The sequence below is a fragment of the Silurus meridionalis genome, chromosome 4, assembly GCF_014805685.1.
Source record: "Silurus meridionalis isolate SWU-2019-XX chromosome 4, ASM1480568v1, whole genome shotgun sequence".
Lineage (NCBI taxonomy): Eukaryota > Metazoa > Chordata > Actinopteri > Siluriformes > Siluridae > Silurus > Silurus meridionalis.
Genome location: NC_060887.1, coordinates 29212816 through 29334711, shown reverse-complemented (window position 1 = coordinate 29334711; position 121896 = coordinate 29212816). Strand labels below are relative to the sequence as shown.

Below are 121896 nucleotides of genomic sequence, written 5' to 3'. Positions count from 1 at the left end.
TCTTTTATAGTTATTTATTTATATTTTTAATTAAAACGGTTAAACAGAAATGCGTGCTGGGTTAATCGCACGTTAATAAAATTAGTGCTGTTGAAATTGAATTTGTGTTAATGCGGTATTAAAGACTTCATTTTGACAGCCCTAATTTAAACACATCAACTTTGAGAAATGCCCACTCACTTGCTGTCTATTATTTTTGGAATAATCAATGTTATTCCTTTAAAGGCAACGGCTGATTTGTGTATAGCTCCTACAATATATATACAACATATCTTAAAATTAAAGCTGACCTTTTTTCTACTGCAGTCTTATCATTGTTTCATTGTCTTACCACTATATTTATTGCTCTCACCTGTGGCTCCAGGTTCAATCCTGTGATTAAAAACCTGTAGGATTATAGGGATGTGGAATGGCCTTTAAAACTGAGAATGAGTAATGTGCTATTGGGTTTATACATTCTCTCATTTATTAAACTGAGAGAAGATGGCAGATTGAAAACTTATTTTTTAAAGAAGGCTGATCTAATATCAGATTTAGACCTGGAGTGAGTGCAAATGAAAAAACAAACTGAAACGAAAGAGACAATATTGTTTTATCAGCATTTTATTGTTTACTTTCATATACAAAAAGATAAAATTGAAATAATCCTTTCTAGTACTTTTTTTTCTCTGTCAGGGTGTAGTTGCTTCACACTGGGCAAATACTACATTCATACTGGTTTATTCTGGCACCAATGGAAATGCAGAAACAACCACATCCCAACATCTAGGCAAAACTAGTCCAAACTCTGGATACGTAGTTCTAAAATTACCACAGTAAAAAGGAACAATGATCCACTGCAAAATTAAAGAACTATGTTACAATGAGCGTTCAGGAAAAAAAAAAAAAAAAAAAAAGTCCTCAGTTTATTACAGCAATACAATGGATGTCTGACTGTCCCAGGGCATTTCATATAAGCTATATAAAATCTTTTTCAACATACTTTTCAATCCAAATGAGGGCCTACAGCAACAAGATCAACTCTCTGTATACATTTTTGTCCTATACAGATTTTTTTTTTTTTTTTTTTTTAGTATAGTTGTTAAAATCAGTAGTACAAGCCATCTCTGTTCTACAAGTTTAGCTACAATAGTGAAACATAACCTACAACATGTACATTTCACATATTCCAATATAGAAACAGCACTTAAAATATGACCCCTTGACAAGACAAGTAAGAACGCCTTCTTTCATCTCTCATGCGCCACTTCTGTTATACACGGATATAAAGAATGTAGCAGGACCATTACAGGTTTATTCAATGGATTTTGAGCCTGGATCCTTCCAACTGATTTATTTTGGGGAGAAAAAGAAAAAAACAAGTCACGTGAATTCATTTCCGTCTGATAAAAATGTGATTTATATTCTTGTTGTGGGAAAGCAGCCTTATGCTAGACAATTAAACCAAAGGTAAGACTTACCATTTAAAAACAAAGGTTTATATTCCTCATTTTATATATATATATATATATATATATATATATATATATATATATATATATATATATATATATAAATAGAATTCCCCTGAACGATAGGCGCTTTAATACTCGAATGCTGGCTCACAACCCTGCTACACTTTAACCTGAACACTGCCATCTTGGGTAATATGAGGTAACGAAATGCACCAAAACCTGCTCCGAGATTACGATTAAGCTTCACACTAATGGTAACGATACAGAAAAGCAAGAGAAAAAAAAGGCGAACAATGCCTGCGTTTAATGAGGTCATTCAAACCATCTTCAGCTTATTTCATGAGGGAAAAGGGGAATTCAGGAAGCGCTCAAGTGTTTCCCTGTATAGTACCGTTAATTGCTTTTTTTTTCTGAGATTGGCAAGAGGCTTGAGACGAAAGAGGTTTTTGAGTTGTCAAGGGGTGCTTTATACATGTTACACCAGTACAAAAGAGGTTCTCCCGTGTGTGTGTGTGTGTGTGTGTGTGTGTTACACAATAGTGTAAATTTTCTCTGTCAACAACTATCCAGCTAGCAACACTGATTCACATGAGCTCTGAGGTAATCGGTTCCTGAAAACCTGGATCTAAGACTGCATCCAGAGTTACAGCTGGTCACGTTTTTAGAGATTTTGATATCATATACAGTATATATAGATACTATTTTACTGAAAAGTATTACAACCAAAGTGGAGAGGGAGGAACAGGGAGGCAGAGAGAGCGACAGAGATAAAGACGAGAGAGAAAACAGCGGCTGCTTCAGCAAAATAACACAGGCACATCAGAACACCCCTGAAAATGAGAGGTTTGTAACGTTCCTGAATTTAGAAATGATCTAGCTTTCCATGAGGCCATCTTTGTAATATGAACCAGTGAACCATTTTTCTAGAGAACCGTGCCTACTGTAAAAGAGACAAGCTAAAATCAAGCACTTTTCAAACCCAAAATGTATAAACGGAAATACATACCTGGCATAAAGTGACATGAATTACAGGGAACGCAACGGTCACGCAATTGGCACAAAAAACATCATGATAACATCTTAGGAAATACTCAAGAACGCCCCCTTAAGTGCCTGGAAATTAATAGATGAGGTGTTGTATTGCATCAGTGATCCATGATGTTGATCATAGTGTTTATCCTGATTTAGAGCTTTTTTTAAAATGTAAAAAATAACAATAATAAGGAGTTTGAACGTAATATCACCTTAACACCAGATTCCTCAAATGGACAACACAATATATATATATATATAAAAAATGTATATCTAGATCAGTAGACATGAGGCATTACCTGTTCCACAGACACTAATTAAAACAAAACTTTGGTTACCATCTTGCAATTTTTAAAAAGAAAATACGTGACTACATATTAGTATTATTAAAAAAAAAAAAAAAAAAAAAAAATATTTGAAAGATGGGAACGTGTACATTATCACACAACAGCAGCCTAAGGTCAACTATAAGGACAATGATTTGGTATAGTACCTGGGGATCGATCATGTCGCCCAGAGGTTTAATCCCTTCAAAGAGAATGCTACGCTATTGCTGTGGATATTGCTTGCTACATTGTCCGAGCTCGCATACACACGCACACACAACAATTGAACTGTGGTAAAAAAAAAAAAAAAAAAAGGCATGAAAGTCAGTGGAAGCTTTGGGGAAATCAATCAATCGATCGATCGATCAATCTTCTTTAAAAAGGTATTTAACAGACTAAATGTAAAGTAAAGATTATTAGAGATTCGAGTTTTGGGATTCACACATTTCTAACTGGTTTGGCAACAAGTATTTGATATTATTTGAAAACTGGTCCTGGTTCATTTATCTTTAGCACTGGGGGGGATGGAGGGAAAAAAATAGGAAAAAAAAAAAACCCTACACTGAGTTCATGAGTGCAAAGATGGCCTCAAAATATTCCCTGTGATCACAGGCCACCCTGGAAGCTTCAGTCCAGCTTCAGCACGCACTCACATTCGCACACACACACACACACGCACACAGGCCTGATTCTACCCACATCCAGCACTGCAGATGGAAGGTGAATATCCCGGAGAAGTTATATGGCACCATGAATAATAATAAAAATTTGTAAAAAATAACTTAAAGCTCTGGTCAGGACATAGAAAGAAACACGAAGCAACCGCTGCACAGCCTCATGAGGAAGAGTGAGGAAAACAGAGGGACACCAAACCTTTTTTACTCTTTTTTTTGTTTGTTTGTTTGTTTAATTACATGCCCTGAAAGAAAGCTTATAACATGACTAGCTGTATAACAACATCAGTACGGCGTGCCCGATAAAAGCCAGCAAAATTTTGGTTTCAATTTGGAAAGAGATAATTTGGTGAGGTGAAGCGAGCGACAATGTGTCACTTCAGATGCGCGCTAGTTTATATGTAGTTTATTCTAAAAGGAAAAAACTTCAAAGTTAATTTCCAAATGTCAAATCCAGTACGTATCGGACACGAGAAGAGAAGAGCATCCTATAAAGGTTCATATAATCCGATATTAAAGGTTCAATGTCCCTTTGAGTGACAGAGAAAGAAAAGGAGAGTTAAAAAGAACAGAACAGCCGGCACAAATTAAGGGATTAATGCCCTGGTCTCAAAGATAGGCAGAATTCTACATCTGTTTACAGCTATTTACATGGGTTTTTCTATTTATACACCATAATGTGGTAGCACTTCTTAAAAGATTTTGGACAATTTTTTTTTATGTATTTTTCCAAAACTCCCTAATCTTAAAAGCCAACTTAAATCAAAATATACTCACTACAAGTCAATACAGCTAACTGAATACATAACACAAGTCATACACATAGAAAAATTTGAGGTATTTCTGGTTTGAGGTGGTCTGTGGTTCATGAACAATATCTCTCTCTCCCTCTCTCTTTTTTGTCTTTTTTTTTTTTTTTTTTTTTACTTTTTTGTGTTTTGTCATCTTACAAATTTTTATTGTTTAGATTTGCGCTCGTTCTTCTCGGAAGCCTTGTCGTTTTTTTAATGTTGCGTTGCATTTGGAAAATGAGTTCTACTGAGAAGTCGCATGTGTAATGCAAAGAAGAAATGGATTGAAAATAAAAAATATACAGAAATATTTCAGCTTTGAGTGGAAACAGCAGCATTGTGGACATTCATGGGTTATACTGTGGCAAACAGAAATGTGAACTGTGGCCACTTTTAAGACAAAAACAAGGGTTCCTGCTTTTATTTCTTTCTCTCTCTCTTGAGCAAATGCGTTTCAGTCACTCTTAATAAAAGACTGGGCTGAATGTCATGCCTATTGCGCTGTAAGTGTAGTATCTACAATGTAGGACCCACAAGATCCAATTCTTAAAAATTGGTCCCTCTGAGATACTGATAATAAGCAAAAGGGACACACTTGAGAGTCGATAAATCGAAATCCTTCTAATCTCTCAGATTTGCAAAAACAAGCTTTCTAAACGATCATGAGTCTGCTGTTTCAGTCAAGGTCCTTAAATCCTGGTATCCAATATGTGCGTGGACTTTGCAAAGAAAAAAAATATATATATTTTGAAGGCCACTTGGGCCAAACCTTTCATAAGGTCTCTCTAGACTATACATACACACACACACACACACACACACACACACACACACACACACACACACACACACACACACACACACAACTCATAGATTCATTCATATTCTCACACTCACACACATACACTCAAATCATGGTCTTGCATGAACATTTTAGTGTTAAATTTCTTTAGGGTTAAAACCGACCCCTCAGCATTTCTCCTTCTGTTTACTAGGGATAAATGGCAGTCAACCACCCAACAAATCCCCGCCCCGCCCCTGACACCCTGACCCAAACTGGTTACCTGAGAAATAATTCCGTACCAAACAAAACACGTTATCCAGATCCTCTCCTCGTCCGCTATCTCTAAAATGCAAAGCCAATTTCTCTAACCTAAATTCTTGTTTCCGCATGATAAAATTCTGAACCGACCCCCTCTTCACAGTTGCCAGCTTCAACAGCACAGAACCAAATGAAGAAAATAAAACCAACAAACAAACAAAAAAAATAAACAATCCAGTTGTCTTCCACATTTTGTTGTGTTCTAGAGACACCCGTTAGTTCCGTAAAAGACACGTTTTCCGTAGAATTTGAATAGCACACAGTCAGAGAGAGGAAAAGTTCTTAAAAAAATCGGAAATAAAAATCCCTTGAGGAAGGTTAATGTAACAGTCATAAATGTTCCTCTCAGGTTTTGCAGCATTGTTGTATTTTCCAACATAGTGAATGGTTGCTTGATGTGTTGGTTGGTTTTGCCTGTCCAGAAGACAGAAAAATAAGAATATAAAGAGAAAAAAAAAAAAGAAAAAAAAAAAAAAAAAAACACTGAACTGAAACAGTTGAGGTACCTGCATCTTGTCAGCATTCATAAGTCGGCACCTGAATGCGCTCTGAGATGTCCTTATGCTGTTTTGTATTTTTTTTTTTCTGATTTTTTTTTTTTGTTTGTTTAATTTTTAAACTTTTGTGTTTCCTCTCTTGATAAAAATACAGTAGCGAAGTGTGCTGGTAGTATTGATCCGATCAGAATAATAATCATACTAATAATAACAATAATGATAATTAATTTAAAAAATGTCAGGATAAAATAGCAGCTGCATTCATTGTTGTCTGAGATCCGCTGAGTCTGGAAAGACGAAGGTTGTTTCTTTCGCTTCGGGTTTCATTTTACGAGTTTTTTCTATTAAATCCCCAATGCCGCTCGTTCTCAGATGCTGGACTCTTTGGGTGCTAAGTCCACGTTGGTAACGGAGGTGAGCACAGAGATGAGGCAGTCGGAGGCAGGGCCGCTGCCGAGGCGCCGGATCTGAGAGAGACGTTCTTCTACGCAGCCCGCTGAGAGACGAGCCTCTGCATCGTGGTCCCAGCATTCCTCTATCGTCTCGCACAGCTGCTCCAGTCCCTGCGCACACACACACACACACACACACACACACTGATCAGGGCAGATGGTGGCAGGTTCAAAAGTGCAAAAAGGAGAATGAGCACAATAATTCTCACTTTGTGACTATATTTTTTTAAGTGGAACATATTTGAACCGTACATTCAGTAGTATCCATCAAAATATGATTTTCTCTTAAAAATATTGGACTTCCGAAAAGTGATTTTGAATACTTGCTATTTTTTGGCCATGACGCTATAATTGCAATGCCCCCCCGAAAAAAGAGCCAAAACTGGGAATCTTTTGAATAGTGAACGTTGCTTCACTATATTGTGCAGACGTGTGACCATGGAAGAAAAGAAATACATGAAAAAGTAGATTTTTATTGCCTCAAATTACATTTTGAGAAGTTAATCATTAAATCGCTCAATAACTCGAATGCCACAGAGTGTATACACTGTCAAAAAAAAAAATCACTGCCTGTTTCCTAACCTCATTATCCAGAATTCTATACCCATGACTCGAAACTCAGGATCAAACCAGGGACCCTGAATCTTTGCTGCTCAGCCCCAGTCTGTCTAACTGGCACTGACTGATAAATGGAGAAGCCTTTATCTTTAATAAACTACTGTACATTTCCAAATGACCTGGATGAAAGAAAACCTTCATAGACATGCTTACAGGATGTTTAAGCCAGCACTCCTTCAGCACGGGCCGCATCTTTTTGTGTACTACGACGTCCTGCAGGTCCTCCAGGGACGGGTGCTGTCCGATCTCCTCCTCGAAGGGCAGCATGTACTCGTCCACTGGACCTGTATGGACAAACATCGACAGCTTAGACGACCAGAGTCACAGCACCAGGACTTCCAACAGAATTCCTCACCTTGGATTTGGAGTGAGTGATGACATTTCAAGTTCTTTCAATATTAAAAATCTTATTCATAGCAGGTCGAAAGAAATAACCCAAATAGTCAATTTCCGAACAACATAAATGGTCCCCCAAACAGACAGGACACATTGTCTAGGGAGCTTAATTTAAAATATGAATAAGAAAATAGACATTTGCATTGCGACAGACTCTTAACATATTTCGGTTCATTAATAGCAGTAACAAGCACTCACCGTCAGCGGCTGTGCAGCGGGACACCAGCTCCCAGAGCACGAGTCCCATGGAGTACATGTCTATCCTCAGAAATGCATCCCTCTGGAAGTTAATGGCTCCCTCCAGCACCTCAGGTGCCATGTACCTCCGTGTACCAACCTAGCAGCACAATCATGCCCATCACATCACTTGCTTTAATACATAAAACTCATGTGCAGGACTGTGCAGCTTCAATCGTGTGCTGGCAGAAAATACTACATTTGAGTTTAAACATGACTGAACATTAATAAACTTCTGAACCGTCTTATGCAATTCCTTTTTATAATTTGAACGTTTCTGAGGCTGTTCTGCATCGTACAAATCCAGTGAGCTCTCTTTTTTCCCCCATCAGAAAACCTTTTCTTACCTGGCCGTGAGTGTCTCCTGGAGCTTTTCCCGGCTCAAACCTCACCGCCAGCCCAAAGTCACCAATAACAGCAGTCAGATCGTTCTTCAGCATAACATTTTTACTCTTGAAGTCCCTGCAAATTAGCGTGAACAAAGTTTGTTTTAAGGAGAAACCAAAAGCAAAATGTTTCACCTAAGAAAAGCCCAACAGATTATCATTTCATCCGATTTCTGTAAAGATTGGGTTTCAACATGGACTATCTGGACACAAGTTTTGGGACAACTGACTTTTCCAGCAACACGTGGTTCTTCACCAAACTGTTACCACAAAGTTGGAGGCAAACTATTAAATAGGATGTCGTTGGATGCGGTCGCATTACACTTTCTTCTCACTTGAACCAGAACATGAATTACATGAGATGCAGTGGAAGATCTTGAGTGGCCTGATATAGCGCTCCGACCTCAACCCTATTGAACACCTTTGGGATGAAATGGAACCTCAGTAACTGACTTTACTAGCAGCCTTGTGGCTGAATGAGCACAAGTGGAACATCTTCCAGAAGAGTGAATGCCATTATAACAGCAAACGGGGACTAAATGTCAAATGGCATGTATAAAAAGCACATACCAATCTTATGGTCAAGTGTCCACAAACGTTTGTTCATATAATGTTCTTTTTTGACAGTTCAAGATCATATTGGGTATGAGGGTCAGTTTAACTAGCGCAGTGGTACAAACACTCAGCTTTCCAAAATGTATATCAGGCCTTGCCAGTCAAATGTGATTTCCTGACAGACTTTGATCTTGCCAAACTGTCAAAGTCTAATCTATTCAGTCTCCAGTAATCAGATACAAACTGTAACAATATCTCCTGCATTACAGTTGGACTGTAATCTTTAAATGCAACTGCGTTTTTTTTTTTTTTACTTGTTAAGATTTCGAGAATTTTTACATTATAATTGAACATCTGGTTAAGATGTGTGAAAAAACGAGAACCATTGAAAGCATGTTTTTGAAAACATAAATGTCAAAGCACAAAATATCCCAATTTTACTAAGTAAAGAATTTTACCAGGCCGCCGCACAAGTGACAGATTACATTCAGGCTATATCTATATTAAATCTGGATAGATCTCAAAACTGCATTTTAATTTTACTCGGCCTCCATTGGCGCTTTTAAATGGTTTCCATGACTTGTCCGTCCACTCGGAAAAAACTTACCTTCCGTCAAGCACTTCAATCTATTTTACATTCTCAATTGATGCTATTACGGATGAACATTGCAGGCACAACAACCGCAGTACTTTGTTATCCACCATCTTGTTGTCCCAGAGTGGACAATTAAAGATGATTACTATACAAATAATTTTCTGATTTATCTGGATCAGTGGGGACACTAAGGTTACACAGATCTTTTCACACACATTTTCTGTCACGATCGACTTTTTTCCCCTCTCGCACTCATGTGTCTTACCTGTGAGCAATAGCAGGTTTAGGGCCTTCTCCTTTGTATCGTGGTACGTCTTCGTGAAGGTAGGCCAGGCCACAAGCCATAGTTTCCGCTATGTGGCATAGCTCATTCCAGCTAACAACGCTGCCCTTCAGATAATCAGTCAGAGAACCCTGCAGAACAGAGCACGTCAGTACAAACTCAATTTCACAATGCTTTAATATAAACAGAACTTATGTTTAGCGCACGACTGAAAAGACCACTGCAGAAGCTTCTAGTTCATACTGGATTTATTCTCTGTGCAAAATACAGTAAGCATTTCCATTCCTCCACTTTTCGATTCGATTCAATTTAAGTTTATTTCTAAAGAGCTTTTCACAAAGGACATGGCCTCTAAGAAGCTTTACAGAATTATAAAATTAAAAATTTAAATATAAGTGAATGATGTGTGTTTATCCCCGATGAGCAGCCTGGGGCAGCAGTCACAAAAAAAACATTCTCATTTGGGTGACACCAAGAGCTTGATTCTAAATCGTATAAACAAACACTTATACATCCAATTGGTTTCTCAGTCTTATTTTCACACAAAAAATAAATAAATAAGTGTCAGTCACTATTTTATTCATTCTGGTAACAGCAAGTTGAATGTCATGTCAATTATCTGGAAACGAATCCAGAACCCGGAATTGAAACCTCTCAGCTCTATCATTTACTGTTAAAGTCTTATATCAAGTCAAAAGCTTTTTTTTTTTATTTTAAAAAAAGGGTTTTAAATGCAGCTCATGAAACATTCTTAAATACAACTGTATAAATACACAAATAAAAATAAATTACATTAAATTGATTTCAAGCTCAGGCACTAATTCACACAGCAACAATAAACATCCTGGAAATTCACAGAAAAATGTTTGATCAAAGTGGATAAAAGTGTAGCAGAGAGTCTGCAAAAACAATAAACCTGTGAACGTTAATAACGCTGCTATGCGCATAAAGCGTGTTGGAATTGACCTCTAACCTTTTCATGGAACTCAGTAATGAGCCAGAGCTCCATTTCCAGACTGGTCCCACGTTTCTCAGAAGCGATGTATCGCAGCAAGTTCTCGTGCTTCATTCCCGGCGTGGTGAAAATGTCTCGCTCGTTCTGCCATGACTGCTTGTCCTGGAGAGCAGACAGAGAAAAACAGTGACAGATGAATTAACAAACAACATCTATGATCGCTGGATGTGAAGACCAAAATGACGAGGAGTGCTGAAACAGCTAAATAATCAATGGAGTAGCGGAATGCACCCTGAGACAACGCTGAGCTACTGCTGAACCAGCTGAAGTTCATTCACTTTCAATTGCATGTCCTGCAGTGTTTTCCTACCATGACATTATACCACAGCATTTTGTTGACAAAAATGTTTTTTTTTTGCAATGAAAACTCTAAAGGCTTCTTCCAAAAAATGTTAAAGAAATGTTACCATGATGAGGTATAACGATGCTGCTGACTTTGTGTTCAGCTCAGCAACCTGTCACCTGCACAAGTTCTCTGATGACCTGATCATGATGACGATGGCAGGGAGTACAGAGGACTGGATCCAGAACTTCATGGACTGGTGCCAACGGAGCTGCTTCCAGATAAACACGGGAAAGACCAAAAAACTGGTGGTGGATTCGGGAAAGGACATTGAGAGTGTGGACTCTTTGCATCTTGTTGTGTGTCCTGTTCGATTTGTTGTTCAGATGAACAGCCGAGTATTTCTAAGAAAGCGCATACACTTTCTGCTGAGGAGACTAAGGTCTTTTGGAGTGCAGGGAGAGCTACAGAACCCCTTTTTTGATTCTGTGGTGGCCTCAGCCATCTTCTATGGAGCAGCATCTCTACTGCAGACAGGAAGAGACTGGACAAGCTGATTCCCCTGTACAGGAGCTGGGAGAAAGGAGGATGGTAGCTACACTATCATCATTACTGGAGAACGACTCTCACCCCTGTATAAAAGGAGTGATACTGAAGGTCTTTTGTTCCTGCTGCTATTAGACTGTACAATCTGAGCTGGTCCCGGTGAACCAGTCACCATCATACACACTGTTTATGCTTTTTTTTTTTTTTTTAAACGGCGGAAATAACACTAACTTACATTCCTGTGCAATAACAGAATTTTGAATATTATCTATTGCTATTTCTTTGAAAGTGTAACTACTATATTTTTTTTGTTTCGTCGCTTGTATTTATACACCGCAATGTATATATTTGTATATACTACGTCTCTGCATTTTATTTGCACATTTTTCTTTTGCTGCTGTACAAAACATTTTCAGTGTTAATTGACAAATCGTTTTAAATCAGTATTGGATTTAGATTATCTTGAGAGTCCACCATACAACTGATTGAGCTGTTGCTATAGAAACAACAGAATGAGTGCATTGAGGAGAAACCTGTGATTGACCTGGTAGCACATGTGATTGTCAGGACTGCTGTTATAGAAAAATAGTCCACACCTTCTGAGCTGTTCGGATGGAGAATTCAGCAGCAACGTGGTCATTAGTACTCAGCGTTGTCTGAAGGCCACACGTTTTGAAGTCTAATGATCGTTCCCTGCAGAACAACAGAAACAAAGCACGATAACAAACCTGAATGGGGAAGATCTTCACAGCTACATATTCATTCATCATCTGGGCTTTCCACACACAGCCAAAGCGCCCTCTAGCCTTAATCTCCAGCAACTGCAGGGGTTTCAGCCCAATCAGAGGAGACTGAGGCGCTGGACCTGGATCCTGAGCAAAGACAAGAACGCAAAACAGTCAACAATTGTCAGTTTTATTTGTTGCCGCATGTGCTCCAATACGACAATATTCTCTAAAGAAGAACGCCCTGATTTTCTTTAGCATTATCAATGCAGTTCTGTGAGTATGTTTTATAATGTATTCACGATCGCTAAATAAAACAGCACAGAAATCCCACTGGCTAATTTACACACAGGCTTACATGTAGTATACACCATGAATTGGAGGTACATTCAGACAAAAGCAGCCACTAGATGGCGACAGTCATTATGAAAACTACAAAACTGAGCATCTGAATAGGTAGACCCTAAATTAGGACCAAAAAACAGGCCAAAGAAATGTAAAACAAGCAATAATGAATAACAGGTTAGAAGGGGAATACTATAAGAATACAGTACTGTGGTGAAAACAATAAACGGCAGCATTAATATCTAGCATAAAGCAGTAAAAAGTGGGGTGTGACCTCATTGATGTCGACATGGCCGTAGGGTGGCTTGCGGTGACGGTACATCCAGAAGGCCAACAGCAGAGCCATGGACAGCATGGTGATTGGGAGCAGGGAGTACACTAACACGTTCAGCAGAGAGGGTGCAGCAGGAGGGGGCTCGATTACTGAGACAGACAGCAAACATATAACACCATGTTACAGGGGAGGGGGAGGGAGGGAGAGAGAGAGAGAGAGAGAGAGAGAGAGAGAGAGAGAGAGAGAGAGAGAGAGAGAGATAATTCTACAGATAATCCCACAGAGACAGCGGCATGTTGGGTGGGCACTGATAAATCACAATTCAGCTTGTAAAACTGAATAGACATTGTTATGTCTAAACCCTCTTGAGAGCCTAAAGCATGGCAACCCAAAAAAATCAAACCATAATAGAAATTTATCTCCCATTTCCTAAAACAGTGAGAAAAAAAAAAAGCCAAGTCCTGTGTGAACAAAGTCTCGCCTTTCCCTGAGACACTGCAATGTGGCCATGCTTAAATGCTTGTGAAAGATGCGAGTTAGAAGATGATTTGCCTGATATACAAGCAAACAGGTCGCAGGTGAAAAAAATCGATAGAGGAGTTCGAAGCCAAGCTGAAAGCCAAGCTGACCTTTCAGTACGTTATTATATATGTGGCTGGACGATATATGCGCGATACATCAATGATCGTCACCTGCTTCTTTTTTCCCCATAATCTCCCATGACTTTTACGTGTCAAATGTTAATATCTAACCAACTGATAAGATCATGTCACCACTTCTACTCCCCTCACTCCACTTCAGTAATCCTCAAGAGAAAAACTGGAAAGTGGCGTCGTTTGGAAATGCTTCATGTTGCAGAAAAACCCTTATTATCTTTAATACTTGCATGGACTGTATACTCCCTACCTAGATTCATTCACTCAAAAAAAAGAAAAGAAAAGCATGCCACCTTCTGAGAAATGATGTGATTACTGAGTCTGCTGCTACTGTATATTCAGTTCCTGCTTCCACAGATTTAACTAGCTCATTTTCAAACTAGCATGTTGTAATAAGTACATATTAAACACTAGGGATTTAAAGATGTGTTTCGCCGGCTGATAAAAAATAAAAGGCGAATAAATAAACAGGGCTGTGATTTCCCAGCGGTGCAGGAAAGTTTGGAGGTTTGCTCACCTGGTCCGCTCACGTCAGGGAGGTGGGTGAACCTCTCGTTGCAGAAGCTGCCTTCACAGCAACAGAAGAACACCTGAGGGTTCTCCTCCGTGGCCACACACTCTTGCCTGGGGTTAAGAAAGAAAGCAGGGTCCAGTTACAATACCTTTCTCCTTGTTCCAAGAGAATGCTTCGGTGCAGAGTTCATCATAGGGGGGGGGAGTTAAGTTCTGAGTGTGGAGAGTGTGTGGTAGTGTGCAATGATAAGCAAGAAAACACTCATCGGAACTAATCATTAGTGGTTCTGCAACTAGAATAATTAAATTTGTGTTTGAGATTAAAATACTTGATTATGAAAAAAGGCTAGTCTTTGTAATTCTAATAGGGGCATAACTTAAAGGGGATAAACTCAATTACAGGACAAATAAAAATTCATATATTAAGAAGCAGAAGAAGAAGCAGCAGCAACAAGTAAAAAAAGAAATGACTATGTTTCCTTATCTCTATCTAGAATGACATTCAGGAATTTCACAAAATTGGCCAAATAACCAGTTTTTTTTTTATTATTAATTTTGTAACCTGTAGCAATTTTCAATATAATGGGCTATTTCTTGATCTGTTTCAGTTCCAGGTTGCAAAATACAAAATGTGGAAATTGGTGAGTGTTGTTGCACTAAATAGGTCATTCCAGGTTGGTGGCAACATTCAGTGAATATGCACACTTATACTGAGCAAGTTACATTTTAGAGACAATATGTGCATTATTTGGATGGTTAGCTACCTTGAAGTGATCTGTATATGCCTGTTCATTTATGCCTGTAAAATTGCCCCCCATGTTTACTTTTTAAGCTTCAGTTGGCGTATCTTTTATATTTTAAGCTAAACCCGGAAGTAAAATTTTACATGATGAACAAAGACTAGTGAAGTGATGTATAGTAAAATTTCCTAATGCAGTTTTTTATATATAAAATGTACACCTCAACAATGATGTAATTGTAAGTAATGGATATTTGATGAGACCCAGATGAGGATGGGATTCCCTTATGAGCCTGGTTCCTTTTGAGGTTTCTTCCTCATGCCATCTCATGGAGTTTTTTTGTTGCTACATTCGCCACTGGCTCATTCATTAGGGATAAACTTACAATTATAAGGAAAAAAAACTTAGACGCTCTTTTATACAACTTTGAAAAGCTGCTTTAGATAAAAACAACAAAAATTAATTGAATTAAAAAAGAAATCATGGAACATCGTTCGACCAACACTTCAGTGTGAGGGAACTAAAATCTGTATAACACATTTTTGTCCACTAAAATGGTTTTTCAGGTCCAGCCTGCTTAGACTAGGTGGAACATTGCCTAATGCATAAAATGAGCTTGATCAGGACACACGACAACACTGTGAACCCTCCACTCCCCTTGTTGCACAGAGGAATGAAAAACAATGCTGTCTAACCAGGAATGACATAAGTGCCAGGAGATGGAGAGATCCAGCACTAGTGTGATGATTCTGCTGATGAGGCACAACCTGACTAACGCTCAGTCAGCACTCAGGCCGTTATTCAGCAGCACCCTTTCAGTAAAACCAGGGCAAAACGCTAGCTCAACATGAAGAGTGATCACCCCTCAGAGGGCTGAGCCAGTGCTACTGGGAAATGCTGAGCAACATCAAATTTTGCAAACCCACTGACCTGACAAGCTTAAAGTGCTTTAAAAAAATGCTCCAAGAGATGGACAACATTATAAACAGACATGATATGAAGTGATAAAGATATTGAAATAAATATTGCAATTTCTGAGCTCTTCGCTGACTTTTACTCTTCGAAGTTAAACTTGACCCTTTTGTAGTCATCCTTTCCCACAGTGTGAATTTAGACTTAAGTCACTGATGAGGCAGCCTAACACACAGAGGACTAACTATTAAGATCGCCAAACTTTTTTTTAGACTGGATTTTTTTTTTATACCACAGCAATTTAACAACGCTTACACATTTTGATTTATTCACTAATAATATTCTGTCCATTTACAGCTACATTTAATGCTGTAGTACTTCGGGGAAATTCCTGTTTTCACTTAAAACACCTATAAATAGTTAATCCATTAGCTACGCACTGTGATATAAAGTGTTAATCAATTCAAACCTCTTCTCACATTTTTAAGCTACTGTACCAGCTAGCAATGCAGATATCCTGAGGGAAAAGGGGCGATATATTGTACAAGCTCACGCACACACACACACACACACACACACACACACACACACACACACACACCAGTCTTGTATTCCCTTTTTCATTCAGCAGCTGAGGTATTTATAATTCTACTTTTTCTTTTACATCAGATATATTCGTTGGAGTATTTTCTGATCTAAGGGTTAAAAAGCAAACCACAATGCCATTTTTCAATGATGCACATCTTTAGCATCTTTAAAAAATACAAAAATAAAAATAAAATAAAAACTTTGTGTATACAGTTATATGATATATGATTAAATGTTTCCTGGCTATATCATAAGCATAAGTATAAACAAGTCCAATATGCATTCAGCAGCACTTTAATACAATCATTTTGCAGATGCAGGCTCACAATAGGCTTCCATTTAATAACTCGCCAGCATCCGTACACTGGGAATGTGCACTAAGAGAGAAGCTGCAACCTTCTGGCTCTCAAGACATTTACAAAATGTTTTTTTCCTCAGCCTTTAGGACTTTGTGCTTTTTTTTATTATTGGTATGGCACTACAGCCATTGACACTACTGGACTCCGCTCAAGCCTTTACAGAAAATCATTACAAATTCACATACCACAGCACATTTTCTCCTCAACTACAATAATTATAATAATGAGCAAATTCTAGTATACTACATACAGTTTCTGTTTTAACAACTAACACAAGGTTGGAAGGAGTCTCCAGTGTCAATGCTTTTTGACAGAAAACTTTGCATTTATTGCAAAAGTGACAATTTATTTCATTCAGTTTTACTGTATAAAGCATTTAACAATGGACATTTCTTCAATGTAGCTTTCAAGAGATAAAGAGGTTATATAAAGTTGTATACGTTTAGTGCCTGTAAGTTTTTTCATTAGCATTTCAAGTTTATTCCTAACGAGTGAGCCAGTGGTGAATATGGCAAGAAAAAAATTCCTGAGATGGCATGAGGAAGAAACCTTGAGAGGAAGGGAAAACCCATTCTCATCTGGGAGGCACCGAATGTTTGTTCATTACAATTCCATCATTGTTAAGGTATACTATTCAATGCTAGGTGATTTAATGCAGAACTGTTCATGCAAACTACAGTCCTAAACCTTTGTTGATATTAAATTCATTTCAGTTTAAAACTAGCTGATGAGGGGTTTAATGGTTAAAGCTGCTATACCATCAGTGGTGTCAAACTCAATTGCACAGGGGGCCAAAACTCAAAGCACACTTTAGGTCACAGGCCGAACAGGATAAACATTTATTGTACACACTAAAACAATGTTTTTTAACATAAATATTAATAAACCAGACAGGAATATTATCCCAGAATAAATCAACTTAACTTTTAAATAACTTAAAATATTTTGCTCTCCATATAAATATCTCCTGTCAAAGATATACAAGTTAGAAATATGAACATGCGAAAAAACCCTGAACAAATCAATCAAAACTGTGCTTTTAAGTAAACGTTAAAATAACAAATCAAAACAATCAGATTTCTTTGCTCTTATGCCATTTTATAAAAAATTATATTAAACTTTAAATAACTTAAAATATTTTGCTCTCCATAAAAATAACTCCTGTCAAACACCAGACGTCTCACAGCTTCATCATGCAGCTCTTCAGAAACTCTCCCTCAGTAAATAACCGGCTGATGTGACTCTGATTTCTCCTCTGCTTTCACACCAGCTTCACTTTGTGATTTTGCTGTGGTAATAAACGTCTGCTGAAATGTCAGATTCTTCTTTAACTCTTCTACTTTCTGTATCTTCTGCTCTGCATTCAGGTTTTTCAGCTTCTCCTGATGTTTTGTCTCGTAGTTCCGTCTAAGATTCAATTCCTTAATTACATCCACATTCGCACCACTAATAAGACACACGAGTTTACCGGCAGTGTCAGTAAACATATACTCAGAATCCCATCGGTTTTGAAAGGCTCTGTTTTCAGAATCAACTTTTCTCTTCGCCATTGTGAGGGCCTTCACAATAACTGTACAACAGGGTTAAATACATCAACAGAAGCTCCACTTGATTGACGCTGAAATGTTCCCAGGTAGTCTAGCGTTAGGTAAGGCATTATGGGATCTGTAGTTTGTGTTATCAGCGCTTCATATCGCCGGGCCATTAATAACAATAATAATAATAGATCTAAATAAAATCATCTTGCGGGCCGGATATAATTGTACGTCGGGCCGGATTTTGCCCCGAGTTTGACACCCCTGCCATAAGTGATCACAAGAACTCGTTTGTTTTTATGACATTAAAAATTACAACACGTTTCTTTAATTGATATAACAATGTAATCACTGTAAAGCTGCTGTGGCATCAAAGAAATAAACACATTTCCATTTTGGTTTTTTTTTTAATAACAGGGTGCCACAAAGTGTTATTCTTTATATACTAGTTAGTGATGCAAGTAAATAATACATACAGGCAAAAGAGAAATTCAGGAGTTAAAACATTTGAAACACTTAACAAGCGCGTGATGGATGGATGGATGGATGGATGGGTGGATGGGTGGATGGATGGATGGATGGATGGATGGATGGATGGATGGATGGATGGATAAAACTAAGATCCATATTTTTTCATCTATACAAAACAAAATAATTAAATGATAGCCTAACAGCGCAAAACGAAACATGAAAACCTTCCCCATTGGCAGCTCCTTTCCTGAAAATGCTTACACACATACTACAGATGAGTGCCATACATTCCAACAACAACCTTACTATCTAGCAACCCGTATGACAATAAACAAGACGCAGCACTGTCTGAACGGGCAAGAAGGCGGCGCCACATTTTTTAGCCAATTTCTTTGTTTGGAAAAAGTTTATTCCTTCTACCAACAAACTTCACCGATCACTTTCGATCATTTTCAGCTCAAGACGGTTCTTGTTATGTAAAGTCTGGCAACTGTTTTTCACTATGAAAACAATATTCTCACATAAACACAACACTGCTGTTCACTTATGTGTCGGTAAAAAACACACACAGATGTCAAGAGTAAAATAACTAGTACCCGCAGTGGAATATTTGTAAGAGGGCTGGACAATACGACAATACTAAGATTGCGATAATTGATGTCAACGCTTTTTTTAAAGCGCTCTCTAAGGTCTATGATATTAATGCATGACTTGAGGTGGAAAAACCGGCAAACACAAAGCAATGTGTGGTGGCTTTAAGCAGTTTATTGCATTCCTAGACATGGATTATCCTGCTTTTACAATGGTCACTACGAGTTAGTAATGTCATTCCAGTTTGCAGTGCAAAAACAAACTGACAAAAAAGATTAAAAATAACAATGATTATTATTGGTTATGTTTTAAATCTCCAGTAGAATTCTGCAAACTCTAAATCATACACTGAGATAAAGTAGTTACAAGATATATTTATTTCAATGAATCTTAATATCATTAGAGAGACACACCGAGAGAGAGAGAGAGAGAGAGAGAGAGAGAGAGAGAGAGAGAAAATGTATGTGGGTGGCTGTGTGTACAACTTGCATCTGTGCTGCCTCTCCACTGATAATGTAGCTGTTAGTGTTAATTGCTTGTGACTTTATTCATTGAATTTACTCGTTTTAAAATTGTCCTTGTAAAAACTGTCAAAAGTCAAATGATGCACAAAAATAATTAATTTACCTAAGTAAGGTCATGAGAAGTCTTACTCTGTACACTACATGTTCCTTCAGTTTATGAAGCAGCACATTTGTTAAAGCGACAATTAAATTGACAAAAATGACTTGTGCATTCAACGGTTACAAAAGCAACAAAGCCCAGCCAATCAGAATCAAGAATTTAGACTAAGAATGGTATATATGACACGATATCCATTTTGCCACACCTACTTTATAAATCTAGTAAAACCTTTCTATCAATTTAAAAACGGGAAACGTGAAGTATACGGCAACTCGGTATGACGCTACGGCTTCATTTGAACGTACTTCTACATATTTCTGGAAGTCTCATCTGTGCCAGTGCACAGGTAGTCAGGAAAGTAGGTCAGCAGTGAACACAGGGCGTGAAAATTAATTCAGGACAAAAGAAAGTGTGTGATGTTAAATAACGATGGGCCATTAAAAGACTATTCAGACACTTCAAAGAGATTTAGTCACTAAATAATAACCACATTTCCAGACGTGCACTACGCCAATCTAGTGTACGCTCCTAATGCGTCTAAATATACCATCTAACAATGCAAGCAGCTCTGATGTGACTCAGAGCTCGCTGATGCTTTAAAAGTTTTAGGAGTGTAAAGTTGTGTCTGAACAAGTGTAATTTTTATTTTTTTAGCAGTTTTCAATATAAAATGTGATATGATGAACAGCTCCTAATGTTATGATCTACTAGTAAAGTTGATGTTATTTAAATATACAGAGCACCATTTAAAATACGTTCCCAGATTTAAAATAAAAACAGGGCTTCTTACATCATTTTATAGAACAAACATGTCAGACAAAAAACAAATCCAAAAACTATTTCTGCAAACATTTCTAGCGTGCTGCCAAACTCATATATATAGGGAGAAGAACTGATGTACTTCCAAGAACTTTTCTTCAAACATTCTAGTCTAGTGCGTTTAGAAGTAAAAGAAAAACAGTTACATGTTACATATTCACAACAATAATACTTTCTTTTAAGAATTAAAGAATGACCTGCTGCACTTTCTATTTGCTTATAATTATATTTTACAATGGGCAATGGCCACCATTTTCAGCTATAAACCTTCATTCTCAACTTGTTAGTGAGGAAATCCTGGAACCCCTGCCCTTAAATTTGGGTTTATTGCCATTGCAGCTTCAATGCCAATTTTCAAATACAGATATTTATCAAACAAGTCTACAAAAGAATCCAAAAATCGACTTGTGACAAATTTTTTTTTAGTGAAAGATTTTTTGGGGGGCTGTTTTACAAAACTTGTCTTTCAGAGTTAGACCATATAAATAAAAATGTCTCATACCATTAAACATGGGGTAGTCCAAAAAATATGTTTTACACTGGGTATCAATATTGAGAATTTTTTTTATTCTTTCTCCTTAAATTAATATCCTTTCTAGATTTAGATTTAAAAAGATTATTGCACAAATTTCTGACCACATTGTTTATTTCAAATAGTAAGATGTTTTGGCACTTGACTGATAGATTGGCTGATTAAGTTTGAACGATTAGGTTTTGCAGTCTTCTTGCATGCTTTTCTTTGCATCTATGTCTGCCGATTTATAAGACCTCCATGCTTAGATTTTTCCCGAAGTACCTCCATGACCAATACAAAGCACTGACAGTGACAGTTACAACAAATGTCTCCATACAGAAAACTGCAACATATCAAAGACCACCAATTTGTAATCCATTTATTATTCAATTTGGGTTATGCAGCACATCCACCCAACAAGTCCCTGTGTATTAGCTGTTACCATGGAAACAATAAGGAATTAAACCCGGGTTGTTAATTTGTTTTGCAGCTGGAACTACTGACAGAGCTGCAAACCATCAACCAATCAGATTCAACAATTTAACAATGCAGTGTTATAAACTCATTGTAACAGCTGGTGTGTGAGGTGACGCACTTCCTGTTTCCAAGATTGTGGGCTGATTATCAACACAATCATGACAGCTTGGAAAAATATGTAAAATCTCAGCAAAATTTTCTGCCAGGTTTTACAAAAAACATTTGCAAAAAGTTAAAAAGTCAAGATAGATGATACATATAAATACCAAGTGATTCGAGAAGATTCATGACGTACAATGATGACATTGTACAGCTCTGTAGCGCCATAAGGTTTTACACATTGAAAATGAAATGGGCTACAGTCAGTAGATTTGCATGGTATCAAACTAAGCCTCTGATCCCTGGAGAGAACTCTGTCTAACACTCAGCTCTGGAGGAGACGGAACAAGACAGATGAAGCAGAGAAGCCTCGTTCCTACACCAACAGCTTCAAACTTCAGGCCCACAACATGATTACCAGTGGATGCACCAGAAATTGTAGATATCCATGAGAAATAAAGTCTGAATTGCAAGAAACTAGGAAACTAGGCAAACTTTTTTGGTTTTGATGTGGCGAAAGTGTGCTTCCATACAACACAGAAAACGCTGCAGAATGAAAAATGGGGGAAGGAGAGAAAACAGTAAGGGGCGAGGAGATTCAGATTCAGGTCAAAGAAAATGACAAAGTTTTCAAAGTTTGCGATCATTTCAAACTTAAACAAAGAAAACACCCTTATATTTTTATGATGATTTTTTGAAATTGATATATTTGTATTTTGATGTAAAATGGCAATTAAATGCACTTATTGTCTTATTTTCTTGCTCTTATTTAGTATTGCTCTTTAAAAAAAAATGCTAATCTGATTATTCGATGGAATAATCGGTAGAATAATCAATTATTCAAATAATCGCTAGCTGCAACCCCTACTGTGTATGTGTAATTATTGACTGACCTGTCATAGCAGTTGAAGTCATCCAACCAGCACCCTTTCTTCACAAGCTCGATGGTTCCCGAGTTGTTTCGCCACGAAGCGTAGCAGTGCGAGCGTTTGTCCTTCTCGCCTTCGCACCGCTCCACGCCGCTCTGGTTGGTTTTCTCAATCTCCCAGTTGATGTTGTAGTACAAACACTCTCTCGTCTCCACCTCTCCATGGCTGGGTACTACACAACCAGGAAAACAGAAAAAAATTCAGTGAATCTTGCTTGCCAGATTGTTCCGTTTCCACGGCACCCACTCACGCCTGATGTCGCTTGTCGAAAAGACACCAAGAGTACCACCACTTCCTATTTTCAAATGCACACACATTCCTCATTAACCTTTAAGAGTTTGCACAATTTTCTAGTTATAAAATGCAAACTAAAACCTTGACTTCCCTATGTGCCCAGATACAAATAAAATAAATTATTTAAATATTTCTCATACTACTGGGTGGAGCTGATGTGCAATAATCTATACAAACACTTGCCTTATTCTTAAACTTATCAGATCTAGATATCTAGATAGCTAGACAGACAGACAGACAGACAGACAGACAATTACCCACTGGTACCACATACAGCTACATTAGAAGTACTAAAAGAAAAAGTTCAACATTAAACTAGTCACTATTTCACTCATGTTCTGACACAAAGAGACTGCAGCGAGCGGAAGAATTTCTTTTCTGTGGTTAAGGTTGAAGACTGCAGACTGCGGATTTTGACTGACACTTTTGCACCGACCTAACCTCTACCAATTCTAATCCTGCCCAACCAGGCAATTCACCAGGCAAAAGATAATATCTTTTTATTTATTTATTTTCCTGGCCGAAATGACCATCTTAATTAATAGTAAGAAACTAATTAAGGAAATTGGTTGAAAGAGGCTTTTACAAAGGCTAAGTGCCTAATCGTGCATGCAGACCTATTGTAACCCTTTATACAACATAAGAAAGAATAAACTGAGAGCTGTGGAGATGCTCAATAAAGAAAGAAGAAAAATAAAAGACTACCGCTGGTGTCCTTGGAGTACATATGAGAATTAGGCTGTAGATCTAGATCTATTTAGGGTAGCTTTGTTCTGCATGCTGAGGCAGGTGAAAGGCCTGCAAGACCCTAATCCCACATTTTATAACGTCTAGAACTCTCAATTAAAATTAACGTGCATGTCTTATCAAGCTAAATCTGTCGAATGCCCAAAAATATATATTTTTATATATCAATTGCTCTAATGAAAAAGCTTTTTCTTTGCAGGTGTTCTAGTCTATCATGGTGATTTATGACGTCTGTATACACATGCGCCGCCGGTCATATTTGTGTGTGCAGTGTGTGCTCTTTTGAGATCATTAACCTCTTATGTACACATTACAGAGGTTTATTAAACACAAGTACAATATACAAAAGCAACCACTTTATTGAGACCAGAGAAATCCATTCCCTCTGGGGTGAATAAAGTGATCTATCTATGGTCAGAAGACCAAGGAAGATGCACTGTCCCTGCTCTATGGGCAGACCAAGACAGTTTCTTTCCCCTGTCAATCACTAACCAATTGTGGGTGTGTGTGATCTCGTGTATGAGGAGATAGTTAGCACTTTCCCCAGAGTATGTTCAGAGCAAAAAAAAAAAGAACAAAATCAGTCTGGCTTCACACATTTTAGAGGAAGCATGTGGTACCATCACTTTTCCCATTTGGTAGACGTCATGTAACTAGGATTTCAGAAATGGACAAATTGGGAGAAAAATGGGAAGGAAAAAATAAAATAAAAAATAAATCCCACTCGCATTCCCGATCATTAAAGGTGAAATGGTCAGATCTTTTTAAAGGTGTGATACTAGGACTGAGCTGACCTCAAACCATCACTCAAGACCAGATTCTCTGAGGAGGCCAGCCTATATGAGGACCGCATGCTCTAGCTGTAATGAAGGGAATGAGCCGGGCTTGTGAACACAGCCTAGCAAGATTAGAGTTGAATTACTTTCATCAACAAGGCTGGCTTTATCAAAAAGTAAAGGTGTTTCCAGAGATATAAAAGTGTATTCGGAAAGACTTGTCTCCATCTTGGAACATCTCAAAAACAAATTTGAAAAGATGGGGTGTTCTAAATATCCGTGAGCCCATCTACTAGCAACAAGCAGGCTGAAAGTGGCTTTCGAGTCTGTCCAGCATATTTATTTTTATATCCTTTTGAAACTAGGCTTCGCGCTGTTTAGTAGTTCATTAACAGTGTGAAAAAGTCATTACTAACTGACACACGTAAAAAAAGACTTGTTTCTCTCACAGCCGTGAAAAACCACTGATATATCAGTATAATGGGTTCAGATCAAAATTTCACCTCTGAAAGTATAAAATAATGATTGTGAGCACATGATTATAGAGCGCAAAACTGTTATCCAGCAGCGTGCTCAAGGCGAGACTGGTGTATGATCTGCTGATCTGAGCTGCAAGAACACCGCGAGCGAGATCCTTGTGTGAGGTCAGGGGGGGTCAGGGTGAGGAGATAACACCTCGAGTGCATGTAGAAGGCCACTGAGGATTTGCTGTTTTATACTCATGTCTGACCTCGAGGAGATTGTAGAGCTCAATATTACTGAAATGTGTGAACAAGTGGCTAATTATTATTCTCGTGTTAATACTACAGGCAAAATACATCACTTATCAGTTTGTACGTATAGAAGTAAAAGATGCCTACTGAAGACATATTCTTTGTTTTCTCCTGAGCAAGTTAGAAAGCCTTTTCTGCAATCTGATCGCCGCATTAATATTCAGCCGCTGGGTTCGGAGTCAGATATATTACTATCCAGTTCACTGTGAAAAATGATGAAAAACACATTTTGTATTTGGCAAACAGCCCACCAACAAACAGAATCTATTCCCAAACGCTCCTGACTGAGGCTTTTATCGTTTAAAGCGATCGCTCAAGGCTGATCCTGGCCAAGCATGAAAACGGTGCACTCGGCTCTCGGATCAGCGTGAAGTAGTGCGATCTTTGAGGGGGGAAAAAACGAGTGAGAGCTCACACAGAGTGCTAGAGCTGTTCATGCTCTGCCGGGCCGAGCCCGTGTGTGTGTGTGTGTGTGTACTGTACATCACGGCTTTGGCAGCGCCAGCGACGGCAGATGTTCTCGCCAATCTGTGCGTTGCGGTTGCTCGGCGACAGCGAATGTGGGAGTAGTGCCGTTGCCTCATCCCCCCCAGACAATGCCCTTTTTAGTGAATCACACACACTACATATCAGTGTACACACACACACATCAAACAGCGCTGTAAATGAGTCTGGGCAATGCCAGTGCACCGAGTTGCTGCACATACTAAAAAAACCCTGCTGCCCCTGCGACCAAACCTCTTCAGCATTCAAGGCCTGGATTTACAAGCCTCCATGGGGACGTCCAGGCTAATGACGATAGCAGATGTCAATGGACACAAAAGGAAGCATGTCCTAAAAGCATTACATTAGAATCCGGAGCCTTTGAGGTAAACATTACGACCGCTGCTCGGCCTGCGCATAACGTGGGCAATATAATTTTACTGGAACCATGCGTTCTCTTTTAGCCGTTTCAATCAGACGGCAGATTGCCTCCTACATCCTGTTCCACCTCTGTAACACAACTTCGGTTTCCAGCTTCCATCTCGGAAATAAAGTGGTTAATGTGTTAACGATCACGACTTCGCGATCATCTTTTTAAAATATGCTTCGAATGCACGAGCAGAACCCTAAAGGAGCCAAACCATATTATAACCTGCGCACTCGCCCGGCCTCTTCGCACTTTCATTTCTTCTAATGGATCATAAACAATGTAACGCACCACAGCCATCAAATTCATGTCTGCTTATAGTGGAGTAAAAAGGTCAGGCTATAAGGACATTGCTGTATGATAATCACAAGGAGAGGGGGGGAAAAAAACGCCAATGTACAGCATGTAGAGCTCGGTGTGCACAGGATCAGCAGAGGACAGGAACGACAGTTCTCATTTGGATAAGGGCCAAGATCTCAGCGTGTCCGTCAGCGTTCAGTCTTCTACCACACTCATTTCGAGAACAACTGGTTCAGTATATGCAACCTGTGTTACATTAAGAGCTGGATAGAAGGATGCCAAGGAAGTAGTAAAATGGAAAGAGAACAAAATGGAGAAAAAAGGACAATAAACTTGATTGGAAACCTCAGATTCTATTAAAGAACATTATGGTGCTAAATCTAGATCAGTAAACCTTGCTTTAACACGTACAAAGAAGCACAAGACAGCAGCTCACCACAGTTTTACAAAAAGTACAGAATCTGGATAAGTCTTCAAACGTTTCCCAAAAATTGCTTGTCAATATTTAAAATGCTGATATTGAAAACACTTGCATCCAAACCCTGCGTGAAAAAAAAAAAACATTAAACAAAAGTTTGCCTGCATCATTGCCGTCTCTCCGTCTCTCTCTAAATTGACGCGTTTGGGGATTAACATGCAGTCATCTTTGAAAAAAAATGCAATCTTGAGTTTGTACAATCCTTAACAACACAATGAAACCAACCATCGTGTTTGTTTGGAGCTCACTGGGTCACATGACTAACACCACATTATCACTGAGGTATCTCTGTTTTCTCAATACATACTTTAGTGCAAAAACTGTGCCTTCAAAAGGTATCCACATTTCTTTCTCGCTGAACAAAATGTAATGTGTGTGTGTGCACGGAAGACAAAAACAAAGGGAAAAAAGTCTGGATTAATGTGGAAATTTACTAAAGCTTTACGCATTGGTATTCTGAATTCAGCATAACACTTTAAATGTCTTTGTATACACATTCTATCAAAGAAATCCATTGGGACATCTTTCATTTCCACTCATATGTGGTTCATCGCCAAACTGTTTTACAAAATTCAATACATACGAGTTCAAGTGGTACATTTTTCCTTCAGACCCAAACCTGTTCCGCCATCACAATACCCTGGGCACAAACCACGCTTTATGAAGATATAAGTGAGATAAGTTAGAAGGAAATCTGGAGTGGCCTGCCATTATTATCTGACCTGAATCCGATTAAACTGCGCCTCAACCAACATCAGTACCTGGTTTTACTCACATCCTTGTTGCTGAATCAGCACAATTTCAACACAAACACACTCCAAAATCTAGTGAAAAAAATAAATAATTATAAAAGCAAACAGGAAATAAATGTGGAACTATAAATTGTAGGGTCAGGTTTCCACAAACTTTTGTCCATATAGTCTAGTTTTAAACTGATGACATTTTAATAACATGGACATCATAAAACATAAAAGCCTGTTCGTTTCGCAATATAAAATACCAACATTCAACAGGTTTATCATGATTAGATGAGATTTAAAAGGAATTGTGTTACTTTGCGAGGGCGAAGAAAGTCAAACCAATACCTAATTTAACGCCAGAATATTAAACTAAATATGAAAATAAAAATGGCCTGCTGAAGCATGGCATCGGGTTCTACTTGTGTTTTAGTCACTCTTGCATTAATCTGAGGAAACACATTGTAAAAGAAATTTAGTATAGATGCAGAACTATTGGTAGAAATGTTGCCTTGTGTTTTTGTTGTGCGGCGACACTGTACAAAAGGTCACTGTATGCACATGTTTGCCCAGCAGAATTCTGAACAAAGCCGTTCAATACGACAAACATCATTTGATCCACCAACCAGAAATTGCTCATCAAGACCAGGACTGGAAAATCTGGTCGTGTTCGATCCGACTTTCAGTCGAGCGATATGCTGGGTAGAGTCATGGTGATGGTGGGGGAAAAAAAAGCAACACAGAAAGTAGTTTGACTCAAACTCTGCTGATATCATGCTGGATGGAAAACACAAAGAATGATGGATCTCGACCTCAAAGTAAAACACACAACTGCATCCACCAGTGTTCGGTTTCAGTCGCAAGTTGACTCCCCGCTCAGCAAAGTTCAATTAAATGCTCACTATTATGTTGCATACCAGACTAGCAGTGAGGTATGGAAGGTAATTCGCTCTATACAGCAATAGAAAGCATACACAGAGCTATACGCTAGGAAAATAAAGGCGTTCCATAAGCTGCTGAGATGCAAGTCGCACATTTTGCAAATACTTCGCTGATGACTTTGAGGCGAGATGAAAAGAAACATAACAGACAAATGTCATAAATATAAACCTTTTCTCACAACAGCTAAATGCACATAATGCTACATCTGAGGAGAATTTTTCATTTCAACCTATAAAACAATCGTTGGAAATGCCCAATTCATTTTCAAAATTTAACTCTGGATACACTTCTCAGCTACAGGTTCCTTCCCAGTTCACTAAGTGACACACACACACACACACACACACACACACACACACACACACACACACACACACACACACACACACACACACACACACACACACACACTGCTGCTTCTCTACTTTTAAATGAGTTCATACAGAATTTGCTTTGGAACAGTGGATGCAGTACTTGGTTACATCTATAAGACTGACCAAATGAAACTGCTGTTTTGGGAAAGTAATCAATTTATGAACATTATTCAGCTAGCTTGTTAGTATGATTACTAAACGTCATTACAACTTGGAAATTGCCACTTTAGTTAATTAGATAATGAATTAAATAATGTATTATTGCACATTAAAAATTCTGCCAGTACTTTGACATCTGAACTTTTGACAAATCAAATATTAAAGAGCATTTCATTTTAGTTTACACACACTTTTATCAAAAAACTAATCGCAGCTATCGATTATTTTATTAAACGAGTATTGTAAAGTTTATTCCAAAGATAATCGAGTAATCGGATAAGACGTACTAAATATACAAGACGGGCCTCTTGAAAAAAACAAGTAAATTTGCTCCTTTTTAGAAAAATTTACATTTATATTGCTGTAATGGAATACAAGAATATTGGTGAAAAAAAGGCAAATAATAAAAATAAATGTCAGATTACGCTTTTTTAAATATTTGTGTTTTACTTTGAATGATAGCCAACCAATGGAAACTTGCTTGTAATTCTGACTTTTTCCTCGCAATTCTGACTTTACCCCCCCTCACAATTCTGACATCATTCCTTGCAATTCTGACGTTTTTTCCTCGCAATTCTGACTTCTTTCCTCGTAACTCTGATTTTTTGTTCACAATTCTGAATTTATTTCTCATAAACATCCAACATTTCTGGTGCATCCACCAGTTACAACGTTTTCTCCTCCATAGCTGAGTGCGAGACAAAGTTCTCTCCAGGGATCGGAGGCTTAATTTAATACCATGTGATTCTATTGATTGTATCCCATTTCATTTTCAATGTGTAAAACTTTCTGCCACTACAGAGAGGCTGACTCTGCCCAATTGGCAATAAATAAATAAAAATAGGTATTGTGAAAGAAAGAAAAACTTGGAATTGCGAGAAGTAAAGCCGGAATTTGAAAAATAAAAACTCAAAAATTGCGCCCCCTGCTGTTTTCTCCCCGTTCCTCCATATTTTTCATTCTGCAGCGGCCCAGAGAGCTCCAAGAGTTTAGCGGGTGGTGCATCAGTAATAATGGTCCACATGGAAACACAATGCTCAGTGTGTAGACTAAATGAGGCATCGAGGCAAATAATTTTACTCGATTTTTTGTATTCGAATTACTCAAAGAATCGTTTCAGTTCTAAACCAAAGACACTCCGATCAATGTCCAAAAGATGCTCTGACATAAAACGAAAGCACTTAATGCTCACAACACCCAATAACAGCATGTCAAGACGGTGGCCATGAATGGCTGGTAGTAGTAGTAGTGCTTGAGTCACTCAGTGGTCTTTGACGTAGGTAAGAATAAGCGCTGTCAAAAGCTATTGAGAGTTTACTTAAATGTTTGTGTGGGCAAGTATGCCATAGAGAGATCAAAAAGTTTTAAACTCATCTCAGTTATATAGCAAACATGTCCTTAGCAAAAACTTCCCTCTATAGTGTCAATTGAACACATTTGTTATCTGGTATGTCAAATATTTCAGCTCAAATAATGACCAATACCAATTCACAATTGTACAGCTCTCCTGGTTAACATCATAGCCTCCCATGATCTGACAAATCCACATAATTCTTTCTGCTACTTCATGTTCTGCTTGTTTCTGACATGCCAATGAAAGACGTTCTCATCTGTTTCTAGTTTTCTGGAACGGGAAGATTTCCAAACTTCCAGCAAACTGCTTTAACCACAGAAAGCCCACGGCTGAGTGGAAAGAGAGAAAAACATTTACACACACACCAAAAACTCTGATGGAAAAGGGCTTTCAGTTGAGAGCAAATAAAGCACAACATGACACGCGTGCTTAATTATATGCAAATATTATCCAAACAGTCAACCAGTCACATCTAAGCACACAGGAATGTGTTTTGCATGTATTTTTACTAGTATTGCTGCGTACATGTGGCGTACACTGCGGTCGTACTACAAATCATTTGGTTTTTTTGTGTGCTGATTACAGTAATATCTACACCACAGCAGGGTTAAATCAATTCCATCAGAAGGTGATGATTAAAATAACATTACAGCCCGGACAATTGTTACAGATATAACATAAATAATAGGTTAATATGAACACATTTGTTCTATTGCCTTCCCTTAAGCATAAAAGCTCATTTACATCATTTATGCCTAACAATTTCTGCATTGATCATACTTTTCATACAAGGAAGCAATCACAAGTAAAGTTTCCTGACCCTGAGATAAATTACGTTGGGTAGCAGTAATCGTCCACTCCAAAAGTATTGCAACAGCAAGGCCAGTTCTTTTTTGATCAGAGATTTGGATTTGACATCAAAAGATGAATATTAGAAGATCAGAATTTCACTTCCTAAATATTATAGCGTTTAAAAAAAAAAAAAAAAAAACAGATCGTGGCACCTTTAAATGAGCAAAAGTATAGGAACAACTACAACTTCAATGTCTGTAACTGCATCAAGCTGTTGAACAACTGGCTTCACCAAACTGTTGCATTTTTCTTTAGTGGTCATTTTCCTCTCGCTCTTTTCAGCTGCTTGTTTTAGGGGCTTAGTTTCTTCTTCAGGAAGTGAAATGCATGCTCAATTCAGTTCACTTTTTTCAGTGATGAAGTCCTTTGTTGTTCGGCAGGGGGTTTTGAGTCACTGTTTTTTACTGTTTAAGTAACAGAAAATTTAAAAATACACTTAGGAAATCATTCTGCTGTTACTACATGCGTTTCATCACCAATAAAGAGTAATATTCCATTAGTTGTTCCAGAGGCAGCCATGCAAAATGGATAGAATTTGTTTTGCTGTTCCAATAGTTTTGGAGGTAACCATATAAAAAGTGGTAACTTCACCAACATCCAATTTATTTCCTCTTCCTGGATAATTATTAAGACAAAAACACAGCGTGCCATGAAAGTTAGAAACCAAGAAAACACATCTGTTCTGAAGGTTCACTGATATTCCATAAAAGAATGAATGAATGAAAAAAATCGTGTTGGCAAAATGCTGTGGCATAAGAGGAATAATTTTTCTAATCTACAAACTAAAATGCTACATATTTTGTTACTTTATTTCTTCATTATTATTATTATTATCTTCATCATCTCAGCAGTTGATGCAACATCCAGGTTACGATAAAATCAATGAAAAAATCCAGTCAAAAAATCTGTTAAACATCATACTGACTAATGCACCAGGTGTTTATTCCTGGTGTTAAAGGTTGCCTCTGAGTAACATGCATGTTTATCGTTTGGCTAAAAAAAAAAAATCAAGTCTCTGTTTACACTCCATTTCAGCAGATACAAAAAAGCACACAAATTTAAAAAAAAAAAGTCCTGCAGCAAAAAAAAAAAAAAAAAAAAAACACTTCATCCATCATCCAAAAGAGGTTTCAAACCTCAGATATCATTCCTGAGATCAAAGAAATATTGCACTACCACAGCTTTCTCTCTTTCGCAGTGTGTGAGTGTGTAAAAGTGATCTGGATCTCATTTTGTACGGCCCCTAAAGACCAACCCCTCCACTACTGTGTGAGCAGGCAGACCGCGAAAAAAACACCGACACAAAACCTCAAATAGCACTCTGACATTCCTGCGCGCTGTAATTGGAAACAGAGGCTGAAAACCGCAAAACAAAAGAACTGGCACTCTATCAAAACCAGACAAATTGAAGCTTTCAGCCGAGTTTCCTCACAGCGTGTTTGTTCATATACAAAAGAGGAATTTGATCTCTGTGCATGTGTGTGTGTGTGTGTGTGTGTGTGTGTGTGTGTGTGTGTGTGTGTGTGTGTCTGCCTGTCTGTCTGTGTGCATATTAAAGCCATTTGTGAGGACCAAAAATGACCAAACATCCTAACAATGACAAGCCGGTGTCACATGTCTTCAAGTGAGGGTGTAGGATTTACCTATCTGGTAGAAACCTAATGACCTCATAAGGATAATATTAGGCAATATTAGTTTTTAAGTAATAGATGAGGAAATGTAAGAGTTTTGACCTTGTGAGGACATTTGGCTGGTCCACACTAGGAAACTTGTTTTTCCCTCCACCTTTTTAAAACAAAAACTGCAGCTTTTTATTATTATTATATCTTAAAAGAAAATAATTTCCATCTGAGGTTTCTAGTGCAAGTGTAGCATTAATTGCTAGTATGAATAATTACACCACAAAGATAATAATGTGTGTGGAGGTGTTTTTTGTCTGTTTGTTTGATTGTGTGGATTCTGACAGTGTTGACCTTGTGAGGACATCTGGCTTTTTTTTAAATATAAAAACCACAGCTGTGCACTGTGTGTGTGTGTGTGTGTGTGTGTGTGTGTGTGTGTGTGTGTGCGTGCATGCGTATTTACATCTAAGAATTCAACCAAGGTTAGAAAGACATTGCTGAAAAAGATTTTAAAAACATGTTCTGATTCTTAAAGACTTCAGAGAAAGAAACTGGCTCAAAATGTTCAATTTACTTCATGACTTCAGACATCGTCAGTATGATTTTATATCTATGCATCATTAGATAATGTGCTGTACAACAAGCTTGAATCTGCTAGAGGTGCTGCATAAATAAATTCAATTTTTTACTTTGGCATGAGTGACCAGTAGAGGTTTCTCTGTCTTTGTCTCTGAGGAACTCCGTCAGCATCTTTCTGTAAAGATCAGTGTTGGTTACTGAGGCTCAGACCGCAGAAAAGGCCTGTGGTTTACCGACACTTTGTGACTCAACACTGGTGAACACACTTGCTGGAGATTTTGACCACTGCTGTTATCATTTACACACAAGAGAAAATAACATTCTACTACTGTTATTTTAGCACGTACTATATGGTTATGACTATAAAGCCAGGATTAATGCTCTCCAGGAGGTGCTGAGAACAGGGAATTCAACATCATTTTATTTATGTTGAATTCATCAACACATACGTAGATAAAAATTAACAACAAATGAACCAAAGCACCAGTCATAATCATGCACCTCATCATCATGATAAAAAAAATAAAACGTACTTGTCATGGCAAATCAATTCAAGTGTATTTGTAGTGCACTTTGAATATAGGAACAAAGCAGCTTTACACGAACAATCACATTATGAATATGGAATCTTCGTTTATAAATTAAACATATGTTTCCTACAGAAAAATTGAGATAAGATGATAAAAAGAACATTTGAGTGAAACCAGATTCAAAATTCACGAAAGCCAAACTCATCTGAGTGACATCATATATCCATTCCTGATAGTTTCATGATTGTTGAGGTAATCAACAATTCACTGATAGAGATTTGAATGCAAAGCTATTTGTGAACTTTGTAGTCCTAAAGCATTGTAACAAACTGTTCACATTAAAAACAGTCCAAAGCCATGTTCATGACCTAACCATAATTGCAAGTAGCTTTAGGCTGTCCATGTGAAACCATTTTCAGAAAACAGGGCCATGCAGAGTAATTCTGTCTCTTTCACAGGAAAATAGGTTCATGGTCATTTTTTTTTAACTCTGTATTAATACACTTATTAATTTAATCTAGACTGCAGTCAAGTTACTTCAGACAGTAGCTTGTGGTTCACATATTTATAATATTGTTGATTACAAAATACAAATACCACTTACAAATCACTTACACTTGTCTCCACTTCACTTCACTCTCCAGTGTTCTGTATTGTTGAAAGATTTATGATCAAACCCTTGATGTCACCCAAATGAGGATGGGTTCCCTTTTGAGTCTGGTTCCTCTCAAGGTTTCTTCCTCATAACATCTAAGGGAGTTTTTCCTTGCCACAGTCACCACGGCTTGCTCATCAGGGATAAATGCACATCATTCACCTTGACTGTTGATTTCTGTAAAGCTGCTTTGAGACAATGTCTGTTGTGAAAAGCGCTATACAAATAAACTTGACTTGACTCCACTTCCTCTTGCTAAAAATATTTCCAGATATGATGTTGGTAACACTACTAATGCAATGGTTCTTGAACTAGGAAGTGGGATGTTAAATTAATAAAAGTGACAAGTGATACACATCCCAGGGTGGCTATAATAAATATAGGCACTCTTGAAACACTCTTGGTCAATCAAATTAGTGGCATAGAACTAACTGTCCTATCAGCAATAGCAAGGTTTAGGGGTTTGGTGGACTATAAATATGAACCCAAAAGAGACTGTGAGATATGAGTGAGAAAACTACTGAAGTAAATGGCACAAATATGCATAACTATTTGTAAAGTGACTGCATGTGGCTGAGGATTCTGTTCCCCCAAAAAAAAGCTTTTATTTATTTTTTTGTAAGCTTGCTGTTCATAATGTTCATTAATTCGTGTAAGTCATGGTGGTCCATCCACTCTGCCTGCGATTCATTCAATTATTTCACACAGACCAAGATATCAGTCGGTCCCTGGAGCATTTAGTGCTCTAGCCAGGAATAAATAGAGTCAGATTATTATAAACATGCACTGCTACTGTACATCATCCACCTCTGCCCTGACCCGGATAAAGCACTTGTTTGGGGAAAAAAATAAATAAATAAACAAATACGATTAGTGTGCATTAAGCCACTTTCCATGCATTCTTGTTCTGAATGAGCTTTTGTTCAAGCCACCAGATATTAAACATCTTTTCAAGTACTTTATTGACTCCCCGTTTTAACCACATGCAGAACAAGGGGAAAGAAACCTGAGAGAAATAAAATCTGCTGCAATTAATGTTTTCTACTAGTGACCTCCTGCACCAGTGATTACATCAGGGCAGGCAGCAGCCGGAGATGCAGATGGTATTTGCTGCGGATGGGGCCTCAACAGGGGTCTGCTGGAGTAGTTTTTGCAAGATTAAGGTGAGCTTTAGATGAACCGCTCCACCTTTGAATGGGTGAAAAAGCTGGACTTTGACTTGGATAATTAGCCGGCACTTTCGTTCTCTTCGTTTTTACTCAGCGGGTTTGAATTTCAGGAACAAAGAAAACTAAGTATCGCAATGTGAACGACGTTTTCTAGACATCTTGCAACATGACAGCATTCAATCCCATAACAACTTCCACATGTTATCAAACATAGGTTTAAATGAGCTCGGCCTTCACCCCCAAATCCCTGGCCTTTGAGCTGGCTATGTAGCACCATGGGAAACATTCAGTGTGTGTGGGTTTACAGCTATAACACCAGACTCTGCAAACAAATTAGGACAAATTTTTACAGCCTCTAAAATAAGATTAATCATCTGTTTAATCACAAACACAGGAAACAAACCCAAGTGCAGATATAATGCGATTAAAATAGCCATCCAAATGCATGCTGTAGTTTTAATGGTTTAACTATAATTTTAACCAATATATTTGAACTGATTAAATGTTTTTTAATTGCTGTATCTATATATTTATGTACAGGAAAGAAAGAAGTAAATGTTCAAGGGAAAATGCTTCAGATTACTATAACTAAAGAATAGCTGAAGATTAAAGCAGCAAAGAATTGAATTCATAAAACCCCTTTTTATAGGCATCTTTCAGTCTCTTTGTTTCTAACTAAGAAGGTGAGACCCCAAAAGAGCATTACCAGGAAAAAATGTCTCTAAAAGACAAAAGGTCTGCACTACAGACACACAGCCCACAAACCTATTGCTATGGTTTTAACATGAAAGACTAATAGTTCGCCTCTCACTCAATCCTCACTCGTCTTTTAGTCATTCAAGTCTGTGTGACATGAAATTCTGCCTGCAATGAAATAGAATAGAAGACAAATGCTGACTATCACCACGAGGCAGAAAGACCATCTGGAATACCATTATTCATTCAATGTATAAAATCTAGTGAAAATTGCATTTCTCTAGAGGCAGACTTTTTAAAGCGAAGCATCTATGGTGCTTTAAAATGCCAGAGTCCTCGCCCTTGAGTTCGCAAAATTCAATAAGTGTAATACAGCCTAATATATTAGCCAAAATCTCAAGCGCAAAATCATGTGCTTAACATAAATCTACTCTTTACCAAGCGACCACGGACATCCATTACTGAGCCTGGCTTTAATCAAGCAAAAGAATTGTTGATGTATCACTGGTTGGCCATGAGCTGGTCACTAAATAGGTCTTTTCTGGGTCTATATAAAGGTCGGCAGCCTTTTAATGTCCACATTACTCAAATTTCCAAAGTCAGGCCACTAAAAATGTCACTCTGGCTGAAACCTAATAGACCAAAATGGTCAGCAGAGACATCTTTTAGCTAAAGGTTCAGCTAATTAGCAAATATAATTAGCCAGTCACTCAAATGAACCACAGTCAATGTGACAGAGTTTTCACTTAGATGTGATACATGGATGTACATAAGAATTTTATGTGTTTATATATAGTTCATATTACATGAGATAGTCAAGAGAGACAATGGTAGAAGCTTAGGGGGGTGCTTGCACTGGTTCAGTAATTATATCATGAAAATGTCCATTCGGCTCATCAAATTAATTATAAGCAAACATTAGCACTTTAGTTAGAGATTTACTTCAAGATTCACTTCTATTCCACCAGAAAGACTCTTCTGAGTAAAATGAAACAAAACTGACTCACAAACAATAACTGTAATTCAAATACATATATAATTTGGCCAATGTGGTGCCTCAGGCTGATTGTACCTGAGCATTGGAGAAATTTGTATTTATTGGAAGACTGAAACATTTAAAATGTTATTGAGCCATCTGTGGTTTTTATTCTAACCCAAGTACCATTTGTTTGTGCTGCATCATGCTTACAATGCCAATTTCACCAAAACCACATCATGTTTCAATATGCACCAGACAGCACTCTGTTTTCACCTGATATCAACAACATACAATGTCTAACCATTATATGACATGAACATGCCTAATAATCCATGTTCTTCCCACCCTCACTCACATGCTACTCCTGAGATGCCCCTTCTACTCTCCAGACCTGCATGATCAATCCTGATGCCCTACTTCTGTTTAGAGTACTTATCACCTGAAATATCACTGCCTGCTGCTAAAGATTAAGAACAGTCCCCCAACCTAGATCAAGAGCGCTACTGAACTGAATATGAAAACCACCCGCTAGAGAGGGTGAAGGCTAAATCGTGCTCCCCCACCCCAAGACAAATAAATCCAACCAATGTCATCTTTTCCAACTGCTTCTCATGCAGCCTCACAGGGCAGCACAACATGCTAGGAGGAAAGTTTCTGTCTGCCACATTATCTAAACACAAGCTAACAAATGCCAATGACTGGCTATAGTCTGTGATCAGCAGAGGGAGAGGGGGGAAAGGATGTCATTCATCCCATCAGTATGGTTAGGTTTGTTGTCTCATCTCTTTACGATGAATGGCTATGGTTTCATAGCCCATGGACAGAAACTAATACTTTTTGAGTATCCACCACCACCCTTGACCCCTTCATGTAAAAATTTCACCAAGGCCAGGATTTGCCCTGCCTTGCCACAGTGTGCCAGCTTAGCCTCTTTTCTAGGCCTGAGGTGAGTTTGAGCCAAAGTCTGTGCTGCTGAGCCCTGCCCAGTCAGTGAACTCATAGCTGCACTCTTGTTTTTGGCATACAGTATCACTTGAACAGGGGACCAGTAGCTGAGAAAAAATTCAGTCAAAACTTATTCCCCATTCCTCTCACCACTCAGCGAAATGAGTGGAGTACAGAGGTGGTAGCTCACAACACAGCTGCCTTGACAACTGGACAAAAAATAAATAAATAGAAATATCCCAATTAGCAAACCAGGTTTTCTGCTGCACTGCTTTAGGCTTCCGGAGGGTCACACAATAGCAGTCCTCTTTTTCCTGAATTCAACAGCAGCGTGCTGCATATATTTACCCAGCTGGACTTTTTCGTGATAACTAGCTTTCAAGTGGAATTAGCAGTGGACGTGTAATGTATTGCTAACAACATGGGCGTTCTTAGAAGCACAGAGACATGCAATTTTGCCAATTTTCAAATAAAAAAAAAAACACAATCATGATAAACTGGTCAGATCAGAACATTACAATTAAGCACCAACAGTATGGTGTGTGCCTTTAAGATGGCAAGATCAATAAATGATGCACGGCCCTCCCCTGGGAGAACAGAGTCTAGTGTTACACCTACGTGTGACTCAGCATAAGGCATAAAGGACTCCATTTTTATCGCTGCCCTTTAAACGCGATGCTTGTCCTGACTGAGGTGATGCAATAAATTCATTCAGCACAGCTGTCTATTCTGTTGGAGAACATTACAAGTTAATTAACATCTGCGTCTGAGCACTTCTTGGGGGAAAAATAGGAGCATAAACATGAGTTCAGTGCAGAAGGAAGAACAAGAAAGGATGTGAGCTGTGTGCAGTAGGCTGCTTTGTCACTGATGGAAAAAAGGCCTGTTATTGTTATCCAGAGTCCATTAATGCATTTAAAAAGGAGCCAGACACAAAGCATTGCCTTAGAAAGGAGTCTACCAGCCCTTGTGGCACAGTGATAAACTCCTGGCACAATGAACACTGCAGAAATGCTGTTCATTAGAAGTATTCATATTTACTCCAATTACATTACAACCCCAAAAAGTTGGGAGAAAAAAAGCTAAATATAAATAAAAACAGAATGCAATGATTTGCAAATCTCATTAACACGTCTTATTTACACTACAACAGAGAAAACATATCAAATGTTTAAACTGAGGAAATCTTTACATTAAGGGGTTTTTTTTGTAAGTCATTTTAATTACATGTCCATAACACATCTGAAAAAAACTTGTTGGGGCAACAAAAAGCTAGAAAAGTAAGTGCTACTAAAATAAAAAACTGGAGGAACATTTTGCAATTTCTTTCAGCTTCTCCCATTAGGGGTCGCCACAGCGGATCATCCGCATGTTTGATTTGGCACATGTTTTACGCTGGATGCCCTTCCTAACGCAACCGTCCCCATTTATCCGGGCTTGGGACCGGCACTAAGAGTGGCTGGGGTTGGTTCCCTGACCGGAAATCGAACCCGGGCCACAGCGGTGAGAGCGCCGCATCCTAACCACTGGACCACCAGGGGGAAGGAAAATTTTGCAATTAATTAGGTTAAATGGCAACAGGACTTTTATGGGATATAAAAATAAATGTATTTGAGAGATGCAGAGTCTTTTAGAAGTAAAAATAGGCAGAGGTTCAACAAGCTAAGAAGAACTTTCTACCAATTGTGGAACAATTTCGGAATAATGTTTCTCAATTCTACAAGACTTTGAATCCTAATCCACACCAAAAATTCAGAGAATATGGAAAAATCACTATGCACAAAGGCAAAAATCCGTATGGGATGCTCTCAGGCGACGCGACACTGCATTAAAAGAGAGCAGGATTCCGTAATGGAATTCACTGCACTGTCTGTGAACACAGTTCACTGTGTCATCCGAAACTGCAGATCAAAGAAGAAGCCATATGTGAACATTCTGGGCCAAATATAATTACAAATTTACTTTAGAAAGACCGTTCTGTAGTCAGCAGAATTAAAAATTGTAAAAAAATTTCATGAACCAAAAAGGACTAAAAGAGAGGGACCATCTAGCTTATCATCAGTATGGGGGTGAATTATTGCCTAAAGAATGGGCAAGCTTACACATCTGGAAATGTACCATCAATGCTGAAAGGTTTTATTTTCTATTGTAAATAGAATATGATTTAATGAGTTCTGAAAATCATTGCATTGTTTTTATCTACATTCTTCCCAACTTCTTTGGAATTGGGATTGTATGTGCAATTAGATGTATTAGATATATTTTCTGTCAAACCAAGGAATCCCCCCTTTCCCCAATCTGTTAGGTGCTCTCAACTGAACTCATAGAGGCTCCCTTGCTTTCTGACTGTTGGGCAACATCAGCCATCTCCCAGACATCGCCACTATCACCTACAAAGCAGAGAGAGTAATGGCATTCAACTGTTTCCTTTGAGGCTAGAAGCTTGGATAACATGGATGACCCAGAACTTGCAGTGAACAGTCCCACATAGATCATTTATGCTATAGATCATTATGATGATGAAAAATTATAAATAAAAATTTATTTCTAATTTCTTTAAAATAGGTAAACGCACTGTACTGTGTTTTCTTCATGCTTTCGTTTAAAATTATCCCAAACTTTGGAAACTTCGTCTTGTTCTTTAGCCTGAATCTTCTCAACCCTCACTGTTTTCTCCCACTTCCTCCATTTCTCCGGGGGGAAGAAATCCAAAACATAAAATTGCTTGTCTTTTTTTTTTTTATTAAACACAGTTTATGATGTGATAACATTTGTGATCATTAACATTTGAACAGTTTACATTAAAAAAAAAAAATTTTAATAAAATATCTGCTTGGTTAAATAATATATAAAATCATAAATGCATATTTTATAAAAAATAAAATAGAATAAATCAAAATATTGCAATACACTTATTATATTGATTAAATTCATAAATCAATTACATTGCCACAAATTAATTTGAATAAATACAATTTTATAAATGGAAAGATTAAATTAAATAGTTTTACTCCATATGGGTAATACAAATGTATATGCAAATGTGTGCGTTTTACATTTAATATTGAATTTTCTAAAGATATGATCTACTTAACTTAAATTATTTCAGCATACTTTAACAAATGTCTTCATTCCTTCCATCCTTCATTTATTTACTCCCTTGATATGTGGAATTGTCAGGATTTTTTCCTTTTAAGAGAAATTCTTGAAGCTGAATATAAAAGGCTAAAAAAATCCATATTACTCGCTAGCCACTTCCTGGTTAGCGGCTAACGATAGAACCATGGATTCTTTGCATGCACAAAACAAATCTGATTTCCGGCACAGCGACACTGCGCTAACTCCAGTTTCTTTTAATACCCCTGGCACTGTTGTGTATATTATCAAGTTTAATAATACAGTAAAACCCCGTTGTACGAGCAACCTATAGTACAAGCAAACGGAGATACGAGCGACCTCACTTGCAAAATCGTACCCTGTTTCACGAGCAGATTTCGAAGGCACGAGCAAACCCACGCTGCCGGTTCCCCATTTTCGGCGGCGCACCGCATCAGTCTCTTAGTTGATGACGTATCACTCGGTCGCTCACATTGTTCAGTGCAGCAGAAACTTAACTTTTTTTAGTTTTATATTTTTATTTCACTAGAAATCTTGAAAAATGTCTCCAAAGAAAATCAGTGATGGTGCTGTGAAAACGAAAGTAAATAGAATTACCATGGAAACCGAGGAGGTTATGAGCGTGTTGTTCGTCTCACACTCGCAGTCAACCACTACCACATGAGTAAGTGTTAAATTATGTTTACATTACAGTAATTTGCGATGTATTTGTTTGTTAAAATAGGCTACAAATACTTTTTAAGTGCAGAAATGAGTGATCGAATGAGGTCTCGGAACGGATTAAATCACTTTTACATTCATTCTTATGGGGAAAATTAGTTCGAATGTACGAGTAAATGGACCTACGAGCAATTTTCAAGAATGAATTATGCTCGTACAACGGGGTTCCACTGTAATAAAAAATGCGCTCAAAGCACAAGGCGGAGACAAAACAAACCTTCACTTAATATGTTGCTGAGGGAACTCGGATTGTGATGTTCCACATGTAAACGTGTATCTATAACTCAGCCTCTGTTTTTTGACATCATACGACACTTCAACCAATAAACAAGCAGAGAAACTACGCATAGGCTACGCTACTACATTTAGATTTTTGGCATTTGGCAAACGCCCTTGTCCAGAGCAATGTATAAAAGTGATTTTGCTACTACAGATCTGTACACTAGACGGTACATGTGCTCACTAAAATGTGATACAGTGTTTCTATGAATTTACACAAAATTTCACTGTATTCTTGCAAATGTTTTCTGTGTGTGTTTAAAGTGTGTGAGAGGATGATTGTACGGTTTAAACAATATAAAATAAAAGCATTTTTGGGGTGGCGTTTACTGTATACACACACACACACACACACACACACACACACACACACACACCTAAATGCTCATGCTATATCTTTAACAGAGAGAGCAACCTGCACAGTACAGCTGACATGCACAAAGCAGCATCAGAAATACACACACACACACACACACACACACACACACACACACACACACACACACACAAGTATTCCTGAGGACAGCGAAGTGAATTCTACACACAGTCATCCCTGTTAAATGTCCAGAAGCCCTTTTTTCACTCCATTACATCACACAAAATATAGAATACATTTTAACAAATCCACCCACCAAGAACAGTATACAGGTAAACCATTCAGAGTATTAAGACTTCCATACAAAATTGTACTACAGTATGGTCATGTCAAATACTTGATTTCAGTCACTAAGCAATTAATAGCAATGTAAAATTTCTGGCTCATTTTGCTTTAGTTGTTACAAACAAAATAAAGAAATGGGTTTGGCTCTGAAAGGAAAACGTGTAACATAAGCCAAGTCTTCCACATTACGCAATTTCCCCCAGCAGCAGTGTAATCATATTCCACAAACAGCTCAGCTGGATGAATTGGGACATCTGGGAATGTCATCCGTACTAAATTTATCTATCTTGCGTACCTTTTTTTTTTTTTTTTAAGATGGCAGTAGTTGCAGCACTGGTCAATCTGATGAGTCACAATCTTCGGCCTGTGGGGGGTTCTGGATTGGTTAGTCTATTAGATACTGTCTTTGAAGCAGTGCAGCTGGCTTTCACACTGCAAAATACTTTGCGTTCCACCAAAGTCAGCTTTAATGAATATGCTCTTGACAGCACACAGCATGAAAATGGGTTATTGTTGAAGCAGCTGCTTGGTTTTACAAATTAACACGATGACTGGAAAAGTGGGAGGCTGACAGGAAACAAAAAGCCTTTAGGCTGAAGCCCACTGTCTGATTCAGGAGGTCAAATTACACAGCCAATAACAACACTCGACTGTGGTACCTGTGCGTTTCTTTTGTGATATGCAAATTAGTTTCAATGTGGAATTGCGTAATGAAAGACTGGCAGGACGAACGACACGCACGACCAAATCCCTCATCAAATCTCTGCAAATTTCTGATGCAGGAAAAATAAAGACTTGATGCTCTTTAATGCAGGTTTCCTCTTCTGAATAATCAAGGCCACAGTGTTAATAATGGCAGTCTGTGAACTCCCAAATGCAATCTAAAGTGTTACAAATGACCTGTTGAGATACATGCTCTCGTCTAACAATTTAACTCTTTACATGTACTACGCGATTCATTTCCGCCAGACAAGAACATATCTGTAAAAAATTACAGCGCTCATTTAAAAGCAATGTCACAGTTCAAGGTATATAAAAAAAATAAAATAAAAAAAAGATCAACGCAACCTCCAATAACAAGCAGCGATTACAGTATTCGCACCACTTTTCTTAATGACTTGTTATATCTTTTTTTTTTCTGGGAGAAAAAAAAAACATGACTTGTTTATTTGCTGCAGTTCAAAGCATTTAAAAATAACCCTCTGTCCAAAACAGTGCTCTTGTTCCTGACAGCAAGTTTTAAGGTTTGCCTGCCTGGATTCTTGACAAGTGAAATACATATACTGCGAGTTTAGAAAAAAAAAGAAATTGAGCAATATAATCGATGATTAATGATGATCCATTAATCACATATGTCCACTGAAACCACACTTGTCAAATTCTAGGCCCCTGGGCCAAAAATGTAATAAATAACTAAATAAAATGGCCCGCTGCCTTATTTCAATTGTAATGCACAAACTTGCAAATATAAAGAAAAGAAAGAAAGAAAGATGGCCTAAGGCAAGATTACATTTAATTCAGCACTGTGTTGCGTGAACATCGCGTAGTGACCATCCATCAAACTCACGATGCATGTGATCCATTCACAGCCCTGAATTTATAAAGAAGCTTCAACTTATAACTTTTCATAAAACATGAGTAATAGGGACAGTTGATATTGCTAAATATATATTGCTAAATATAAAGATAAACATTACATTTTAAATCACTGTTGTGGTTTACAGCTAATGCATTTGTACACCAATGCATATTTTTTTCCTTTCTTTTTAATCAATCCTGTTAGCTCGCTGCGTTTCTCCGTTCCATTCTATTTTCATAGCATTTGTCTGCTAGAACAGTCACTTATCTGTTTTCAAACGTGATTTAATGCGGCTTTAGTACGTTCCAATGTTTGTTTTCAATGTTTGTACATTTCATTTATGCATACACCATTTAATTATTACACAAAATTAAATTAATTATATTCCATATGCTTATACCTTCAGAAAATGAACAAACTATGTATTTTTTTTATAAACAAAAACAATGTTGCATTATAGTTTTTTATAGGTTTTATTTTGTTGTTTTTTTCTTAAGCGTGGTTGTCAACTTGCCATCTGCACTTATAATTAATAACAATACAAATGTTAATTTACACACATTGCTTCACCTTGCATACCTAAATGCCGTTTTGTTTTTTACAGAGACAACTCGAGTGAATATGTTCAAGGAGAAATCCCCCATGCACTCCTCAAAAAGCAGCCACTATAAGCTTTATAAAATATCAAACTTTAAGATAGTTAAACTCGATATGTGGCTTTTGGATGCTTTAAGTACACTTTTATACATAGATACCCTGAATTTGGGTTTTATATAGTTAAATAATAAGAAGAAAATTATCTAATTAAAAAATATTTTAATAAAACAATATGAAAATAATTATAATAATCATTATAAGATTAATCAAAAGGGGGGGAATTAAACGCCCAATTAATAAATTATCAAAGTAATCGTTAGTTGCATACGGGTATTATCACAAATACTCTGCTTGGCATCTACATACCACAAAAATCACAACAGTCTACAACAGTTTTTTGGCGTTTGTGCTTCTGACTGCAGTAATTTCAAGCAAAACCCTCAAATCTAATGTTTTTTTCCCTTAACAATCATGACCATGCTTTAGGCTTTTATTGTCGCTTCATTCAGAGTAACGCTGCAATTGATGTAGTCATAAATTTAAGTCCAAACCCCGACCAGAAAACACCTGAAAAAAATCGTGCCCCTGCTAAAACTTCTAATTCCTACATAGAAATTTGAAGTGATTATTTCAACATGGCGGCTCGACAGGTTGAACTTAATGCAACATGGCTGCACACAGTGTCATCAGTAGACAAAGAAGCGCTTACTTTATTGAGTTCTGCTGTACATTCTGAGGCATATATGTTTTTAATAGTCAACAACAAATTAGTGATTAGAGAATTAGCCACAATAAAGCAACTGACTTGTATACTCTTGTACACTGCAAAATCAAGATAAAACTGATCAAAATGATTAAACTGTTGGATGTGATATTTAACATTTAAACATTTTAAACTACATAATACACCTGACTCATCAATCTGTAAAAAGCCATCAATAATGTACCCACAAGGCTGAAACATATGAAATGAGTGTTACCACACAATAAGTTACTTTATCTACAAGCCTTATTCTTGCCAATTTCCTGAACAATGACTTATGACCATTTTTGCCCAGTGAGTGTACACACAAGATCAATCAACATACATACATTATAACATGTTTAACAATTAAACCCTATATTGAGGAGAAAATAACACACACTCATCACGGTATAGTCGGATATCTTTCAGCTAACAAAAGGCAAAAGTGGAGACATCCCTGTTCCCACCCAACACATGGTACTTCCACCCAACCAACTTCCACGGTAAGTTGAATGTAGTACATTTTACATAATTAACTACCCATTTACACTAATATTAGAAGAAAAAAAACATTAGGAAGAAATCATTCAATCTGTTACCCCTCCAGCTCAATCCTTCACATTTCAGCAAATGAATGTAAATCACAGAGAATCGACTCACAAAAGAGATGTCTTTCAACACACAATTACTTTGCAACTTTGCAAGTGACGGAAAATACACTTAAAGCTGATCACACCACAACATGATTAGCCTCGCGAACGCTCCTAAAGCCTTTGCATGCTTGCCTTTCCAAGAGTACACATTACAGAATCCATATGATCACATGCCCCCATTTGCATTTTATGGCTGTACCCATGACCCTATGTCTGCTGACCACAAAAGCTAATAATGATAAGGCCATGAGTACATTTGCATGATAATAAACCAACCCAGACATGCATAGGCCTACATCTGGCTGTCCTACCATATGCTGGGTTTGACACTATAGTTTAATCTACATACATACTAATTATAGTGTGTTATAAATCTCTGTGTAAAAAAAAAAAAAAAAAATAAAAGAAAGAAAGAAAACAAACAGTACAGTATATGGAAAAAAGCAGTGAACATGGCACACTTTTTTTGAATGAATACATACAAAGGTAATTTTAGGAACAGCCATATTATATATATATATATATATATATATATATATATATATATATATATATATATATATATATATAAAATGCAGCATATTAATAATGAAAGTTAAAATACCCTGATGAAATTGGTAGGTTTATTTTCTTATAACATTCACTGTCAGCACAACTGTAATATCACCAAAACAACCTTGAGCAAAACGAATTTAAAGATAATATATTCCGTTTGCAATCAATTGCAGGGTGTCAAAATGCCCGTGATGTGCCATCAAAATGGAACACACAAAACTGCAAAGAGTTTTCATTCGTACAGCTCGAAATCACCATTTCCCTCGCATGAGAACATAGTGAACAGCTGCTTTCTATGGAATGAGGAGGAATGAATGCCATGATGACAATCACTGCCCCCTACTCAGTCGGTGTGGAGAGGTACTGATGCAAGATAACGTACAGACCCTCGCAGTCCTTTTATTTCAAGAGACAACACACACATGCACAGACAAAAACCCAAAAAGCAAGCTCTTCACTCCTCTTTACTTGATCGCCTCTGAAAACACTCAGCAGCTCGGCTCCACTCTGCCGGTGTTTGGCAGGCAGCCAGCTGGATACCAAAAAGGGTTTTTCCTTCTCTGCCTCTCCCCCTCATTCAGATTCTAACTCTGACACAAATCTATTTATAGCCGCTGGCAAGACACCAACCACAACTCAACCGCATAACCTCAGGCTCTGTGCAAGAAAAAAATAATAATAATAATGATAATTGAGGCTGCACGGCGCGTGTATGAGCGAGCGAGCGAGCGAGAGAGAGAGAGAGAGAGAGAGAGAGAATGTTAAAACAGGAAAGTAAAAGATGGAAGGCAGACATTTCACTGGGTGTAAAACCCTGCTTCAGGAGGTAGACATAATAAGGACAAGAGGAGTTTGTCAGGAGGGAGAGAAGAAGAAAAAAATACTCCCTTCCCATCAAAAATCCAACATGTTCTGGATTGTAGAAAACCCAGACAATGGAATTTCTTCTCAGTGTCTGAGGAGACTTCTTAAGTGGGTCACAACTGAGTCTGGGACATGCTGTCAAAGTACCATTTTATACATCTTATCATGCGTACCCTCAAGTACCCCCACAAAAAAACCCATAAAATCAAAAAAATCACCTGCATTAACAACTTGAAAAAGAAACATGCTCAGTGCTAACCTATTTTTCCTCACAGATAAAATGTGTGACTCTCGAACAATGAGCTCTAGAACAAATGTAATTTGTTAACTTCTTCTGCAATCAATAAAGAAATTATACCATTATAGCTCAGAACAACAGTCAAGCTAGCATCAGAGCAGCTAGTTAGCAAAATAGGAAGTCTGATACCTAACTTTATAGGAGAGATAGCTAAGCTGGTGCACTTAGCTAGTTAAACTTTTTTGGAATTTAGATCGTAGCATGTGTAAAACATCACTCTGTCTTCTTCAGTCTTACAGACCGCAAATCAAAAGAAACAGATAAATCCATAAAACTCATATGACGTAACAAAGTTTGGCAACTTAGTACAAGACATGGCATAAAATATAATCTGCGAAGTGATTGATACATGCTAATGATATACTTCCAAATATTGCTAAATACATCTCTATTGTTTATATAACCCATTCAGTGTATTGCAGGAAGCATCAAAATGTGTGAGAACCTTCACAATGTTTTTTACAGCACTCTGTTAGCTTTACTACAAGTTATATTTGATAGATTATCAATACCACACTAGCAGCTCGCATGGATAAAAGTGTAAAAAGAGACAAATCTAAGGCTTCTTACTAAGTTTACTAGAATTAGCATTAGAATGAATTTCCAGGTGCATTTTACACACTCAAAATAAGGACTGTCCAATTCCGGGGACAAGGGCTCACTAACGTCCTTTATATTTAGTTCAAATTTGTAGTTTTTTCCTCTCCATGAATACCCATTTTATAGCTTTCTACAAACGTGTCCAATCAAATGGTGTTTCAAAAAGACAATTTACAAATCTAAATAAAAAAAAAAAAAAACATTATAAGCGTACATTTATTCTTAAAATGAACCAGTAATTTGTTTCCTTTTTAGAAAAATGTACATTTAAATTGCAGAAATTGCATACAAGGATATTGGTGAAAACTAAATCCATTTAGTGCATTTAATTACTATATTACATCAAAATGCAAATACATTGTGTTAAAAAAAATCCCTCCCAGTGGGCGCATAGAGTAGGTTATGGGAAAATATTAGTTAAATGAAACTCATAATTATTCTCACTTATGTATTTAGTTATTAAATATCACACAGTATCGCGATGTGGTTTTCTTGTCTCCGGAAAAGCTGCGTGAAAGTTCCTGCGAACTAAATCCTTGTGTTTATTGCCATGCCTTAAAAAATGTGCTCCACTACCTGCTCTATGCCGCCATCGTGGAGGGACTTTTTGAACGCACTGTATATAAATAAAAATATTAAAATCTATTTCTCATGACTTAAAAAAACGGTAATTGCACTTTTGGTGTTTCTTTGTGTTTTTGTATGAAATGATCCCAAACTTTGGAAACTTTCAGGCCTTTAAATAATTTGCATCTATGAATTTTTGTAATCGAATTACTTGAGTTACACAAGAAATTATTTCAGACCTGCATACGTAGCTAATTTAGGCTCAGGAACGTTATGTTCAGCAGCGTCTAGCTCATGTCTTTGTAATGAATGGAACGTTATGGTGCATGTAGACTCTGAAGGACGTTCAAGTGAAAAACCATCACACTTCTGACGCCGCTCTCTTTTGACAAATGTGAAAACTAGAATATCAACTGAAATAAACTTGCAAAAAAAAATCACACAAAAAAAAAAACACATAGAAAGAAATAAAGAACAGAACACATCTTTACTGCAAGTAAAAAAGAAATAGTTGTTTATTTAAAACTATGTCTATATATGGACAAACTAAAATGTTATGCAACAAAAATACCTGGCGAATTAACAGCAACCAAATTATTCAATGTAGATTTTCTTTTATGAAATTTTTTTAATTTAACAATTCACTTTAACAATTCTGCTTTGGTGTACCACCACAGTCCAGTTCCCTAAATTCAGACAATTATGATTACATGACTGGCCAAAAAAAACCTCAGGGTAAGATTTCCTGTGAACTGGCATGCTAAATTATCAGAGAGAACATACTCCCTGAGGAAGGCCACATCTCAAACACAGGCAGAGTAAGGTGATATGGTTTCAATGGAAACAGAAACAAAGATGTACTGTCCTGTGGAGTAACTCTGTGTATTTCCACTTTCACCCCAAGAGACTTCATGTTCTAAACATATCTTGTTGGGGTCTCCTCCTTAGGACATGTTCTCTCATCTCTGAAAACATCCTCTTTAAGCCTCACTCCTTCTATATTATCCTTCAACAACCCAGTTTTAATGTATGTGACTGAAAGTTTAGCTTTAACAAATGCCATAAAATGTTTACGTATACACAGAACAGATGATTTTGGGTTTAATTCATTTTCTAATGACCTTTAATGAGAGGATGTTTAATAAAATATAAAGATCTTGGTTCTCTCACTTAAAGCACATCATGGATAGCCAAAAGACTGCCTTGTTTGCTACCGTTTGCAATGAAAAATTGTTGTGCAATGTTTAATCTGCCATAAAAATTTGCATTTCCAGAATTTGGGCCTTGTTTATTTTTTCTTAAAAATAGAAGTGTGTCTGAAATTAGTTCAGACTCTAAGTGGCATATTAACGGGACAAATGCTGCTTTGTTTGGAATGCAACACAATTTAACTTGGCTCATTTATTGCCCTCGTTGATGTGCATGGATGCCAGATCTCAGGGCGTTTTTCACAAGAACTGCATATTAAAAAGGCACAAAAAGTCCTGGAAAAGAGTAAGTTTTTGGAAAGGTAACAAGTCAATTTTGAAGTGCAATTGTCTGATTCGTTGATGGAAATGGTTTTGAAATTGGTGTACAACAACGCAACCCTGGTCACTCTAATAACAAAAACCTGTATCAGCATTTTAATAGTTTGCAGCCTTAATACTTAATGAACGCACTGACGTCTGTAAAAATCTAATCCTAACTTTAAGTCTAATGCCACAATTTAGAAATTGTGATGTAATTTGACTTTTTTTTTTTTAACTAAAAATTAACTAACATTTTCTGCATTTTATTCCTCTAAAAAAACAACAAAAAAAACACTAAGAAAACGTTATTTCATTGTGTTAAAATAATTTCTAAAACTAGGCCAAAAAAAACACGGAAATGTCCCATGTGAGTAGTTTTTACAGTGTTTTCACACAGAATTCATGAGATGGGACCATATGTGCAGACTGACAAAGGCCTACTGATGGTCTGTGACAGCTGGACATCGAGAACAAGACGGAGAGGTCACCAGAGGAGCCTGGGAGTCAAGATTACACACTGCATTCCTCCATCTGGAGCTGGGAGGGAATGGGACAAGCATCTGCCACATCTCCATCTCTAAATGTCCGAGTCCAGGCGGAAGAGAGGCAGTCTGAATAATGAAGTGACCTCACATGGTGACGAGGCCAAGCAAAAACCTGTTCACAAATTTTGCTTCACAGTGACAAAAACTAAAGTTACAATATCAGCTTCTCTGTGGTATTTACAAAAATTCAGCATAAACTATAAAAGAAAATGTGATAAAAAGAAATCGGGATCCAGGTCTGGTGAAGTTTTTTTAATTGTTTAAAATGTAACTAAAGTTGAAAAGTCTAAGTTGAAAAGATCCAGCGTAATACAAATAAAACAGAGGAAGGCTTCGAAAGACGGATAAAAAAAATCATTTAAATAAATGTTTTCTTTTTTTTTTTCATGCAGAGATATGAAAATGTATAATCAAACAAAGGGATGCTGGGGCTAGATACATACTAGTCAATAGCATTACATGAAACGAAAGCATTTTAATTACACATACTTCAACAACAGAGATGGGAATTAAATGATACATCTGAAATAACTGCAAACAAATTGAGATAGAAAAGTACATTTTACAATACAAAAGAGCTCAGATGACAAGATGTGTGCTGAATCACTAATAAATTATTATTTATTATATTATATTAAATAATGTCTGTACTTTTATAAGAGGGGCCTTCAGGTGTCCCTGAAGTCAGACACAATGACAAAATATATTGGGCTCTTTCTCTCTTTGTCTTTTTTACCATAGAATATAATGCAGATTGGCGAGACATTCTGTCAATGTGGAGGAAATGTCCAGCAGTCCCCAGCCTCGTTCCCATCCCCCATTGATGCAGTGTAGACACAAAAGCCAAAGAAGCCTCTGCAGGGGCCCAGCCTCCTCCACCAGACAGGGCCCCAGCCTTGGAAACAAATGGGAAACACACACACATGCACACAAGAGCAGCACCTAAGAGCCATCAGTCTGGTGTTGAAAAGACCTCAGTAAAACCCAACCCCCACGTTTCCCATTGCTGTTCTTCCCAGGCAAGAAAGAAAGTTAGATGGCGAACGAGATAGAGGAGCCTCTGCATTAGGCAGTCAGCTCAGTGTCAATAGCTGTCTGCTTGGTTTGGCCTAAAGGCGAACGATTTCAATAGGAAGAGCGATAACGATAACTGTAAAGCCCTTCAGCTTGGTACATTCTTATTAAACTGCCTTCAAACTCCGGTACTATTTGTGCAGTATGTTACAAATCACGATTAGTACTAACCAGAACACATGCTTTGCAAGATCAACAACTGCACAAAGCATGGCATGGTTCCATTTGAGTGCTGCTAATCTCGTCCCTCTGCATGCTCACGAGGACTTTGAGAGCTGCCAGTGGTGTGCGAGGTGGCCCGTGCCAGATAAGGCCTGTGGAATATCATTGTTTATGCACCGCATTCCAGCCATGCGGCTTAGTCCCTGATAAGCGTTATCGGCGGAGCAAATAAACACGAGGGTGAAAACAGGGTGCCATCTCAGCAGCAAGCAACAGCACTGTGAGAATCTTTAAACCCCACAATCCACATCAAACATGGCAGCTTCATTCCATTCTAGGAACTAACGAAGCACGGTAGAAAAGACAATGACACCTCATGAAGTTGGTGGATGTTTGGGTTCCAGTTGAACAAGAAGCAAAAGGCAGAAGACAGCTCTTAAAAGTGATCAATATTTTCCATATCAGTAAATCAAGCCTCCTAATCATTCTATGGAAAAACCTGTGCAGCTTCTGGATATGACCCCGTGACAAAGGATGAGGAAACACAAGGAATCAAGGCAATAACTGTTTTTTAACAGGAGCTCGCTTTATGCAAAGTCGAGGTGTTATGGCCGGCTATGAGAACATAAAGTTTATTATTTATTAGTACAGTTTAGCATCTTTAACACAGCCTTACAGCCTCAACTTTGTACTACACAGAAAATTTACAACTTAGACCTTTAGTAAGATCAGATTTACCACTGGATTGTTGTTTGCACACCGCTGACGTAATTAAACTAGCTTGAGGCAGACGTCATGATAATGTTTACTAACACTAACTTGGTCAATATATAATGAATCTTTTGCAGTAAATCTATTTGACATAAAGTTCATTCTTTTGTTCTTATTACTGCTTATTCATTACCAATTAAGATTTCTACTCCTAGGTATTGTTCACGGTTACTGTAATGCATTTTTAAAACCCTCGCTCAAGACTGGCAAAGTCTTGGTTCATTATTATTTCTGCATAAACACGCTTTTACATTTACCTACAATCAGTTTTGTCCAAGTTTACAGAACCACAGAACAAAGGAATGTACAAATAAACATCTCTGTGCATGTGTAGAAATGTATAACAAAACACAATGTTAAAATCAGTTAAACATAAAGCAAGTAACAGTTGATTTAACCAGGATCCTGCTACATGACCTACTAATGACTCAGATATCTTTTGTTGACAACAGTCAACATGATTATTACCCAGACTATAACAATTTCTTTATCAGTGTAATAATACAAGTATTCTCTCAAAATTTGTTGAGAATTCTACTGGGAACTAAAGTAACAGCCAATTTAGGCTTCTGGCATGGGTAATGTTTAAAAACCTTCAGAAAAAAAAGGGCAAATTGTGGCAAAAATAGCAGAAAAATGCTCCAATTCATTAAAAAAAAAAAGGTAGCTGGTGTGATCAAACTAACTGAAGCTTTAGTCAAGTTTCATTCTTTGCCTCAGTACTTCAGATAATATGTTCCTCACAGAAATGGATAAAACTCATGAGTTTCTTTGGCAAATGTCCACTTTGTTTAAAAAAGCCATTAGCAGATCATTAGTGCAAGTACAGCGCAAGTATGGTGCAAGCAATTAGTGCAGGCCTACAGGTCAAGCCCTTCACGCAAGATCTTTCACAAAAACCCTGAGATTCTATGCACACTAACACACTGGATCCTCTCCAAGATCCACGTCTCGGTTTTTGTATTTAGCTCCTTTGCCAGGAACGTTGGTCATTTAAATCAAGCATTTCACAACCCATTTGCAGTTTCTACTCCTTATTCTATAAACATAGCTTACTCAAGACATCAACGGACTCAGGCTAACTAAAAGTGATGCGGTATTCTAGGCAAGCCGCAGGGACATTCTGTTAGAATGCAAGTATTTTCGTCTCCACTTATTAAATTAAACCATATTTTAAATGTGGGGTTTGAAGGATCTGCAACTAATTAAGATGGAGTGAATTATATATACATTCCACATTACTTTAAATTTGGTGCTGTCTGATCAACATGATCAGCTACAATCTGTCATTACAAGACCAGGTCAAAATGGCGAGCAGGAAAAAGAAAACCCCAAAAAAACATCAACGACACATCCAGCTGTAATAGGAGCTCCTCTAATTACCTTTTATTATAATTAACACTATCTGCTCAATGATAACGCCACCTCTGATAACTCCGCCCCTGATAACCTGCTCCTGCACCTACCAGTAAAAAGCAATCTTGCACAATTTTCTTTTATTAATAAATGCATTCCTGGTTCCTGCACTAGATACTTCATTATTGTAATTTTTAAAGTATTGCCATTATTTTAAGTGTATTATAATTCATATTACAGAACACACAATTATACAAACTACTATTTATTTATTTTTAATAATATTGCCATGACATCAATAATTCTTATTACATAACAATTGCACCAGTCTTTTTATTTAACTCTCAACTCATCCACACTCACTCGCACTACAACGTAAATTACAATTCATCCTATTATTTCTGCCTACGGTGTAATATTTATATACCGGATGCAATATTTGTGTATTAAAATGGTGTGTTGAATGCATCATGTTGTGGGCAAGCACAAAGACAAATTCCCAATATGCAAATAAATATGGCAAATAAATATTATTCCGATTCATCCGTTTTTGTTTTTTTCTTCTTTTTACTGTCTGCTCTATATTTATCCAACACAAATGGATCTATCTCAGGTCTTTACGAAGCATTCAACAAAAAAAACAACAAAGAGGTAGTTTAAGGGTTCTGTCAGCTCTCTTTATTATTATTATTATTTTTTTTTTTTTTTTTTTGTTATTTCATTCCACATAAGCATCTGAAACGAAGAGGAGATGGCACTGATGTGATGTCAGCAGGAAATGCTGGATTGGATATTAAGGGGGGAAAAGATAAAAACAGATAGAATTTGATAACGAAATTGGAGAACGAAAAATAAAGCTGCTAGCCAAAAAAAAAAAAAATTTAGTTTGTGTGATGTGAGGACAAAACCACAGCTTATAGCCAGATGCGGTACTACGTGAGGACGTCTCTAATGGATGTAAAAATGTGTATCTATGTAACTAACTTGCCATATTTGAATACAGTACCTTAACTTTTGTGATACCACAGTTATCTGTCACAGGGAATCCAAGATAGAAAAACAAACTATGCTTTCAGGGACAAAGGCATACTCTTCTCTATCGATTGACACCAGCCAATCGTGGTCCTCTAGGAGCTCATGTATGCAGAGGTGTCAGAGAAAGCAACAAACATTGAAGGAAACAAAAAGACCTAACTAGAGTGAGAATTATTAAGAAAATTATGTTTTTTTTAAATGCTTGTTTCAAAATATGTTAATGATACTGTTTACAAGGTTTAAGGGGGGAAAAGTGATAGTGCTATCTCTGAAAAGAAAATAAATTAATATTAATGCTCATAGGGTTTTTTTTCTTGTGTTGGATCGACCTCTGCTTCCCCAAAACAATCTTTTCCTTCTAAAATCCAGTATATTGTGGTAATGTAAATGCATTATCACATTGTTTAGCCCACAACACTATCACACAATCACAACCCAATTTAAATGGTGCCAGCACTCAATGCCATTTCACTGAATTTACAAATGCCTCTTGTTTGAAACATTTTATTCAGTTTTTACTCAAGATGCTCAACTCGCATCAGTCACAGTTACAGAGCAACATGACTCCAGTGTGCTGAAAAATGAAAGCCACAGCTGGTGCGTGTGTTAAGCATATTTATTACATTACAGCTTCTCCGTGCTCTTCAACTAGAAGAAAACGGGACAAAGTTTCAACCAAACGTGTGATCTACAAAACTGAATTGGATCCATGGTATTTTGGATGACATTTTCATATTAGATTTGGTCGTTTTAGAATTTTAAGCACCAGGTCTCTCACATTTTAAATGTGAGGCCACTTCTTGTTAAGGTTGATTAATATCCATTACAGCTTATGAGTTCTAGAAACAAAAAAAACTTCTAAGAAATCTCTAACAAACACTTCTAAGAAACTGTTTTGCTTTCCTCATGCTAAACTTGTCAAAACAAGCAGTGAAAACACATTAGCTCCACATGAGCTTTCCCTGTACTAAGAGGGCTTTTACACCACAACGCAAAGTGTCTCTAGGATGGAATTTAGCAGCTCAGCTAGACAATGAAATTTCACACAGACTTAAGAACAAGTAATGAAAACTTTTTCAGTATTTTTCACTTCTCCGGTCTTAAACTTTAAAAGCATGATTGTGGCAATAAAAAGATAAACTACCACCAAAAATTCCACCTGCCTCTGTTCTTTATATCTAGTCCAAGTTTGGTGTGGGTTACACAGTGGTCACAAGAACCCCAAAAATATTTTCATATCTTTGTAATAACCTTAAGTAGAGATTGTCAGATTGCAGTGACTTAATTAATTTAACCGTTCTTGGCTTGATAAATGCCTGATTAATCATTTGAAACATTAAGCCGCTAAAAGAAGGGCATTAATATTGTGCCTGATTGAAACCAGGAAGCCGCTCCACCATAAGAGCATATGAATGTCACGTTTAAACTGAAGATCTTTTTTTTAACAAGCATACTTTACATCGTTCGGAGTTCTTTCTTTATCGCTTTATGAGTTTAATATTGGTTTCACTCGTCCCAAAATAAAATTCAATATAAAATGCAATAATGCAGTATTCTGATATCTGTATGAATTTGAATGATTATTGTGGACTTGAGCAGTGGATAACAGGATCGGGGAGCTGGAATTTTTCACGGTATGAAAAGATTATTTATCCATTAAAAAAAAGATACAAGCTGACTGCTTTGTCGCCTTTTCGCAACAAAAGAATCCAAAACCTTCTTAATTCAAAAAAACGAGTCTACCATAAAATCTCTTCCCCTGTCGCCATTTATCATGTTGTCGTTACAATCTGAAAGAGAAAGTGACTGCGAGGACAAGCGGCGGGTGGCAGTGCGCAGCGCAAAAATAGATAGATATTTTGTTCAGTTCTGGTCAGCAACACCATATTCTTCTGCGCTTTTGATAGCCATGGAGGATGATACAGTTACAAACATGCTCGGACTGGCAGTCGAGGTAGCAATGTAAGGCGTTTACAACAGTAGCTGATTTGACAGCCAGAGGGCTTCAGTGCAGACGAGGCTTCAAGGAAATGAAGGCTGTTGCAGTCGTCTGAGTTAAGAGACATCCATATAGACGGGGTTGCAATGTTTTGTTCTAATGTTGCAGGAAACAAACAGTTTAGGAGCACTGAAGTCAAGAACAGTGACTTCTACAGTAATGCGTTCTAATATGTACTTTCAAATAAGTCAGCAGGAAGATAATCAAATGATTTTAAATTTATGACTAAACGGAAAAATTTCATGAGTGAAATTAGAAAAGTCATGTAATGCTTTGCGATATGGGGGAAAAAACCCTATACTACGATTGTATTACTGCATGTTGCTATAAGTTGTTTTGTGCAGTGTCTGTATTATAACCCAACATCGAATAACAATTAAAACGTGGTAATTAACAGTGTAACCTGCTGTGCAGCTATTACCTCAGATGCTGGAGAGGTAAAGCATATTGGTTTTCACGAACTGGTTTTATACGAGGTGTTTTTACGGCTCAATCAGTAAAGTAAATCAGATCAAACCCGTGTTGCGTAACCTCTGTACTATAGCATAGTGTTTCAACATGAAAAATGGAACAAGGTAAATACATCTCTCTTTACACAGGGCTTGATTTTTGCGTCAAAATCAATCCTTTATCATTTCCCTGTCAAATGCATTATGGTGTAGGATACCATTTGTACTGTCTCTTTAAATTCTTGAAGCTACCCATCCCCCATCTCATTCAGTGTCCCCCCATGATCCTAGCTCTCTCTTACTCTCCCTCCCTCTCTCTCTCTTTCCATCCCCTCCCCCTCGATCCATCCATGTACCACAGAATCTCTCCATGACAGACCAAATCAAACAAATAAAGCCGTAATGCTGGAAACAAGCCAGCGCCATGATGTGCTCTCCCGTTTCATTTCTCTGGTGAACTCGGCTAAACGATGGCCGTTTCAGCTCATTTTGCATCCTCCCTTCCTCCCTACGTCCCCTCCACCATGTGGCCGAGCCTCTGGAAAAACAAATGTGCAAACATACACACACACACACACACACACACACACACACACACACACACACACACACACACACACACACACACAAAGTGGCACGCTCTTTGGCTGGGATCTGTGCTTCATGACCTTGCATGTGCTCCTTCATGCTTGCTCGGTAATATGCGTATATAAAATGCAAATGATCAACAAGATGCCTACGCACCCACCAGGAAACAGTCGCACACTCACGGCCGAACGCTTCTTTCGATCTCTCTTATGCTGAAAGACAAAATGGCTGGATATTCCCTATACTGAGAGTGTGCCGTAACATACAACTTAAGGATAAAGGAGCCTCTGGTCCATGAATAACGAGAGACCAACGCTGACAATAGCAGCAAAGGAAGAATCGTAGCCATCCAGGCTGGCCAGGCAAAGAGGCCTCCTTTGTTTCCCGCAAGGGACTTGTGTTTAAAAGGCACACGCGCGCACACACACGTGCACACACACCCCAACCCCCTTCACTTTAGCCAGGGAGCCTTGGAATGCAGTCAGCAAAGCCCATTACACAATGCAGGCAGCAGCCAAAACATCAAGTTTTATGTGCCCCTCACAGCAAAGCAAAATCATTTACAATTCCAGCATCAATGATCTGAAAATGAGCGAGGGCACACCGAAGGGATTTGTTGTTATCGTCCCACCCCGTGTTACCGCGCACCCTCTGGCCTGCTTGACAATACCAGTAGCTGGCAATTCAACAAATCAGCTTGAAAACAACTAGAAAATGGCACCCAATCACACAGACAAAGCATTTTTTGTAGAATGTATACTACATTTTTGATCTGCTAATTTGTTGAAAGCTTTACAGTGGAATGCAAATCACCTTTAATAAATACCATTTATTAATGGGACCTTTCCCACGTAAATAAATCTGTCCATCAACCATCACCAACCATCAATGATGGTATTAGAACTTGGCTGATTTAAGACAAATGCTTCTATAAATACTCCTACACAGACTCACCCATGATCCATATCACAGGTCACAGATTTGCCATTTCTTCTTAAGCCTACTTGACAAAGTGACAGTAAATGAGGCAATACCGTGTAAATTTTTTCCCCTGTGGTTTTTCACCTTTTGCACAACTCGAAATGACTTCGCTGCAGCACTTAGAATGTACTTGAACAAAATAAACCGCGGATCATAACACTCCAGCGCCAAGAGTTTGCGCCTTGTGAAAATTACTTTCTCGAGTTGAAACGTCTTGAGTTGAACCAAAGTATATTTTCCTACATATACCACACTTTCAGGAAAAACTACTTTCAACTGGACCCAATTTTGTCTTACCACTCCTGAAAAAAAAATGGTGGCTTTTTTATCCAAGGGTTGCCTCCTTCAAGAACACAAGAGTAGTACTCTAATACTAATACTAACCTGCAAAACAAAGAATTGCGCCATATAATACAGGCTATTCCAAAGTTTCTTTGCATGAGGAGTAACCAGTGTGTTCAATTTAAAAAGCAGTGGACAAACAATCCCAAATGCTCTTATGCAATAACCACTCATAATATCAGTTTGAAAACACATGAAAACACAAAGACCAAAAAAAACTACACCGGATCTACGATAGCAGTAACTCTGCTTCTCAGATTTCCTATCTGGGAAAACATCGAGATATAATCTATGTACATGGAATCATTCGAAACATATTGCAGCAGCATGTTGTTTGGAATACAATTATTATATGCCATCACTACCAAACCCACTACTCATTATGCTTGCTTAAAGCAGATGTAGGATCAGACTCTTTTCTGTATAGAAAAAAATACGGGCTTAATATACAGCCATTGCAGTTCTGTGTATAAAATAAAAAAAAAAAAAATACCCTAAATAAACAGCAAACAAAAGGCAAAGGGCATAAAAGCAGCTACCCAAACACACACACACACACACACACACACACCAAACAAAACAAGGGGAAAAAACCAACACAGCAAAAGCAGCTGGCACTGGAAGAAGTCAAAAAATAAATATGCATAACTCTAGCACTCAAATCCAGTGGACATTCAAAGATATATATAAAAAAAAAAGGTCATGCAAACCCATTCTGCTTTCACGTGCACATAAATAAGAGGAGATGGGAACGACCTATTTTACTCATGCATGCAAACACAACTCAAATTGACTGTTTTTGAACGAATAAATGGTGATGCTTGAACGCTTTGATTCGCACGTGCTGCAAAATTTATACAGAACAAGGAATCGAACAGGAAGCAATTTGGGATCCAGATCAAGTGGGGGAAAAAAAAGAGCACGAGCCCACATGGTCTGCAAAAGGAAGCACGATTTATTGTTAACCGTTTCTCTAACACACACACACACACACACACACACACACACACACAGGTTCATTTACTTTATCCGACTCTTCACTGACCAGATTGAGCAACTCATTGATCGCTCTGTCACACGCTTGATCAAGATCAAAATGTTTTTGTGTGTGTTTGTTTTATGAACTGACAGAGACATAACGGGGTTATAGATCAAGGACATATACGGTACAAACAATTTACAATCGGAACTAGATGCATATTCAATAAATCCGTCCACCTTGACCAATGCAAAACATTAATCAAGCATGAAACAAAATGTGTCACAAATGCCTCACTGATTAGTCCCTGGTGTGCATTCATTTTTTAATGCATAAAATTCAATTGTGGAGATAATAATAAAAATAATAATAAAGTGCATGACTTACCTGCACCAAAAGTTCCCAAAAGAAGTGCAAAAGTCAGCCAGGGTGCGATCATATTCCTCTTTTTGGAAAAGCAGCGCAGCGGATTTTGCTCTTTTAATCTCCCCTTCGTTAGTAACATTTAAACACTGAGCACAAGAGGGGGGACACACTCATACACACGGATACAAAGAAACACCCAGCCGGCACACAACCCCAGAAGCGGCCTGCCTTTCCTGCCTGTACACCGTGTGGAGTGCGCGAGCCCAAAAGAAAAAAAAAGAAAAAAAAAACCCGGCAGCGCACGAGCTCGCGGTTAACTTCAGAAGACGGACACATCCATGGAGGGGGCGCGCGCGCAACACACACACACACACACACACACGCGCGCGCGCACATGCATGCACGCTCAAAGCGCCAACACGAAACACTGTACTACGACAAGAGAGGAGGGGGAAAAAAAACTAAACAAAAACAAATAAAGAGGACAAGAAACAAGCCACGCGCTCGCTAACGCTCTCCCCTCGGTTTGCGGGTTTCCTTCCTTGGCCGTGATGACGGACACGGTCCCGTACTGACACGCGGAGAAACTGAACTGAGTCCAAAATGGCTTCTGCTGCGGGGAGAGCGGAGCGGCGCCGAGCCAGCGGGAAAGACCCGGATGTTCCAATACAAAGCGGAGGGGAAAAAAGAGGGGGATAGTGGAAGAGAGAGAGAGAGATGCAATGAAAGAGTAGGAAGCCGCAGGGAGACTATACTGAACATACGCTCGATATATGGATTATCCTGTATAAGATGCCTTTTTCTCCTTCTCATGGCGTGCTAATGCATGCCTGTTAAACCTCCTCCACTACAGCCCACCATTAAATCTGTACGTGTGAGCATTTATTAGGTTAGAAAAAAAAAAAAGCCCAGGTTAAACTTTTATTGTCATGGACAGAGTGCAGAGACAAATGAAATGCACTCAGCATCCAACCAATAGTGCATATAGAAACATACAGCAGTGTTCAGGACAACATTAATGATGTACAGCAGTAGTGCAAATAGCTGTTGAATTACGGTGCATAAAGTTGAGAGACTAGACCAGGGGTCACCAACGTGGTGCCCTCGGGCAACAGGTAGCCCGCAAAGACCACATGGTAGCCTCCTACTACTGTTTCCTACTTTGTTAAATCATTGTTAATAATTATTATAAGAAATCATTAACATGATCAGTTTCTTCACATAGATAAATATCATTGATTATTAATCATAACAAAATAAAAGGTAAATTGAACAAATTTCAGATCAAACTGAAAACTGTGTGTATCAAACTGGTAGCCCTTCACATTAATCGGTACCCAAGAAGTAGCTCTAAGTTTCAAAAAGGTTGGTGACCCCTGCTGTAGACAGTGAGGGTAGGGGGGTCAACACAATGAGACAGCATTCAATGCATTAGACTGCACGAAAAAATATGCATATAGCAACAATGTGTAAATAACAATCTTAATATAAATGATTGTCGTTATGACAGATAACTAAAGATGTATCTAGATGTGTTCTCAAAGATGTCTGGATATTATGCACGATCAGTGGAACCTGAAAAAGGAGAGTAGTGTAAAATCTATATTGAAAATAGATTTATTATTTTTCTTTTGTATTTTTTCTACAATCTGTGAAAAATTATATGCTCAAAATGGCAAATATTAAGCCTTAATGGTCTCAAGAACGAATCATTGGTCAGTAAATGAGCAAGAAAGAGACAAATGCACTCCTAAGACCCCTCTATGTGCCTCTATTCATTTATTTATGCTGCAGTGAAGTGAATACATGAGATATTCACCTCATATGCACAAGTAAAATTGCAATAATTATAAATTGTTTAATGTAAAATGAACACGATTAAAATGAACATGTCTGGACGAGAACGTTGTACTTAAACATACCTTCTGGCTTGCTTTGCTTTCTTAGAAGATTAGTCATTATTTTGTTATCTACCACACCTGATGCTGCTCATCAAGAGCCTGACTGCAAGCTCATAAATGGTTACAGAGCAGAGAGAGATTTACAGTATTTGTTTAATTTTTACTAATTTCTGGAGCAGTCATGTGTTTGGACAATTATAAGCTTAATATTTTGCCATTTCGGGCATGCATATTATTCCATATATATATATATATATATATATATACACACACACACACACACACACACACACACACACACATACGGAACGGAATTGTATCATGGTTTCCCGCGGCCCACAGTGCAACACATCTATACACTATTACATAAAGAAGACATATATGACAGTGTGAGAATACAATAAATACAGAGGGTAATAAATACACAGGACAGCGAACATCGACTAGACATGACAACAAAATCATGCTGAGTGGAAACGCAAGTGCGAAGAAAATTGTCTGTAAACTATTGAGTGTGATAGCAGTAATCGATTGTAGGAGAAGTGGTAAAAGAGTCATAATAGTCAAAGTGTCCAATAGCAGCATTATAAAGTGCAGGTGTACATTGATAGATGTACATTGGTAGCTGCTGGGAGGTTTTGATTAATCCAGGTGAGTGCTGAGAGGCTGCAGTGCATCGAGTACTCTGACGGCCTCAGGGAAGAAGCTCATGCTGGAATCCTGCGGTAGCACGGATACTCTGCTACCATTTGCCAGATGGTACGAGGGTGAAAAGTCCATTAGAGGGGTGAAAGGAATTGTCCTCAATGCTGGTGGCTTTGCAGTTGTAAATCAATCAGTAATGTTATTTAGCAATGCTATTTGATAGTGTTAAACTTCCCACATGTTCTTTCCTACTGTATATATTCTACCTTCATATATACTGACTTTATTCTAGTCAGGGTCACAGTGAATCCTGAGACTATGTCAAGAAGGCAGGAATACATTTACACACTTATTTGCACCTTTACCACTTTAATATTGTTAATCCACCTGGTAGGTGGAGACTGAAAAACATGCAAGACCCTAGACTGACATCAAGTCGAGCTCAGGATTAAATAATGCCCACTGTAAACGCCAAACTATTATTGTTATCATTAGCAGTAGCAGCAGTAGTGAATTCAATTGATAGTAGTAGGGCAAAGCAAAACACAATGGCTAGAACAAATACTAATGTACTTCTGTTAAACATTCAATATTACAATCCCTTTATTAGCAGGATAAATGAGTGGGAGAATAGGGGTTAGTATAGAGTGTCAATTTGTACAAATATCTAGTATATTCATCATAAGGCACACTAACAAGAAATTAATAACACAAATAGTGTAACCTCTAGAGATTTTGTTAGTGGTGTATTGATTTAACTGTTCTAACCATGCATGTGAAATTAATGTAAGGAATGAGGAACAAATAAAAAGACTAATGAATGAAGATTATATAAAAATCTGAAAAAAAAAAGTGCATCATGCTTTGCTTAATTTGTACTGCTTCGTCCACAGAGGTTTATTGCAATAAAAGTTGATTTAAGAATAACCTCAACATATGGCATTAGTGTAACTAACATACTGCAATTATTTTTACAGCCAAGCTCAGACAACAAATGCTTCCCTTTTGGCAGTCGATGATTTGCAGTAGGGTAAAAAAAAAAAAAAGTTTATGGGCGAAAAAAAATATTTGCAACTTTAATGGCTCATAGATATAGTTTCCTATACTGTATATTTAAAGAAACGCCAAAAAAGCTTACGTTAATGCCTTTTCTAAATGGTGGCTTGGTCAGCGGCTCATGGTTATTTCTCACCATGGCAGCAGCAACATTAGAGTAACCATTTTCGAACCGACGCAGTGACTTTCAAGCTGATGCCACCTCCTCCCTAAGAGTAACTAATGAATGCTTGTGTGCCTGCTCCAAAAACAAAATGTGTTAAGTAGGTCTGCCAAAGAGTACTTAGACAAATAAAAATATATGACAACTTGAGTAAAGCCATTAAATAGTCAACATAATTCAACACAAAGCTAGCAGTGGGACTGATGTGTATTTTTGGCTGCAGTTCCAGTCTCAGCTGCTTTTAGACAGAGAAAAGCGATGGTAGCATTGATCGTAGACCTCAGAGTTGAGAGCTGGGGATTGGTAATCACTGGAGACTGTGTATGAAATAGCTGAGTAGAGAGAGAGAGAGAAAGGTGAAATAGTGTGCACTTTTCAACACAGCATGTACCACAGGCCTTGTGATGATGGGAACCACATGGCCTTATATGACAATTTCACTTACACATCACTGCAAGTAATATTGCTCCTGTTGCACTGCTTTCAACACCACAGGCTTGGATAAATTGGTGTTTCATTAAGAAAGACTGAGGTAATGGAAGATATATTTGAAGTAGGATCAAAGCAAGATAATCTAGTGGATGTGTGTGCCTATGGAAGTCTTTGTTACTATTGTATGAAATGTTGCATGTGATTTGTGTTGGACATTTGGATGAAAATCTCATGAAAAACAGCAAACAATGAATATAGGGGAGAGTCTAATCATAATCTTAAATGTTTTAAACATCATTTAGCAAAACAAAATTGGAAATGTAAAAATGTTCTACTTGTTTTCTGTAATCAATAACAGCTTTTAAGTATTTGCAATAAAAAATGTAAAATAAAGCAAATGAAGGTTTTTATTTGACATTCTTCATATATATATATATATATATATATATATATATATATATATATATATATATATATATATATATATATAAACAAACAAATCAAAGACACTCTGATTTATTTGAATCACTATATTTTTTCTTTTACATTTTTTAAATAGTGCTTTTTCTCATGCAGGACACTGAATTCAAAAGAAATGATTGGCACCGTTAACATGAATATTTCATTAAACCTTCCCTGCTCTGAGTTTCTCAACATTTTACCTAATTTTCATGAAGAGAAATTCTAGGCAGCAACATGCATATTTAAATAGGGACAAAATGATGTGTCTTCAAGACTATAATGAAACATACAAGACTATACAAAAACTCTATACGGACACTTAAATGTACTTGAAGTAATTTGCCACCCTGCTCAAAGCTCAATTCATAATGTTCTGATAGGTAGGCAAGTGGTAGCCACCACCGTCAGATAGAAGTGAAATCCTTTGAAGATATGAATTGTCTTTGATATGCAGGCATCATTCCATAGTTGAGCCAACTGAAAATACAGAACAAAATACAATAAACACATGCAAAGTAGATATATGTAATAATGAAAGATTATACAAAAATATATGAGGTTATATAAATATATTACAAATATTATAAAATAATGGCTATTACACACATAACTTTATCAGGTTCCCTGGTGGTCTAGTGGTTTGGATGCGGCGCTTTCAACACTACGGCCCGGGTTCGATCCCCGGTCAGGGAACCAACCCCAGCCATTAGGGTTGCACAAGCCTTAGTGCCGGTCCCAAGCCCGGATAAATGGGGAGGGTTGCATTAGGAAGGGCATCCAGCGTAAAAACATGTGCCAAATCAAACATGCGGATGGTCCGCTGTGGCGACCCCTAACGGGAGAAGCCGAAAGAAAGTTTTACACACATAAATTTATCATTAAAATATGGCCACACTACAGCTTGAAATGTATACATGGACCAGGCATAACATTATACATAAGATAAAATAAAACTTTATTAATCCCGAATGAAAGTCTAAGGAACAAGAATTTCCTTCGGGATTAATAAAGTTTTGTCTTATCTTATTACGAGTGGTGACGTGAATAACACTAATTATTTCTTCATCATGGCACCTGTTAGTGTGTTGTATATATTAGGCAGCAAGTGAAAATTTTGTCCTCAAAGTTGACGTGTTAAAAGCAGGAAAAATGGGCAAGTGTAATGAGTCGAATGATTTTGACAAGAGCCAAATTGTGATGTCTAGACAACTGGGTCAGAGCATCTTCAAAACTGCAGCTCTTGTGGGATGTTTTCAGTCTGCAGTGGTCAATATCTATCAAAGGTGGTCCAAGAAATAAACAGTGGTGAAGCGGCAACAGCGTCGTGGGTGGCCGAAGGCATCATTGCACGCGACAAGCAAAGGTGTGGTCCGATCCAGCAGACAAACCCCTGTAGCTCAAATTGCTGAAGAAGTTAATGCTCTTAATAGTCAACGGGTCAGAACTGTTTTAGCAGCAAAAGGGAGACCAACACAATTCTAGGCAGATGTTGTGCCTAATCAGCGGTCATAAAGTTATTCCTGGTTGATGTACATGTTAGTATGCATATAAACCTTCACATCTGCTCTTGGCATTAGAAAAAAAAACAAGCGTGCAATTCTGCTTTCTTTTCTAGCTGTATTAAAACTTGTGTGCTGTGAAATGACTTGGATGCCACCCAAGTTAATGGAATTTGGACTTTAAAGCGTCTTGAAAGCCATGTAAAATTAGGTACCATGGTTACTATGGCAACTACACCCCCAAATGTTAATCCTCATATCCCACCAGAGAACCACAGCATATGCTTCGCAGTAAATGCTTCGCAGAACCATATTTGGAAGTGGCACAGCTGTGATTGAACCATCTGCAGGTAAAAAACATTATAAAAATAGGAAAAAAAACATTTACAAAAAAGTGTGAGCAGATCATTTTGCACATATTGCACAAACAATTGCACACATCTCCACTTTCCTTAGAAACAGTCACTAATTCGGCTACTGATTTCCATATACCACTTGTTATACTTTTCTACGGCAAATTCTATTTTTATTCTATTTTAAATTCCATGCAATTCTATTTTTATGTCACAGACAGTCAAAAAAAGCATTTATATACAGTGGTGTGTTTTTCACACAGGGCCATGCAGTTTTGGAGTTTGTTTTCCTTTAATAATAAAAACCTTTATTTAAAAACTGCATGTTGTGTTCACTTGTGTTATCTTTTACTAATATTTAAATTAGTCTGATCTGAAACATTAAAGTGTGACAAACATGCAAAACAATAAGAAAGCAGGATGGGGCAAACACTTTTTCACACCACTGTAAAATATAAAATTTTATTAAACCAATCAAAAACTGTTTCCTGTGTCCTGGACAGGCCCTACTCTCAATTTGTTTCAATAATCAAAGTGAATTGTGGGTATTCTTCAATCCCCAAACACACAATATTCACAATGTATTGAACTGGTTTTTACATTTCACAGTTTTTATCGTGGAGAATATACAATGCACTCACAAATTCCCCCGCTGCAATATTCATTCATCTTCAGTAAACACCTTTTCTTGGTCAGGTTTGCAGAAGATCTGGAGCCTATACCCAGAACAATGTGTACAAGGCAGGAATACACTTTGGAAAGGAAACCAGTCAGTGCACCATGTACACAAACCTAGAGCAATTTAGAAAAGCCTGTCTACCTACTGGCATGTTTTTGGACAATGGGAGGAAATCCATGTGGACATGGGAGAACATGCACAGAATGTTCTCCACGCAGACAGTAACCTGAGCTTAGGATCAAACCATGGACCCTGCGGCTGTAAGGAGGCAATGCTACCCGCTGTGCGGCCCCCTCTGTCCAAACAAATACACAATATATGAGGTTATCATCCAACAGATATACCTAACAGGTACAGAATACTCATAATGCCCTGGCATTTATGGAGAATAGACTGAATTTTGGATGCAGGGTATATATTCTTGAAATGTCATTTAAATTCATTGGTTTACATTTAAACTGTGTTGCTGCTGCGAATTATTTCACCCCCCTCCCAACACACACACACACACACACACACACACACACACACACACACACACACACACACAAACACACCAAAGCGGAGGTGCTATATTAAACATCTGGTTATTTAACCAGACCTAGGGCTCAGTGTATATCTCTACAATTTCCTTATGATTCCCTTTATTAGGACACAGAACTTCAGAGGGCAGTCTTTCACTTTTTATTAAGATGAATATTTCCTGTGTGCTACATATTAGAAAAACGGTCAATAATCACACTCTAGGCATTATAATTATCGCCATCAGTGGGCGATAATTATTAGATTAGTTTAGATATTAAGAATTTCAAGCTTCTCCATTCTGGATTCAGCTTAGGATGTGTGAATTTTGGAGGACAGGTTGATCTACCTGCTATGATCCGAATCATAAAGCACCTCCCATAAAGAAAAAACCCACTCTCTTACACACATTTGCACGCACATACTCACACACACAAATTTAATATAAGTGGTGCACTTCCCAAAGCATTAACACAAGCCTACAGGATGTAATATCATGATATTGTAGGGAGGACAGAGAAGCTTATGAATCAGGAACGTGAGGACAACGTCCAAGGTTCAGCTCCAGATATATGGACATTATGGGAGTAAATACACATTTTATGTCTACCACATGCTGATTTGAGGCGAGGGCATTTGGCTGAAACTAAATAAATACACAAAATAAACCACATTTCAACTTTCCTGTTTCCTAGAAAATGTCACTTTTATGCAACAATCAAATAAAACGTGTTGAAACAGGACTCAGTGTACACAGTGTGTCCTTCTCTGTATTAACCTGGTTGTTTAGACAGAAATGCGAAAAACCTTTTGGATTTAATTATTCTGATACCAGCTAAAAAGACTGCTAAACTGATACTGAAATAATCTGATTTGCGATAACTGAACCACTTATAATCAAAATCTGAAACCCATATTTTAAAATATGCTGCTTTAATTCACAAAAGCAGATGATTTATAAAAATGTTTATAATAGAAACATTATTATAATTATATTATGTTTCTAATAAGAGTTTGCTATAAAGCTTGACAGGGCATCTGGTTGAGGTTAGAGGTGCATGTCGGAACCCAAATCCTGTGGGATGCAACAAAAAACCTGTGTGAGCAGAAGGTTGAATATGAAGCTTTGTGAGTCAAAGATCACGTTCATTACTGTATGCTGGAAATAAAAGTATTCAGTTTTTCTTCTTTTTATTTTCTAATAAAATTATAAGGTATTCTTTTATTCTGAAAGCTGTGTTTTGTTAAAAAAAAATATGACTACAATATGAGTTTCAAGCTACTAATAAAAATTTCAACCAGGAAGGCAGGAGTTAAAAAAACAGTGGATTTTTAGTTGAGACCCATTATGTACTGGAGTGATGTAGCTGAGTTTGATACTGGTCAGATTTAAAATATGCAATTATATCCACATTAAGCCTCATTTGCTGATAACCTCAACTGTTCTGGGAAGATGTCCTACTAGATTATGGAGTGCGGTTGGGGAGATTTAGTAAAATCAGGTTTTAATGGTGAGGAGGCTGGAAAAGTCCAAATACTTTAGATAGATAGATAGATAGATAGATAGATAGATAGATAGATAGATAGATAGATAGATAGATAGATAGATAGATAGATAGATAGATAGATAGATAGATAGATAGAGGGGATCATTACATTATGGGCTTATGTCAATATTTGAGTGTAGAAACTCAAAGGCAGCAATACAATATCATGAGCAAACAAGAAATCAATCAAGAGCCGTTCTTTTACAGCTTCCCTTTCCCCATTCATTTAAACCCCTCATTTGTTATGCAAATAGGAGGTCAGCTGTATGTGCTTACTAAAATGAAAGCAATCTTCTTCTTTTTGAAAATATAATCAAATTAAAAACTAGACATTGTGTTACATACTTGTGGCAGAACGCTTTGAGGGCATCGTTATTGCCCTCTTCGGTTGTAAAGTCAAGCGGCAGAAAATGAAGTGCATGAGGGCAGTGTTCTCAGCAGGAAGACAAAATGGTGCCTGGTAGCTACAATCACTAGAGTGATCCTCTGTAAGTGTGTGTGTGTGTGTGTGTGTGTGTGTGTGCTTTTATGCTACATGGAGGGGTAGGCAGCATGCATGAGGAGTTTGGGAGGGTATGCAACAAATGCCTTTTACAAAATTTTAATTATGGAGGCATTACACTTCTGTATAACTATGACAGCACTTCGCTACATATGTTCTATTTATTTCCTGGAAGAGATGAAACAAAAAAAATTTTTTTACAGTAAAATAAATTTTAAAATTCAAATGTCTTATTAATAAGAAAATAACTAAACTTTCGTTTATCCATTCAAGTAACAACAAGACTGCAGTTTTCATGATATTCTCATGTTGGTTTCCAAAGCAGAATGGGTAATATCATTGCCAGTTGATTAATCTATTTAATTTATTTTTTAATTAAAGGGTTTAAAAAACACACATGGTTTCATGAACCTATTGCATGCACATATTATAACCTTGTCTATCACCAGATGTAAACATAAGATCATCTATATACGGTATGAATATAAAATTGAGTGAATATAAAATTGAGTGATGTACATTGTGATGTACTGATGGCTCATCCAGTACATTCTGTCCTCTATGGCCTTGTGGCCAGACTTCATGGGATGGATATATATATAATGTGTGTGTGTGTGTGTGAAATAAACCACTTTGAAACTGCTCTCAAGAAAAATTAGAGATCCTATATAACACAGTCAAGAGCAACTTCAGTTAAATAATGACTTTTGCAAATGCTCTACACATAACATCAGTGGTTTGGGTATTATGTCAACATAAGAGCTTAAGTAAAAATTTCAGTCATGTAAATCAAGTGTGTTAGTATATACAGCACCATTATCCTCTAAAAGAGAAGTTGAGCATGCTAATGGAAACAAAACTACATGAACGCATGCGGTGAGAGCTTCGACTTGACATCTGTGCCATGATCCGCCTCATTTGCACTGATAAAATCAGTAAATCAGTTTCCTGATGATAGGCCTATACCTCATATTTGTCAGGAAAGCAATTTCCACTGAGAAGAGGAAAGCCAACACTGACACAAGTTATGAGGGGAGTGATCGAATGGACAGGAGAGTGAAAGAAACTTGTAATTACTGTGTATATCATAACAGATAACAGATTTCAGACATGAACAGAAACAAGGTGGATGTTGGTCCTAAGCTTTTCACTTTCAGGGAGAGATTTTTTAACCTTGTTTAACAAATAAACACATAAAATATATGCAGCATTTATAATAATAATTATAAGAATGGAAAAATAATGTATAATGCATATACCTATACCTATATATATATATATATATATATATATATATATATATATATATATATATATATATATATATATATATATATATATATAAAGTTCTGTACTGATCAACCAGTGCCAAGCTGATCAAATATCTGCTTAAATCCTTTCAGACCAGCAGATGGATGTGGAGTAAAACCCAGTCAGTATTTGAATTTTTTTAATACCCCATGTTTAGTTACATGCACCAGAATTTTAAAGCTTTCTATGAACGATGTACCTCAAAAAATGCTCACAGGGTGAACATATTCATTAGTTTACGTTTGAATAGGCAATTGCTGCAAAGGCACAGTCTCATTACCTGAAATCTTTGCAGTCATATTCAGGCCTGTCACTGGTGCACGATTTTGATCATTCATTATCCCTGTACAGTTACTGTAAGGCAACATTTGAAGATGCATTGGTCCAATTTTTGTGAAAGATTTATTAAAATGGGTAGGAGGCAAAGAATCACATTTTGCATATGGTGCAAATAAACTTGATTCAAAAGTGGTTGAAAATGAATAATTCTTCCCTTGGTCTCAGCTAAGAAATAAGGTGCACAAAAGTATTTATATATACATTAATCCTAATAAAATATGGGCCTGTGTCTTTAGCCGATTAGAGTTTATATACGCACCAGCCATATTTGACATTTTCAGAGTAAATTTTAAGACAAAAGTCAATACATTTTGTGTCATATTTCCACGTGATACACCAGTACTGAATACTTTCTGTATTGAGGTTTAAAATTTTATACTCTAAACATACAGACAAACTGATTATAACACAAAGACTAACAAAAAAAATAAATCCACATAAGTCAGTAAATTATCCCTCAAGAGAAAGATGTGCAGTAAAGTCTACTCTCCTAATAGATTTTTTTATATAATCATATATAAGCTCATTAAGTAATCGTCATTTAAATTGGTGGGAGGCAACAAGACAAATTAAAAAGCCAAAAGAATCTTAATTAATTTGTCAGTGATTACAAGCAAACGGAATTAAAGAAAAAAAATTTAGTGCCTTGAATGTCCTAGTAAAATTAAATTAGGTCATCCTAATTAACCCTATATATCTAACTGTATTTTCCCAACAATGTTTAAAATATGAATATAATTCGGTGCCATCATACTGGCTTTGACCAATGTTGGATAAACACTGAGTTAATGAAAAAATATAAATACAATACAAATAAGAACATTTCTGTATTAAATTGAGTCCCTTTTATGAAGATGGATTCATTGTCCGTAAAAGCTTAGAACTCAATTACTCCTAGAACTGTTAAAGGTTATGTAGGGCTGAACCCAACTAACCAGCAAGTTCAAGATCCATCAGTGCGGTTTTCATGAAGGGACAAATTGCTAAGAGGTGATGGTGTGTTTAAAGCCTAATTAGTGGCAGACGAGCAAAATGTTCAGACCTAATGTCATTATGACACATTTGCTTGAAGGCTGGATCTAAGATGATTAAGTAAGAACTGGTGTAACTCCTTAAGTCAACAGAAAAGCCTTCCCTCTATCGTCAGGAGATTGCGAGTTTGAATGCTGCAAGAGCTCAAAAATTGGCTGTTGTCTCAGCGTGGGATGGAAAGCATTACACTCTCCACTGTCAATCAGAGTTATACTAAACAGTCGAGGGCATCTGGGAGCTTGTTTGTTGAGGGGTTAGCATTTCCTCTGAGTGTGTTCATTTGATTGTGTTTGAAAATATAAAATGGCTGACTTCACATGTCTCTTCCGTTCACTCTCACTGGTGCTGTCACGAGACTGAGGAGTGTTAGCTAAAACTGGCCAACACATTGAAGCAGGTAGTTTAGGAGTTAAACATTTCACATGATTCAAGCTACGAACTAGCATGTGACTATTAGTTGTACTAATTACCACTTTAAATGAACCAGCAGAAATATGGAATTGTATATTTTTTCCAAACTTGTTTCGGACACCATTATCCACTAGTCTCTCCATTATCTTCTCTATCATCTCTGGAAAAAACGAACTCAAAAGGGAATGTCAGTCTGCTGAAACAAAAACGGTTTAATTCATTTTCTGACTTGAAATAAATCCCATGCATAATTGATGCAGCTCTTGAGAGGAACAAAGTCAAGCCATGGGGATCATCGTCATAAATTATGGAGCACAATGTTCGCACTGTCTTCAATGCATTGGAAGGATAATGAGCAAAGACAGAGCTGACTGAATCAAAATCCATGCAGCCACAAAGCTGTAGCACAGGTACAGGTTTACAAAGAGTATCTCCTTGTATTCACTCATGTTATGCTTGTACACTGACTGTCAGAATGTTTTGTGTGATTTATTCATGCATGGAATGTATAATAAAGTAGGGATTTGATTAGTGCAACAAGATGATAGTTCATTATCGCTAACTCCTATTCTCCATCTGAAGTTTTGGTAATCGTGTGATGGTGTGGGCTTCACGCTTGCTTGTGTTTTATTGACATACTGAATCTCAAACTTATTGGATGTTTGGTCAGGGGGGAGGCTGGTACGGAGACTTGAGCTTGAGCATGCGATAAGGTGAACACATTCATTTAACTGCTTGTCAATACATGAACACGGACACCCTGAGGAGGTCCGTATTAATCTCTAGTGTGAAATCAATAATGGAATTACATCTCTGCTGATATCCCATAGTGACAAGCGACTGAGATTAGCACAGCATCAGCATGCATGTTTAGTGCATGCATGGCCAACTGTGTGTTATTTAGCTTCTTATAAATTTGCCATTAGTGACATCAGTGTGGAAGCTATCTAAACTATGTGAAAGTACTGTGTTTACTAATATTGGCACTGAATTCATTGGCACGGAACTTGCATCACCACATATGTACACACATTTTCGCAAATACCTGATGGGTTGCATCCATTGTGTTAGGATTTCATTTCTTTGATAGCACCCAAGAAAATCTAATTTGCACTTAGTGAGGAATGTAGGAGTTATTATTCTCCTTGCTTTATTTGTTAAGGCAACGCAATTAAAAAACCCAGTTATTTCCACCCCACAAGTATTTAGTGAGAATTCATTTCTTTCACCAGAACCAGGGCTTTTTTCAAACGTAAAACAACCTCCACTATAGATGACACCTACACAATGCACTGACATGTATGTGTTGGATAAAGCAAACAATGTCAATCAATGAACCGTTGCCATGCAATACACGATTACCTCATAGATGCAGCATCTCTTCAGGCAATGCAATTGCACGGTGTTGCTTTAAAAACAATAGCAAGCTTTGTCTCCAAACAGGATTAAGTCCAAGGACAGGTGAATGAGGACAGCGCGACACTTTCAGTAAAGCGCGGTTCTGAAAACCATCATGCCATGATGACTGCGCATCTCAATAGAAACGATTCAAAGGCCTGTTGAAGTCTGAATAGCTCATCTTCAAACCATTCTTAAATGAACATTTGGATTTATTCTTTGACATAGATTTATGAACATGCGCAGCATGTTTTGAAGACTAGATCTTCGCTGGTTTTAAAAACATTCTAGTATCTACGACAAGTGCTAATGACTGGCAGCCTAAACTCTTCCACCTAAAATGTGGTTGGTCAGTTTCTACAATTTTAATTAAAAGCTGAAACTGACCATGAAACCCTAAAAAAAACAGCTGGACAGCCTAGTGTACATTGAACAGATTTTCTAAATGATGATCATGCCAAAATTAATATTAATTCAAAGAAAGATAAAGCTATGCTGTAGTTGCATTGGGCAATACATATCTCACTGTTGTTGAGTCACTGCTTAAAGTTTTCATCTGAAAGCTGATACTGTGCACATCCTTAAACCATCCATGGCTGGATGAAATAGATAGAATGGCAACAAACGATTCTATTTAGACTCCAGTTGCTAGAGAGTGCCAGGGAGCATGTGACTGCATCAGTAGTCTGTGAGAATTCAATGTGGTTCTAGCAGCTGTGGCTTGAAAATCTCAGGGACAAGGCCTCTGGGGCGGAGATGAGTGTAGGATAGGCTTGGTGGAGAAGATAGCCCTTCATCTTGGCTTTTATTCAAGCCTGACCTTATAGTTATTTCTGCAACCCATAGTAGATTAGAGTAACTCTAATAATAATAATAATAATTTCAATAACCTTTTTTCTAGGTAAAATAATTTAATTGATTAGGTGTAATGAAAAATAAACTGCAATAATAAACTGGTTTGAAAATTAAACATTAGATTAGGTTAATGCCTTAAAGGATTTTTTTTTCTTGCACAAATTAGCTACCTAAACGTATAAACATCAAAACATACGAAGATAATTAACAAATATTACACATTTCACAACTTAAGACTCAAGGCATCTGAACTGCACATGTAAATTACCTCACAGTTGTCCACAACCCTTCAGAAATATTATCTCCTGCATACAGTATAGACAGCGCAGGTAAGGCAGACTGCAGAAGTTCTACACTTAATTCCAGTTTGTAAAAATGATAGACAAACAGAAAAAAAATTGAAACAGAAAAATTCAAATAATTAAACATCACCTTGAAATTATAATATTTAACTTATTTATATTGACAGTATTTTGTTTAATAACATAATAAAATGCTTAGCGATGTGTAAGTAAGTAACCTACAAGAAGCTTCAGTATGATTTTGCATAACATCTACAAGTAAATCTCTGTAAGAACTGTACTGGGGGCATCAACAGTGTTCTTTCAAAGACATTCCCCCAGTTTGTGTTTTAATTATAGTGTCGTGGAGTGCATTTCATTCCAAAAGTCCCCATAGGTGTTCGGTTAAATTGAGAAATGGTGATTCTGAAGGCCGCAGCATAAAAGTGGTATTTTTCATCTTCATCAAACCATTCAAGGATCCCTTGTGCCCCATGGATGGGGGTGGAGTCATCCTGTAAGCGAACACATCCATCAAGTTCACATACTGCAACTATTAATTGTGGTGACGTTTGAATCTGTAGGGATAAATGGAACCAGATCATATATATGTGAACACATACAAGTAGATGACAATGCTAAGCATGCATTTCTTTATGCCATTCCTGCACATCACAGGCATGCACACACTCCACCCACCCACATTTACACCACACACATGCAACCTGTAATTTAACATGAAGCAGAAGTCACTTAATAAATCACATCCTCCATGACCATGTTCCAAATCCCCATAGTGTATAGCTGCCCGGAGGTCAGTCCCAGGGTCTGTGTGTCTTAGTGAAGAATGTGTCCTATTCGAAGAAGCTTTCTCTCTCATAAGGTTAGTGATAAAGTTAATCTGGATAAAAAACAGCACTCTGTTACTGTGAAATGTAATTTAAATAAGATAAAATACATTTTACACACTGTCATTTATTTAATCCTGTTCCAAAGATAAAATAGACTAGAAGAGGTCTTCACCTGCTTGCCAGGATTATTATTCCAATGCTTGTTTTCTTAGTCTGCATTAAAGTATCATTCACTTTTTGCAACTATTTTACAATGATCTGAGTTGGATATATGGCATAATAATTGAAACTACTGTATATAAACACAGATGCTTAAGTATAAAATGTTCTGTTCCTGGTAAGTTGTGCAGACATTACTTTATAAAAACATTTTAGTCACACAAACTAAACTGCTCTATTTTATAACAACTTGAATTACCTAGGACTACACACTTTTGATTTAAAAAAAGTATATTTATGATGGTTGAGTGAGCCAAATGCATGCTTTTCAACTTCACTATATTGTATTATATGCATTTTATTCACCATACAACACAATACAATGTGTTATAATTTAGCTTTCTGCTATATCTATTGCCTTTAAAAAATAAAAAATAAATGCAATATGGAAAATGTCTTTAGGTAGCTATTATAGAAATCTGATATGAATGTAAAGTTAGAGATCAGTCACTTATGACATTTAAAGAGATTTATAAACTAAAAACATTATAAAGAAACACAGAGAGTATAGTGTTTTAAACCTAATCTCCATTGACCACATTTGTAGTGTATGATAATTGTAACTCATTTCTCTGCATTTAGAAACCCATTTAATGGAAACATACTGCATCCATGAAAGTCTGGGATAGATTTTTCTACATCACCTTTATGAATTATTCAGTCAAAAGAATAAATAAATTGCACTTTATGGGCTGTATTGGTGTTCAAAAAATACATCAATAAAAACAGAGATGCAAAGGTGCTTAAGATGATTTTCAGGACAGTTTGTTTAGATTATTGCAATGATTTCCATTGCAATTCACCCCTAGTAGCTATCAGATTTTTCTTCTTTAAGCAGTTCTAAAGACAGTGCTTCTCAGTTGCAGCTTAAATTACCATTTAAAAAGTCACTTGCTTTTCAACCCTTATAAAATCGATGGATGGACAACATATGAGGAAGTGGATGCAACTGCAGTTAAAAGTGAGCCTGGAAAACAAATGTAAAACAATGTCAAAGAAACGTGCTCTAAATAAACAAGCAAAAAGTCGAGCGAACAGAAAACATCAGTACGGGGTCACAATCCAAAATCACAATGCGCAGAACAAAGTAAAAAAACAGAATAGCCATACACTGTAATAAATACATGGCATGTTCAGGGTAAGGAAAACTTGAGTGTTACTTCACAAAGCGGATGTGAAAATAGTGTCCTTGTATACCATTTATATAATGATTGTGTTCAATTGTGTGATTATAAGGTTGGCGACATTGAACATCCATGGGTGTTGGGACATTGAAGAAGTTGTTTGGAAGTGTTATGCATGGAGGCCATGTAGTTGCCTTTAAATTTACAACATCAGTATCAGTAAATACATCGTGATACTGGTTTTTCATGACACAGAATTAGAAAACCATCAGTACCACTGCATGCTACAGTGTGCTCGAAGAAACATTCTAAAATATTTCTAAGTGATAAAAAAAATTCTAGGTCAAACATTGTGCCACCTGCCATATAAGATGGTGTAAATATACGAAACAAATGAAAGATATTATATACTAAATATGCAAATGAAAAATATTCGAGAAAATTCTAATAAACATTGAAAATATGGTATATGGTATATAGAGAATATAAAAATTTTCATTGTCATTTACATTTACTCTAAGAAATCTCTTTTATCCAGTGAGCGTTATAAATATTAATAATAATTATAATAATAATCTTAATAATTGTAATAAAACTAGGTCTTCTTCTTCTTTTCGGCTTCTCCCATTAGGGGTCGCTCCTCCTTGGCCTGCCTCTTTTCCTCCTTCCTGGCAGCTCCATCCTCAGCATTCTCCTACCGATATACCCCATGTCCCTCCTCTGCACATGTCCAAACCATCTCAATCTCGCCTCCCTCACCTTGTCTCCAAAACGTCCTACATGCGCTGTCCCTCTTATGAACTGATTCCTAAGCCTGTCTATCCTTGTCACTCCCAACGAAAACCTTAACATCTTCAGTTCTGCTATCTCCAGCTCCACCTCCTGTCTTTTGGTCAATGCCACTGTCTCTAAATGATACAACATTGCAGGTCTCACCACAGTTCTATAAACTTTCCCTTTCACTCTTGCAGATACTCTTCTATCACAAATCACTCCTGTCACTCTTCTCCACCCACTCCACCCTGCCTGCACTCTTTTCTTCACTTTTCTAACACACTCTCCATTACTTTGCACTGTTGACCCCAGGTACCTGAACTCCTCCACCTTCTCCACTTCTTCTCCCTGCAACTACTGCCCTCCCTCTCATTCCCACACATTTACTCTGTCTTACTCCTACTGACTTTCATTCCCCTTCTCTCCAGTGCGTACCTTCAGCTCTCCGGGCTCTTCTCAACCTGCTCCCTACTCTCACCACAAATCACAATATCATCCACAAACATTATAGTCCATGGAGACTCCTGTCTGACCTCATCCGTCAACCTGTCCATCACCACTGCAAACAGGAAAGGGCTCAGAGCTGATCCTTGATGCAATCCAACCTCCACCTTGAAACAGTCTGTCATTCCTACTGCACACTTCACTGCTGTCACACTGTGCTCATACATGTCCTGCACCACCCTCACATACTTCTCTGACACACCTGACTTCCTAATACAATACCACAACTCCTCTCTCTGCACCCTGTCGTACACTTTCTCTAAATCCACAAACACAATGTTACTCCTTCTGACCTTCTCTATACTTCTCCATCAACATTCTCGAAGCAAATAAGGTGTCTGTGGTGCTCTTCCTCGACATGAAACCATACTGTTGCTCACAGATGGTCACCTCTTCACGCAGCCTGGCTTTCACTACTCTTTCTCATAACTTAATGGTGTGACTGATCAACTTTATTTCCCTGTAGTCTGCAGGTCTGCACATCCCCCTTGTTCTCAAAGATCGGTACCAGCACAATCCTTCTCCATTCCTCAGGCATCCTCTCACCTTCCAAAATCTTGTTGAACAACCTGGTTAAAAACTCCACTGCCATCTCTCCTAAACATCTTCATGCTTTTACTGTGTATGTCATCTGGTCCAACCGACGTTCCACTCTTCATCCTCTTAATCGCTGCTCTCACTTATTCCTTATTAATCCTATCCACTTTCTGCTTCACCATCTCCACACCATCAAACCTTCTCTCTCTCTCTCTCTCTCTCTCTCTCTCTCTCTCTCTCTCTCTCTCTCTCTCTTTCATTTTCCTCGTTCATCAGCTGCTCAAAATACTTCCTCCACCTTCTCAACAGACTCTCCTCACTAGTCAACACATTTCCATCTCCATACTTTATTGCTCTAACTTGCAGCACATCCTTCCCAGCTCAGTCCCTTTTTTCCTTCCTTAGTGTCCAACTTTTCAGCTCCTCATATTCCTTTTCCTTAGCTTTAGTCACATCCCTCTTTACCTGCTGCTGCATCTCCTTGTACTCCTGCCTACTTTTTTAATCTCTCTGTCGATCCCAATTCTGTTTTGCCAACCTCTTCCTCCTTATGCTTAGCTGCACTTCCTCATTCCACCACCACATGTCTTTGTCTTCCTTTCTATTTCCAGATGTCACACCAAGTCCCTTTCTAGCTGTCTCCCTTATCACTTCTGCAGTAGTTGCCCAATCATCCAGCACCTCTTCACCACCACAGAGCCCCTGTCTGACCTCTTCCCTGAATCTCATACTACAGTCTTCTTCCTTCAGTTTCCACCATCTTATTTTTCTTTTAGTTCTCACTCTCCTCTTCTTCTTCACCTCCAAAATCATCCTACAGACCACCATCCGATGTGTACTCACACTGTCTCCTGCCAACACCTTAGAGTCTTCAATCTCCTTCATGTTGCATGTCCTACATAACATATAGTCTATCTGTGTGTACCTTCCTCCACTCTTATATGTCACCCTGTGCTCCTCCTTCTTCTTAAAATACGTGTTCACCACTGCTATTTTCATCCTTTTAGCAAAATCTACCACCATCTGCTACTTCACATTCCTCTCCTTAAGGCCATTCCTACCCATCACCTCTGTTCCCTTCACCTACATGCCAATTAAAGTCTGCCCCAATCACCAATCTTTCATTCCGAGGTACACCTTCTACCACTCCATCTTACTCACTCCAGAATTTTTCCTTCTCCTCCATTTCACAATCCATTTGTGGAGCATAAGCACTGATGACATTTATCATCACCCCTTCAACTTCCAGCTTCACGTTCATCACCCTATCTTTTCACCTCCACTACACTCTTACTGTACTCTTCTTTCAGAATCACATTCTGATTCGTGATCCACATATTTGATTTAGCACATGTTTTATGCTAAATACCCTTCCTTACGCAACCCTTCCTATTTATCCAGGCTTGGGACTGGCACTAAGAGTGCACTGGCTTGTGCAACCCGAATGGCTGGGTTAGGAATAAAAATCGGTTTTTATAACTAATTTAAGTACTAATAAAGAGCTGTTATAATCACACTTTCAATTAATTTCAACTTACTTCGCAATTAGGAACAATTTCCGTTCCACAAACATTAATAGGCTGCGAAACTATAAAATATCCCTTTATGCACAGCTTTGATAAGACCTTTTGTCATGTCTACTTTATCCTAAGATCTATCTATTTATTAATGTAACAACATACTAATGCAATTCAACATCTTATCCTACACACCCATTACAGTATATAAGTGGGTTATAAGTGGATTGTCCGTTTTGTGAGACAGTGATATAGAGCTAAAGTGATAGAGACTTAGCTGTAAAAAGCCAGGAGTGGCTCCTCTGAGACCCATAAACAAATACATAAACTATTGTTTAATTTAAGAGAATACTTTTGCCCCTCACCATGTCAACATTCAAGATAATTTGACCACTGTGTGTGATTTGTTGCTATTTTGCATGGTCGCTGGATAATTAGTATAGAAGTTACCAAGGTGCCACAGTAAGTGTCATACTTTAGCCTTGGACAGTGTATTGCACACACACACACACACACACACACACACACACACACACACACACACACACACACACACAAAAAAACACTGTATAATTGGAATGTAAGAAAAAGTAATAAATGATCAATGATGAATAAAAACCTGCTATAGATCTACAGAATATTTTTAATTAGAAACCATAGTCAGACAAGAAGGCAATAGTTCTAAAATTAACTCACATATGATAATATCTGATTTGTCAATTTTTCAAAAGATACACTGTTGCTTCCTTTGCCTGTTAAAGTCTTTCTCAAATTATCTCTAATATGTCATTTTCCACAACGCTGTCATGTGTCAGTCCTGGTAGATGTGTTTAACTTCCATTAGCAGTTCTGATATGCAGAGGAGTCAGTGCTGTCATCTCCAACCATTACAACCCCCTCATATTCATTTCTTTACAGCCGTTCACATTCCATCACTTCTTCATGATTAGTTTCATGCAAGTTCTTATAGGAGGTTAGGAAAAACCAACCCATGCAGGGATATTAAGAAACAGCGAGCACTCGCTACACTCTGCCATGTCACCTCATCCGTCTGTTTCTCTGAGCGCTTACATAACACATGCCTTGCTTACCCAACCTTTAAGACGTGTTACGTGGGAGACCATGTTTCACACATATAAGGCATGATCATGATTGACAAGTAGTCTAGAGAGGAAAGCAGTCTGTCTATAAATCTATAAATACATACGGCCCTCGAGTGACAGAGCCTTACAGATCCAGCTAAAAAAGCACAGTGTGGCACCAGATGCATACTGTGACTGACTCAACTCGCTCATGTAGCTCTCTGTTCTGAAAACAGAGATACGGTTAGCATAATCATATAACCAAGTGTTCACAAAAGTCCTAAAACATTATCCAAATCAGTTTTTGTTTCCGTTTCCAGAATTTGATACTTCAGCAAACAGACACCTTTGGTACACAATCCAACATGGTCTCATAAAAAGTCTGAAAGGTTATGAAGGTAAGGTTTATAGGTGTGGTAAATGTGTAAACATTTTCCTTCTATTTTAATCGGAAACAAATATAAGAAGAAAACCATGAAATTGAAATTCTCATGAATTTCTTATAAGATCAGGTTGGCAAATTTAGAAAGGCAAAAATTCCATATCCAGTACACTGCTTTGTAAAAATATGTCATGATCTCGCTTTTATACTTACATGCCTGAGTAAATTCCATTTTCTATGTTGTAAGTAATAAATCAATTTAGAATTTTAGCTACAGTGTTATTGTACGTTTTTTTCAGTAGAATAGCCTTAAAGTGTAGCACCACTCATTACACCAACAACAGGGAAAGATCATGAGCTTAAATCTGTGGTATGTCTCATATGCTCATGCCACATGATCTTTGGTAGTGGATGACAATACTGAAATAGATAACCTACATACAGTTATAATAAGCTATCTGACAGACAGACAGAGAGATAGATAGATAGACATAACATTGCCATTGCATTGTACAGGTAGACAGCAACTAAATGCAGTTTAGCATCTACCAGAGGTGCAAACAGTAGCACTGTGCAAACTGGCAAGTGCAGATAAATATGTAAATATATGATATGTACAGAAAATAAAGACAGGAAAAAAACTGCAAAGCTTTTGAGCAAGTACAGGGACATCAGGGACATTGTAGATTTTTAGGTTCTGTTTGATTTTGGTTTCTATTGATTTGTACCTTGCTTCATAAGCATGGCATAAACTCTGACAAACAAGGGAAAAGAAATACTCTCATCTCAGTGTTCGCAGACCCTCTCTAGGTTACGTATGTAACCTTAGTGTCTTGAGGGAACGAGACGCTATGTCACAACGCTTTGGGAACTCTTCCGCATGCTCTGAATCACGTGTGAAATCTGGCCAACAGCAAGGCGCGACGTCACCGGCATGGTGATGTCATGACCAGGAAACTACAAAATGTGCATGCAGTGGAGCCGACGCTAGCTTCTGAAAAATAAGGGAAGCACGACAAGGATGCAAGGAGTGTGGCTTGGATACAGATGGTCTCATTTCCTCAGGGAACTAAGGTTACATACATAACCTAGAGACGTTTCCCCTTTCGGAAACTTGCTGCGTCACAACACTTTGGGAACAAGTGTCTAATCACAGCACACTGACCAGTCCTTGCCTAGTGTGTGAGAGCACAACCAGAGTGCAGGACAGGGAGTGGCTCTAAGGTCGAGGTTATCGAACCTGATGAAGCGTTGCAGCATTACAAATGTCCTGGAGTGGGACTCCAGTGGACCAGGCAGTAAAGGCCGCTACACTCCTAGTGGAGTGAGCCTTGACCCCGAAGGAGCAAGGAGACCAGAGGGCTCATATGAAAGACTTGTCCTGTGGACGTGCTCGCACTGGACACAGTCAGTTTTGCTTCTCCTTGTCAGGGGCTTGTAAAAAGGAGGATGGTAGAATGCCTGCAGCACGACAGGTTCAGCCAGTGGCTCGAAGGGGGGGCTCAGACAAAGCCACCTACGTGAAGGCCAAGTCCCACACAGGCACTCTGGGTCACGTTCCGGACCTCAGCCTCCGGGTCCCCTTGCCTCGAAAGGGCGTCTGCTCTCTACTTGGACCACAGGAAGCTCTGCCGTGCCAACCTGTATGGGGCGAGATCAGAGACCCCCTGGTGGTCAATGTAAGAGAATACTGATGTACTGTCCATACAGACCAGCACATGGCGATCCCTTAGGTCTGAGAAGAAGCGTTTCAGAGCCAGAAACACAGCTAGCATCTCCAGGCAGTTTATGTGCCAAGTGAGATAAAGCTTGTTCCTCCGACCTTGGGTGACCTAGCATTACGCATTGACAAGAAGCCCCAAAGCCTGGGCGAGGTCAAAAGCCGTGCATTTGTGAAGGTGCTGGGTGAGAGTGCCAGGCCGAAAGGAAGGATCCCCATATTGGTAAGCTTCGCCCCTGAAAGCAAACTTCAGGGACCTCCTGTGAGCGGGAAGGATGGATATGTGGAAGTATGCGTCCTAAGACCTATTGTGATTAAACCAGTCCTTGGACCTGGTCTGAGACACGACCTAGGAGTGAGCATTCTGAACCGAACCGCAAGCTAATGGTTCAAGGAGCGTAGATCTAGAGGATGCAACCCCTCATCCTTCTTCGGAACCCCGAAGTACTGGCTGTAGAAGCCGGACTCTCTGAGTAAAAAAGGGACCATCTTCTATGGCCATCTTCCTCAGGAGAGTGCTTACTTCCTGTTCCAGGACCAGAGCCTGCTCAGGACCCACCAGAGTGGGACACAAACCGTTAAAATGGGGAGGAGAGAATCGAAGCCCTTCTCTCCCATGCCCATGACCCACTGAGATACATCTGGCAGGCAGGCTGCCAGGAAGTCTCTTAAGAAAACCTTGAGGCTGGTCTCTGGCCCGTCCAGAGCGGCTGGAGCAGTGCCCTGCAGCCGATGGAGCCTCCTGAGAGCCGGCGGGTCTCATCCATCTACTACGACACCGGGCGGAGGTGGGGGGGGAGACACCCACTGGAGGTGGCATCCTGTGGCAGGGTTAACAGCCTGACCTCCTGGTGGCGCTGAGGAGGGATGGGCACCATGTAATAAGGTATACACCACCCTTCTAAGATTGAGGCTCTCTGGTTGTCAGGGCCTGCATGCCGCGGCCTGGTTGCTGGAGAGGATGACCCTTAGGTCCGGCGGCTCCTTAAGCCTGGACCTAGAGCATTGCCATGGGCCCTGCCCAAGGCTGACATGGACCAACCCATGGCCTAGCCGTTTTCTTGGTGGCCCTAAGGGCTAGGTCAGCAGCGCAAGGTAGCTCCTTAATGTCATCAGCCCTAGAGATTAATCCATCGTCCATGTCCCGCAGCAGGTCAGCCTGGTATGCCTGCAACACACCCATCGTGACCCGCTGCCGCATAAGCCCACTAGAAACGAAGTGGCTCGCAACGGGTTTAGTAGGCAGTGCCGGGGCCTTAAGGGATGACGCTACACCCGGGGAGAGATAACTAGCTAGCGTCTCTTCCACCTGTGGCATCATCCCATAGCCGCACTCCTTCGTCCCCACGATGTTTGCAAACAGTCCTGGGTACACGGGCTATCCCTGGATCCCAGGTCCTGGGATAGCCCGTGTGGAGGCTGTGACGCAGGGCTCAGAAAGTGCTCATCCAGCTTGCTAGGTGTGTGCTGCTTCCACTTCTCATCCAGCCAAGCTCGCTCAAGCTTGGACACAGCCCGCGTCACTACCGTCAGGAGCTCCTTGTATAGCACAGGCTGGGAGGAGTCCATGGGCTTGCTGGCTTCCATATTTTCTCCCTCCTCAGAGGAAGAAATGTGGAGCGCCATGGGAAGAACCCCACGACATCAGGCACTGCTTTGCCTCACCAAGAGCGGGACCCGAGCCGCGAGGAAGAGCACTCTATTCGAAGAGCATGCTCCTCTCCTAAGCGAAAGACACATCGACTGTGGGTATCCCCCCTCAAAATGAAGCGGGGGCAAGGAGGAACACACATTCGGAAATTCTGCTTGCTTTTAAAGCTCATGCCTGCACAGATTCACCCAAAAAACCTTTACCTGAAAATCTCTCTGCCGCTCCTGGCTTTGATTCCCGTTACCGACTCACCTTTATAAGCTCCCATTTCAGAGTCACTGGCTGTTGGTTCTAAAAGGTCATGTTTGTAATCTCCTGGACTCCCAACTGCCAGCCTTCCCCGCTGGTTCCTGCTCCTTGTGCCGATTGCACGGATTACCGTTCCTGTAAGGATTGTACCTGTTCCGTGGATTCTACCGTTCCGTGGATTATACCAGTTCAGTGAATTATACCTGCTGTGCGGATCTTACCTGTCTTCTGTCTTCTGTCACTCCGCGTCACAGTTAGTGAATCTACCTGACTCTGTTATTGTTTCTCATCACCATAAACAGTGCTCGAGTTACTAACGTTTCCGACTCGTGGTCACGACCCTGATAGTGAATGTGAAGAAAGTAATTCACTCAGAATGGCCAGACAAAATGCACTCAAGTGCTACCTTCACTGCACACCTGTCTTTGAGATTATGACTTCACACAGGGTATTAAACATCAAATAGACATGAAGCAGGTCGAGCGGGTGGTGTGGTTCATTAAACCAATTTTTCCCCTGATAAGGGATTTAAGGGGAATCATTCATCTCTAAGCTGAGATCAGACTGATGAAATGGGGCAGATATGGAAATAGCCAGTGCTATCTTATATGCCTCAATTGCAACTCTTCACTCACTAAAAAGACTCTAAAGATCTAACAGAGTTATTAATTTCTAATCATCCAGCTTGTATACTTACAGATAGCAATCTTAGAGGAAACTAACTTGCATTTTATTTGCTAAAATATTGATATATATATATATATATATATATATATATATATATATATATATATATATATATATATATATATACAGTGGAACCCGGTTATGTCGATGTCGAGGGGTCGCCAAAAGCATCGAGGTAACCGATGATCGAGATAAACGAAAACAAAATGGCGGCTGTATATTAACGTGCTTGAAATTTCTTTATGTACATGATGTGCGTTAATAAATGAGAATGTGCATCCACGTGTTTTTGGAGGGTTTTTTACACAACAGCGTTGCGATTTGTTTGATGAAGGCATGCTATAAAAATGTACATACGTTTGTTAACAACAAAAGGCATAAGTGCACCTACTAACAGCAGAGATTTACCAGTATACAATACAAACCACCGTCCATTCTCCATACAAACCTTTATTATATTCTCCAACATTATAAACACACAGATCGCTCAAAAAAAAAACAGCGGCTGCACAGTGCCGTCTCACATTTAGTCCACATGTGGAAAGAAAAGAAAAAAAAACAGTAACTAAGTTTCTGAAAACTTATGACCATCAGGCTGAAGTAATCCACACAAACACACAAAGCAAAGTGTCCGAAAAAACTTACGTCCGCGATGCCGAGGGGGAGATAAGCCGAGAGAGAGAGAGAGAGAGAGAGAGAGAGAGAGAGAGAGAGAGAGAGAGAAAAGCCGGAAAAAACCGGAAGATCCAAAACCGAACCCGAAACCAAAAACGAGGGACAGAAAAGTCTCAATCGTGAACGGCCGAAGGGGTGTGGCAGGTGCTCTAACGCGCGTCGCTCCTTACCGAGAGAGCCGTGCTCCTTACCCTGCTCGCCCGCGCGCTCGGTAAGGAGCACGGCTCTCTCGGTAAGGAGCGACGCGCGCGCGCTCGGTAAGGAGTTGAAGCCGGGAGCGCCGCGCTCCCGTTCATCGCATAACATTTAACAAAAAAAAATGCATTTGTGCACTAACTAACAGCAGAGATTCACCAGTATACAATACAAACACCTGTAGCAGCTGTAAGGTTTGATTTTTCCGCCACTTTCGCGAGTTCTTCTGCGGCTGCACAGTGCCGATCGACATAACTGACGTTAAAATTTCTAATTCCCCCCCCCCCCGTGCACGAGATATTAGGGTTCGACGACATAAAACATCGACATAACCGATAAAAAATGCTTAGAAAAAGCGAGAATTTGGCGGTTCCACTTCAAAAACGTCGACTTAATAGGGTTGTCGAGATAACTGAGGGCGAGATAACCGGGTTCCACTGTATATATATATATATATATATATATATATATATATATATATATATATATATAGTGAGGAAAATAAGTATTTGAACACCCTGCTATTTTGCAAGTTCTCCCACTTAGAAATCATGGAGGTGTCTGAAATTGTCATCGTAGTAGGTGCATGTCAAGTCAAGTCAAGTCAAGTTTATTTGTATAGCGCTTTTCACAACAGACATTGTCTCAAAGCAGCTTTACACAAATCAACAGTGATGGTGAATGGTGTGCATTTGTCCCTGATGAGCAAGCCGTGGCGACTGTGGCAAGGAAAAACTCCCTTAGATGTTATGAGGAAGAAACCTTGAGAGGAACCAGACTCAAAAGGGGAACCCATCCTCATCTGGGTGACATCAAGAGTTTGATCATAAATCTTTCAACAATACAGAACACTGGAGAGTGAGAACTAACATGATTACTGGAGTATAAGATTATAAGTAATGTTCTTTCTGCAGTCTTAAACAGTCTATATGGTTAGTAGCTCCGAGTTTTATAAGCTCAGCATTTGTGATCACCACAGATCCAGCATCAGCTTCTCCATGCCAGAGCCTTTAAACACTCCAGGAGGTCCAATGTCAAAACTCCACACATGTAGCGGGATCCAAATGGCACTGGTACGTCTCTAGATGGTTCAGGATGTTTGTGAGTTCGGCATCTACTTCTTTAAAGGTCCGTAATCATCACGAGGTGGGAGGTGACTGGAGCTGGAGCAACCTCAGGATGCCTCGGGATGGGGAGAGAAAGAGAAGCAGTGGAGAGGAATTAGCGTAGCTGCTGTTCATGATATTAACAGCACAAGTTGATAATGTGCATGTGATCAGATGTTCTGGAGCACAAGGTTATGATGTGATGTGTGTTATGTGTAGGCTTTGCTAAAAGATACGTTTTAATCTACACTTAAATTGGGTGAGTGTGTCTGAGCCCCGAACACCGTCAGGAAGACTATTCCAGAGTTTAGGAGCTAAATGTGAAAATGCTCTACCACCTTTAGTGGACTTTGCTATTCTAGGAACTACTAGAAGCCCAGAGTTTTGAGATCTCAGGAGCGTGGCGGATTGTAGCGTGTTAAAAGACTGGATAGATACACGGAGCCAAACCATTTAGTGCTTTATAAGTGAGAAGTAATAGTTTGTAGTCTATTCGAAACTTAACAGGAAGCCAATGTAGGGACGATAAGATCGGGGTTATGTGATCATATTTTTTTGACCTTGTAAGAACTCTGGCTGCTGCATTCTGGACTAACTGAAGCTTGTTTATTAATGAAGCAGGACATCCACCTAGTAACGCATTACAGTAGTCTATTCTGGAGGTCATAAACGCATGGACGAGCTTCTCTGCATCGGATATAGACAACATATTTCTTAGCTTAGAAATATTTCTAAGGTGAAAGAAGGCTGTTTTGTAACCTGATTGATGTGATTTTTGAAAGACAAGTCGCTGTCTAAAATAACACCCAGGTCTTTTACCGTTGAACTAGTGGTTACAGAACATCCGTCTAAATGCAGGTTGAGATGCTGGAGCGTCTGTATACCAGTTTTTGGGCCGATGAGCAAAATCTCAGTCTTATCAGAATTTAAAAGTAGAAAGTTATGGGTCATCCAATCTCTTAGTTCCTTAACACACTCAGTCATCCGGGTTAATTGAGCTGTATCGCCTGGTTTAGATGAAATATATAGCTGAGTATCATCAGCATAACAATGGAAGCTAATTCCATGCCTTCTAATAATATTTCCTAACGGAAGCATGTATATTGTGAAGAGCAGGGTCCTAGAACTGAACCTTGCACGCCATAATTTACTTGCATTAGCCTGGATAGCTCTCCATTCAAATCTACGAAATGGTAACGATCGGACAGGTAGGATTTAAACCAGCTTAATGCCTGTCCCTGAATGCCGATGTAATTTTGTAAGCGATCTAGGAGGAGATCATGGTCTATAGTGTCGAATGCAGCACTAAGATCTAGTAAAACCAACAGCGAGATGAAGCCTTGGTCTGAAGCTAAAAACAGGTCATTAGTTATTTTAACTAGAGCAGTTTCTGTGCTATGATGGGGCCTAAAACCTGACTGAAATTCTTCAAAGATATTGTTCTCTTGCAGGTAGGAACATAACTGTGCAGCGACAATCTTTTCTAAAATCTTAGACATAAATGGGAGATTTGAAATTGGTCTGTAATTTGATAACGTGTTTGGATCCAGATTAGGTTTTTAATGAGGGGCTTAATAACTGCTAACTTGAGGGATTTAGGGACGTGACCTAAAGATAGTGAGGAGTTAATAATATTTAGAAGAGGCTCACCAGTTGTATATAACACTTCCTTCAGTAATTTAGTAGGAATTGGATCTAACTGACATGTTGTCGATTTAGCTTTGGCAATAACATTATACAGCTCTTCCTGTCCTATACATGTAAAACAGTGGAGTTGTGGAGTTGAAGGTAACACTGTCTCAGGAGATGCTGTAAGAGGTTGAACTGCCACAATTGTTTTCTAATGTTATCTATTTTTCAGTGAAGAAAATCATAAAGTCCTCACTACTAAACTGTGATGGAACACAATTTTCAGAGCCCTGATTTGTAGTTAGTTTAGCTACTGTACTGAAAAGGAACCTGGGATTGTTTTTGTTGTTTTCTATAAGTTTGCTCAGGTGTTCAGCTCTAGCAGCTTTTAGCGCCGTCTGTAGCTGAGCATACTGTCTTTATACGCGATTCTAAATACCTCCAATTTAGTTTTCCTCCATTTTCTCCAGATTACGTGCTGTTCTCTTGAGGGCATGTGTATGACTATTATACCAAGATGCAGGTGCTTGGTCTCTAACCTTTTTTAACCGGATAGGGGCAACGGTGTCTAATGTGCTAGTGAGGATAAGGTCTATGTTCTTAGTTATCTCATCAAGATTAATAGTAGTTATGGGTTTAGTGAGAAATTGAGATAAATCAGGCAGGTTATTTACGAATCTGTCCTTAGTGGTTGGAACAATAGTCCTACCAGGTCGATAACGTGGTGCAACACGGCTAATCTGCTCTACCGGTAGTGTGTACAGTATGAGGTAATGGTCTGTGATGTCATCACTCTGAGGTAAAATATCTATATCAGTGACGTCTGCTCCGTGGGATATTATTAAGTCTAGTGTGTGGTTAAAGCGATGAGTTGGTCTGGTGACGCTTTTGTTTAACCCCAAAAGAGTTTAATAAGTCAACAAATGATAATCCTAGAGCATCGTTTACATCATCTACATGAATATTAAAATCTCCTACAAGCAGCACTTTATCAAAATTGATCAAGAGATCTGATAGAAAACAAGCAAACTCTTGAAGAAAATCAGCGAGGCCGAGGGGAAGATAAGCCGAGAGAGAGAGAGAGAGAGAGAGAGAGAGAGAGAGAGAGAGAAGCCGGAAAAAACCGGAAGATCCAAAACCGAACCCGAAACCAAAAACGAGGGACAGAAAAGTCTCAAACGTGAACGGCCAAAGGGGGCGTGGCAGGTGCTCTAACGCGTCGCTCCTTACCGAGAGCCGTGCTCCTTACCCTGCTCGCCTGCGCGCTCGGTAAGGAGCACGGCTCTCGGTAAGGAGCGACGCGCGCCGGTAAGGAGTTGAAGCCGGGAGCGCCGCGCTCCGTTCATCGCATAACATTTAACAAAAAAATGCATATGTGCACTTACTAACAGCAGAGATTCACCAGTATACAATACAAACACCTGTAGTATCTGTAAGGTTTGATTTTTCCGCCACTTCGCGAGTTCTTCTGCGGCTGCACAGTGCCGATCGACATAACTGACGTTAAAATTTCTAATTTCCCCCCCCCGTGCTCGAGATATTAGGGTTCGGCGACATAAAACATCGACATAACCGATAAAAAATGCTTAGAAAAAGCGAGAATTTGGCGGTTCCACTTCAAAAACGTCGACTTAATAGGGTTGTCGAGATAACTGAGGGCGAGATAACCGGGTTCCACTGTATATATATATATATATATATATATATATATATATAGGAAAATAAGTGAGGAAAATAAGTATTTGAACACCCTGCTATTTTGCAAGTTCTCCCACTTAGAAATCATGGAGGTGTCTGAAATTGTCATCGTAGTAGGTGCATGTCCACTGTGAGAAACATAATCTAAAAAAAAAAAATCCAGAAATCACAATGTATGATTTTTAACTATTTATTTGTATGATACAGCTGCAAATAAGTATTTGAACACCTGAGAAAGTCAATGTTAATATTTTGTACAGTAGCCTTTGTTTGCAATTACAGAGGTCAAACGTTTCCTGTAGTTTTTCACCAGGTTTGCACACACTGCAGGAGGGATTTTGGCCCACCTCCACACAGATCTTCTCTAGATCAGTCAGGTTTCTGGCCTGTCGCTGAGAAACACTGAGTTTGAGCTCCCTCCAAAGATTCTTTATTGGGTTTAGGTCTGGAGACTGGCTGGGCCACGCCTATGCTTCTTGATATACCTTGATATGCTTCTTACAGAGCCACTCCTTGGTTATCCTGGCTGTGTGCTTCGGGTCATTGTCATGTTGGAAGACCCAGCCTCGACCCATCTTCAATGCTCTAACTGAGGGAAGGAGGCTGTTCCCCAAAATCTCGCAATACATGGCCCCGGTCATCCTCTCCTTAAAACAGTGCAGTCGCCCTGTCCCATGTGCAGAAAAACACCCCCAAAGCATGATGCTACCACCCCCATGCTTCACAGTAGGGATGGTGTTCTTGGGATGGTACTCATCATTCTTCTTCCTCCCAACACGTTTAGTGGAACTATGACCCAAAAGTTCTATTTTGGTCTCATCTGACCACATGACTTTCTCCCATGACTCCTCTGGATCATCCAAATGGTCATTGGCAAACTTAAGACGTGCCTGGACATGTGCTGGTTTAAGCAGGGGAACCTTCCGTGCCATGCATGATTTCAAACCATGACGTCTTAGTGTATTACCAACAGTAACCTTGGAAACGGTGGTCCCAGCTCTTTTCAGGTCATTGACCAGCTCCTCCCGTGTAGTTCTGGGCTGATTTCTCACCTTCCTTAGGATCATTGAGACCCCACGAGGTGAGATCTTGCATAGAGCTCCAGTCCGAAGGAGATTGACAGTCATGTTTAGCTTCTTCTATTTTCTAATGATTGCTCCAACAGTGGACCTTTTTTCACCAAGCTGCTTGGCAATTTCCCCGTAGCCCTTTCCAGCCTTGTGGAGGTTTTTTCTCTAGGAATTTTGTCTCTAGTGTCTTTGGACAGCTCTTTGGTCTTGGCCATGTTAGTAGTTGGATTCTTACTGATTGTATGGGGTGGACAGTTGTCTTTATGCAGCTAAAGACCTCAGACAGGTGCATCTAATTTAGGATAATAAATGTAGTGGAGGTGGACATTTTAAAGGCAGACTAACAGGTCTTTGAGGGTCAGAATTCTAGCTGATAGACAGGTGTTCAAATACTTATTTGCAGCTGTATCATACAAATAAATAGTTTAAAAATCATATATTGTGATTTCTGGATATTTTTTTTAGATTATGTCTCTCACAGTGGACATGCACCTACGATGACAATTTCAGACCCCTCCATTATTTCGACATACTCCCTGGCTACATTTAAACTCCCAGCTTTTAACTAATGCCTGGAAAGATTCAGCATTTGTCAGTACATCTGAACCATCCTAGTAAAGGGCTGCATTGGGATTGTTGAAACACAAATCTTACAGGAGCGGGCAGTTTTACCTTTTCTGCGGACAGAAATGGGTGGTCAAACAAATATAGCAAGAGTCCCGCCATCCCACAGATCCCACTAGTTGTAAAGTTTTCTTTGAAAGATTTTTATACGTTTTTCGAGTTTTCAAGGTTGACAAAGTTGTTTGTCATGTGTGGTGCTTTATTAATGGTTTATGTCTGTATATTAATCATAGCCGTACTGTTTGTGTACATTTTTACACAAAAATCTTTACAAGCTATAACAGAATGTTTGCAGGAGCGGGCCAGAGTGGACAAAAACAGTCCCCCGCAGGACTCTACATCCTAGTACAACCTGCTTCATCATTAGTGTATTTCGTCACTTGTGTATTTGCGGTTTAGTGTATTTACATCAAAAGGTTGTGAACTGATTATCCAGGATCAGGCTGTCCATGTGCTGAATGCTCACAGGAATGACTGCGGTGGGCTGGGAACCACCACGACCGTATTGTGCTTATAACACCATCACTAGTAATAGAACGCGCTAGCAACTTATTACTGTGTGTAGTACCATTACACTAGCATCTGTTTATTTAATATGTAAAATTAAAGTCCCCGTGTGTGTGTGTGTGTGTGCGTGCGTGTGTGTGGATAGATAGATAGATAGATAGATAGATAGATAGATAGATAGATAGATAGATAGATAGATAGATAGATAGATAGATAGATAGATAGATAGATAGATAGATAGATAGATAGACTGTAAATAAAGCATGATACTATAAAGGCTACATGTACATCATTCATTTAAATAGCCAAGTGAACTCACTGACATTATTTTCTTATAATGAAAATAAGTATTGCTGGTGGAATTGTTTGCAACCTAGGAGGCTAAGATCTTATAGCACCCATGGGAAATCATGTCCTCCTTGCCATTCCCTTGCCCAGGGAGAAAATGTAGTGGTATATATGGAGAGCTGCCACCGTTGTGACTGTATGCATGATTAATGTTGTGTCTGCACAACGTCAGTGTTACGTGATGTGTGTATATATCTGAGTCAGTTTGTGCCTGTGGAGTGAGAGAGAAAGAGAAAATGTACAAATTGGATTATACATTCTAACTGCATAGGTTAGTTCTGGGAGCTAAAAAAAGAAATATAGCTTTAAGACAATAAGACGGTTTTATTGAAATGTACATAATGCGTTGATTAGGGTGATTAAAATTAATGCCCTGGAAATGTCATTAAATAACTGTACTGTATTTATATCCTTATATTCTTTATATTTTTCTCCAAGTAGTTAGCACCAGTTATGAAAACATAAAATACCAGAATATTTCACAGGTTAAAGCTTTTCTGTCTTCTATTTCTGAAACCTATGCATGCATACTTTAAATATAGAGAAAGTACAATAAGAATTATTAACACATTCACTAATAGAAATTCTATCATGCACAAGAATGAATTAATATTTTTGCTGTTGTACATTTTCATCAAAGATTGCTAGACAATGAGATTGTAGCTGAAAGACATTCCTTAAACTCATGCACAAATATCCAAGCAACCCTGCTTAGAAGAAGGGAGAAAAGGACATTCCCCCGAGCACTCCACACACACATGGCAACTTTAATTTTCTACTTGACAATACAGTAGTAATTTATACCCCACTAATTGAATCCACAACCATTTCTTTCTTTTTTAATGATGGTTGTTCACAATGACCATTTTCTTACAACCTTTAATGGTAGTTGCCTGTTCTGAAGGAACTAAACTAGAAACTTGGGATCAATACACAAATACTGTGGCTATTATCATGCCTGACTGCTATTAATCCCTGAATGAATGATCTTTTGGGTTCTCAAAAACATCCCTAAAAATTATACATTTGTAACCTCATTAAACAGCATACTTTAAGCAAAATAGAACCACTGCTTACTCAAGTCATAGGAATGATCATTGATGTTATATTACTTTCACACTTGTTTCTATATTCACAAGGTCATCAAGTCTCAACCTGATCACAAAACCTCCAGTCAAGTATCTATCCCACTTAGTCAACTGTTTTAATCAGATAACTCTTTAAAATATTCAAGACGTGCAGTGAACTCTCAAAAAATGTATAACATAATTCAAATTACAGTGTGAAGATACTTCAATACAACCTCAGGTCACTATAAATACCTGGTAATGCCATATGGACTGGTCATTGCCCACCCAGTCTTTAAAGCATTCTGAAAAAAAGCACACTTTTATACGTCAAGAAGGTGTTGTCATAGACTAAAGCCAAGGTTCAAGCAATTGTTGAGTTGCTCAAGCATTGAAGACTTACAGTGGTTTCTAGGCTGTGCAAATTTTCACCACAGATTCACCCACGATTTTAGTATTGCGTGAAACTCTCTAATGTTAATCTTCAAGAGAGGATCTTAAACCAAGCATACTGTCATGCCACAGCAAATGCAGTTAGAGATGTATTTAAAGCCCTGGCAAAGAGTTCCAAAAGCAAAAAGTCAGGTAAGGAGTCAGATTATCTACAAAAAACACAGCTGGTAAAAAACTTAAGAGCATAACATGAAAAAACATGGACTGCAAGGCATGGCAAGTTTAGGTATGAGTACACTAAATATTTCTTTGCAGCTAGATAAGTATGAGGTGGTATCAAAAGTTTTTAGCCGAGCTCTGTTTACAAGAAAGTAATTTATTTATCTACATTTACACACTATCACCTTCAAAATACTCGTCTTACACCTCAATACAGAACCCCTATTCTTCCTGCCACTTCTGGAATGTGTCCTGGAAGTCTTCTTTTCGAGACATGTTAAACACCTTCTACGATTCGCACTGAATCCTCCGTGAAGCCTTGTGCTGCCATCTGTTTACATGTTACAAAACTAGTCTCTAAACTTGTTGATACAACCTCATATCCATATTTGGTTTATAGGACTGTAAATATGTGTGGCTGATTAGAACTCAGGAGATCGTGAACTTGTCATAGTTCTTGGTGGTCATGTTTAACTGGGGTGTATTCTGGGAAGTGGAGTCTCAGTATTCTTGTGACACAAATAATGCATATTAAACTATAAATAAGCTTTCACTTCTGCCCCATTCTAAAACAACAAGGCCTACACATTTATCTCAACACAGTTACCACAAGTTAACATGTATCCCATTTAATATTTCTCAAATAACCTCATATCCACTGCAAAGTCAGTAAAAAGAGCTGCAAAGGGGTAATGTTGTCAGAACAGAACCAAGCACCACTTTTTTTATTTTGTAATGAAAATAATAATAATAAAAAAAATCACTCACCCTAAAACAAGCCAGATAAGCATTCATTTTTATCAGATTTAATGTCATAATCTGAAATCATCCAGGTTTCTAAAATGTCAAAACAAATATGATATTAAACACATGGCCAAATAATTCTAAGCACTACAAAAGATGACATCTTGCCAGAGACTTTCTTTGCCACTGGCATAAGTTGGGACTTTGACTGCCAAAATAGCCTGAGTATGCTGATATCACCTGGCTTCTGCTCAAAGCTCTGCATAAAAAGGTCTGTCCTTTCCAATTTTCACAATGCTTTAATCACCCGGCCTCATACCTCCATTACCACTTACCACCTAGGCTCATTAATTTCCCACTAGTAAATATGGGTGGGGAACCAATTAACAGAAAAAAAAAAATTCTTAACTTTTGTTCTGTGTTTCTCACACTCTCTGAGTTGGCAAAATCCTGCACATACACTCCCATGTTCCCATACTGCTGTAGACTTTATCACAGATATCTTCTAAAGGCCATACCATTATATTAAATGGTATAAGATAAGATAAGATAAGATAAGATAAGATAAGATAAGACAAGATAAGATAAGATAAGATATACCTTTATTCGTCCCACAGTGTGGAAATGTCTTTGTTATAGCAGCAAAGAAAAAGAAATGCAAATATATAAAAGAAAAGAGACATAATATAGTATATACACAACACAATGTATAAATACAAAAGAAGAAAAGAATTAAAAATGTAAATTATATAAATAAGTTAAAATATGACGTGCTTCATACCTCTTTAGTTAATTTGCACTGTTTTAGACCAACAGTCATAATTCGACTTTTGCTCCACTCATCTATGCAGAATTGTTGTAATTCAGCCACATTTGAGGGTTTTCAAGCATAAACCACCTTTTTAAGGTCATGCCACAGAAATAGGATTCAGGTCAGGACTTTGACTAGGCCACTCCAAAGTCTTTATTGTGTTTTTCTTCAGCCATTTATAGGTGGACTTGCTGATGTGTTTTGAATCATTGTCCTGCTGCAGAACCCAAGCTTGCTTCAGCTTGAGGTCACGAACAGATGGCCCGACATTCCCCTTCAGGATTTTTTGGTAAACAGCAGGATTCATGGTTCAATTTATCACAGCAAGGCTTTCAGGTCCTGAAGCAGCAAAACAGCCCCACACCATCACACTACCACCACCAGATTTTACTGTTGGTCCGATGTTCTTTTTCTGAAATGCGGTGTTACTTTTATGCCAGATGTAATTGGGCACACACCTTCCAAAAAGTTCAACTTTTGTCTCGTCAGTCCACAGAGTATTTTCCCAAAAGTGTTGGGGATCATCATGGGCCAGTTGTTCAAAGGTAAGATAATCGGATTTTGGTTATCGGATTGGATCAAAGGGAAAAGAAGGAATCTGAAATCAGATTAGATCATGTATTTCAATCCTAGTTTTAAACTGGATCAAACCTTCAGTTTGTGTTGTTCAAAACCTGTCAGTAGGATTTGGATAACTTTGATTAAAAAAAACAGGATTATCCTGATCCCAACAGGGGGTTGGATTTCAAGATGGATTCCAGGAAGAAAATGTAGTAAAGCTTTAAAATTGGTCAAATAAAACATTTGTATCATTTAGTGTATATACTTTTATTTATATTTTGCACTTGACTTGTGTAACCGTTGTAACAGTGATAAAGTAGATATAGTAGAGATAGGCTACCAATTAAGCTATTCAGTATAGTAAAGTAAAAATAATGAAATATTAAATAATCCCCAATCAGATTTCAATAACAAACAAAATATTATATTCAATTTTTCTGTCAATCATCACCGTATATTAATTTCAAAGAAACAATCATCAGAGATAAGCTTGTCAAAAATAACGTCTAACAATTGCATCCCTTACTATACGTCCAGTCAGTCTCTCATTCTGACAGAATGACAGAGGTTGGTCTGGTTCTTCAACAGGCTCAGGTGCATCATAAACATCACAGAGAGGGACATTGCACCTGGTAGGGATGTTGTGCACGACGATACACGCTAGTATTATGTTGCATGCTCCCTGTGGTTTGACTCACAAGTACTTAAGGCATGCAAAGCGTCTCTTCAGAACGTTTAAAACGTTTAAAACGTTAGAAGTGAAACAAACTGATTGACCAGGCTGGCCAATGCAATTGACACAGCTTTCACTACATCACTCACAGTTGATTTGTCCACTCCTATATGGGTCACCAACTACTTGGCCGAAAGTCCCAGATGCATAGAAGTGCAGACCAATGAATACCTGTTCTTCCACAGACAGACTGTGACTCCTTCGGTTTCTCAGTTGAAGTTTTGGCCTGACGAGGTCTGCAATGTAGACCTTAATATCAGCATTCCCAAAGGGAAAGCAAGCATACAGTTCTTCAGTGGTGTATTGCTCCAGTGGTTGTGCACGCTCAACATAAACCCTTTGACGGTATCCTCTTCCACCAAAATAGTGGAATACCTGCCATGTCTAAGTCCTTTGAGAAAGGCTGAATATAAGATGGCTGTCAAATACCCACACACAAATTGGCTGACGTGCTGAAATTTAGATGGAAGAATCTGAGGCCAGAACAACAAAGGACCTTGCTGAAGCAAAAAACACCCAAACCCTTTAAGAAAGGTGAATACACAGATGTGGTTCTGGACATTATTGGAGGTGAGGTTGCAGGGGATTTTGCCGAATAATAATGATGATGCCTATGAATTACTTCTAAAACGAGAGACTGAAAAAGCAAAAGCAAAGATACTCCTGGCAGAGGAACAAATCAAGCTGACCAAACTGCAGCAAACCAAGGCAAAACTTCAGATCCGCCTCCTAAAAGCAGAGCTCGGAAATGCTGGTGTCTCCTCCTCAGATGATAAAGAACCCTGAACATTCTTTATTTTGTTAACTATTGGACATTTGGCCATTTTATTTTTTTTTAAGACGTTTTCAAAATATCCACAATGTATTTGTTAATGTATATTTGTTTTTATTTTTACGAATCAGATGAGGGGTCATAAAATAAATTAGAAATGGAAGTGGATGTTTGTTATTTTTGTGTTTTGTCTAAAAAAAAAACTCTTACAGTGACCCCATGTTGGCTCTTCTACCTGTTCTTTACATAGCTGGTAGCCCACTTTGTGATATGTTGTCCCATTTAGAGCACAGGTAATCCGGATTTGGTAATCTTAAAAACTGTGTATCTGGATCAGGGTGATCCAGTCCAATGTTGTTTTGAAAAACCGGCATAAAAGTAAGACGGATTACCTGATCCTTATTAGGAAAAAATGGGATTTCAGAATCCGCATCATTTTGCTGACATCTTGGAACTCTGCCATGCAGACCATTTTTGCCCAGTCTCTTTCTTGTGAGTCATGAACACTTTAACTGATGCAAGTGAGGCCTGCAGTTTTTTGGATGTTGTTGTGGGGTCTTTTGTGACCTCTTGGATGAGTCGTCGCTGTGCTCTTGGGGTAATTTTGGTCAGCCGGCCACTCCTGGGAAGGTTCTCCATTGTTCCATGTTTTTGCCATTTGTGAATAATGGCTCTCACTGAGTACCAAAGCTTTAGAAATGACTTTATAACCTTTTCCAGACTGATAGATCTCAATTACTTTATCATTTGTTTTTGAATTTCTTTGGATCTTGGCATGATGTCTAGCTTTTGAAGAAGAAAGAAAGTGTTTGCACCCCTTGACACTTTCTGCAATAAAATCTTGGATCTCATAGTAGTCATGCTAAAATACCAAATATATACACAATATTTCCTAAACCATTCACCTGCCTAGCTTGCTATTCTCGTTCATACTGAGCTACCACCCATCAGTCTTACTCTGGTACTCTACACCCACACCAGCTGCTTGGAAGTTGTTTCAATAAAGGGACCAAGCGTGGGGGGTGACACATTAAGATGTCAAGCAGACAGACCCCTCTCTGAGAATCCTAGCAATGAATCAGGTAAGTGGGTATAACTGACTTCAGACCATTCAGGAGTAGAAAAAACTCATGACTGGTTACATCAGCCTGTTCAATGAAGCAAAGTACTGCATGCTGCATATCCCCAAGTCCACATTTCACATACTGGTTTTAATTTACCTGCACTGTGTGTGTCTGTCTGTTTCTTTACTGAAACACGTCTGGTGTTTAGAAATTTTTTATTCATCCTTAAAAATATACTGAACAGTGCTGGACACTAACAAATTAAATCAAATTCGTTACTGTACTTAAGTAGCTTTTTTGTGTGTCTGTACTTTACTAAAATATTTCCATTTGGGAAGACTTTTAGTTTAACTACATTTCAAACTCAAATATTATACTTTTTATCCAAGTCCATTTAGCAAAATAGAGCTTGCATTTGAACTTGTTTTTATTGCCTGCTTGGTGGGGTCCACATAGCATGGACATACAGTTTAGTGTCAGCTAGCAGAACATTTTAAGAGTAATAAATTATGGAAGAAACTCATGACTCGAATTCCCACAACAACTGTAGTTGCATGTTTTTTTTTTTTTTTACATAAGTAGTTGAAAATAAGGTTTTGAACTCATAATAATTTTAATAGATATCAATCAGTTTTTGACTCATTAATATCATTCTATTAATAGATTGGTGTGCTAAGAGTAAAATGATAATAGGACAATGTAGTCATAATAATTCATAGAACTCTCCATACTTATGCACAGTTTTAAGGCAAATACGTTTGTACCTTTACTCAAGTAAAAGTTCAAAAGGAGGACTTTTACGGGAGTAATATTTAACCTAGTGTTACATTTACTCAAGTACATTGTCTGATACTGAATATAAGTAACCCAGGTGAAGAAAAACTTATATATAACTTATACTAGTATAATTAATCAAATTTAACTTATACTAGTATAAAACACAGCCATTATGGTTGCACAAGCCAGTGCACTCTTAGTGCCGGTCCCAAGCCCAGGTAAATAGGGAGGGTTGCATTAGGATGGGCATCCAGCGTAAAACATGTGCCAAATCAAATATGCGGATCACGAAAGAGAAATTCATACTGGATCGGTCGAGGCCCGGGTTACCAACGACCACCACAGGTATCGTTAGACAACAGGGTACCGGTGGAAATTGGGCTACTGTTGGCCGAAGAAGGAGAAGGAGAGGAGGAAGACATCTACAGAGATGGCAGGGAAAGGAGAAGTGTAGGGGAGTGGAGGTTCGTGTTGATACTTTAAATGTTGGTACTATGACTGGAAAAGGGAGAGAGTCAGCTGATATGATGGAGAGGAGAAAGGTAGATATGTTGTGTGTTCAGGAGACCAGGTGGAAAGGGAGTAAGGCCAGGAACATGGGAGGTGGGCTTAAATTGTTCTATTATGGTGTGGATGGAAAGAGAAATGGTGTAGGGGTGATTCTGAAGGAAGAGTTTAGTAATTGTGTAGTGGAGGTGAAGAGAGTTTCTGATAGGGTGATGATCGTGAAACTGGAAGTTGAAGGGGCAATGATAAATGTCATTAGTGCTTATGCTCCACAAGTTGGTTGTGAGATGGAGGAGAAGAAAAAATTCTGAAATTAGTTGGAGGAAGTGGTAGAAGGTGTACCTAGGAATGGAAGATTGGTGATTGGGGCGGATTTCAATGGGCATGTAGGTGGAGGGAACAGAGGTGATGAGGAGGTGATGGATAGGTATGGCTTTGAGCAGAGGAATGTGGAAGGGCAGATGGTGGTAGATTTTGCTAAAAGGATGGAAATGGTAATTGTGAACAATTATTTTAGGAAGAAGGAAGATCATAGGGTGACCTATAAGAGTGGAGGAAGGTGCACACAGGTGGACTATGTTCTATGTAGGAGATGCAACCTGAAAGAGATTGGAGACTGTAAGGTGTTGGCAGGGGACAGTGTAGCTAGATAGCTTCGGATGGTGGTCTGTAATATGGTTTTAGAGGTGAAGAAGAAAAGAGGAGAGTGAAGACTGAAAGAATAAGATGGTGGAATGGGCAGAAGACTGTAGTGTAAGGTTCAGGAAAAAAGTCAGACAGGGGCTCGGTGGTGGTGAAGAGGTGCTGGATGATTGGGCAACTACTGCAGAAGTAATAAGGGAGACAGCTAGAAAGGTACTTGGTGTGACATCTAGAAATAAAAAAGGAAGACAAAGATACATGGTGGTGGATTGAGGAAGTGCAGGAAAGCATAAGGGGAAAGAGGTTAGCAAAACAGAATTGGGATCAACAAAGTGATGAGAAAAGTAATCAGGAGTACAAGGAAATGCGGCAGCAGGTAAAGAGGGATGTGGCGAAAGCCAAGGAAAAGGCATATGAGGAGCTGTATGAGAAGTTGGACACTAAGAAGAAGAAAAGGATTTGCACCGATTGGCCAGGCAGAGGGACCAAGCTGGGAAGGATGTGATGCAAGTTAGAGCAATAAAGGAAGGAGATGGAAATGTGGAATGGTGGAAATGAGTGTGTTGAGAAGTATGTGAGGGTGGTGCAGGACATGTATCAGGACAGTGTGACAACAGTGAAGTGTGTAGTAGGAACGACAGACTGGTTCAGGGTGGAGGTTGGACTGCATCAAGGATCGGCTCTGAGCCCTTTCCTGTTTGCAGTGGTGATGGACAGGTTGACGGACGAGGTCAGACAGGAGTCTCCATGGACTATGATGTTTGCGGATGATATTGTTATTTGTGGTGAGAGTAGGGAGCAGGTTAAGAAGAGCCTAGAGTGGTGGAGGTACGTGCTGGTGAGAAGAAGAATGAAAGTCAGCAGGAGTAAGACATAGTACATGTGTGTAAATGAGAGGGAGGGCAGTGGAGTGGGAGAAGAGGTGGAGAAGGTGGAGGAGTTTAGGTACCTGGGGTCAACAGTGCAAAGTTATGAAGAGTGTTTTAGAGAAGTGAAGAAAAGAGTGCAGGCAGGGTGGAGTGGGTGGAGAAGAGTGACAGGAGTGATTTGTGATAGAAGGGTATCTGTGAGAGTGAAAGGGAAAGTTTATAGGACTGTGGTGAGACCTGAGATGTTTTATGGTTTAGAGACAGTAGCATTGAGTAAAAGACAGGAGGTGGAGGTGGAGGTAGCATGTTGAGATTTTCATTGGAAGTGACGAGAATAGACAGGATTAGAAATTAGTTTATAAGAGGGACAGCACATGTGGGACGTTTTGGAGGGAGGTGAGATTGATATGGTTTGGACATGTTCAGAGGAGGAACATGGAGTATATCGGTAGAAGAATGGTGAGGATGGAGCCACCAGGGAAGAGGAAAAGACGAAGACCAACGAGGAGGTTTTTGAATGTGGTGAAGGAAGACATGCAGGTAGTTGGGTTGAAAGAGGCAGATGTAGAGGACAGGGGGGTATGGAGACGGATAATCCGCTGTGGCGACCCCTAATGGGAGAAGCCAAAAAAGAAGAAGAAGAAGAACTTATACTAGTATAACTTATTAATGTTTTAGCCAGCCTGCACTTTGATTGCAAAATGTGCACTTTAAAACCATTGTTTGATAATAGCATATAATATTTAGTTCTTTCAGATTTTTACATAGGTAATGGTTCCATGTGAATATATTAAAAACTCAATCTAGTGCCCAAGAAGAATCTAATTTGGATACTGTAGATTGCACTGTTTATTGTAATACAGTGGCGCGCCATGGATTTGGTACCTGGGCCTTTAGTGGGGATTTACCCGACTTACTTCGCCTCATAATACCACCACTATTACGTTGCAATTATAGAAACCATCAATACAATACAAAAAGTCAATATAACAACGTGTAGCCATACAGAGAGAGAGGCATTTTCACATATGGGGGTGAATACCATTTTACTAAAGCAAGAAACCCAGTTAAGACTCTTAACCTCTACACTTTACATCATCTGGAGCGGTTCAGAATCAATATTTGTCTAATAACATGACAAAAACATAAAACATTTAAATAAAATACAACATACTTTCCAGAGATGCAGACTCATAATTAATAATTAGTAAGTAGTAATTACCTTTACCGGGCTGAGACAAGCTAGCTAGCTTCGGGGTTGGCCGACCTCTCCTCACGATGTCTAGCTAGCTGGCCTTGTGAGGCAAATAAGAAATCTTATTGGTTAAAGAAACAGACTCATTGATAAAATTCTCTATGATAAAAGAGCCAGCGGTACAGACTTCGAAGGCCCTGGGCAGATGAAATTGACATTGCAGCACATAGAGGCTGAAATCTGATTGGACAAAAAAATGAAGAGAATAAACTGTTGGGAATAAATTAATACAATTTCATTGAACAAATATTACAATTTAGGTTGTAAATGTAGGTCAGTGCTTCTGATAGTGTTTAGGCCAGCAGAGAAGGCTTTGCTGGCCCTGACCGCCTGTCACTGCTGTAATCCTCTGTTCATCCAAGCTCTAATTCACATTTGTATTATTATTATTTTTTTAATCAATGTATAACCTCTTAACACATTAAGTATTACGTTTTCTCTTTACAACTATATATTTTAAGGTGCTTAAATAAAAATAATGAAATCGTCATAAGAAAGTATAGAATAGAATGTGTGTGATTATGTGTGAGACATAAAAATAGTGAGATGCCAAGCAATCACCCATTTTCTTACCTCAGTTTCTAGCGTTCTACAGAAGTCATGCTAAGAATAAACTGAGTGCTGTGAATTGTAATGGCTGATTTAGGATACCAGTTCCAGAATATACAAACAATGCATTAAACGATATCGCTACATCCCTCATGGCGCAAAATGTCAACTATAACATTTTTTATTTTTCCCTAACTATAAGAATGTTTTGCAGCTTCAGTATAACTTTCACATCTAGCTGCTATCCATTTGCTTTTGAATTTAATTGTGGCAGGGAATAAGTTGCAGAAACATTTGGGTTTCCTGGTGCAGCATCAAATACAAATCAAATTTGGTCTACACAGAGCAGCTTTGCTAACTTGGAAAGTGTTGAAAAAATAAAAAGTACGAAATGTGCCTTGGGATTGTTAGACAGGGTCACTAAAGCCAAATATATATAAAACCCACTTTAAGACCTGGGTACCCATGAACCTTGAACAATTCACTCATAATTTTCCACATTTTTAATTCAAACAGAAATGTCACTTTCCTTTAAGGCATTTTGTGAAAGCATAAAAGGCATAAATGTGTCATACACCCACTCTGCACATACTGTTCTGTCAATGCCAGGATGTAGCTCATTAAAAGCCACAGACATCTGCGGAGAGTTGCAATATTCTTCTATTGTCCATGTAGAAGGAACGTTATATGATTATCTATAGCTCTTTAAAGGCATTAAATATAAAAAAATGTATATTAAATCTAATCTTTTTGGCCTTAAGGCTTTTTCTGTCTTTATTTATGCTCCTTTTTTAATTCAAGATAATCTTTGCCTTGATTGATTTTTTGTCCTTCTATAACTTTAAAAATGCATGTATTGCAGTAGCCCGAAAAAACTCACTTACATTTACATTAACTAACTTACATTTATGTCTACCTGTATGGTCAAATTATATTATATCATTGTTTAAAAATTTAAATACAGGTTAAATTAATTTTTATTGGACACAATAATTTAATTAAATTTGATTAAAGTGAAAAGAACTCAATTAGTAAAGTCCTGAAATTGTTTTAGGTTGTTGAGACCTGCTACGATTATGCCATGTATTCCATCAGCCATTGCATTTCACCCCATTCATGCCCTTGTCTCATGACCATTTGTTACTGAGCAACAGTATTCAAAGCTCACTTTGCACCAAACAGTTCGCCTTACACTTTTTGCTGTTCATAGTCATTATTGTTTACATTGCACGTTATCGTTCTTGTTTCAATGTCTTGTAATTTAGGGTTTTGTTTCTTTGTCTTTGTTTTGTATGTTTGCTCTGATAATAAAAATATCTGCACTTGCATCTTCATATGTGCATATTACATGACAAACTAATTACATCCAAAATTCAACCGAGATGTATTTATCTGTTAACATAGCTAGAGAACTAGTTTTTTCGGTGTCTCAATAAATCGTTGAGAATCTCTAGAATTATATGTATTTAAAATTAAAGTAATAACATTTTACATTAATGTTTTTTTAATCTAAAATATTTGTACTTTACTTGCATATTATTCATATTATTAAAATAAAAAAAACGCTTCTACTCATTTAATTAAGATATTTCCTTTTAATTTAGATCCTCAAAGTACACATTATACATTTTAAAGAGCCAGCAAATCCAGAAGTAATGTACGCTGTGTGAAGTAAATGTACGCTGTGTGTGTAACAATAAAAAACTCCTACTTAAAAAATGTATAATGAGCCAGAGAATGAAATATACAAGTGCATAAACAAGATTCACATAAAGTTCTCATCATTCAATACTTTTAATACTTAGGTTCATTCAAAACAAGTTTGTCTGTACTTTTATATGGTATAAATGTAAAATTAGAAGTTATGCTTTTATTGCAATAAAATATTTAAGCCGAATATTTGTTTTTTTACTCAAGTACAGGAATAATGTATTTGAAATACCTCTGCTCACAGAGAATCAGCAGGTTATAATGATTAACAAACACTGAAGAGTCAGACTGAATTTTTCCACTCTAAAGGTGGTAGACGCAAGCAGAGTCTAGCATATATCATTCAGTATTTAACGAGACACTGGAGTTGACTTGCAGGATGAGTCTGTTAATGGGTGTAAATGGCAACGTGGCAGTAAGTAAATTCACCACTACCATTATCAAAGGCTTGACGTCTATAAGTATAGAGTAGAGGTGGTTTTACCACTAAACTTAGCATTACTTGGAAACCTTGTAGCAGGTGGGGGTGTGTTCAGCTTACTCACAGACCACAGACATAGTTCTCTTCCACTTTCTGGGAATTTAGCTGTGTGTGTGTGTGTGTGTGTGTGTGTGTGTGTGTGTGTGTGTGTGTGTGTGTGTGTGTGTGTGTGTAAAGCGAACAACCATAAACTCTTAATTTTTGTTGTTTTACGTTACTACCTGTTGATTGTGCCTAAGTTTAGGTGTACCCTTACTCTACGTCTGCTGTGTTCTGTGAATTAGTGCTACCAAAACCATTACATATTTTTTATGCTAACCATTTAGAAAAAGCCTCTGAGAATAATTGAATGCTCATTATATTTCACCTATTTCTTTGTATAACAACTAGGAGTTTATACAATTTGACTAAGCTGAGCTAAACTCATAACAGAATTCATACAGACTTTAGTTTTCTATGCCTTTTTTTTACTTTTGAGTCTTAAATGACTAGCAGATTGATATCTATAATCAATATCTTATCTTCAAGTGTGCAAAAGATTTATTTAATGATTGCATTCTGAATTATATTTTTTTGTTTAAATATTTTTAATTGACAGTGCTGCATTACCCACAATGCCATTCAACTTCCTGCTGAAATTAGAATTAAACCCTAAATTCATGTCTAGCTAAAGAGTGCAATGTAGCAGCTTTTTTAGAGCTTCAGTCTGCCGAGCCCTCTATTAGGGTTGCACAATCCAGTGCACTCTGATTGCAGGTCCCAAGACCAAATAAGTCAAGTCAAGTCAAGTTTATTTCTATAGAGCTTTTCACAACGGACATTGCCTCGAAGCATCTTTACCGAATTTAAGAGTTAAGGTGAACGATGTGTGTTTATCCAGAGTGGAGGAAGATGCACACAGGTGGACTATGTTCTATGTAGGAGATGCCACCTGAAGGAGATTGGAGTGGAGGAAGATGCACACAGGTGGACTATGTTCTATGTAGGAGATGCCACCTGAAGGAGATTGGAGACTGTAAGGTGTTGGCAGGGGACAGTGTAGCTAGACAGCATCAGATGGTGGTCTGTAGGATGGTTTTGGAGGTGAAGAAGAAGAGGAGAGGGCTCGGTGGTGGTGAAGAGGTGCTGATTGATTATTGGGCAACTACTGCAGAAGTGATTACGGAGACAGCTAGAAAGGTACTTGGTGTGACATTTGGAAATAGAAAGGAAGACAAAGATACATGGTGGTGGAATGACTAAGTGCAGGAGATCATAAGGAGAAAGAGGTTGGCAAAACAGAATTGGGATCAACAGAGTGATGAGAAAAGTAGGCAGGAGTACAAGGAGATGCAGCAGCAGGTAAAGAGGGATGTGGCAAAAGCCAAGGAAAAGGCATATGAGGAGCTGTATGAAAAGGAGGGAGAAAAAGATTTATACAGATTGGCCAGACAGAGAGACTGAGCTGGAAAGGATGTGCTAAGTTAGAGCAATAAAGGATGGAGATGGAAATGTGTTGACTAGCTTGGAGAGTGTGTTGAGAAGATGGAGGAAGTATTTTGAGCAGCTGATGAAAGAGAGAGAGAGAGAGAGAGAGAGAGAGAGAGAGAGAGAGAGAGAAAGGTTGGATGGTGTGGAGATGGTGATGCAGGAAGGGGATAGGATTAGTAAGGAGGAAGTGAGAGCAGTAATTAAGAGGATGAAGAGTGGAAAGTCGGTTGGACCAGATGACATATCGGTGGAAGCGTGGAGATGTTTAGGAGAGATGGCAGTGAAGTTTTTAACCACATTGTTTAACATGATTCTGGAAGGTGAGAAGATGCCTGAGGAATGGAGAAGTAATGTGCTGGTAATGATCTTTAAAAATAAGGGAGATGTGCAGACCTGCAGTATGAAGTTATGGGAAAGAGTAGTGGAAGCCAGACTGAGAGAAGATGTGACCATCTGTGAGCAACAGTATGGTTTCATGTCGAGGAAGAGCACCACAGATGCATTATTTGCTTTGAGAATATTGATGGAGAAGTATAGAGAAGGACAGAAGGTATTTAGAGAAAGCGTACAACAGGGTGCCGAGAGAGGAGTTGGGGCATTGTATGAGTAAGTCAGGTGTGTTAGAGAAGTGAGGGTGGTGCAGGACATGTATGAGGACAGTGTGACAGCAGGGAAGTGTGCGGTAGGAACGACAGGTTCAAGGTGTAGGTGGGACTGCATCAGTGTTTGGCTCTAAACCCTTTCCTGTTTGCAGTGGTGATGGACAGGTTGATGGACGAAATTTGCCCAGCCCTCTCATCTCATCCTTATACTTTGCCTGAATAGATATGATTCCAAAGCTTGAACTTTCAGGTGAATGCTGATATCGACACATTTACTTTTCATCTTGCAGATTGCTTAAAAGTGGAGGCAAGTTCAGCATAAACCAAAAACACCAGATATTTATATATAAACAAATTTAGTGTTTCAGGTTGGATTTATTTGTCTCTAAAGTGAAGTTTGCTGCATTTACTTTATCTTAAGCACATTATTTGATGCTATATTATTTGCAATATTACCTGGCCTGCTTTATCTCTGTAATGGAATTGTGTACTCCTGTTACTCGCCTACACACTCATCATGGGTGCTTACAGGCTGAACAGTCTGCACATTACTGCTAATGGCAGTAACAAGCAACATGAAAAAACAAGATGATATCACCGCAATAAATGCCAAACATGATTTATAGAGAGTAAATGAGAGTGAGATCCAAGACTCACAGATAATTAACAGATATTAAGATATTTTCTTAAAATATAAAAAAAATTGCATACACCACTGCATCATGAAGATTCTGTGCATTCAACAATGTCAAAAACGTTATTGTATATCTTGAATGACAGGTGTCTCATCTAATGATCATACTTTTTCTTTATGTTTTACTGCACTTCCTCATTCCACCACCATGTCTCTTTTTCTTCCTTTCTTTTTCCAGATGTTACACCAAGTACCTTCCTAGCTGTCTCCCTCATCACTTTTGCAGTAGTTGCCCAAAATATAGTCCACCCATGTGTACCTTCCTCCACTCTTATACGACACCCTATGCTCCTCCTTCTTCTTAAAATAAGTATTTGCCATTGCCATTGCCATTTTTTCACCCTTTTCGCAAAATCTACCACCATCTGCCCTTCCACATTCCGCCCCTAAAAACCACATCTACCCATCACCTCCTCATCACCTCTGTTCCCTTCACCAACATGCCCATTAAAGTCTGCCCCAATCACCAATAGTTCTTTCCTAGGTACACAGTCTACCACTCCATCCAACTCACTCCAGAATTTTTCCTTCTCCTCCATCTTACAACCCACTTGTGGAGCATATGCACTGATTACATTGATCATCACCCATTCAACTTCCAGCTTCACGTTGATCACCCTATCAGAAACTCTCTTCACCTCCACTACACTCTTACTGTACTCTTCCTTCAGAATCACCCCTATACAGTTTAAACCCACCTCCAATGTTCCTGGCCTTACTCCCTTTCACCTGGTCTCCTGAACACACAACATATCTACCTTTCTCCTCTCCATCATATCAGCTACCTCTCTCCCTTTACCAGTCATAGTACCAACATTTAAAGTACCCACCCGAACCTCCCCTCTCCTACACTTCTCCTTTCCCTGCTGTCTCTGTAGACATCTTTCTCCTTCTCCTTCTCCCCCTGTTGGCTAACAATACCTGTGGCGGTCGTTGGTAAAACGGGCCTCAACCAATCAGGTATGAAATTCTGGTTCGTGATCCGCAGATTTGATTTGGGACATGTTTCACGCTGAATGCCCTTCCTAACACAAACTTCCCTATTTATCCATGCTTGGGACTGGCACTAAGAGTGCACTGGCTTGTGCAACCCTTTTGGCTGGGTTGTTTCTCAAACTACCTAACTCAGAATAAACACGTATTTCTATCTCACCCACCACCTCCACAGCGCTACCTGGTATAGATCTGCCTTTTCACTCCACTTTTGACAGTAACAGCATGGTTCTTAACATCTGCATGTTTCAACATTTTTAACAGAGAAAGGCTTGTACTTTCTCTGCAGCAAAGGCTTGTACTTTCTCTCGCAGCAGATCCAGTCAGTCAACACCAAACCTACATACACTCCATTCCCATGAACAAACTCTTGCTGTCTTTATTCCAAGAGTGTCATGGTTAAACAACATTTATTGGTAGTTCATTGAAGCTTTGCTGAGGCTCACTCAAACAGTGTGAATGCAGTTCATGTTATAGAAATTGTTTTGTAGCCACAGCAACATTTCAGCTTTAATTTCTACTTTGCCAGATATTTTTATTTCTCCTTTCATTTTTTTGGTTGTACAGCAATTCAATAAAGCATGAAACCATGTTGTGTCTCAGTGTCTGAAATATGTCATAATATCATTTGTACTAAAAGTATTTCATGACTTTACCTGTCATCATGGAACACATCACAACATGCTCAATTTGGACACTGTCATCTGACTGTCCTTTTGTCCTCAAGCGTTTACAGCCCTTTTAATAGCGACAGAGCTATGTTTTTTTAATGAGATCTTTTAAATGATCCATTACGTCGAGCTCCCACCTAAACCTCACGCATGCACACATTTCATGCTGACAGAAGCCATGCATCATTGTAAGTTGTAAATGTTTTAATGTGAAAATATAACATATCTGTATCATTTGGCCTTGGATTCCCATGATATGGCTCATTGCTTCATTTTACTTCACAGAAATTTTTTTTTTTTAATGCACTCAACTGACATGTTTCTGACATGAAGATTATGCGAAAAAGCTCACTGCTTTTAAATATTTTTTAAATGCATTAAACATCTCAAAACAGTTCTGTTGAACCATGATATACTGTAGTGTCAGAATTCAAAGGAAGTACATTAACCTTAATGCCTAAATAATAACCGAGTTTATCCCAGTTTATAACACTGGTTTAATCATTCATGACTTTGCCAGTTTCCTTGGTTGCCCATATTTCTATTTCAGAGCCATTAACTATTTGGCATGAGCACTCGAATTAAATGTCAAGATTTCTATGAATCTCTGCATCTGACAAGCATTGCTTGTGGGTTATTAGAAGCTTATATTCTCACCTAATATAATCTTTTTTTTTTGCTGCACCCTTGATTCACAACATACTTCACAAAATGTTAACATAAAAGGAATGCTTTCATGGAAAGAAAAAAAAAAAAAAACTTGTTGTGGCTCACAAATTTATAGAATTAGATCTAGAACTCAATCCGGTGTGGTGTGACCTTGTTTTAAAGTTGTTTTAAATTTGGTGTGGTGTGACCTCCAGGTTTAAAGCTTTCACGAATGTGATTCAAGAAATTAGTAAAATAAATAAATAAAACAGCATAAACATAAAAGCGGGTAATTGTACATTGTAAAATGAGGTTCAAATATATTGATATGGTTGAACATGATAAGCATATATTGATTCTGCAGCAGTAAACACTGTAAGGAATTGGGTTACATGGCCATATAGTGCACACAAGGTAATGTGCACGCCCAATTTCTTTCGGCACTGGTGAGGGTGCAGTATAAAAATTTTATGTTGCACACTTCAAATTAAGAAGAGGTGACGAGAAAGTAAGGAAGGGAGGAGAAGAAAAACACAATAGAAATGCTGCACAATCTTTTAAAATTTAATGCAGGAGCCTCCTATGTGACTGGGAGCGAAGACAGACTGTCATCTTAAGTCATTTCATTGTCTGTCTTCAGAGATTTCACCTTCTTTCTTCACATCTTGATAAGGTCACATCAAACCTGTTTATAGTGATACAGTTAGATAAATATATGTGTTCGGCTCAGACACGATGCTTTCCTATGAAAACTGATGCAAACCCATTGGAATTTAACTGATATTTTTCACAAATGTAGGTGGGAACATTGGCCTCTTCTCGATTCTATAATTGCACTACAATGTCAGAGACATATCCAACATCATACACTGGATCATTAAGCAGAAACCAGTACATAAAAGCTTGGAGTGATCTGTTCCTCCTTACTGTGGCTTGCAAAGGTAACACAACAGCTCCTTCAACCCAGTATGCTTTACAAGTAACCTTGGTGAGGATCGCCTCCTTGTATTTGTTTACGAGGTTTGAGATTGACATTTTATATGAGAACTATAAATACAGAAAACACACTTGAGTCACAATATCAAAAGTGATATATGGCAATTTCATGATTGATTTGATTCATGAGTAAAAGACAAGATAGGCCCCTGGCAGATAGAAACATTTAGTCAAGAGTTGCAAAGATAGAAAGAAGAGCAGTGCTGGTGCCTCTGTAAAAGTTAAACACGGTAATTGCCAAGAGAAAGGGCAGATAATGCACCAAAAACTGATCATAGTCATTTTACAAAGCTCTCTGGGTGCATTTATCAGGCCCTGAAAATTGTAGGCTGTTGTGTTTTGTGTTTTGTTTTGCTTTTTTGTGCATTCTGACAATCTGGTAATTTCTTTTTTTCACTTTCTAGACAACATAGCCAACATATCATTGAAAGGGGACCACACTGTGATTCAGGCACTCTATTTAGAAAGTGGCTAATATGTGTAGGAAACCTTTCTGTCCACAAGTGTCAGCATCTTCAACATGCTATATCTATATTATATAAAATATATAATATTATTACAAGTAGTGGACAGTAACCACGTAAATGTAATTCTTTACTGTACTTAAGTAGCTTTTCGTGTAGCTGTACTTTACTGAAGTATTTCTATTTGAGGAGACTTTTACTTTAACTTCACTACATTTCACTACATTTTAAAGTCATATATCTTACTTATTACTTGACTACATTTGAAAAAATCAGCCGTACTTTTTTATTTATGAGTGGATAAAAACTTAGCTGGTCAATCGCACAGCAAGCCACCAATCAGAGTAGAGCACCTGCTCTGTTTTATACTTGTTTTGATTTAGATGACATGGACTGCAAGATGCCGCCTTTTTTTCTTTTACCATTTATTTGCACAGTCACGCCGATTATTATATCATGTCACAGTCAATGTTTTTAATTGTTTGGACCACGACAAGATCAACAGGCACATGAGAATCGAGTTACCGCAGGCGTTCTCCGGTTCCTACGGCCATTCAAGCTGGTTTATGGATCGCAACAGAGCAAGCCTCTCAGCCCGCACTCATGCTCCAAAGTAGAGTTTGGAGGTGTATGCAGTGGAGATCGGCAGGTTAGTGAACGAGGCTTTTCCCGAATATGGGGACAAGGCCCAAAAAGACTAAAAGTTTTGTGGTTTCGTGGCTGGTCTGGATCCTGTGCTCAGAGCTAAATGTCTTAAACTAAGAGCAACAGACTTGGGGGAAGCTGTGATAATTGCAGGCCAGTGTGAAATGGCTAGAGACACAATAAAGACTGATTGCATGCCTGTTAATAATGCCTATGGCAATATGGAGGTGCAGTATCTGCTGTTCACAACATGACTGATAATGGAGGACTTTATAAAGCAGTGAATAAGCTGACAGAAAAAAATGAGAGATATGAGGATGGAACTTCGGCACTTAGGCCATGAAAACCAAGGATTGAAAACCAGGGCAAGTGTGAGAGCAATGGATAAGTGGAATGGATGCCGTTCTCAGTCTAATAGTATGTGCCAGTGTGTCTGGGCCGTGAATGCCAGTCACACCACACGGAAGGGCTATTCACCTGAGAAGAAAATGTTCCAACACAGTGATAAACATACATCATGTATGGGTGGTCGTGATTATAACGACTCATATGCTGCTCGGTCCACTCTTAGACGCAACCCCAGCCCTACTTCTCGCAGATGGAACAGTCATGAGGATAATTCAAGAAAAAGGGGATGTGCGATTCTCCTGGCAAAGCAGAGCGTCGCAGTGTGCCGGAAAACCGACTGTAGCTGATGTTGCGGCCCAAGCTCAGTCCCTGAATCCATAAATGTTATTTTTAATGCTAGTCAGGAGCTCCTAGTATCATATGTGAGAGGAGTTATTGAAGTTGTAGTAGTACAAATGTTAGTGAACTCTGGATCCAGTGTATCTCTCATGACTTTCGTATGTCAATTTCAACACTTTGTGATCGCCCACTGAAAAGGGACTATGTGTCGTGCTGTAAATGAACAAATGCTAGATTATTATTAATGCTAGAAATGGTACATTAGGTACTAACACAATAATGTTTCAGCTGAGCACTAAGTCATGGAAGCATGTATTTCATTTGCTGAGAGAGACCACACAGACTGTCATGCTTTATTGGACCTCAGCTGTGCTAAACTACAACTATGGCATCTCAGTTCCTCTCCTTACCAGCAAATACTTTATTCACAGGTGCTGCAATGTATCGCTGGCCACTGCTATGAACTTTCCACCACATAATGAGTCTGTTGTGCTGTTCAAGTGTGTTTACCTATTGCAGTTTAGGCTCCAATCAGCATGGCCTCACCGCCCGCCTCCAGCAGCCCGATGGCTCTCCCGGCTTCGTATTCCGGGGAAGCGGCCGAATGCAGCGGCTTCCTTCTACAAGTCAATCTATACAATCTATACATCTCCACTTTCGCACCCTGGCCAAAACTAGCGGTTGGAATTAAACTGCTCTCTTCGGCGCATATCGTTAGGGGCTTAATCAAGAAATCAAGATGGCCATGGGGATATATGATGATATCTGCTGGGTCTCAAGGTTTTCATCCAAAGATACATACGCATCTCCCAGCAGCTGGCTGCCTGTCAATCCCTGGAGGCTGAACCGTCACTTTGCCCCAGTCCCTTCCATCCTAGAACCAGAACCCATGCAGATCAGGTCCCAATGGCTAACAAGAAAGGAGAGAGAGCGTTGCCTTGCGGTGGGGGCTTGTCTGTATTGTGGTGATCCCAGTCACTTTATTCACCAGTGTCCTGTCTGACCTCCATGCCCGTTGGTGAGTACTGTAGACCTCACCTCTATCACCCACTTATCCAAACTCCCAGTAAAGATCATAACCCCCACGCTATCAATTCTGGTTTCGGCCCTTATAGATTCGGGCTCCGCGGTAAACTTCATCTCCCAATAGTGACTAGAGCGCCTCCAGCTAGCCCATGAGAGAGGGACTCTGTAGCTCGCTTTCCAGATGTTCCAGGGGAAACCGTTAGGGCATGGTTGGGTGAAATATCGTGCTCCTGTGGTCATCCTCCAGGTGGGATTGTTCCATCAAGAAAAGATCAGGTTCTTGGTCCTCGAACACTCCACCGCCAGCATTATTCTCGGGCATCCCTGGCTGCCATGACACTCCCTTCTCCTGGAACCCATATGACATCCTAGAGTGGAGCCAACAGTGCTGCAACCACTGCCTGCACCACTTGCCTCAACCATGCCCAGCCCTAACCTACCTAGAAACACTAGTTGAAAGCAGTGAGACCCAAAAGGAAGTGAAGGTCCCCCTGAGCACCGATCGTTCATGGATGTATTCAGCAAGCAGGCTGCCATCTCATCCTCAGCCATATCGTGTGGCATTCGGATGAGGAAATCTGAATGGCAACCCATGGAGAACCGGCCCCACCTGAATGTCCTGAGGGGAGGACTTTTGTTCCAAGTACTTGCCGTCAACGCATCAGGCCCCAGGTTCCGGCCACCCAGGTAGGAGACATACCCTCCGATCTTACTACTGGTGGCCCGGGATGATCGGAGACGTGGCTAGATACGTCTGAGGCTGCTTTATCTCTGCTATGTCTAAGACACCACGCCACTTACCCGTGGGAAAACTGGTTCCCCTACCAACCCCACAACGACCTTGGTCCCATATAATTTTAGTATTATTATTATTATTATTATTATTATTATTTATTTATTTATTATTTATTTATTTATTTATTTATTTATTTATTATTATTATATATTATTATTTTTTTGTATTATTTAATAAGCCAATTTTAAACATCTGTGATTGGTCGCTTGCAATGTCATTTAAATTCCCACTTCCTGATCATCTAGGCTACATTTAGGCATTACATATACCAGACTTTCTAGTGAAAACCAGTACTCTGAATTTGGTAGATTTTTGTTAGGTGACTTTAGCTGTATTTCATGACAGCACAGGTGCTTTGTGTGGTTACTAGAGCTACACAAAAAGTCTCAGCCCTGCTCTTGAACTGTGTATTGTGTAAATAGACTTTTCAACACTTCTCCGTGGCATGACTCACAGTATCTCTTCACCTCTACACACAGCATCTTCTCTGCTGCTCCTCTGGAGACAAAGCAAAATAGGTATCCAGTGTGTGTGAAAGGAAAGGAGCACAATTCTATCTCATGGATTGATAAACGGCTGTCCAGCTGACAAGAAAGGGTTTGGTGAGCAGCTCCAGAGTGCATAGTTTAGCCATGTGGAAGTCATGCAGCTCTCTAAATCAGCTCATAAAAGTGTCTAGCAGCAATGCACTTAAAGCAGCAGTAGACCGCTGGCCTTCTCTTGGGTTAACTCCAATCATAGCCAACCTGCCGGGATGCAGAGAAAGTGCTCTCTTGAAATGCAGCCCTCATTACGAAGGCCACTCTGATGTTGCCCTGGAGTTTTGAAGTTATATTTGTGCTGTTTTTTCTTTGCAATAAGGAGAGGTTGCGAGTTAAGGTTAGTTTTATGGTGAATAAAGCTTTGGTGTGGTATTCAGGTTAAATGCAAGTGTTTCACTACTTACACAAAATCTGGTGCAAAATGTGCTATAAAGAGCATTCCAACAGTGCTAAACTGCAGAAAAGCTTTTTGATTGAGTAAATCTTATTCCTTTGATGTATGATTACCATATGTATTGTCTAATTATTAGTTTCTAATAATCAAAAAAGCATTAAACTATTATTCTTATTGCTAGAGTTCCTTTCCTTAAACTTGAAATTTAGTTTCAAGCTTTTTTTTTCCAAAGAAGCAAAATTATCTACTAACAGTACAAGACAATTTTGAGGTTGGTATCATTAAGTGTGTACAAACAAGCATAACCTTCATTATTGCATAATATCTTAATGAGAGATATAAAATAAATTAAAAAATGTTGTTGTGTAGGATTTAATTTATGATTCTTCACTAAAAAAAATCAAAGCATTTTGAATTGAATTAGTTTGAGCAACTTGTCAAGGAAAAGCATATTAAATTCTTTGTTCAAACATACACACAGATGGTAGGCATGTATATGCTGTGAGGTTACCCCCAGTAACAGCATTCATATACGTCACTCATGGGAGTCAGCAGCAACAGCTTTGTCCGCCTACACCAAGCAGGAGACAAGAAGGTTAAGGGGGTGTCTTAATTGTCTTAATGTGCTCAGGAGGGAGGGTTGGGATGCAGGGTGGTGGAGGAGGCAAAGATTTTCTCTTGAGCAGGGTAATGGCTCCCATTATGATGCTGAAATCCATGGCCATCCATCAAGCCTGATGCAGGGCTGCTGGAGGGAAGCTCAGCAGCCACTGCAATGGAGAGGGTGTTCTTTCCACACTTCTCCTCGATTCACCCCATCAGCTCACAACAGGAACAATGTAGTTCTTTTTTTGACGAATGCGTGTCAACAGATTAAAGGATGTGGCCTACAGCCAGGGTTAGGCAAAGATAGAGTAAAATATGTTTTACAATAAAACACCAAATACCTTACCTTTAAATGTATTGACTACTACGAAATTCAGCAGCCACACCATGAATAAATAAAAAAAACATCGTATTTTTGTATTTAAAAAATACTTTTACAAGGGACATGACATTTTTCACAAACCGTCCATCAGTTGGCCTATTTGATCTGTTCCTTTACCATTACACTGAGTCGATTAAGTAAACAACATTTGATACTAATAGCTTTTCTCTGCCGGAGTCATGCGATAAATCTGATATATGCTATAACTAGTTAACAGATCCATTATTCACCTACATAATCCCTGTCATCTCCTATATAAAGGTTAGTATTAAGGTAATGAACAGTTTAATGTCTAACAGTTTGTGAATGACACATAATTGTATCTTTATTTAGTTAATTGGTATTTGGTATAGAATAAACTACTTTGCATGAGCAACACTGACTCAGTGACAAACAAGTCATTCATAAGAAGACAACTGATGGCACCTGTATTCATAGCAACCAGTTTCTAACTAATTAATCATTTGATTGTTAATAATAAATATAATAAAATATTATGTCAGGCAGTCATTCATGCAATGGTATGCAAAATCAGGATCCTACTAAACGGCTACTTTAATTAGGGTACAATATTCAGCAATTAATTATTTATTTATCAATCATTGGACACTTACTTAAAAGCTGGCAGCTTGCACGTTTCTTACCTTCACCACCTTCTTCTATATGGATACATTTTTTTCTTCTAAACTCAACGAGCCTGGGCAAAATACTGAGTGCGCACCAATCATTTTTTATGATGTCATCATGTAGACTTATAAAACTACAAAAATACAAAAACGTATTTTGATACAAATATATATATATATATATATATATATATATATATATATATATATATATATATATATATATATATATATATATAAAGGCCCTGGACAGATTAGATTGACATGGCAGCACATAGAGGCTGAA

General features: G+C 38.5%; 1 protein-coding gene and 1 non-coding gene across 2 annotated transcripts; one reads left to right on the top strand and one right to left on the bottom strand.

The window, feature by feature from the left end:
- Positions 1–1977: 1977 nt before the first annotated feature.
- Positions 1978–62791, bottom strand: acvr2ba (activin A receptor type 2Ba). Its single transcript, XM_046848137.1, has 11 exons — positions 61699–62791; positions 22378–22585; positions 13760–13866; positions 12587–12735; positions 11971–12114; positions 10372–10515; positions 9381–9529; positions 7927–8041; positions 7541–7679; positions 7100–7230; positions 1978–6439 (listed from the first exon to the last, which is right to left on the bottom strand). Exons 1-11 carry the CDS (start codon positions 61814–61816, stop codon positions 6245–6247), a joined length of 1599 nt encoding a protein of 532 aa, XP_046704093.1. The 5' UTR covers positions 61817–62791; the 3' UTR covers positions 1978–6244.
- A 4166-nt stretch (positions 62792–66957) lies between these two features.
- Positions 66958–67029, top strand: trnae-uuc. Its single transcript has one exon. It is a non-coding gene; the product is annotated as a tRNA-Glu (tRNA).
- The last annotated feature ends 54867 nt before the right edge of the window (positions 67030–121896 follow it).

Excerpts from the sequence above, each read along its gene's own strand:
- acvr2ba (XM_046848137.1), bottom strand. The coding sequence starts at position 61,816 with ATGTTACTAACGAAGGGGAGATTAAAAGAGCAAAATCCGCTGCGCTGC. Across the intron at positions 22,586-61,698 it reads TTTGGGAACTTTTGGTGCAG|TACCCAGCCATGGAGAGGTG; the intron begins GTAAGTCATGCA and ends CTGGTTGTGTAG. Across the intron at positions 12,115-12,586 it reads GCCATGTCGACATCAATGAG|GATCCAGGTCCAGCGCCTCA; the intron begins GTCACACCCCAC and ends GTCTTTGCTCAG.